Below are 144179 nucleotides of genomic sequence, written 5' to 3' on the forward strand. Positions count from 1 at the left end.
AATAGTACTATAGTAGTAGAGATAACAGAATAGAGTAGTCGCGGCATCGAGTGGTAGTAGGGATAACAGAAAAGTACCAAAAAATTGTGTCAATGGATTTTTAATTTTTTTCATCTGCCTTTGAAACAATTATACTAGGAGCCTTCTATTTGCGGTGCAGGGCCGGTTTGATCCATATTTCCCGGGCCGAAAAAATTCGCCAATCCGCCCCTGCTTGCATCCCACAAATGACGCCACTGTAGAAGTGGCTGGTAATAATAATAATATTGTCAGTAGGTACTATATAGGTATAAGAAAAAGCTAGCGCTCCCCTGCAGAATTTATTGGAAAAAAATTATAAATAATAATAATAATATCTTATAGTCAGTCGACAGCCGTGGTTCATGTTTTACGGTCGATTTTTGTTACTGCGACGGGCGACGGTCTCTTAACGTTCTAGTGTATTTCTAAAAGTAAAATAAATTACATATCTACTGTAAAAGTGACTCAAAGTCTACATCTACTGTACAGCAGAACAGTTACCTACTTTCCCCTTATTTTTTTAAACTTTAATTCGTTGATTTTTTCATTATACAAATTAAAAAGGAGAAAGTACTTAACATATTCTTATTCATTACATATTTACATATCTGCGGCTAATCATTAGTTCTGTTGTTCTGTAAGTTAATACGTTTTTTAATTTCCGATCTCAATCGATCCATTATACATTATAATAGCATATATCTGTGAACCATAGCTATGAACTAAGATAATAATAATTATGATCTTATAATATTATATTATTATATTATGTCTATAATTAGCCTATGGATCGAGCCGACTGGCTGGGCCTGGTCCAACAGTTCCCCACACCACATTAATTTAGTCATGTCCGTCACCATCCGATCGACCGGCGACCACTGACTATAGCTACTGTAGCCGTTTGCTATTAGCTAATAGAATGTAGACATGTATAGTCATTCAGCGAGTAGAGTGGGACACGCGGAAGTTCCACGGCGACGGCACGAACTATGTGGATCCACGTGGTTTATCACTGCCCACCGCGTATCAACGGCGGCTGATAACGAGGCGGCGGCAGGGGCTGATAATTAGTGATAACTGGCACCCGACGGGCCTACGTCACAGTTCAGCAGCTATTATAGCCTATGGGCAATTGGCTATAAGTGACTAGTGAGTGTGCGTCCGAACTGTGAGTGGCTAGTGGAGTGACACTATAGTAGAGTGACTACTACGGTTACGTGATTAGCTGCTGCTGTTGGCCGGTCCACAGTCGTTCCGCGATAAAGGCGTTGGTCCGTCCGTCGTCCGATCGCCGGTGTTCCGCAAGGCGTCTGTGTTCCTGTCGCCTACCGCCGCCGTGGCCACGATGTACGCCTAAACAGAGACACGGTCGTGCCTCCTCTAGCAATTGATACACGCGATCCACCGTCGGAGACGCACAACGGACCCACATCCGAGCAAGGTACATCCACCCGAACGCCGTTTCCGGGAGGCACTGCCACCGATTGCCGAACACACGGTAGCCCCCCTCCCCCCAGTCAAGGCTTCCGATCCGGTCGCTAGCCTCCTACTTTTCCACCGTTTCAAACACATACGTGTATAGATATTGCTATAATTTCTTATATTATGCATTTTATATAGTCATAGTAATAATAATAATGCATGTGTGGTGTGCACACAGGTCAAAAACGACTAAATAGAGTATATATCAAGTCCTTTTTGAAATTTTATTTTCGTTTTATGTTCTATGTTTTGACAATGTTCTTCACAAAAGATGCCTGCCAAGGACCGGACTGCAACGACAATGGTGTCCCGCAACCGTCCACCGACTGATTCTAGGCCTAAATCAAGACCGAAGAAAATTGACAAAGTAAGCCGCCCCGATAACAACAATATTGTTGTGTATCTTCTTACTTACACAATGTTTTTATTACCGTTTAACAATGGCTATTATTGTTTTATTATCAAACATATTATTACATAACAATTAACATATGTCTGTATCCTCAACTGCTATCTTGGTCAAATATTTGCGCCAACACAATTTTTGCTTTAGATTTGAGTTACAAATAAATATTGTAAATCTATGTTAGTTGTGATAAATTACTGCATCCATTTAATCTTTTTTTATATGACTGCATCCTTAGTATTATCTTAAAAACTCTATCTTCAATTTGTTTTTGTTTTTTGTAGGACATAATCATACTTTATAACTAGTTAGTAACTCTTTTTACCTTGAGCGATTATGACACAAATGGTAGGTATTCATTCCAATTATGTGACAATAAACATTTTTCTTTGTATTTTATTATTGCTCAATTAAATTCTATTATTATGCTTATTCAATAATATTTCTATGTAGTCTGTATTTTATTAAGTGCCTTGATATTTATTTGATTAGACAGTTCCATAATTCAGTGTTATATAATTTATTAGGTACTAGTTAATTTCAATGTTTTATATTGATTATTATAATATTACCTGATAGTTAACTTTAAAATCTGTTTGCACAAAATTCTAATCACGTTGTTAAGAAATCCAAAATACCAGTTTATAAAGTAAGACAAATCTATCTCACTTATATAATTTTAAATATTTGTAAATGTAAAAACCTTAATTTAAGTAGGCACCAAAATAATAAAATTAAAAATAACTAGATGAGTACCTAAAAAGAAAAAAAAATTGAAAAAGTTCCAAATTTTTTATTTATTTAGAATTATTTCAAAATACATTAATATGGTCTTGACTGATGTATAAGATACCTATTTTTTTAATTGTTTTATTTAATTATCTACTTGTTAGAAGTTATTGAAATTGTTTTTTTCTAACTAATAACTTTTTGAATTATTACAGATACATTGATGCTTAACTACTATCGGAATATAATTTTAAAATATTTTCACCAATGCATTTAACACTTATGTATTGTTGATATGTTATTGACGTTGACCAGTTCTAATATACTGCTTACACCTAACATTTTTTTTAGGTATTACAAAACGGCCAGAGTAATTCTAAATTCAAACAACTTAAAAAATCAACAAAAATGGATGTCCACTCACTTGTGGTATGGAAACATCCCATCTTAACTTTAGATTATTTCTGTAAAGAAGTAGTTTGTTTATCCAAATCATTTGTTAAAAAGTAAGTTACATTAAAAACTTGCATAGTTATTACTTGTAATTTTTTTTTAAAAAGATTTGTTTTAAATTCAACAAGTTATCCATTGCATACACCAAAAAGTAATTCAATTGCTATAAAACTGTTTTTTAAAGTGTCTCAAAGAGTGCAAAATTGTTTTATATTTTATTTACATTAAGATATACCTATTTTTCTTTGGTTTTATCAATTTTTTTTATAAATATCTAAATACAATTTAGTATTTACATAAATCTGCATAATATAAGATCCTAAATATTTTTCCAAATTTGGTTAATTAATATTCCTGTTTCCCATAAAAGGAGTTTTTATTTTTAAATTGTATTATTTGAACAGTTGTTAAAATAATTTAATGGACCTTGGTATCATACTCAAGCACACTTATCAATTACATGTTCAAATTAAATATTATGTTGATCAAGAAAATAAATAACATTAAACTGTTAGTGACATACAATTTGTATGGTCTTTTTTTAAAAACTGTTACATAGGTATTATTACATTGTATAATATTGAAATGTGTAATTTATGAAATTAATTATTTATTTTGTTATCAACAATAATTAATCTGAGCTATGATGATTAACTATATTTTTATTGCTTTTCAAATTATATGCAGTTAGTTGTATGGTTATTTAGTTTTATTTTAATTTTTAATCAAATAACAATGTAATTTCAGATAATTCTTAAATACATTTTGTCATGTTATTTTATAACAAATTATATGATTTTTAAATAGCATTAAATTATTTCAGTAACATATTTACTAAAGGTCAATAGTTTGAATAATAGTTAATAGTAAAACTGATTGTATTCATTTTTATTTTTCAGATTAATTTGTTATAAGTTATATGTGCTTCTGGCACTTTTAGTAATTTCTACTCCAATTATTTTACTATACATTGAAGGTCCTCATTTACCAGTAAGTCATTTTGTTTTAATTAAAATAAGTTAATGTAAATTAATTTTGTTATTGATGTTTTAGATATTAATATGGGCAAAATCAAAAGTTGTATGGTGTCTCTATTGGTTAGGTCTAGGAGTTTTATCATCTGTTGGTTTTGGTACAGGCCTTCATACATTCCTTCTCTATTTGGGCCCGCACATAACCTCTGTCACTTTGGCCGCCTATGAATGTGGAGGACTTAACTTCCCTGAACCCCCATATCCAGAACAGTAAGTTCTTCTTATTTTAATTTATTTTATATACTCATATTATGTAATTATTTTTAATACATTTTTTCAGAATTATTTGTCCTGATGAAGTTGACAGCGCCTGGATAGCCAGTTTATGGAATATTATGTTAAAAGTACGAGTTGAAGCCATGATGTGGGGAGCAGGAACTGCTCTTGGTGAATTGCCTCCATACTTCATGGCTCGTGCTGCTAGACTTTCTGGTAGACCACCAGATGAAGACAAGGAAGATTTGATAGAATTTGAAGAATTACTGAAAAAAGAAAAGCATCCTGAAACTATGGTTATATTTCTTAGTTCATTATGTTTATTGTGTGGTAATTCATATTTCTATTTTAGACTCTGGTAGACAAGTCAAAATTGTTTGTCGAGCGACTCGTTAAAAAAGTTGGTTTCTTTGGAATATTAGCCTGTGCATCTGTAAGTTAATATTTTGTTGTTTACGATAAATCATAGCTCATACAATCATACTGGAGTTTGAATAATACAAATATTTTAGATTCCGAATCCATTATTCGATCTTGCTGGGATTACATGTGGACACTTTTTAATACCGTTCTGGACATTTTTTGGAGCTACTCTTTTGGGTAAAGCTGCCATTAAAATGAGCATACAAGTGTTGTTTGTTGTAGTGGCTTTTAATGAAACACTGATTGCAAGTGTACTCGATATTGTTGGCAAAATCCCAGGAGTTGGAAAAAAATTGCAGGCACCTATTACAACGTTTTTAGAAAACCAAAAACAAAGGTTACATGCCAAAAAAGACTCAAAGGTAATTTGATTAATATTGATCTTTAAAAATTATATTGTTCATTTCTAACATTTATGTACTTATGTAGGGCACAAATATTGCTGTGAAATTGTTTGATCTATTTGTGTTATCAATGGTTCTTTATTTCATTGTGTCATTAATCAACTCTATGGCGCAAAATTACTATAAGCGAAACCATAAGACTTCAAAAAAGCGATTAAGCGACTGACATACGGTTGTCAACCGTTTGAAAAAATCTTATCGTAAGTCCAAACGGCATTGAATAACTATTACTCATTCATTCATCCAATTATTTTCGTATAAATTATTATTTCTTGGTACACAATAATAAGTCTTACTACATTATATATTTATTATAAATTAATAAATATTACAGGGTTTTGATTTATAACTATTATAAAAGTAAATAAAAATAAAATATTTATAAACTTAATATTTCTGTATTATTATGCTGCTCAATCAACTAAATGAAAATTGTTACTATTGTAAAACATGCTATATTAAGATTTAAAAATGTATTGTCTTGAACGACAATTTGAGCAGCTTTTTTGTTTGTATTTTTATTATGTTAAAAATAATAATTTGCGTTCCGTATGGTATATTTTATATGAAATATATTTTGCACTGCAAAATAAAATTAATTGTAAAAATATTTTTAATGTATATGTGTAATTCACAAGTGTTACCAATATTTAATTTTAGGTATAATATTATAAACCATACGGGAAAGATTTTATTATACAGATTTAAAACTTTTCGTTAATTTTTTAATATTGTTTTTTCTCCAATTTGAATGTATGTTATAGGAAAAGTAAGCATTTGTCCCATTACAATATTATGGTTGTCTGTTAAAATAATCAGGCTAATTATAAAAATACTATGTCGTTTAGAATAATACACATCCAATCAAAAATCCATTTTTAGTTTGATTTTGTAAAATATGTTTTTTGTAATTTTAATTATAAACAGTTATTATTGAAAAATGAAAATAAGGTTATTTGATAGTCGCCATACAACAGTGGTCGCTTGTGTATATCCTTGTAAAATGTTTGTGATTTTGATAAGTATAATAGTGTAATGTGTGTTAAATTTAGTGGTAGAAGACTGTTCCTCTTCTGAAAATTTGTTCATTCCTGTTTTGAAAAAAAATAATAATTATAATTACATGAAAGAACATTTCAAGTATTATTATTATGATTTTTTTTTTTTTGTCAATCGCTTTGTAGAATGACAAATATTATACTTAAAAGTTAATTTGTATATTGTGTATGCGTGCCAGTAATATGCATCTTTGACAATAAATTATTTAATGTTCCATTTTGTGTGTTTTAGTAATTTGATGTAGTTAAAGACTATATTATATTTTGTTCTCATAATATACTGGTGTTTTTCTGATATTATGTAAGATTCTAGTACTTATTAGACTTTTCAATGAATAATAGTGCAGTGTGTAGAGTAAGTCATATGTATACTGAATTTTAATATTAAATGGTTCAATGAACTTGCAGTAATACCATTGTCGTCAAAATACATTATAGAAATGTGTGTATGTAAAATGTTTATCATGTAGAATTCTTAATTTTTTTTTTTTTTCAATATGTAATGCAATACCTCTACTTGTTTGTGTGATATGTGACATTGGTCAACGACCAAATTAATTTTTACCAACATGATTGTATGCATAGGTTTATATTATGTACAACACCTGTATTGAGCTCCCGGGGATGTATTGACGTTTTTATTATGATTATTTACATGTACACTTACACATGTATATTGAATTTTCAAACATTTATTTATTTGAAATGAAATCCAGTAAAATGGTATGTTGTTTTATCACTCAATCATTTCAGATATTATTCATAACAATAATATTATAATAGAATAAAATGTTTATGCAAGGAACACTAAGTCAAAAAACCTATTTTTCCGGTTTATTATTAAAAATTAAGTCTATCCAAAAGTTTCCTAAATACTCAGAACACACAAATTCTACGTGTGGACTTAATGCATTATAGATGAGTCATTCATAGAATATAGTTGAACTAATATGCAAAATTGATAAATCCATTTCTAATCTATAAAAAGATATTATATTTATTTAAAAAAATAATAAATATATAAATATAGTTTTGATTATAAATAATAATGATAACTAATATACTAATATACAAATTATACAGAAATTAATAGATTTTGATAAATTTAGGTTGTACCAGGTCTATAAACACATACACGCAAAGCTCACTAAGTCCATGTAAACGATGCAAAAGTGCAAAAGTCTAGACTTAGTAATTTGTATTTTAACTATATTAAGAATTATAAATTTCACAGTGTCATATTAATCAACCATTCATAGATAACTACTTGCTTAAAAGAAAATCAAATAAAACAAGCAAAAAAAAAGGTGCTTACATTTGGTATACATTCAAAGATTGAAAAAATTGCTTAAGCTGATTCTCAAAAATTATGTTTTTGGACTTGGTGTGCTTTGCATAAACGGTAATAAAATGTGTCCAAAATATTATAGTTACAAATTATTGCTGTAATTTTTGTTATTGTAGGTGTTTTTTTTTTTTATCCTTTCGAATAGGAAAATAAATTGTTGTCTAAACATAATAATAGTTATTACTTATTACATTTTATAATATAATTTACCGTTTATATACTACAAAAAAGTGGCAAGCTGAACATATTATTGTAATCATGTACATATAACTAAATTACTGGTATTTAGTTATTGGAAATGTATTTTGTTCCTTTTAAAATCAATAAAATTATACTATTAGCTAATCACATATATATGATAATATAGGCAATACTACTAATACTGGCATAACATATTAATTAATTTATGTCTTCTATATTCACAATTTCAGTGTACTTAACTATCTAACTTACACGCATATTTAAATTATGAAACCACCACCCAAGAATTATGAGTAAACTTCATATCTTTTCAGCACTTTTAGAATAGACCAACACATTTATGCCATTAACAGTTTTTTGCATGACTTGTAGTGTTGTTTGTATATGCATACAATTATACAAATCGTATAATGGATTACTGTTGTATTTGATGATTGTTTAATCAACATTAAATTAGCATATTGGTGTATATTTTTAAATTTTATTTTATATTATTGGTAATAAAAGTATATCGGGTTTCATCTTTTAGTAAATATTTTTTATTTTACTTTTAGTTTATACTTCATAGAATACACACTTGTCAAAAAAAAAACTTGTACTACTATCTTATAATATAACATTGGCGAGTAATTTATTTTTACGCACACATTTATATTGTAATACTACTAACACTTAAGTTGAACTCAACTAAACACAGATTAAATATGTAATTTTTTTTTTCATTTGTTTACATTCTAGTCATTTAAATTAAAAAATGATCAATATTATTATGTGATCAATTTAACATATTGTAGATTATTTTTTTTACCAAATCTTCATTAATAATTTAGTGGTTAAATGAAATATGTTAAAAAAATAATTTTAGGTTTATACTATCCGATTGTTTGATCTTTATAAACACATTATTATAATAATCTATAGGAAAGAATAGCCCAAATTCACTATCTTGATTTTTAAAAATATATGTTTAAATAAAAGCCTAACCTGAGTGATAGTGCATTGCAATAAAAGTATGTGGTCATAAATATAGTTACCTTTTATAAAAATAAATATCTTCAATAATAATAAGAACCATTATATTTTATGTTCTATAACTATTGTTTGTTTTCTAATAAAATAAAAAATGGTAGTTTGACTGGAGAATTATTGATTAAAAATGAAATAATATATTGTAAGGAATGTAATTTTATTATACACACATTTCTATAACAAATAACAAATATAAATTAACATTGGAAATTTATAATTGTATCATAAATATATCAAAATATTTAACAAAAGGTAAATAATATCATTTCAATTATTTCTCGCGGTGAATTTTTTTTACTTAGGTCTAAACATAATAAGTATTAAACTAAAAGTAAGGATACATGATAATATATTAACAGTTGTAAGTTGCGGCTTATGTAACAACTAATTCCACTATCAAATTGTTTATTTTAAATGAGAGGTATTTACTGATTGTTGAACATTTATTAAACATTTTTAATTCTAAAAAACAATCTTTTATTATTTGCATTTATCTGATTATAATGAACCAATATTTTGATTGCAATTATTTTATCATAATATTATCAAATTCTTCTATAGAGATCACCTAAAAGAATACTGTTATGAAAACTTAAAAAAATTGTATGCAAATATTGTACCTTGAAATAATGACAAGGACAAGTGCATTTGTATATGATGTAGATTAAACATTATTTATGACAACTAAGTAATACAAATTGATTATTCTCCTAGTTTTTGGAAACTGGTCATATAGGTGATATAGAAAGTTTATAAGAATGACAAAAGGCCTATGGTTATACACAATTGAGAATTATAAGTATTTTTTCTTAATATTAATAACGCAGCCCTTGTCTTTGTCAATCATAGTAATGAATTATTCTTCTTCGGTCTCATTATTTTGGAAAGATGCCAGCAACTGTTCGATTCGCGAATAAATGTCTCCATTTTTGCGCTCCAAATGGTCAAGCACTAAATTCAGGTTGTCAATCTCTTCATGTAACTTGTACACGACTGCGATAACATTTAAACACATACGTAATTAATATTCTAGCCAAAGGACATTGCATACTTTTTTACTGACCAGTATTACCATCTTCGTTTTCGCCTCGTGTCGAGTCCATGGATGGATCGGTGGTCTCTTCTAGGTCTATCTCGTCGGCTTCGTCGGTGATCTCTTCGAGGTCTATCTCGTTGGCTTCGTCCGCCATATTATTAGGAATCTTAGAAGACGAATTAACAATATTAAATGATGACAAAATGTATTAGATACCTATCTCATTTATTGCTGAACTAGCGTAAATACACAACACAATATCGCAGAAAAATAATTTATTTCGTTCAAAAGTATTACTATAACATGTAGCTTACCAGGCGTATGACAATGAGACGAAAAAATCGGAAAGTTCAATATTATTCTAGCTTGAACTATATAACAATAGTCAAACTAGGCGTAGACGACAACTCACTTTTCGTTATCATGCAACATTGCAACAACACTGTCTAGGCTAAAACTTGCTGTGGCCTTGAAAAAATGTATTTACACTACTTGATAACAGTTTTACTGTTATCGGTATATTTCTGTTATCTCAGTGTACTGCCGCTCTATCACAAAAATACAGAATAAATGAGATAAAACATATTAAACTCTGAATTTTAATATTGTCCGCTGAATATGCGTTCGAATATGAATAGTTAGAGTAGAGTTTATAATAGCTGTACTCTAAACCACATTACTCCGAATAACCGAACGATATATTGTTATCAATCTTTTCGTACTGATAAAAATATAATGTATATAATTAGCAGTTAGCACTTAAAGTTAAAACTTTAAAAGGTGGTTAGGTTTAGGACTTAGGGTATACAATATTTGTCGCAAGTGTAATGAAAAATAAAAATTCGTAATCATATAATAATTTTGATTTTGTTATCTTCGTAGATAAGCATTATTATCAGTGGAGTTAAAACAACCTACCTATTTTTTCGGGGTCAAAGAGTTAACCCGGAGTCTAACAACACGGCGTTACCGAACGGTAGTACGGAGTTAACTCTGCGTTCCCGAACGAAGTTGGGGAACTATTTTTTTATAGAGTTAACTAGAGTTGAGTTTCCGGGAGACATAAGAGATTTATACCTAATGAGTAATAATTAATAAGTATAAAAACTACGTATGATATTGTTTTCTACAAGGCAGTGTAAGTAAGATAAAAATTGACTAATTCCTTCATACCCACTCACCAAACAATTTATTATTTTATATTTAAGTAGTAAGTACTTATACTGGTGATGGTTCAAATTGTTCAAAATTCGAACTAGCCAACTAGGTACGAAAAAACACAATTGAGTCAGCCAGTCGAGTGTATATCGTCAAAGGCAAGTTCTCTGACGTATTGGGATTTGCTATTGGTCTGACGAGTGACGGCTGTATTAAATAATTATTTTAAATAATAATTTGTATTAATTAGGGTACAGGCCACAGGGTACTTATGACTTATCGGTTATCGCGACTACCTTTACGCGCCGTAATTAAAAATTAAAAATTAAATAATGAACTATAACCGATATTCGCGATAACCGAATTGTTTTTTATAACCGAACAGTTGTGGCAGCCGGCAGGTTATAGAATATAGATACTGTGTGTATTGACAAAATTGGGTGATTGTGGCCTTGAACAGTCGCGTTAACTAAATATTTCATATTATTAATATGCACTATTTGAAAAATGTCAAATAAGTAACAACTATATTATAATATTTTACTTTAGAGTCCCATTTTTTTATGCCGTAGGCCGTAGGGATATAGAGCCAACAGAGGCCCGATCAGCGGATCTAGTGTCTATTTTGTATTGTTCTGTGGTTATGGTAGTCGCGATAACCGATATTTACCTTAATTTGTATTTATTTATATGCATTATAATTTTAATACCTATAATATATATTTATTTATACTAAAAAAATATAGGTTATTTGTTTATATATGTAAATAATAATTAATATGTACAATAGTACTATAGTATTGTATACAAGAGGAAAATCAAACCCTACACAATGCGACCTAAAAATTATGACCATCCCTGATCAAGCCTCTAAATTATAAAAGATTCCACATAAAATTACAGCACCAATCAAATCCTCCCATATCAAACCTCTTCTCCATTGATCTACCCTATACGTCACGTAGGCTAAAAAAAATGGTCCAGAGACCTGTTATTATAAAAAAAAAAAAAAAATTATAAAAATGGTTTATACTCTGATTATTAGTTAATCATACACTTGTATATAACTAGAGTAATATCAGTGGATTTTTTTTCTTATCATGTGAACTCATGTCACAAAACTCTCGTTACCAAATTTATTTATTGTATTTTTAAATAAAGATTGTAAATAAAATAAAAAAGAAAATAAAGTGGCTAAAAACTATACATGAGTGCTTACGTAATTATGTTTATTTGTTTATTTTAATCGATTCAATAATAATTAATAATAATAATCAATTTTTTACTTAAATGATGAGTTGCAACTTTTGTATTTTAAATGCATGTTAAATTGTTGTTGTTGCAATAAACTATCATTATTATAAATTAATTTAATAAAACTGTATGCCTTTTATCTAAGGCAATGGCCTCTGAAATATCACATACCTGCTACCGCATAGGTTTAATTGAACCGAACATAAAAACATTATAAGTCGGACTTGAATTCGAACTCAACATTTTTTATCATGTTCAAATTAAATCAACCATAAATCATAATTACAGTTATATTTCGAGTTTTCGTTTTGTCTATTATAGAAATATAGAATGCAAATTGTAAACACGTTTTTATCAACAAAATAGCCGTGATATCGGAATATTACCATGGGTTTACCCAAAATAGATTTTTCCCGTTACAAAGAATATGATAATAACAAAAATAGCAATTAATGTAGGTACGCGGTCTCTGAATAGTCTACTTATTTTTTAATAGTAAATAGTCATTTTAAAATAACTTTTGAAGAATTGTACAAATATTTGGTCTTCGAACTATCATGGTCAGAAAGTCTGTTTCGATAAATATTTGAACAGTAAACATGCTTGGTAGTTGAACATTTCCACTTGAAATGCATAAAAAAATCAAAACTACGAAACAAAAATTAACTCTCTACAGTGGTGTAGCTAAATTGCCTGTTCAATACGCCGTGTGATCATAATTATTGTGTGATGTTGTAAAGTGTTGTACAAAATATTATGTAAATCCGGTAAATGATCTGTGGCGTGTCGAGTGGGGTAATCGAGAGGTTATCGTCTCTGAAGTTTTCAAGGGGTAGTGGTTGGGTAATAGCTAATATGTAATAATTTGATATTATCTATAGTAATACCTATATACTACAGGTAATTAAAAAATATGATAGTGAATGCACTTTTATCGGGTTATTAATGCTTCATGGCGGGTGAAATATTATACACTAGCCTTTGAAAAATGTTAAGTTCACCACTATCAACTACAAATTTGAATTTTTATAGTAAATATGCTAAGGATCAATGATGGTACTATTTTTTTTTTTTTTTGGAGAGGGAGGTTTGGGTGATTGGGCTCATATCAAAAATTTCCCTGAAAATTGTAAGCACGTTAGAGCATAAAATTAAAGACACGTTTGCGTGCAAAACTATATAAAACTACTTAAATTAAAAATATTCAGCATAATAAGAAAAATAAGAAATAAATGCAGAAAAAATATCTACTGAAGAAAAATAATTAAAGTATGTTCGAAGAAAATGTTAGGAAAATTATCATAATTAAAAAATACATTCGATTATATTATATACATATAATAAAAATAGGACAACGGATATTCAAATAAATAGAAAAGATCACCTATTATCTGAATTCTCCACTCACAAGAACAAATAATAGTACTATAATAATGTATAAATACCTAATAAAAAACTTTTATATTATTTTTCAAGTACCTTTTATTTCTATAACAATATTTTTATTAATTTAACTATCTCCGAACGCCAATGCGTCGTTTAAAAATAAAAACAACACCATAAAATATAAATATGTATTACGGGTATATTATATTAATATTTTAGATTGTTAGCGGAGCGAAGAAGCTATAGTAGTTTTACCATGATGTTTATTCTTTTTAGAATCCTGTAAACAAAATTTCTACCAGAAGGAGTGCTTTGATTTCAATATATAGTATCTTTTCTTTTAGCAAATTGGATCAAGATAGTACTTAAAAGAGGTCATTTTTCGATTTTCTCAATAATTTTTTAACGCCACTGGAAAAACCACCAAATTTTATTTTTCTTACCTATTTCTTTTTAACGCTTTGTTTATCACCATATAGAAACTAATACAATTTAAAAATTACCTAATTCCCACTAGGCATATATTATATACAATTAATGGTTAATATTAATACATATTTATGATTCATACATTTTATTTCGGCTGCTCAGAATCGTTTTTTTTATCGAATTGCATTCAACTTGAATATTGTAATAATACACTATCCTGTCCGAGGACCGAAGGGACAATGGACAAACTTCCACCACCGCTGACCTACTCCGCTCCGCTGCACTTACCCGCTTTTTAAATTTAAATTTAACAATTTAGTTTCTAATGTTTTGTATAATATATTTACTTGCATCGTACTTTATTTAATTAACTTGTCTGTATAGAAATACACGTATTAATAATCAATATTTCACCTTTGCATTTTTAGTATATTGTATAATAAGAAATTTTAAGAGTTCTGTACATTTTCCATTTTGTGTTTTATCTATTTTGAAATGCTAGGCAACTATGACCATGAGCATTTTGTAGGGGGTTACGGTTGGTTAAGGAACACGTGTATGTGGGGTGAGGATTCGTCACTGAAACCCCGCGTGGTCACCCATCCAGAAACTAGCGACGCTGGCCGATGCTCGACCTCAGAACACGTTAGGAACTGAGGCCAACCACCGAGCCACATTAGGCTCCTTAAAACAATTTATGATTTATGAATCACTATAGCTATAAAATAAATTTGGATTTATAGTAATATAGTCAATAAACTTAATTGCCATACAAAATTAATGTAAGTAGAAAATGGTGGTAATGTACCTACTATTGAACATTTAAACTTTATAGGAAATAGCTGTGCTGTTCATTTAAAGTTTCTAAAAAGTGAAAATTCAAAATAAAAATTTGTAAAAAGGAAGTATGTTAATGTAAAAGAATAAAATTGTATTATATGATCCAATAAAACCTTAACGAAAATTTAAATTGATAGAATTAAAAATTACACTACTAAACTCAGATAGAAGCATACCTACCTATTAAAATATTGTGGGAGAAAAAATTTACTTTGACCTTTAACAAACACGTAATCAATATAATTGAAGAATAAGTGAAAGAACCAATAATATTATAACTCATAGTAGGCTGAATTTACAACCAATCAATGCTAGAACTAACTAATATATATTCAACAATCGATTGTCCTATCTGGCTATCCCTATATGGAAATATATACCTACACTTAGAATATTTGTTACATATTATGGATTTTAGCCATAGAACTAATACAAACCATGATATTTTTTTGTGAAAATAACTTATTTAACAGCATTTGTTCATATTATAGTGTTTTATGTGTCATGTGTGTCGCGTGTGCTTGGCGGAAACATGCTGTGACGCCTTGACTGCCGACTTCGAGTGTTGACAGAGATTATAATATTATAATGGTACACAGATGAGCTTAATTAAAATTTGTTTTTTAATTGACCGATTCAATTCCGAAATCGTCAAAGCAATGCGTAAGACCGGATATAACGTTACGGTACACATATTATTATTATTATTATTATTATTTTATGTTACTTAATGGGCATGTTGAAATTTAATATATACCGTGCCGTGGTGAGTATATTATATTTTGACATAAACCGTTCGGTAGTTGAGAAAAAGCAAATATCACATAGTTTTCGAAAAGTTAGAAATTTCTTATAGTATGTCAGTGTGAAGTCAATTTTTCACATCAATCGACTATTATATATTTGTTTAATTTTAATCGATTCATCGTCAAAATGAGTTTTATTAAAAAAAAAAAAAATAGAAAATAATACCTACCTACTGATCGGTGTTGGTGAGTTGCGGCCTGATCCCTAAATTAAGTACGAATTGCGCCCGTATTACATTTACATTTTATTTATCAATTCATATCAGCTTATCAGCGTTACCCAGAAGACACCACGAGGATGTTAACTGAGTCGTTTCCCAAAAATTTGTTTTTTTTTTTTTAATTAGGTATTATTATTCACGTGAAATTGGTTAAATTTATGGTAAAATGAATTTTTTAGATTATTGGTTGGGCAAAAACTTAAAACTCAATGATTTAACGAAATCAAACTGCTCTATTTATTTTTGTGCTAGCTTTGTCATCTTTTGTCTTATAAACGCTTCTTTTTCACATATTTTCTTCGTTTTTATTCCATTGCTTCTACATTTGATATACGTTTCTGATTCAATTTCTACTAACACATCAATAATATTATAGATGTTAAGATGACTAGAGTAGAACGATGATTTTAGGTGTGAATGAAAACTTCCACAGCCGTTAGTCGTACGGTTACAGCTAGCAGAAAACTGTGCCCAAATATTTTGGTGAAACGTGCATCCAGGGATATAATATAGTTTTTGAAAACATAGTCAGTAAATTGTACAACCCGATCATCTTTAGCGGGCAGTAATGTAATAAAAAGTCATCCGTGAAACAATCAATGACGTTGTCAGAATCCAAAAATGGTAACCAAAAAAAAATTTTAAATAATAACTTTTTGTCCTTTCCCAACCTAACCCATCACCCGCCAAACCAACATCACCACAAATACAGTCAAAATATTCCTCCAAATAACACAACTCCCCATTCGGAAATCGCTTCTCAATTATCTTCATTCATAAATGAATTCAAATTAATACTAAACCCTCTTATTTTACTGCTTACAACCGTCATAAACAAACTTATGTAAGTTGGTCTTGCTTAATTGTGAATCATCAATTATAACACTCACGTTGGGTTCCATCAATGGATGGCCTCCCTCTCCATATCATTCATGTTATTTTTTTTTTTCTCTTTTTCTCTTGTATACTGTCATCATATTTACTTATTGTCCTTAGTTAGTATAGATTGTACGTTTTCAAAAAAAAAAAAAAATAATAACTTAAGTAGATACTGCCGATGCTGCCGGCACAAAATAAATAAATTTCCCTGCAGCAATTATCTTAGTGATAAAATATGACCGGGCCGCAATTCACCGGTCTCCAACACGTTAATGACATGGCGGGCCGCAACTCACCTATGGCCCTACTGATATTCTGAGGATTTGTCCATTCAATGACGTGTATCGCTGAAGAGTTTAGAATAATGTTGTTGAAAATATCATTAGTCATTACTATATAAAATATGTAGATCAAATAAAATATACATTTAATTTTTACATTATTTAGAAAAATTAGCCGTAGGTAAACAAATTGTCTTTATAAGTCAAACAAAAAATAACTAAATTTAGACATCCGATAAAGTATATACCTTAATGATTTGCAAAAATCAAATTAAAAAAGGTGGTTTAGTGGATGTCGCTCTGCTGTGCAGTTGGTTATAAGTGGGTCACTGTAATGGATGGTGTTAAATTTGAATTTAATGCGATATAATATCATTGTATAAGAAAAACGATTCTGAGCGAAAACGGTCAGTCAGCCTTTGATATTACTAAGTATATTTGATGATATTAAGGTGAATAAAGTAATTTATATATAACCTTTTTACGTGGAATTTTGTTTTAAATTTTCAATCCTTAGCTATAAAAGTTGAACATTTTATACATTTTTGACTAGGTACAAAAATAATTATTACATTTTAAAATTGATAAATTTTGTCAAAATTCGAACTTTAAATGGTTATAAAAAAAAATTGTGCCTATGTATTTTTGATATTTTTCATCTGCTATTGTGACAATATATCAAGAGCCTTGTATTAAATATCACGCTTTTTTACCCAACAAACAAAATTTTATTGATATTTATAAAAAAAAAAACTAAAAAAATGAAAACTGAAAATGTCCGTAAACATCTCAAAATAAGTCAAAATATTTGGGAAATGTTATGGTGTATAGAAAATGCTAATATAAACATTCAGTAAAAATTTCATGTACCTACGGTAATTTGTTTAACAGTTGCACCAAAAACCAAAATCGATTATTTCGAAAATAGATTTTGCATAAAAATTCCCGTTTTTTCTTAATTTTTCTTTTGTTTTTCACGGTGCTTTTGAAAACTACGGGGAAATTTTTACTTTTGACCCCCAAAAGTACCAACTATATTCACTTTCCTATCAGAAAAGATACTGTTGAAGAAAATCATCCAAGCATTTTTACTGTCCTAAAAGGTGATGACCGCATAGATATATTAATAAATGGACTGCGGCCTGCGCTTTCCTCACCACTGTCTGTCCAAATTTGAAATGTACATTGTGTGAGTGAGATAAAAACTGTTGGGGGCAATCATGAAGGAAATAACAATTATATTTCATTCATGCCATGAAATTATTGTAATTTATAGATTATAAAACTGATAAGTAGTGATAACCATCATTGATATTTTATAATGTTATAAATAATATCATGGAATAATTTGACTATTCAATTATTTCCCCATGCTTGCCCCCAATAGTCTATATCTCTCTCGTCAATGTCAGTTTCATGATTTCTCTCTCTAAGCGCAGTCCATTTATTTATGTCTATGGTGATGACAGACACAAAAAAAAAAACACACATCATTGTAAAATCAATACATTCATCGCTCCGCTCAGAATCTAAAAGTTAATTGAAACAAAAAGTCATGGTACTCGTGCATACTGCATAGTATATGCTACCTACCAAACAACTACTGCATAATATCTACGCTTGTGCTTATCTATCAAAAACGGTGTATTCTACGACTACCTATATACTAATCAATTTCAATAGTTTTATCAAGCTAAAACTTAGGTACTTAATGTTTTGCTGGCGATCGTCGTTGTCAATAGTATTTTAAAATGTTTTATATAATTGTTAATTGTTATACGTAAATACGTTATGTTGTTTTTATGCCATCCCAGAAAAAGTAAGTTATTGTTGTCTTGGTGGATATTTAGGTACTAGTTATCATAATGGGTCCAATTATAATATTGTATCACCGTTAATGTTTTTTATCGTATCATAATGACTAATGACTCAAGTCACAGTTAAAGTTATTAACGGGTTCCTCTGCAGGATTTTTAAAAAAACAATTACTTTTTACTTTTTACCCTCCCTATTTATTTTATGATATTATAAGGACTATAGGTATACTATATAGAGTTATCAATGTTGTTTTGACTACATTTTATTAATCTGGATCTGAATATGAATAATCATATTATTTGGTGTATTAGTAGAAGGGTCGATGATACCTAATATCAAATAATAAAATAACCCGGAAACGTTGTCCCTTGTCGATCAATCTGTGGTTACACTACAATGTGTGCAGTATAATCTGTAATTATACATTCATATCAACTGCTACCTCTAGCGTTACTACTGACATTATACTATTCTACCTATATATGTATAACTTCTTAATAGTTATAACTTATTACCACTAAATTGATATTATATTATTACCTATATAGATCATAAATAGTGCTTGTACTTACAATATATACTACTGTAGGCAAGGTTAGGTTACCTAACCTAACTTCATATAATAATATAATATCTGACGTTATATAGATACATAATATAAAATGATGTACTATTGCACGCTCAGCACAATATAATATATATAAGTAGGTATTGAGTATTATATACGCGTGCAGTACACAATGCCTGTCGTGATGTATATAATGTAAGAGCCAAGAGGGGTCTGAGCTTGCTGCAGTGCCCCGCAGGGATTCCGTCGGCGAAATATCACCCGACGAAATCTCGCCCTCCCCTCGCCACGTCGGAAAAATTAATTATGAATAATGGAAGGGACGGCCTCCACCGCTGACGGAAAGTGCGCGCGTACAGTCATAATATTTTCATTCACGCCGAGTGCCTGCAACAGAGGATGGAGACTCAGCAGTGGTGGCGACGGCCGTAGTAGAGGGGTGGGCATAGTCGGGGAGGTGGTGGAGTTCGTATGTACAAGGGTCGCGTGTGTCCGAAGGGTGTGGCCGCCCTATCTGCCACGGATAACCTCTCTCCCGCCGACGAATCGTTCGGCGGCGGGGAAATAAAAGGGAAAAGTACCGCCGCCGCCTCCACCGCTCTCGCCGTCTTCACCACCGCTGTGACCGTCGCCATTTCCCACCCCCTTCAAGTTCGGCTATTGATTCCACCTGCAGCGGCGTTGCTGGGTCGGCGGCGGTGGCGGAAAGCGGTGTGCGAACAACGGCGCGTTGCAACGGCGGCGGCCCTCGCACACATCCGCCGCGCCCGTTCCGAAGGGCGCGAACGACGAACGACGGCGACCGGGCACGGCATCTCATCCGCGGTGAACCAACACACACACACGCACACGCGCCGGCGCACGCACACACACACTGCAGACACACGCGCGCACGCAAACACCAGTCGGCCCCGCGAGTTTCGTTTTGCAAACGTTTTCAGTGGGACTCGAACGACGGCCGCGGCACCAGGGACGGCGAACTGTAGGCGCACCGACACGGAACCGACGACCGGAAACCGTGGCCAATATTCATCGATATCCGCGCGAATACACTCGCCCGAGATCACGTACGTATGTTTTATGAATATATTTAAAAATGTTACGCATCATAATATACTACCTACACGATTCAAGTATAATATACCTATTTTAGGAGTCCTCGTTATTATTATAGCGTGTATGCCGCACCCGAAACCGGCGTCGTAAATATTAATATTTACCTATTTTACATATCGTAAAACGCGTATGTGCGGCGGTACAGTTGTAAGTACGCCAAAACGTAACATTATTTATATTATACAAATAACGACGACTTCTTGGCCACGGACTGCTGACGACGAGCCGTCGTACAAACGTCACTATAATATTATAATATGACTCATGATATCTCGTAACTTTAAATTATCGTTATTATATAATCGCACGATCCCGATGATGTGGATAATAGTATAATAATATTATATACCAACATTTATTATTATATTTTAGTCATTGGTACCTATAGGTATATAGTCACGGCCGGTGCCAGACGACGATAGCTATTGCGGCTGATAATAACCAAATATTATAGCGTATACATTATTCAGCGTGAGAAATTTCATTTCAGGAACTTCAAGCGCACTGGATATTTGGATATACTGCCGTTTCACAGTCCAAGTACACGACGACGCGTCGCCGACCGATCAAACAGTGCAACAGCAGCATCAGGACACGATATATAGGTACATCTACTCGTCCGTGATTTCGCCCGGGGACGAGTACACATACAATACACTGAGTTCGACGGATAAATCTGAGGTGGAAGGTAAAAATGATTTACGAAAAAATATAAAACGATCTGTATACACTATTTTATAGTGTGAAAATGTTCCGACGGAAACACAATAAATAAGACGCTATATACGATGTAGGTAAGGGATATGTTCGGGAAGGGGGTCGGGCCGCGACTGTACTGGTGACCGCGAACTTTTCCGACGCACGTTCTCTTCCGGCCACCTGTTTTCTATAAAATAATGTAATTTCCCCGTTTTCCGTTTATATATACATATATTATGTAGGTATGTACTATGTAAGTATATAATAAATAGGTGCCTGCATGAATACGACGAATTAGCGTAATTGAAAAAACGGTGTTTTTCCTATCTCTCTGGATCCGATCGGTCACACCCTTTTCGTCATATTATTTATTATTTATTCTCTATTTCGCACTCGTAAAACTCAAACGGGCGTCGGTCGAGTGGACGTGTTAAAAGCCATTTCAATACTACCCCGAAGTTCTTCGAAGGAGGTCATTGGAGGTTATATACTTACATACACCTTGAGTGCTTTCCACCGGTGGTTTTTTTTTTAATTTTCAAATTAATCTGATCGCGCAATTAAAACACCAGAAAAATCCATAACTGTTTGCTCAGGAAATCGTTTTGCACGCAATTCACGCGTTTATTTTATTTTTTTCATATTAATTGACCGTACACGAGTACACGACATAATATACTTTATAGTTTATAGTACTATTACCACGGAGTGTATAATATATTAAATGGATGTACAGGGTGGACGGCGGCTATAAATAATAAACTTCAGAGAGAACACAGCCGAGTAGGTACTTTTATTTTCATCATTAGGGTTTTGTTTTTGATCAATAAACCGGTATTTCAATGCCTTCCCGAGCGTAGCTTTACACGAGAATAAACCTAAAAATTTAAAAATAATGCTGCACTTCCACTCCTGACCCCATCGTGCAGGATTTACCGTGGTTTCTTTGAACCTATTGATATAGTAACCTGCCTAACTATAACGAGTTTTGTCTTGTTCAGGAATTTTAAAGTTTACTTATTCTGCAGTACCTACCTATATAGTGTTATTTTCTTAGAAGTTATAATAATACATATTGATTACTATTCATATTTTTGTTATACCAATGCATAAACGTTTATATAAAAACAACTATATAAAAATGTAAATCGCAAATTTAATCGTTTTGAACAGTTAGTGGAAAGGCCATTTTACGGAATAGGTACTTAATGGGGTAACAATATGTACACAACTACATTTAATTTGATTGCGGTTACCGGGTTACTACAAGAGTGTATAGAGTTTCAAAGTATATTTTCGATGTTTAGAAAAATTTTCAATAACGCAGAATGACAGTTGCAATAGTTGTAAATAATATTCAGTTCTACAATTTAAAACTCGTAGATAGGTTACCGACTACCAATTGCACAGAAGCTACGTTTGCCAAGAATCTTTTTGCTCGCCAGGTCGTTTTTTTGACAAGAAAAACGTCATTACTATTCATACAATAATATGTGGTACCTATCGCTTTAAATTGAATGAGTATATTATACACGGTGATCCGTTCAACGTTCTGAAGCATTAATTTTAAAGGTTAATTGTTGTAATTTTTAAGTAGTATTTGTAACATTATTGTTTTTTAAATATTGTAACTTACATTATGAAAATATAAAAACTACAAACTTACCTCTTCAGAATGACAAAAACAGTAGGTACCTATACTTAATGCATCTCATACAAAATTACAATTTGGAAATAATAGTTATCGAAATTACGAATGCCCATCGTGAAGTGAGGAAACAAGGTTATGTAGTACGAGGAATTTATTTTAAAATTTAATTTTTTTCACGGTACGCATAAGACCAATAAAGTACGCCTTTGCAGACAATAACGATAGTACATTAATAATAGTACGCCGCCCCTCCACTCCTTTTATATATCCGAATGCTCAATTCGCGCGCGTGGACCAAGGCTAACGACCCCGGCAGCAGGAGGATTCGAAGTGGCGTTTAGCCGTGGTTTGCCAGACGATATAATGTAGGGGCGCGATATAGCCGGAGGGGCGAGAGGGAGAATTTGACGATTTAAGCGGTTAGTTCGCAGGGCTCGAACGCGATTTCTATACAGGCAGAGCTGCCGCACACACATCGGAAAACGTGTACATATATAGGGTGACGTTGATCTCCGTCTCAGAGACATCTGGCCATATATATATATATATATATTATACAAGTCCGTGTGGGTATTTGGTGGCGTTATGCCGCCGGGAAATCCATTTGCGACGGAACGAGGACCGCGCGACGAGAGTTACCGGCGGCGTTGTCGTGACGACCGTCCGAGACGCTCGCGCGCGCGCATTGTATGATGATACAAAACATTTTATTCTATGACGCACTGTACCCTGTGCAGCCGATTACAGAGTGCACACCGTAAGTAAACATATAATATTATATTATAACGCACGTCGATGGTGGCCAAAGTTCGGTTTTCGTTGCGATCACACGACCAACACATTTAGGGTAGGACAGCCCTAGTGTTTTTTTAATGACCCATTATCACACTATATTATTATTGGCAATAGGAAATTGGTAGACAGGTAGATACCTGCTGGATTTAGGACTATACTTTGATTTATGTTTCTAATAATAACGTACATTTGAGTTTAAATACGATTAGTTTCCGCACTATATATTGTAGGTAGGTATAGGTACCAACAAAAAAGCCTCAAGATATGTTCCATATACTTCCATAGGTACATATATAAAAATCATTCTTCTTACAGTGCCCAAAATATCAAATTTAAAAGCATTTAAAATTCAAAACCAAGTCATCGGTGCCTATACACCGACGGACCGTCGTTCTAATGATAAAATGTGTTCAATGTATCGTCACCACGACGATATTCTATTCTATAATATAATTTGTTACCTGCACAGTACACTCAAATTCGGTGGCTGATGTCCGTTATTTAGTTTGGGTCAATGCCACCGCGCCGGACGCAGCAGCAGGCACCAGCGGAGATCGCGTGCACTAGGGCTGTTCAAATTCGTACTTGTATTTTCACCCTACTGCTTTTACCGAAGGTACTCAAAATTCGAGGCCAGGCTGTGTTTGTACGATGGATTGACATATATGATATAATATAATACTATTATAATATATAGCTAATATTTTTTGCACAGTTAATCTGATTTTTACTTACATCGATGGCGATGCAATTTCCAACTCGATAGATAAGGCAAAACGGATGTATGTATAAAATGTTGGAAAAATTCAAAAGCTCAGATTCTGATACAGGCGTTTTGTATATCTATTATATTCTATATAAGTCAGAGACTCAGAACAAACTACTAAAGACAGTAAAGACTGAATAGAGGACGAATTAACTTTTTTTTGTTGCTCTATAGCTAAAAAGGTTTGCGATATTGATACCATTGTGCATTATAGGCACACTATTTCTTATATTACCTTTATTTTATCTAATCGTATAGACGGATAGTAGTAAACTAGTAAGTACGGATGCCAATTAAATTCCTACACCATATAAATCATTTATAACGTATTGTCATTTACTCATTGTATTATCAAGTAGGCTTAGGTACACAAACTCGGTTCAATTGCACATTTGCAACGTATTGTATTCTACACTTGTGACTTGTACTATCTTTATGTACACTTTCAAGTCTCGCTATCTATTGTCACTTAACTGTGTACCTACAGAAGTGGCAGGTAGGTACATAAACCCCCATTTAATATTTATAATTCAAATACACTCGTAAGTATATTATTCATTCGTTTCTTATACGTGCAGATTTAATGGTGAACGAATAACTTTCAGGAGTCTCTATACGTAAAATATATATTTTTGATTTTTCTTGATTCAATAAATTCATTTCATCGTTCTTTTTTGTATTATGTGATTTGGTATGCACATTTCGAATTCTCAGCCTGTAATAAATATCATTTTAAATACTTGTTTTCAATAACATACGAATTCAACCATAGACCACTTTTAAAAGGGTATATTAAAATTAAGTATTGCTTACGAGAATAAACATTTTATTTTAGACAATAGATAATACCTACCCTATAGTAATTTAATAAATCGTATAGCAGAAAATAATTATTTTGCAGAATTTCATAAGCGAAACACGCGATACCTCCTACAGGTATCTAATTTAGAGCAGATACTTAGGTACATAATGGTTGTATTTTACCGGTTAACTATTTATAGGTTTATTATGAATTTTATTGGTAAAATTAATCCTAATATCTCTGACTGACTGAGTAACTATGACTTGACCTCGTAATAACCGTAGATCGCTTAAACTGCACATTTTGGACGCATTGCGTGCGACCATAATTTATAGGTTGGTATCTAAATGGAAATACGTAGTACCTACCTATATATATATACCACTGGGAAATACCTTTTTGTTTTTTTTCAGCATTTGAAATTAATTAATATTTTTTAAAATTGGTTATAAACTTGTATATCAGATATAATGTTAATTCGGTGTCTTTCGAAAAAAAAAACCTAATTATTATAAAGAATATAATATCGTTATTTTGTTCAAAATTATAAATGACTAGATGGCATGTCGAAAGTTAACAACTACGACTATGCTATTGGTAGATAGAAGGGTTATATGTATCTATAATTCAGATTTATTTGTACTTAAAAACAATACCTATATAAACACTGTTAATGTTATGATTTAAATATTTATTATGTTCTATTGTTCTCAGACTGCAGGTATCTATTATAAAGTAGTTAATATTTTAATTTCCTAAATTTTAATTTTCTTATGAATAGATACAATTTTATTATTTCCATTGTGTTTTTAAACATGATTACTTTATGGGTAATTACTACATTTCTACAGCATGATCTACCCAACCGAATTCGTTATAATGTTGGCAAAAAAATACACTCATAACTCAGTAGCAACTCTCAAAATAAGCGGTTAGCCAATGGTTATTCGTATTATGATTTTTGACAAAAGACGATTTCAGATTGATTAGGTCTAGTGTGTTGCCTGTGTAAAATATAATTTGTAGTTTGTTCAAGTACCTACCTACGAGGATAGAGATTTCACGCCAAAAACGACACACGTTCGCTGTAAATAGTTAAATCAACTGCATGATTTCAGTTCCCTAAGTGGACATATTAGGTATGTAGGTACATCGTCCTTAATGACATAATTGAGATTTTAGTTGTCACAAAATGTTTCGTTTCATCTTTTCTTAAGTAGTCTGAATAATAATATTACAGACTTTAGGATTTTAAACTTAACCAGCTAATGTATAACATTGAGCATTTTGCATTTTCGCAGAGTCAATTATAAAAGCATAAAGACAGAGAACGCATTTAAATATTATAATATTTGGTATTTTAAAACGATCGATTTATTTGAAAACATGACATATCGTAACTAGTATAAAGGCGGTCTTCTTAGTTTCTTTGGATTCAGCGGCGACTAATATCAACATGTACAAAGTCCCTGAAAAATTCATAAAAAAGAAATGCACAAATAATAAAAACGAACAAATGTACAATATAAAATATTTAGTTATAAGTACAATATTATAATATAATAAATTATTATGAAAATTAATAAATTGATCTCTCGTCGATTGAAATCTTCTGGAATAAATATTATTCATAATATCATATATTATAATATACAATTTATTTTACATTATTTACACGAGTATTGCAACACTAAATTCTTTGATATATTATGGTCTGCAAGGCAAAACAAATTCGGTAAATAGTTTTCTTGAACTTACCATTCCATATAGTATACGAATTCGTTGTTAGATATTATAAAAAAATGTTTAGGTACAGTAGGTACACCGTACAGATCATCATAAAAACAAAACTTAAATTAGTTCAGGGATGCATATTATCATATTAAATAAAATAGGTATAATATGATTAAAAAACGATAACAGATATTATAGTGTTGTAAACAATATATATCTAGGTACGTTGATTGAAGTGTTAACTAATAATCTAAAATAAGGTATGAAGTAGCACACAATATTATGATTGTAATAAAAAAACCACGTTTATGTATTTTTATGGGGTAAAAAATGTATTTTAAAGTAACTTTTTCGAACTAACAGAAAAAAAAAAATAGTAGTAATAATAATAATAATAATAATAATAAATACAAACTCTAATCACATCATCTACGCCTAAGCTAACCACAAATACGAATATATATATATAAATATATATTATATTATATATTATATATATTTATTGATTCTAGGCGACTAACCAAACATGACTAGACCTAGCCTAAAAAATTGTTGTACAAAATTTACACACGTTATATCGATTAAATACACGTCTAAATATATCTTGTTATATAAAAAATAACATATCGATTTACATTGTTAGACAGTCATGGTTTAGGTGCTACTCGTATACTCACTAATGATGTTTCGTATTAATTTATTATTACAAAGGAAGACTTACAAAGACGAATATTAAATTTAAATAATATGTCACGACATCTGATATATTAATTAAATCCGTAAATAATTAGTAAAATATATATACTGATTAAAAATAAGACTAGATCAAAAAACGACTAGTACAAGGTTCAAATATCACAAATTTTACATATTTCAAAGATCGTATTAATAATAATAATAATAATAATAATAGTAAAAAAAATGTTATATATATATATATTATAATATGTATAATATATATATAAGTACGTAAATATCTTACAATTCGTATTTTATTCCCGTGAACGATATATATATATATGTATATATTATATATATTATACGTATTATAAATATGCCTAATTTTTAAAATCACTATAAAAAATACACGATGAACAACGAGAAAAAAAATCTAAAATATTACTTCCGTCCATTACATTATATATAAATATATATATATATATTAGGTACGTAAATATAACAAATTAATATGTTTAACTAAATAGGTTTTCGTACGCTATGCCACTAGTTTGGCGTTTAAAACTAAGTGTTTATACATAAATATATATATATATTTTTTTTTTGTATGAATATATAATATGTAAAAAAATGGTACACCTAAATATTAATTAATTAATTAATTACACGCTAAACTATTTGAGCAATATATAATAATAATGATAGTAATAATATAATAAGATAATATAACATCATTTTATTCATTTTTTTTCTCAGATATTATATTAGGGGAAAGGACGTGAATTTCGTTTTTCCCGGAAATATTACAGTACACACGAGTGAAATTGAATAAAATCCATAATACTAAAGCGCACAGAAAAGTATGTGAAAATAAAAATGGCACAGAGCTAAATGTACCTAATATATAATGATAAGTGTATAAATACAAGATCCGTTGTTAGACTATATTAACATAAATAGTTATTAATTTGGTGTTAGTTTTATACAGGTATAATATAGTATATATATTATGTCATGTCTACTTAGATACTACTTCCAACAACGGTGGAAACACATGCAATCGGCATCAACTACGATTTTTTTACGAGCTACGGATAGTAGTAGTATAATATATAGTAATAGATGTATTAGGCTGGTTTTGAAGAAAAAAAAAAAAATAATTCTAAAATTTGTCAATTTTTTTGATTAATAGTGCTCGTCAATTTTCACTTTTTTTTTATTATTATTATTTACAAGCGATGCACCGCTTCGCCAAAGGATCTGTTGAACAGTCAAGTTCTCATCGGTTTCTAAGACGATCATAATGCGTTATATTATAATATACGATACTACGGTAGTCCGGTCCTGTCGTCTGTAAGAAAAAAAAAAAATTATATACCATACTTACCTACGGCACGGTATATGGTTATAAGATAATATTATACAATATGTCTCGGGAGACCGAAGTCGGCAGCTGCTGTCGCGGTCGAAGTTGTCCTTCGTCGTTGTCGTTGTAGAACTAAACACAAAATCGTACACACACCCATACACACTTAATATCAATTGGTCACTAATTTTTTTCAGTATCGTTTTTCGCCATATTCGCAGTAATATACGCTTCTAATGTTATAATGTTATGCGTAGCTGATATAGGTATTATTATTATTGTGATACGAGTCTATAAAAAGCGCCGACTAATGATAATAATAATAATAATAATATAATGTATTTTATGTACTGCTGCAAACGTTGTTAACAATATTATTTTCTGTTCTACAGGTGAAACACGGCCGCCGATGTCATATTATTGTCTCCGGACACCGCCGGTCGTTTGTTCCACGCGGAATAATAGTAATAATAATACAAAATAACAACGATTAGTAATTATAAAATATTACCAAACGTTATTATTATTATATTATTGTTAATGGTCCATAAGTCGTGCGATAATACGCGGGCCGTATACAATGCAAGGCGACGAAACAACAGTACATTATTTTCTACGCCACACTACAACCCGTTACCGCAAATTCAACAGTTATATATATAGTGAGTAAAAACAAAAACAAATTTAAAAAAAATTCTAATATCACTATAACCTACTTAATATAATATAATATTGTATTATATATTTATATATTTTTTTTTTCGTTCTCGTCGGCTGTGTATACCCGAGCGATACTGTCGAAAACAGTCGGAGGTATACAAATGTGTATAAATTATTAAATAATTATTATTACATGATGATAATGTTGTATACGTGAAAAAAATTAAACTATTTCGTTCGACACGTTTTGTCAAAACCAAAATGTCGTTTTCATTTTTTTTTCGTCTGCTAGCAGCAAATATTACATAACATTATGTATTGTATTATCGGTAATAATAACAACAGCAACAACAATAATAATACGGCTACGTATTATATATTATGTATAGTCAGGGTTAATTTCAGCGGCACGTAATTATACTTTTATTATTACGACGCGAATATGTATAAGTCCATACTCAGCAGCCGTTTACGTATTATTATGCTATAATATATAATAATATATATCGTATTCTTCTAATGGGTTAGTAATATTTTTAACTACTTCAAACAACAACAACAACAACAATAATAACAACAGCAACAACAACGGTTAGGGTTAATAATGATAATAATATAATATCATCACTCTACTGTCTAAATAATAATATTATATAGTCGGTGTACAGACGGCTTCTATATAATAGAATAATTATTGAATATGTATAATAGTGTGTGACACACACATAAACACACATACTCGGTAGATGCTGGAAAGAGGAGTGGGTGAGGGAGAGAGATGAGTCTCAGCCCCGCGGACGGACCATACGCGGTGATATTGCCTACATATCACTCGCGCGGTCATACTCATGCAATATATTATTATTATATTATGTATGTATAGTACTGTATTAGTATATAGGTAATAGTATATATTTAGATACATAGATATTGGTATTATAACAACATTACGGTAGTGTGGTGTTAGGATGGTATAATAAGATTGTTTTTTTTTTATATACGATTATTTCCTTTGCTCGAATATATATATATACACATATACATACACATAATATGTGTATATATATATATATGGATTAAATAATAATGATCTAAAAAAAAAACAACTCAAAAATTATATTGAAAACTTTTAAATTAAATAACCAAAAGCGGATCGGTCGGATTTTCTACTGACAAATACTACTTTTATTTATTTCCGTTTTATAATGTAAACAACACAGCATTTTTAAACATTTAACTACTAGAGTGCGTAAAGAACTAAATTGTTAATAAAAAATAATAATAGTAATAATAATGATAATAATTGTAAATAATAAAAGAAATGAAGGATCCACGTATATAGAGGTATCTAATACTACTGTTAATAATTTTTTTTACGATTTTTCATCTATACGTAGGACTACACACGAATATATAGTAGAGAACATCTACACAGAAACTAAATAAATTAATAATAATAATAATAGTAATGATAAAAAAAAATGTCAAAAAGTGTACACTTAAATACTTCTTACAGCTATATATTTTTTTTTAATAATAAATAGTAGTTAATAATATTACTCTACAAAAAAAAGTACTAAACTAAAAAATACTGTTAAAATACACACCAAGTCTAAATGACTTCGACATTAAAAATATACACCTAGAATAGGTTTAAATGTACTAAAAAGTCTAGGTCTAGGATACGACACAAAACCGGAGTATGTAAAAGCATCGCTAACCCTCTTTCGTATAATTGCTTTGTCTTCCTTTTTATTAACTCTCAAAATATTACAAAAATAGAGGGCTTACCACTAGAGTAAAACTATACTAAAAAAAGATTTAAAAAAAAAAATATATATAAATAAACAAAGAGATCAATAACCTTTTAAGTATTATTGCTTTACATACATATAATAATGTTCTAATTAGTATTGTCCAGTCGAATCAGTGCTTTTCGTAACTTTTACTTGTTTAATTCTAACAAACTAAAAACTAAAACGCGCTGAAAAATTAAATTATTATATTTATAGTAGATAATATTATACGTTTTAACTCTTTTAGTGTCTAACTAAATATTGAACTCGTGAGATTTTCATTACTTAGACAATAAAAAAAAAAAAAACAAAAAAACAATGTACGATTGATCACTAGGCGGACAGCTAAAATTAAATTGTTGAACAACTCCAATGTCTTGTTTTCTACTGATTTAAGTACACAATAAGTAGTGAGAAAATAAACAAAAAAATATATACATATCATAAAAATTATTGTTTTTTGTTATACATTTTCGTACTTTATATTTTCTCTCTAAGTTAAACTACTATACTATAGCGAGTTAGTAAATCTGATTTTAAAGAAGCGTTTGATATAAGAAGCGAAAGATTTATAATTATCAAGTATATGCATGTATACACATATTATATACAAAATTTAAATATATGTATACATGCATAAATAGAGAGAGAGAGAGAGAGAGAGAGAGAGAGAGAGAGAGAGAGAATGAAATATATAGAGAAAAGAGAATATAATTTATGTAATGGTATTTAAAAAAAATTGTCATGATGTATGCTTGTGAGCTTTGGTCCTTAATGGAATGTATTTTCTCTACTGATCATTGGAATTTTTTTATTAAAGAGCAAAATAATACATTAACTAATTAATTAATTACACGTTATTTAGACACTAACCACACTACTATTAGAAAGTTGAGAAATATTCAAAATTAATAATAATTATTGATAGTAATAATAATAATACACAAAAAAAAAATAATAATAATTAATATTAATGATAACTCTGACTAGAAATCGTTAGTTTTATCCGATGAAAAAATAACTCACGACAATGAGGCAGTGGTATGGCACACGCGCGGATTGATCTCCGAAGATCTGGCTGTCAGCCTCGTCGATTTTGAATAAAAAAAAAACAAAAAAGATAATGAAACGCGGTTGGGCATGGGTGGGAATAAGGAGGGTTCAGTTGGGATTTTTTTTTAGATTTTTTTGGTTGAATATTAAAAAAATAATTTCAATGATAGAATGTATCTGAGCAACAAGAGAATGTTTTTCGTTTTATTTTTTTGTTCGGTTTTCTCATTTACGCGAAAAAAAATTGACCTGACCAACACACAACATACAAACAGCACAGGACGCGCGCAATAAGGGTTGAAACGGGCCTAAACGTACATGCCGCCCATGCCATACATGGACGACCAGTCGATGCCTTGGAAGCCACTCATGTCGATGCCGGACAGGCTGTAGGCCGGATACGCGGCCTGCGTGGCCGCGGCAGCTGTGGGCACCGGTTGCGGGGCGGCGGCTGCTTGCTGCGGGGCCGCAGCTGCGGACACCGGCACTGGATACGGGGCGTAACGGTAGCTGGCCAGTCCTGGGTAAGTGGCGAACAGCTTGTTGTAGTTGTGCGCGGCCACCGCGGCCGCGGCTGCTTGAGCCTGCGCCTGGGCCTGTGCCTGAGCTTGTTGCACTGCTGCCAGCTGGTGGCTCGCCTGCGACACCGGGGCGGCTGCCACACGGACGCCCAGCGGCCCACCGACCAACACAGGGCGCTTGCCCAGCAACAGGCCTGCGGCGGCCGCGGCCGCTGGCTGCACCAGTTCCTTGGGCTGCGCCTTCTTGCATTCCACTTTCTTGTTCTTGATCGTATGGAAGTGGATCTCGCATATCGTGTCCACTATGTCATCATTCTCGAACGTGACGAACCCGAAGCCACGGTGACGTTTGGTGTGCTGGTCCATCAGCATCACTGTCTCCTCTACCTTGCCAAACTGGCTGAAGTAAGCCTTTACCTCGTCAGCGGTGGTGTCCTGGCTGACACCGCCTACGAATATCTTCTTGGTTTTACTGCCGGCCTTTGGGCGATTCTTGGGTGTCGCGTGCTTCGGGTCGATCTTCTTGCCGTCCAACGTGTGTATGGGCACGGCTAACACTTTCTCTACAGTTTCTGCGTCAGAAAACGTGATGAATCCAAAACCACGACTCCTCTGCGATAAAAAAGAAACCAAAAAGGACAATATAGTCATTACATTTTATTCGTGGGACAAACATAAATATATAATATAAGCTTCCCGACTCTGACATTCTCACCTGCGTGATGGGATCCTTCATGATGAGTACATTGGTCACATCACCAAACATGCCGAAATACTGTTTGAGCTTGTCGGCCGACGTCTGCCAGCTGAGTCCACCGACGAAGAGTTTGGCCGAAGTGCCTTCGGTACTGCTGTTTGGCGTTGACCGGCCGCTGGGCGATGGTGCCGAAACCATTTGTTCGACCGCCACGGCGCCATTCTGTTTGCCGCCGCCGATGATGGCCTGTTGTTGTAATTGCTGTTGCTGTTGTTGTTGTTGCTGTTGTGCGGCCACCACAGCCGCGACGTCTTGAGCTGACTGATTGCCGTTTTGCAGCGGAGAACCCGCCTTGTTGGCCGCCGACACCGCCGTCGGTTGAGGCTGAGCGATTTTCACCAAGCCCGGCAGAGGGCCACGCACTGACTGGTGGTGCGGGTGCAAGGCGAGCGGCACCGGTGCGGCGGTCATCGGCTGCGGCATGCCCATGCCACTTGCGGCCAGCATGCCACTAAAGTCAGCCGCGTGTTCGGCCAACGTAGCCATTTGATCCACTCCCAAACTATATGGAAAAAAAATGTTGTGTTAAATATACAATAATTGTAATGACGTTATTAGGCCGTTAAGCGCGAATTATATTATTTTTCGTTTTGCGATTATAATTATTATTAATGGTTTTCTTTTGTTTGTATGTCTACAGGTGAATAATTGCGATCGTAATATTTATTATCAACGCAAGAAGTACGGATAATAAACAGCATTATTACGGCGACATACAATCATTATCAACAACAGCTACGTCACAACAACAACAACAACATAAATGGTAAGTCTACACAAACTTTGCTCTAATACGTAAATAATAATAATATGTATAATAAAAAAAACCAGCTAAAAATCGTTTATAACAATGTCATATCTGGTATGTGTGCTTCGCAGGGTTTTGCAGACTACAAAATATAACATACAAATGCGGCACGCCTCGGAGAGAGACACCCATCGACGAAATACTTTTTACGACAAACAACGTTTAATGGATAACACTCCGATATTGTCCTGTCACAGCAGTAATGTCACGTATCTGAATCGTACTGCTGTCGCGGGACATTTTCGGAGCTGTCGTCCGCATGAGCAACATTCATCTCTCAATGATGTATACCAACAACTACGAACAACAATAATCACAGCAACGGAATTCGGTGGAAGAAATAAGAATCACATTAAGTAGTACGGATTTTTTTTTAATTCATTGTTTAATTATGTTATTTTTATCGAAATCGTCGAGAAAACCAAACATATGGATCGCATATTTTATAATATTGATGTGTATACCTAATATTTGTACTTATCCTGTGATGAAGAATTTTTTTTTTTACATTAAAAGAAGGGTTTACTATACTCGCTCAAACATATACAAACATATTCACCTAGTCGCAATGTTTAACATTCGAACTTTCGTCAACTATTTTGGACTTCCGAGTTTGGAAATATTAAAGCTAATTTTATTATAATAATTATTATGTATTTTGATTATTATTCAATGATGCATTTTATTCCTGACATGATTATTTTCGGTTTATGAATACTATAAATTGTTGATTAATAATATTATTGGCAATTTAATATATTATAAAGTACATACATAGTATTAAGTTTTGTAGATTGTATTCATTTTAAAGGTAAAAACCATGCTGCGGCTTTAAATATTGACAGCACAAATACACATTATATAATATAGTCTGTCAATGTGTAAATAATTAAATAATTATTTAAACGATTGTAGGTACGATAGGTACGCATATTATTTTTGTATAATATATTTGTCTCATTAATATTTAGGATACGAAGTTGTCATACATATTGATTGAATATTAAGTATTAACTATGTTTCTTAAAGATGTAGGCGTAAAAATGCATAAAAATGCATTTTAAAAATCCACGTACAGGGAATGTATCTATAACTTTAATGTTACTTTTCAAAATCACTTAAATAACGGTAGGTAGGTAGTAGGTGTAATATTATTTAGGTGAAGAATTTCTTATTAAATGAACAATTATATATTTGAACTTTTAATAGCCAATAAAATATATTAAGACTAATTTGTATTAGGTAGTGTATAAATAATTTCTTTTATACAAAGTTTTTATAGTTATTTTATGTCGTTAATACATTTTTATAGAATAATAAAAGAAGAGTTAAATCAAAGTCAATACTTTAAACTTTCCTAGTATAATACATGAACAGTAAAATAATAGAAAATACAATCTTAACAGTTTGTTTTAATATTTATATGGCATTGTGGTGCGTGAATGAACATCATATGACATGATAGTACAAAACACACATAATAATTTTATTTTAGTATATTGTCGGCCAATTAAATGTTCTAATAAAATGTATATAGCTGTAAACCTACTATAGAACTGTGTATAAGTAATGAATTAGCGTAAGTTGAATAATAATGTAGTGAAAATATGTATCTGAACTTATTTATAGCCAGTAATAATAACTTTTAAGTAATAGTGGCATAACACTATAACGACAACATAAATCTGTAATAGTACCATACACGTAGAAGTAAAGTAAAGTATAATAATAATTAAAAGACATTAACGTTGGCAAGTCAAATTAAGTATTAAGATTAAATTGAATGCGAACGATTAAAATGTAATTTAAACAATGAATCATATTAAATAGTAAATTTGTCAATGTGATCAGAACCATAACAATTGGCAATATAGGTATATATTTATTTTTTGCACAGTCTATGTAAAAAAAAAAAACAATTACTCTAGATGACTTTACTTAAATGAGTTTATGTTTGTACTGTATTTATAACAATATGACGCGAGATTTTATTTTTAAATGTCTTATACGATGATACTACAACACAAGTCGGGCGGATACACGATATCGTTTATTATATATTTTTTACACGTTTAAACGCGGAACATAAATTGATAACATTTAGTTGTAGACACTAGACACTCTTTTTGTGTACATTAATCATTTTGATATATTATATTTATAACTTAAACGCCCCCCTCCCGTAGCATCCGTCTATTCGGAACTTGGCCAAAGCACCTTTATACACAACTTTGCAACAGAGCAAAAACGTATTAATCATCAATCAGTCAATGTTAAACTTAATAGATTTTAGTATAGTCATATACTATTGTGCTTCACGGATTAATTATCACTATTACAGCTCGAGGGTAAAAAGAAAATCAATAACTCCTTGATGACACGTCAGACCAGACCTTTTTAAGTTTATCAACCGGTCGCATTTAATAAATTATTATAAAAACGTATTCCATAATTATTTTATATAATATACATGTTTATACAAAAACATTATATACAATTATTTCTTATCTTTTTGTCACGTTCAAACTGTAGGTACAGTTTTTCAATTAACTTGGTCGTCACTCGTCACGTAGAGCAATGAATAGAACAATATTCTATACATCCATTTTTATAAGGGCTAAAAAAAATTTAATTTAATCGACGACAGCAAAATAAAAATAAAAACACTTTGACCGAGAAAAAGAAACGGAAATGGCAAACGCATTTTGACGTTGAAAAGGAAATATAGTTCAAAATTATTAATACTCCAATACGTTCCAGCAAACCCGAGATGTCAATGATTGCGTTTAAATCAAACGAGACCAAGATAAAAAAAAAATTGAACGTTTTATATTTTACACTTTAAAATCAATAAATGTTATTCAGTATGCAGAGCTGACTTAGTGTTTGGCGGGGAGGAGACGGATGCGTTCTGTATTCAAGATGGTACATCGAAGAAAAAATTCAAACCGACTACAAGGAGAAAAACGTGGAGAAGAATGATAGATATAATATGAATTAGTTTCAGACTGGTCAGTGTTTTTTTTTCAAATCAAAATACAACGATCAATCATATTTCTATTGAGTAAAATGCATTGTTTCGGTTTTATGAATACAATATTATAATATTATTATTTCTTATTAACTGTTACGCTGCTAAAAGTGCCATATTATAGCCTTGAAATAGTTTTATTATATTTCATTATTAAGTATCTTTATGTATTAAAATATGAAAAGGAATGTTTAAGTCAAGACAGAAATGAAAAAAATTAAATATAATTATGGTTTTTAATTATTTAATCAGAAAAAAATTGTTTCTTACTGGAAAATTAGATAGGTACAACCTCGGGTACAACAGTTAAAATATTGATCTGTTAAAATTTACGTTTAGTAAACTATGTAATATATTTGTCACAACAGTTACTACTATAAATTATAATCACGAAAACTACTTCACACATTAGCATACATAATTAGAAATAAAATATTATGTGTGTACGGTTGTAACTTTAAAGCGGGAATGAAATTTAAATGAAAATTGAATGCGTTGTGAAAATAGAATTTTTAATATTCTAAAAGGGCAGTGTTTGAAAAATGTTTTAATTTTGTCATTGTTGTAAGATGTAGTAATATTTATAAAATGTTTTTGAACCCATCAAGTTGTATTTAACGGCTGTATATTATAACTATACGAACAGAAGAAAAAAACATCTATAAAAAACACATTTTATCAGGATATGGTGGAATCCAAAACTACGACGACTGCTAAAGTGTATATTTTCCCACAAAAGTGTATAATGGAAGTTAAGACTATATTTATGAAGTATCCCTTTCGAGCTAAATTGAAAAAGTAGAATGGTTTTTAACCTTCAGATGTCAGGAATACTTGGCCACGTATATAGTATAGAGTATAGTGTTAAGAGTTGACGCAGACTGTATTTCATGAATAATTTATTTTTAACACGGGAAAACAAAAGTATTTGTATATTTGCTAACTATAATAATATAGCCTTTAAAAATAATACTTTCGGTGTAACTCTATAGTTAATACCTATATACAGTATTATAGAATATTGCATACAATACTAGTGTTAGGTACTACACTATAACACGCGTCGATCATAATTCATAATAATTAAGTTGAGTAATAACTAATAACCGATGTTTCGGCAGATAAATTACTACTTAGACGCCCCCACACTAACCTTTGTCACAAAGACAAATTGCTCCCACGCCATTCTTTTTTAAGTCACGGATTCGGTCGATCTTTATCGATTCTGAAGACAGTTTAAATACAATGCTGCAAGTGTCTATATGTTATGGTATTAATATCGTTTTTATCAACAGCTTTGTCTATCATGAGACACTTTAGAGTGCACAGACATTTATAATTATTTATAAATATAAAATCGAAACTGAAAATCGGAATAGGACTCGAGATTTGTCGTATAGAAAAAAACTACTGACGCGTAAACAATATACCATATAGATATACAATATACCATATTATAGAGTTCTTAAAGGCAGATAACGATAGCCCACGTCTACCTCTTAACACCGCGAATCAGACGGTGAGAATAATGATTACACAAACGTTTCCGAAATCAAAGCGATCTGCAGCGACGTAATAATAAATTAGAAAATCTGTCCAGTAGAGACTAGTATAGCGACGCGGAACTCAGCGTGGCACGCGCTCAACCCGCGCGCCAGTCACGTCTATGTCCCCAGTTGATTGGCGGCGTGCCGCGCCGATTCCCGCAGTGACTGTCGCGATCGAGTACACATTTCCACCCTTATCCGTCGTGGTTTGAAGAGTTGGGGGGGGGGGGGTGGATATTGTTGAGCGAATGGGGGTTGTAGGTGGAGCTTAACGCGATCAAATTTGCACATTTATTCGTCAGTTCGCCGCGTTTACCGATATTATATCACCACCATTCATAATTATTATAGTAATACGTAAAAAATGTACCTATATTGTCGGCCTAGGCAGCTACGCCTATTGGAGAGATTGCGTATAAAACAGCTGCAGAAAAATAAATTGATTTTCTGTTTTCCCGAAACACTCGGCCGTAATTTTATTTTATTAAAAACGTTGAGTGGAAGTTATACTATTATGTGTGAAATATGCGCGCCACCTCGCCCTCGCACATGCCAAGCCGGTATGGACTCAGGTCGCGAGAAAGCAGGGATGATGGTGTGGGAAAAAACGGTTCGGGAAAAGTGTGCACGGCAACTCTCTAGAACAACGGGTATTGAGGATAAAATATAATGTCGTCGTTGAAGAGGAGAGGCGCGAATAAAACAAGGCACATTGAAAAATATTGGCTGACGTAGACTTCACGTCGACGATCGGAGTTGCTATCGGCAAAAATCTTCCAATCGCGTGTTCGTATAGTAATAATAATAATAATAAAAAAAATATCTAACAACAGTTGTGGACGACCGAGTGGATATTACCGCATGCGCCGATAATTAAAGAGGCTCAAGTGCGTGCGTCAGTGACGGTTTTAGAAACCGTGGAAAAAACAAAGAATAAAATGAAGGTTTTGAATTTCCAGAGGAAGGTCCCCCGACGACCGGGTCGGACCGAAGAAGAGACATATTATTATTGTTGCAGTTGTACATAATAAATAAATTGTGGCACTGGTATAAAAACGAAAAACCCAGATAAGAAGAACCGACAATAACGCGTTGTACATTATTATGGTTTTTTTCGTCCCTTCTTGTTGTGTCTCATCGTCAACACCACGACGCCACGGTCGTAAAATGAGACGAAACGGCCGTGTACAAAATAAAAAAAGAACTTGGCTACCTACAACCAGGTATAATAGTTAGACCTGCTGTGTCATCACTGGAATAAAAATTAATACCGGGTAGTGTGGGACGACGGCCACAGCAACAATATTATATACTTTGCAGTTTAAAATTGCCAACACGCACGGCTTACTAATCGCTCGAGTTAGTTATTTAACCAAATTACGAAGGCGTGTGTTGTACTGAACAGCATTTCACAAGATAAAACTTCGAAAGTGCATGATAGGTATTCTAGGTATTACAAGTACGGGGTAATCGTTTTTTAACCCTAATTGTCGGTAGAATTTATACTTTTTTTTTTAACGCTGCGTTTCACAATTACGACCCAAAAGCACTATAAAAACTAGCAAACGAATAATATTGTCTTGTTGATAAACGATTGTTTGCAAGTCGTGTTACACGCTTTCATAATATTATACACACGACGTACAGCATTAAACGCGACGTAGGTAGGTATATAAACCAAAAATAATAATTTGTACAGAGTGCCCAATGAAATCGCAAATTGCAAATTGTTCAAACAGTCGGTTGTTATTTTTTATATGTAATCTGATTTTTCGCACCTAAACCATATTATTATTATAGTCTCGGTGCATGGGATAAACGTACGATAATGTATGCGATATACCTACTTTACATTAATTGAAAACGTGCCGAGAAACGATGCAGCCACCGTGTTTACAGAAACGGCGAAAACGAGCAGCAAAATATTATATTACACGCGGATACCGCCTAGACGAAGCGACTGAGAGCGACTGTTGTTATTCGTACGCCATGTTAAATATTATTTATGATAAAACCGGTACAACACGAAAAATTCGTAAAAAAAGTCAAACGGTACCGCACCACTATCGTAATATTATTAATAATTACTATTGTGTCCTGTGATTTACGCCATAATAATATTATATTATAATTATAGTATACCTATCGCCATATAAGATACTCACATTTTTTCGAACATCGTACGGCAAATGCTCAATCGAGTTCAGAAAGGACTAAGCCGACACTAAGGAGATTGACGGTCGTACGGCAAAAATTCAACACGACGACGATCACGCCGAGATAATAATTATCGAATGGAAAAGACGAAAACGTCAAAACATTAACTACATAAGTTAACACTATTGTCGAACGGTTGGTGCGCACTGCGAAAGTGAAGACGGTGGTTGCGGCGGCGGGACGGACTGTTGAAGACGACGATGACAACACGGACGACGGACGACAGGCGATGGACCCGACGTACGCGGAACCGAACCTCTTTGGCGAGAGAACCAGTGGTCGTTGTTGTGGCGGGAAAAACCGAACGCGGTTGGACTGGGTTTACTGCTCCCGTCGACATAAAAATCGCATTTACACTATGCTCAATTATTTATTGATAATATATATTTTAGTTACGATATGATATCGGTGGCCACGGCCAATGGCGTCCCATTAAGTAAATTGCCTTTAAATCCTATTTATGTATTTTTTTTTTTATATACACGAAATTCCCGGTAGGCGCGTTAAGAATTATTTATCCGAACGAAGCGGCCAACAAAAAAAATATCGCGGTATTGCGGTACAACGGTTTCGATTTATTTCAGAGGATTTCAACGAACTTCTATATATATTACAGTAACTTATTGCGTTGTTTTTGGCTGCGGTAACGGGAGCGATGGTTGTGGGGGGGGGGGGGTCGGACGGTTTTGCCGGCGAGGGGATTACGACTGCTGGCGTGGATTTTATGCGGTATACACTCAATTATATTTGCGGCGTTTTAAACGTCTACGAAACTCATATATGTATAGCCGTGAAGATTAACCAGAAAAACGCGAAGCGCAAAACACACTCTACACACACACAGCAATCGAAATTACTCGCGTATAATAATATTATGATCAAAACAAATAGAGGCGATTAATTTAATTGCATATAATAATATTAATTTATAGTAACATACATATTATTATTATGTAAACGGGGTGGGTGTTTGTTGTTAGTTTAAATATTTATTTTTCATCCGGATTTCACTTTAACATATAATTTAGAATAATTTTTTGAGATATGTACGCTGCAGCATACGCCTATAGTGTAAATAGGATGCTTTGTGAGAGGGGGCTATGAATGAAAAAAACTTATAACAGAGGTAGTTTGAATATGACTTGTACTACTTTTTACATAAGAACACACGAGTATTATAGTAAGTATACTGTATACCACTATTATACCAAATGATAATTTACATTTTACACTAATATCATTTTCAATTTTTGTAGTTGGTAGTAGCATAGATTAAATATACTAGTATATTTAATCTATGGTAGTAGGTACTAAGCTGCACCAAACTTAACCTGCACATGTCTAGATGTTATAAAAGTGGAAAAAACTCTCGAATAGTAGACTTGTCAAAAGAATGAGGGGGGGATATAATATGCTGATATTATGTATTATAGAACACTCGAAAACACGCAAAAATGCTCTGTACATAGGACCGTATGGGCACTATTTAGTAACAATGGGCTTTGCTGAAGTACCGACAACAATGATATATGAACACATAAGTATGGTATAATTGTATGTACGTCACTGTTGATATTCACGTTTATAATAAAATATAAGGACAACGAAAAACTGCGTAATGTTAATTTTTCTCGTTTTTTACACACAAGTTTTGCAGAAAGAAAAATCAAAAAAAATCACAGACGTCGTAATCTGAACTTATTGTTCTTATACACTCACAGTACCTACGGAAAACATACAACAATGATAATAATAACAAAAATGATAATGATATAGGTAACAATATATTATGATGCCCGTGACGCGTTGCGTCTGGCACGAAATCTATAGGGTCAAATTTATAGCGTGCATAGACGACTTTTATCAATATCAATGTGTAGCATACTACTAGCATACCGGCAGCGGCAACAGTAGTACTGTAGCAGTATACCAAAATACATTAAACATTTATACACAAATATATATAATAGAAATACAATTACGGTACTGCATATAATATAAACTTATATTATACAAGTTATTTAATAATAACATGGCCCATTGGCATGCGCAGTTTCAAGTCAGGAGCTAGCACATTTACCGTTATAAACGGCCCACAAAAATGAATTGTCATTTAGGTTTACGTTATTAACATACACATATAACAGGAATATAATACATATTTTGTTGTACAATACCTATAACTAGTCGACTGACCGCTCTCTAAAAATGTAAAGTCAATTTTCATGAAAATGTATTAGGTACACATCGTTAATGGTTGGTCGCAGCGTGCGTACTATACTTTTTTATTTTTTTTTTTAAATATTCAATTAGCTTATAAAATAAAAGCAAAAAGTAATAATGATGACAAGAGAAAAGAATACAAAAACATGAATCACATGAGAAGTGGACCATTCAGAACCTCGGAAAATGTGTACTATACTGCATGTATACTGCAAAACTTAACTATCATAATCTTCAGATCTGCAGGCAACCGGTCCAAATCTACCTTTTAAAACTTGACTGGCACAAACCACTGTCCCCATATACGTATACCTTATGCATTATTGTATACCTAATGTTGTGTTGTATATTATTGTGTACTACATTATTATTATACACTTAAAAACGGATATTACGGGCAATGGGCATGGATCGAAATATAAAGAGTGGAGATGCGCGTATTATTTGTCTGTGAATGGGATTTGTAGCCAAATATATAGGTATAAATCCAAAGGTTTGAGGCTAAATACGCGCACCACACACATAAACACGCACAGTCGCCGCCACGGGTTCTCTCGGTTGAATTCATCGCACGGCTCAAAAGACGATTATGATAGGTAGGTTACACTGCGTATACCTAGTAAATACCAGCTCGAGGCGTGCGTATTATATACACCGTGTTATTATATGTTACATACAGTCGGCATCCCAAGCCGGCCGATCGATACACGATATAGTACGACGAAGAGGAGGTGATGGTGGTACTCGGAAACCGCATGTCGTGTGTGTGAAAAAAAAAAAGATATAGTATAATATAAATTAATAATTAAATAAAAGAGAAAAGGTTGTAGCGATTGATTGCGATGCAAGTTATACCGTATAAAGATATGTGCGGGAAAACACTCCGCTACAGAACTTCCACTAAGTATCGTCTGTTCATATTATTATTATAACTATACCTGCAGTTCAATATATTTTTTAAATCGATATTAATCATTGTATAATATAGGAACACAACACGTTTAGAATCGATGGTTACTAAAATGAGAAATAAGAACGAAATTTAAACAACATCCTCATAGAACTATAACTGTACGACCTCAAAAATACATATTATATAAAATTCTGTAACTTTATTGTACATTAAAACCATACATTATACGTCGAGCCTTTGCAGCATACATATACGAGTATAGGTGGTATCGATTAACTGCAATTGCTTTTATAGTGGATGCGAATAGCTTAGAATACATTTTCAACACACCTTCAACTTTTATATTATCATTATACAATATTGCCGAGTATTCAGTCGAAATATAGGGAGATGGTTGGTTAAATATAAAAGCTCTTAATTTTCTAGGGTAAAACGAAAGTTGTCGAAAAAATAAAAATAACAAGTTTGTGACGTATACGGATTACGAATATAATATATATATATGTATCAACTATATTATATTATATACGTACAAAATGTAATCCTACGGTGTCCGAGTGAGCATTATGGGCAGTATCCTCCGAGCTTAAAATACTCAGAAGATTACGCTAAATTTGAATAGGAAAAAATGTATGATTCGTAAAATATTTTTTTATTTTTCTGGTCCTTTTGTGTTTGCATAACATAGTTGCGCACTGCGCAGCTTAATCAAAAACTGTATTTCATAAAACTAGGCCGAGAGTTTGCTTAAGATTATTTTTATGTATCCACAGCACTATTTTTTGTAATGAAATTCTGATCACGTTATTGTAGTAAATTACACATTCCCGAGATAATCTGTAGAATTAACAAGATAAAACAATGGCTATTTCCGATTTTAACGCATGGGTGAAATATAAAATTAGCAAATACTCTTTTTCCGACAACATTCACCAAGTAAACAGAATAAATACCTCGTGGACGAGGAAACGAAAATGCTGGAAATGAAGTCTGTTAAGGTTCTAAAACTTAATTTAACGTAACTCAACTGGAAAATCAATTACAAAATATCACACTTTAAAATTTAAATTTTTGTATTTGCTATTGATTTCTTACATTTATAATGGTTTATTGTGAAAGAATACTTATATAGGTAGGTATAAAAGGTTTATTTCTGTAAATACTATGATACATTTATAAGCATAATGTCTTTACGCACAGGTCAAAATAATTTTAAGTTATGTGATAATGTGTTATTCATATTATATTATAGTTATTTTTTTATATCAATATTATCGTTTAAAATAATTTGGTATAATTTATGGCCATAATTTTGTGCTCAACACATAAATTTAAAAATGTAATAATACTTTAAGCAGAACTTTTAGTCTGTATCGAGTAATAAATCATAATATTTTAATCTTTTATTTAATACCAGCTCGAATAACCTCATTTACCAAACGTGCAAAGAGTAATGTTTTAATTTTCAAAAGATATTTTATAATGGCTTAGATATTAAGTAATAATTACTTTTTTGATACTTTACGTTAATATTTAATACAATATAGATTAACTTAACTAGCTAGTTGAAGTCAAAGACGGGAAAGGTATTTAATTTAATTATCGCACCTAAAATAAAAATATTATAATATAATTATTTTGAATGTTTATTACCTGTTTTACGTATTATTAATTATTATTACAGTTTGATGTTTATACATTACATAATATTTTATAATATTTATCAACATATATAGGTATTTTTAATTGAATTAAAGTTTAACATTTTCCACCAATTAACTTAAACTTAGTTTCTTTAAACATCCATAGACAAATGCGCAAATTATAATTATGAATTTATTAAAAGTTATTTTTAGTATTTTAGAAATTAAATGTTTACAAAAATACCTAAATATATATAATTATTTTAATTCACATTTTAACTACCTACAAATATTATATACATTATACGTGGTATAATGCATAATATTCACAGCATTAGTGGAGGTTCAGCTCTCTCAAATATAAATGTAGTACTTCACTCTATACTTGTGATATGTTTAAATTTTTTCATAAAATGCATTAATGAATAATAAAATCTAATATTCTAATCTATAAGATGATACCTAATGCGTGAAATATTATATTTAAGGCAATTAATTCAATTTTTTTTTTTCATTTTAGTTATAAATCCATATAATTATTAAAGCTTAAGAAAAAATAGAGCCGGGGCTCAGCCCCTCCAAATAAATTTATCAAGCTCCACGTACTATGACAGTTAGATTAAATAATAATTATTTATGTCTATTGTTACTTGTTGTGTTAGACTATGATCAGTTATAAAAAAAAGATGAATCTGTATATGGGAACTTCAGAAGAACAGATAATAACACATTTATTATAAAATTAAATACATTTGTATAACAGAAAATATTTCTGAATACCTATAGATGTACTTAAATTCCAAGAGCGTGATATTTATAACACTTGATTTATCTGGAAATTATTCCAAAGATTCTCACCAAATATTATCACACTTGTACACGACTTATTCGAGTGAATTTATTCACTTTATATTTATTTATTATAATTGATTTAGTTTGAGAGTTAAGTTTATTTGTCAATATCGGTATAAAATATGGTGAGGACCGTTATAATGGGAGAGTGACGAAGCACCATTAACTACGTTCAACCCTCATAAATTCAGACTGATACCGAGCTTACTGTCAACAGATCCACGCGTTATGTGTGATTCTAAATGTATTTTACCTAAATATATATTATTATGTAATGCGTATTTTTCCATTTATACTTTTGCTACTTTTATATATATATTACGTTTTGACAATCCTAAATTATTCACGCCCGACTAATAAAAAAGCCTCTGTGCGTGATAAGTAAATAATAATGTAGGTGCTGCGAATATAATATTATGGTCTGTCGGTTGTATTTTGTAGGTATAGTATTAAAATGATTATTTATTTTGTTTTCATCATACGAAATCGACGTACAAGTATGGCGCGACGAGATCAAGACTTCCTAAAATGTTCAGTGCCATACTTTTTATAGGGGTAGTAGTAAGACGTACACAAAATGTTGTCAAACGTTGTATATTTGGGATTTAGCTTTTAGACATATACGACGAGTACGCATACACACACATATATATATTTATATATATTAACGATGCAATACGTGACAAGTCCCGGAATCCACATGTACGCTGTATACCCATGAGAGACCATGGAACGGTTTTTATCACCCTACCCAGTGCCCACTGCAGGTATACCTTCCGGTCTTGATGCGTCGCGGCGTTGTCGTTGTAGTCGTCTGTGCGGTAAAGTGTGTTTGTCGTGGTGTAATGGTATATATATATATATATTATATACGGTTTGTGAATCCTCGCATTAGGCTAGTAAACATATATATAGTGGTACAAGTTACTACTCGTATATCGTCGAAAATCTATCGCCAAAGTGGATTATCCGTCCCCGCTCTGACCCACAGTGTATATATATATATTACTTGGTTTCGCACGGGAAACCCGTACGATGTCCGGAAGAGCTTCCGACGTCGAGGAAATCGTACAAAACCGTTGTTAAATAGACACACGTGCGCGATCGTAAATGCTACATAATATATATTATATATATATATATATATAATACGACGACGTGTAGACCGGAATACGGCTTCGGACGAAAAATGTGCGGTGACCTATCGTTCGCGTCTATATGGAAACGCGTTTTGGTGCATTGCAGGTACCCCCACATATACTATAACAGCGAGAATATATATATATACAAACGACGAGTACTGCTGGTCGCGTATATCATATAAAACGAGGCGGGCACATTTTTTGGCTCCGGTTTCTCGTTGCGGAAAAGGATTAATAAAAGCGCTTTTATATATTATACGCGCACACGCATAATATTATTCGTTACACACTGACGTTGGCGATGGATTAGAATGTATGCATTATATATATATATATATTCATTTATGCGAGTATATGTAGCGAGTATACCGACCGAGGGAAGGGGCATCCGACTGGAAAGTTTTCATTCTATGTATAATGTATATACATATAGACGAGTCGAGACTTGACCCCACTACACCCCCGTGTCGCCTCTTGTATCATTTTTTTTCCGCTCCTGTTCATATAATAATATTTGCGCGATGCATTGTGCGCGCAAAAATTGCAACCGCAGCGATTTTCGTCATTATATTCTGTCGGGACGTATATAGCCGGTGAATTTGCCAAGAGATTATACGCACTCTCTGCAGCAGCCCCCCTCAACCAGGGGATTTCCACAGAATTTTCCGACTACCTGAGTATCTTATACCGTTAGATACTACACCTCTCCCAGCCACCACTTGCCAAAGGAATCGGAGTGTAACACGATACGTCTTATATAATAATAATAATAATATATACATTGCATTCGAGCGGCACGCACAAAATTTTGCGAGTATATATTATTGAGTCGAGTGGCTGTATAGGAGATAATGAATACACCCTCCAAGTTGCTCCGTTGAATGCCGAGGAGATTCTTCAGAAACATTATTATCGTATGCAACTATAATATATATAGGTGTAAGTACTCGAGCGTTAGATAGACCCTTATATTGGCACGGGCAACCGCCTCCGAGCGCGATCTCGGCAGAGATTGAACACGACTGGTACCCAACCTAACCTATACACAATATAGAAATGATCACGTAATCAGTTCTAGTCTTTTAGATGTAATATTGTTGTAAATTATCATAAACTTACAAACAAATAGTATGAGAGGTTAAGCTCTACTATGTCTCCTAAGAAAAATTAAACCATTATTGTGTGGGACGTGGGTGCTTACTGATTACTGATTAGTGACTAGTGATTACCGGTAGTGGTTGAAAATATAATATTACAATCATTACAGGTGCAGGTAAAGTCGAGATAAAATGTCTTTCTTACATCTAGTTACCATGTACTAAGATTCGGTGTTATATTTAGCCAGCTTTTTGAAAGTTTAACAATATTATATTGATATTTTTTAATATGACGTCACTGAACAAAAACAAGAAAGTAACTATTGATTAGCTTTTTTTAAATATAATGTAGAAGTACCTACAAGTTGGTTTTTGGTAATACAAGATTTTAGAATTTGTATCGATAAAAAAGTTTTTTTTTTTTTTTTTTATTTATTTGAAGTAATCTACAATCTATACATTTCTTAGTATAATAAGTAGGTTTGATAGGTGAAGTAAGAGTGATGTGAATAATAAGATTAGGGAAGATACCCAGTGGTAACACCCTGTGATAAAAAAAAAAGTTAGGAATATAATATCAATCTCGATATATGCATAAAATAGTTGATAACATTATGAAGAAACGATAACACAGATATTTTACCTCTTAAAATGTCAACGTTTTATTATTTACAATTGAATATTTATAACGATAATTAGACAAATATTAATACTGTTAAAGTTCATTAATAATTATATTTGGTTTATTTTTTTATCGTTTATTTAGAAAATAAAACATTTTTTTAAGTAATAAAAACGAGGGAACTACACTATATATTTTATTACTTGCTGACTGTTTTATAATTTTAATTGTCAATAATTCTAAACGGTGATAACCATTATGTACACGGCATCTGCATAGAATTGTATCATACATTTTAGTTTTTAATGGTGGTAACACATGCTTTTATAGTTGTTCGAGGTAATTTCAGTATTGTTTATGTTATCACAATGACGATGATAATGTTTCTGAACTTTTCTTTTTGTACACCAGTAAAACTTTATTGGCGAGTTAAAATCAGAACGTATTATACTTGGCGCACTTACAGAACGTGCTTTAGAGTAGCTTGGAAACTTTACTAAATGAAAATACTTAAGACTTGTATAAGCTGAATCGATTTAAAAAATATATTTAAAAACTGACTTAACAGAATTACGCGTTTGTTTTTTTTGAACTCCCTACTAAAGTTTTAATATAAACTATTATGTATAAAGTTAAAAATATAACTTATTTAATTCACATATCACATATACCTATTATCACTGTATGAAATTGTTACACAAATAAATGTAATGTTTAATAGGTATATATATTAATTGAATAAATTATTCGTTTATTATCAGCCTTTGCAGTATAGGTACTAATAATATTAGTATAGTTTATTACATTAAAACGGTGTCATGGTATACAGTAAAACGTGACAAAACCAGTGAGTTACTCGTTTTTTTCTTACTGTCGATTAAAAATTATTATTAGACACTAATAAACGGCAGCAGATAGCTCAAGGTACAATGGTTGAATCAATGCGGAAGCATTTCTGGGAATCGTTGAGAAATTAATTAACAATTACTATGCCACACGTGTCCAGTGCCCACGTACGTATAAATAAACATTATACGTTATATAATACTATAGTAATTATTTATTGTACGTTCAAATGATTGTGTGAAGAAATCAATGTCATGTGACGGCGAGAACCTATATTTTATTTGGGATATTTTTTAACTAATCCGATTCCTATAAAGTATAAATACGCTCATACCCATTATAAATTCAGTAATAATATGACGGATAAAATACCTAATACTCATAATGAAATATTATGTGCCCTGCAAAACGAAATTCAACATACCGCGGTCGTGTGCTCGATTATTGCCTATGTATGTTCGGCTATAATTGCGACGTTCATCATAACACGAACAGAAAATATCGCTATTTATACCTATTGTAGCAGGCAACACTAAAATATATTATACTATGTATAAGACACTCGACACGATTTACGTTTCATTCGTCTATATAATATATAGGTACTGCCTATACCGTGAGTACCATGCCGTTTTGCGGTACCGATTTTAACTATACTAGCTACAGTGGTGAGGGCCGAGGGGTGTGGTATGAAACGAGAGATGGTTATTTCTGAACGATATATATAAATATATATATTATAGATATATTATACCCACGTATATTGCGTATTATAATATATTATACACTTTATATTATATACTACCCCGTCACCATAAACAGGGGAAAGGATAGGCTATATATCGCAGACAGACCCCGTTATTGTATAATATACGCGTACATATACAATATATATTGAATGGAGTGGATCGTCGTCACTTCCTGTCCGAAACAACAACTATACCGAACGCGCAAACAGCGTATATAATATATTATAATAAATAATATTATTATATACGTACACTGCAGCCATCGCACTCGGTCACGGGAAACATAATCGTGTATGTTGTTGATTTACCACACACGGTTACCGTTTTTTAATGATAGTGGCGGGGTGGGGTTTGTCGACGGCAGACGCATGAAGGTGGCTCTATTTTTCGGCGACGTTTATCGAAAACCTTTATGAGGTGTACCAATATTATATATATATTCACGTCCGCGGTCTATACGGCGTGCGTACCGGTCGTTTTGTAAAAATAGAACTCTAATGTTTACGACGAAACCCGCGGTAATGGCGGTCTATTAAAAAAAAAAATAATAATAATAATAAAAACACTAAGCGGTGCTCGCTTGTATATATATATATATATATCATTGTATTCACGAACGACGACTATGGTCGCGGAGGCTGCGAGAGCGAAAAATACCGTTGACGGGCAGTGATGTATAAAAGCCATCACCGCCGCGAGTGCATTGATCTCAATTTTATTTCAGTGCTCTAGTATAATATCATAATTAATAATAAAGCATAATAAAAAAATTCAATCGTCAATACGAGTTTTATTTCACACCCCTTAGGATTATGACTTGCAAGATCAAGTCACCGAGTTCAGTTCAAACATTATCATGCTCAATTAGCGGCGGGTGATTCCCTACAAATTAAAAAAAATATCCTGGTCTACGAGGTACGGTCAGGCAACGAGTCGCTCGGACTCAACACAACCTGCAACATTATTGACCCCTGTACTCGATCGAAGTGGTTCGAAACACGTGCAGTATTATAATATATTAATGTATTATACAATACGATATTTATTTAAAAACGCCTCAATGCTGGACGCCATATATATTATCTTACGCCCCGTGGAACCAAAATAACCCACATCCGTCCTTGTGACTGTGCCCGAGGAAGGGTTGCACGCCCGCGGATTACCCAGAGTTAACGTCATGCTCTCGCGATTCTGGCCGTCGAAATCAAATAACACTTGACCCCCTGGGTGCTATAGTGATGGTGCAGTGCGCGCAGCGGTGGCATATCCGTTTAACGCGCGGCACCGAATGCATTGGGCGGGTGTAATAAATCTACAGCGGGTTAAAAGTTGCAAATTGATTAACGGCCCGACGGACGGCCTCGGCCCACGGATGTACATTGTACACTACACGTGTATATATACATTAATTTAGATATACATATATTGCCAGTCGTGGCAAAACACGAACCACCACTTGACGACCCCCGCCCCCCCAACAACGTATTTCCAACGAGGAATACGCCACGACATAAATTTTGTGCGGCGTGGTGCACACACTACTCAACTGCACCAGTTATCATTATAATAATAACAATAATATGAAATACATATTATAGGTACCTACATATTATTAACCATAAACTCGGTGTATCATAATATCATGCCGTTTTCAAAAAACTAATATTAAAATGTTTGTATTCTGCAATAACAAATAATTCAGTTATTTATATACAGTAGCGCTCATTATAATAATGAATTATCATTACTACTATAATATAATGTTTGTGATAATATTATATACAATCGCTTGAAATTAATTTTAAATTTATTATTGAAATAGGTATTGCACTGCTGTGAATATAAAAAAACACGCACAAGTTGTAAGTAGTATTGTAATAACTTTACGTTTATTACATAGCACTACTTTTTTTTAATTGATTTTTTTCTTATAAAACTTATTTATAAGTTTGCTTGTGACGTTTTAAAATGTTATTTAACAGTTTAATATGAAGGTTGTAGACTTAAATGTACTAAAAACATATATTTGACTTTATTCTACAAATTTGTACACACGGTAACTGTATGAGTCGCCAAACAGTACAATTTCGTTAAACTCTATGAATATTAATGATTTAAACAATTTTAGTTTTGAGTTTATCGCACCAAAGTAAGAAAATAAAATGGTATGGTGGGTGGAAGACGGACGTCATATATATACATATATATATATACATATATATATATACAGAACCAATCTACAAAAAATATTATTTAGTTGATGTAGTATGTCTACATCGGTGTGAAACTCTGCTTGATATTAAATTATTAAACCGTATTAAAGAGTGATCCAAATGTTCATAATAATAATTTGTAGGTATGTATATTGATATATATGTATACAGATTCTAAGCATTTATCATACATTTATAACTTTTACCTCAATATATTAGGTAATAAATAATAACAAACATTATCATAGGATAAAATTATAGATATAGAGAGAATATAGATTTCACGTTTTTGTTTGGAGGGACTAGGTTATTTTGAAGAAACTCAAGAAATATCTTTCTTATTGCATCTACCTATGCACTTTCACGTCATGTATCTGATCAGTTTTTTGTGGGAGCTTACCCCGACTAAACACCCATGATTGCGCCTATACGCATTAATGATATAATTAAAAAGAATATACATTAATTTTATATAACATGCCACAATTATTGAATTGATCCTATTTTGTTTCATGATTTTTTTTTTTATAAAAATTGAACCGAATTATACCGACCGTTATGACTAGAAATGTTTTGTAAAACTTGTCATTTTTGTATAATATATGACGGGTAACTATATTTTAATATCCACCATGAATTATATTATACTTTGTATATATTTATAATAAACGTGAATTATACGAAACTACGACAGTTGGAATTTATAAAAGTAGAATACTCGCCAACATATGTATAGCATTTCCATAGGTTTATGTGTTAAATTGTTCCATATTATTGTTGTTTTTTTTTACTTAAATTGTTGTAAATTACATACCTGTACCTAATTCAGGCTAATATAATTTATAAAACGGTTTCAATTTCGGTTTATGGGGTTTTTATTTATTTATTACATATCAACCATTCTTTTGCGAACTGTTTTTTTGCAAATTGTTTATCTGAAGACCCTTTTAGCTCAGCCAAGATGAACATTAATTTACCGCTCCAATGAGCCATAACAAAAAAAAAAGAACTTCTTTTATTCATAGAAAAACACGGGATACGTTGATCAAACAGTGAAAATAATATGCAAGAGATTGCATTTTTATGTGAAAATTATATGTAAACTAGACCGATAAATAATTAATAGCGTCATATGCACTTGTGAAAAATAGAGTGGTATTTTGTATACGAGGCTCATATTTATTGGTAACATTTTTTTTTTAATGACTATAGCTAGTCCGTAATGTAAACGAGTCCGTACCTATATGTATGAAAGCAAAAGCTCAATTTCAAGTGGTCTCTCTTTTGTCCCGCACGAAATAAAAACCTATATAGCTTTTAGCCATAGTGACCTTTTACGATATACATTAAATATGTACAGAGAAAAATTGCTTGTGCCAAAAGGCTGAATGCGTACATGTATTAAACGTTTTTGAATAATGCATAAGTCAAAAACGAAATATATATATATATATACAACTTAGTGTTTGTAACGACAAGTTCAACATCTGACGACGTCATAATAAATCATAGTGCCGATTAAAATATTACAATATACCAATCTATGTATTATATTAATTATTGATATATAATAATAATGGATACATATTAGAATATTTGACATGATCATTTTCCTGCACTATAAAATAATTAGACTTGATAATATAATAATATGACGTGGAAACAAAAAAATCCATCAGAGAAAAATATTGCCCGCAATAAAATTTGATAACCATGCAAGAAATATTATTCGGGACGATTATTAACCCAATCTAGAGAGACTTCAAATGTATTTACATTAAAATTAAATCAAATAAAACATGTTTCTGTGTTATTTTTAATTCTAAACACACTAAAAACTATATATATTTAAACACGGTAAGTAACAAAATAATAATAAAAGAATGAAGATATATAATATATATGTATATAATAGTCTAAGCAGAAGAGAACAAAATATATATTTAATATATACATTAATACATGTGTTAATGCAAGAGAAAATTAGCGCCCGTCAATCGATAAATGTCAGTATTAATTATGATTATAATAATATATTGAAAGCCATGTGCATATTTCAGCTGTTTGATCGCTGCATTAGTGGATTAGTGAATTTTTTTTTTAATGATTCTATAATATTGATGTACTGCACAAATCTATATAAAATATTATGTATTAACTTTGATCAAGCCGTTTTTGTCAAGTTATTTTAAGAAGTATACAAAAAACAATAAAATAAATCAAATAAAACAATTAAAATAAAAAGTTTTCAACGGACACTATCATAATATCAACCGCAAACTTCTACTCATACGTCTACACATCTACGAAGTTATTTTTTTTATTTTATTTTTTTTTTTACAACAATAGACTCCTCTGACTACCCATATGACTTACTTAAGGCTGAAAAATAGAGGGTCTGTCATGAACAGGTATGAACACGGCCGAACGGACGCGAATGTCGGGTGTGTTCATGTAAGTAGGAGGAATAGTATTCCCGTCCTCCTTCGGGCCTCTGGGGTCGGAAAATTCTATCCAACCACATCAACGACACGAAAACGTTAAATCCGGCATTATAATAATTTGTGTTCAACTTTGAACACGGTTCGGTCAAGGACGCTCATTAGTATAGCCTAACAGAACCACGGTACATATGAGAATACATGTGTGTATGTGTCAATATATATATGCAATATGTATGTATGTATACAAGTTTCGTTGATTGTTAATTAATTTTAAGTTTTGAGAAATCAAAGTCGTTTTTCAAACTCTATATGCAAATATTATGTTTTAGTCTCTTACCTCGTTGACACTCGTAAAGGAGCCTGGGAATACAGTTTGGAAGTAGCGATAGCCAGTGTTAAACCTTTTCGGTAACCCTCGTAGAAGTGATCTCTTGGAATCTGCGGACACACATAAAAAAACAAATTAATTAACGGACAAGTATACGGGGGCCGAGGTTCTTATATTGCTTATATATATATATTATGTATTATATGATGTGCATGTGGTGCGCTAGGTATATTACGGGTTGTGACAAAAACAGGAAGTAGCGAGAAAAAAGCTCGGAACTCGAGACGTATAATATATATTATTATATATGTATATATTATATAATGACCAGCAGGCTGAGCAAACAAAACCATTTATCTCGTGCGGACGACAACCCCGAAAGGGATTATATTCAATGTTTATACAAAGAGACTTTTTGTCGAGTTTCCACAGTAATGTCTAATCCCCGTGTTTGTTTTATGGTCGTTTATTCGTCCACGGGGTTATATTATATCGTCCAGTAATCGACTAATCAGGTTTCCTGCGATAATAGCAGTCGATTCTTGTCAAGTATATGTATATTACAATATAAATGTGTTATTATTTATTTTGTCCATCAATAAATCAAACAACCAAATATAATAACATTTAATATGTACCCAATATTGCCTATTACATAGATCAAATAAGTAGTAATATATACCTGGACGTTCTGGAGTATTCTACTTGTTTTTGAGAAATCATTCGAACATTATTCATACATACATTCACCATCGATACTATTATGTTTTAATTTATGTGGCAGTAACGTTAATTTGGAATATATTATTGTTCATTCTTTAGGCCTAAGTTATAAAAATAATACACATTGCATTTTTCAACACTTGTTTTATTTTATTCGATGGAAAGAACAAAATCCACAAATAATGATGGGAAACTGTATAATTTAATAAAATATAAATATTCGTATATTTAGGCACATATAATATTATTACTGTATTCGTGATAGGGAATAATTTTGGCTTGTAGTGACGTCAATAACATAATATTATACTGCATGGAACATAAAAACGTATAGCACTATATGTATGGACAGAACAACGTGCACCATTATACAGTTTCGAGTGGAATTTGTTTACAACCTTCTATAATCTGCAAACTAATTCCATTTCGGTTCAAGTACATTAATAACATTAATGATGTTTTTCCAGTCTAGTTGACTTAAAGAACATAAACGTGTACCTACGTTATATCTTAATATATTCCATTACTTAAAGTTGCCTGAAAAGTTTGTTTACAAAAAATATGATAATATGATATTTTTGTGAATGATAAAATTGTTATATAACTTCAAATTATAATTTATATTCAAACTCACTCGATCGTAGAGTTAATTATTAAGGTCCAAAAAGTATGATCTTACAACTGTAAACATAATTATCTTGTGGCTTGTGTTAAACAAAAACCATATAAACTTGAGATTATGTATGAAAATTTATATTTCAAAAGACTATAAGAATAGTACCTACGTTTTTAGATACACAAATCCCTCAGTTATTAAAGTGTATACAATCACTCACGGTTAATATTATCAATAATAACTTTAATATAGGTACCTATCTATAACTAGTATATTACAATTCGTTTTCTATTGTCTGTATTTGATCCATAATTAGTTATTAATATAATTATACAATGACATTAAATTAAATCAATATAATATATACCAGTTCGGTACAACAATGTATACATTGTATTACATACCTAAACGATTGTTATGGTTTAAATGTTCAAACGTGTGATACAATAGAACAAGACTCTGGAGAATTTTACTGAGATAACATAAACAATTAAATGCAATACCAATTGATTTATGTTTAGTGAGAAATTGACCATCGCAATGTATTTACATAGTATCTATAATACCTATCCAACTGAGATTGGAATTTAGATCACTCAAAAGTAAATTATTTATATCGACGTTTAACATAATCTTTTAAATACTAGGTACTTATCTAATATGATATTTGTTATGTACGCTAGTCGCTAAGGGGAAAAGTGACATACACTAGGGAGATACAATAATAATTTGGAGTTCATTTTTAGACGGTGTATTTATAAAAAATAATATTTTTTTTATATTATTTTTCCTGTCTGTGTGGGTAGTTTTATATTAGATACAATTTATTTTCGGAGAACCAATATTACTTATATATTTAAAAAAAAACATTCAACATATAGGGACGGTACACGTGGATTATGCTCCACGGACGTGTGAACAACTTTTCGGTCAAAATATTTACAGAATGGATAATATTAATAAAATAAAATCAACTCTGTAATTCGATTAGATTCAACTTTATTTGTTCAACTACCTAGCTACCTCTGGTGTTGTAAAATGTTTGTCGTATGTGTGTATACACGATATAATATAAAATAATAATGATATTGTATCAAGTGTATATATTGTGTGCATAATGCATAATGTACTGAAAAGTTTGTCACTGTGAACAGCAACGTCGACATCGGGCTGTTATTATGCTAGTCGATAGGAAAACTTTTTCGGGAGGGGTCCTTCGTCACCTCCGCTACTTAATACCGCCGCGATGGCGTCTAATTAAAACACGTTGCCGAAACGGTGACACGTGATTGGCGTCGGCACACGGTTGTCTGGCAAAAGCAACAAACGCCGCGCGTGTACCTACATAATATTATTATACAGGGCCGACGGACATATGTTTTCTTTTGGACTATAGGTTTTTTTTTTTTTTAATTTTTTCCTTCACTATTTCTTCAGAAATTTATTTTTATTCACCGGCCGCGGTAATGTGACTGCGGCGGCGTTCGTTTGCCATCCAAATAGCCGCTACACGCACTATACGCGCATCTATAAATAATGGGGACCATCACGACGTCACTCTGCGCTACGCGTCCCCGCAGGTTCATCCATCACATCACGCTCACTCTCTGCCCCGGTCGACTTTTCCGTAAATTATCTTAATATATTGTATACATTAATTATAATGTATTAAACATCGTATTAATACAAAATATCAAGTGGTGTATAATATAATTTATATTGAACAGCTAGCTGCAATATGATTTTTGTTATGTCGATCACATAATACTGGCATAATACAAATTACACAAATACGTATACAAACCTTTATTATAGATATAGTGCGAACCTCTTAGTTTCAATAAAATATACTGCGCACACACGTCGTATTTTTTTGGCCCCGAAACACGGAGGCGATAAAACAACACGAACTACAACATCAACACGATATATCGGCCAGCGAATGCGAATTGAAAGCATATAAAGTTTATGTTATAATGATATATTACATTATATTATGACATATTATTATAATTGTATAATTATTATTATGCTAGGGTATACGCTGCGGCAACTAGCGTTAGTAAATTTTGCAAGACAAAAATCTACCAATGATTTATGCCACACACGACGACGGCATTTTTATTGGCAAACGCGTTGCGGTGCGCAACGTTGTAAAGGGACACTCATCGTTACCCCCCTCGCCGACCGTGTATCAGTATCACGTACCCGTTGGAGGCATCCGCGGTGACAAACGAGCCGAAATGAAGCTTTAACGCCGGTGCGACGAAATCGTTGGGACATTTTCGTAAGTTTTTGACGTTTTCTAGGCCATTAATCGTCCACAGTGGGGGGCGAGAAGGAGATTGATCAGAAGTGTTGTAAATTCGACACGCGGATGCGACCGTCCCTGTCGTCGACACATGCAGCTTCTGTTTCTCTATACATATAATATGTGTACGCAAGTACGAAACGTTCTGATGTAATTTGGACACACGTCACTGTCACACCACCGGGGCAGCCGGTTAATTTTTCAACCAACCCCCTCGTCTGTCGGCCGCGAGAACTGCGCCGGTGTGTGGTTCGTCCTATATCTATAGATACGACGCGTCCAACCGTACGAGCCGACACGTTCGCTCAAGGTGACCGAATATAAAAATTACCCCAGGGACTGTCTTCTATTTAGTTGTTATACCAGACACCGTGTGGAGTAATTGGTCGGGAAACGAATGGTGACATTGCGCAGAGTTCGCTTTAGAATATAATAATAATATTAAACGACAGTGGTTTTAAATTGTACGGTTAAAAAACATGCGTAGGCACTATAGGAGGTATGCGTATATAGAATTTTTGGATTAAAGCCGTGTGTTTCCCGTGCGTGACTTACAAACGTGTTATTAATTTGTTTGAGATAACGCGATTTTTAACCGTCGCGTTTTATGAAGTTTATTTAAAAAAAAGTTCAGTGCATAATTTATTCTGCGATTGTAACGTTAAAAAATCTCAGAAGCAAAAATACCACATTTTGGTAGGTACCAAATACTTTTAATGTTGGATACAATATGTGAATAAAATAATTGTTTTACTTTTTATTCACGCTGCAGGAAATACCTTAGAATTGATATTTTAATGTTGCCAAACTAAACGTACATTACATTTTCTATTCGGCCGAAAAAAAAGTCAGAATTGATTATTGTGGTAGGTAGATACTATTAGATATATAGGGTCTTTTATTTTTTTTTTATATCGTCTATATACCATATAGTCTATAATAATAGACTATAGAGGGCTGAAGGAGCCAAATGAAATTGTGTAAATAGCTACTGTTGAATAATATCACAACATAAAAACGCACTGCAGTATTATATATATTTTATTCTTGTATAATTATATTTATATATAGAGACAACCGACCAATAACCTGATAATTAAAATAAGATTTTATAGGTATATAAAAGTAAAATAATTAGCGACACAATTTCACCACGAGTACTATGTCATAATTACTATGACGGTCGTTTTAATAAAATTACGGTGTCTATATTATTATAATACGCATCATGGAAGCAATCGCAATTATGAAACAGTAAAAGTGTAACCATAATAATATAATACCCACTATAGTACTATACTATAAAACCAATAGTCTATACCTATAATTATATTCTTATATACAATATTGCAGGTACGCGTTTCCACCATATAGCAATGCGCTATTATATAGGTAAGTGCAATTTAATCGTTGTGGTGAATTAGAATAGGCGTATAATTTCTTAACGTGATATACTCCTACACATCGATATACAGAGTGATTCACCAAGCAAACTCACCCGCCCCTTTATTCTTTTTTTATGCTTTCATTCAAATTCTAGTGTATGTAATTTTTAAATATATAATATATAGCTACAAATCAAGTACGCAATACATAATACATGCTATACATAATACATGCTATACATAATACATGCGTCGCTCCAACAAAAAAAAAAATCCTTCACTACTGTATAGCGTCGCTAAAATATAGCACTATTTCCAACTACTTAAACTATAATGTACCTATTTAACGTGCAAATGTTACTTATCAGTCACCTGATTTTTATTTTTTACCTTTATTAAACCTTTTTTCTTTATATAGTAAATTGATAACTTAGTTTAATACCAAATTAGAAGAATATGAAGATAATATATTATAAACATTATATTATATCGTTTATAATATTTTCACACTTGGTGCATGTTGATTCATCTAAATGAAAATTGAATTAGTTCTGTACGAGTTAATACATTTTATATACTAAAGTTAACAGTCTTTATAAAAATATAAAACATATTGTCTAATATTTAATCTGGTACCTACTTATTAATTATTATACTCAGACTTTTTTTTACAAATTATAAAATATTTATTCATTAGCTAATATTATTTCTTACTTATTATTAATTACCTACTACGATTTTCGAATCATCAAAGACTCATTCTTTTAAACTTAGTATCATGTTTAGTATTTAATATTTACAATATATTTAGTACCTACATTGTAAGTTTCACTACTCGTTCTAATCGCTTATATTATTCATCTATTGATGATCCCTCAACATTTTCATAACAATAAATTATCCGTCAACAATGTTTAGAAAAAAAAGTTTGTATCACCACATTCTACAGGAAATTCCCAAAATGGCACAATAAATCAATCTATTAGTATTTGATAATATGTTATTTAAGTGAACTTAAAAATTACCACTATCAGAAATTTAATAAATGCGCAATAAAAATAAACGATGGGGATGAGCATATCTGATGAATTATCCTGAGAAGCTACCTAAAACTATTATCGGTTCTAAACTCAGAGATTTACGCGGTGACATGATCGCTGTAAATCCGACGACAATGATGACGGTTTTTTCGTCGTCTACACTACTGTTGTGTTATTATTCTATTATTGAATAAACCGATGATTCCCGACCTAGGACTTGTAATAACGTACCCTGACTGGCCTACCACGCGGTTAAAAGGTGCAGCTTAATCCTTGCGCTCGATGTCGGGGCGATGGCGGCGGTGTAGGGTGGGCGGCCGGGAGGGTAGGTATATTATATAGGTAGGTATAGTCTGTGGGCCGTCGGGGTGAGGAGGGGGACCCAGACAAACACTCGTACAGTGATAAAGCGGTGGTGGCGTTACAGGCGGCAGTGGTAGGGTGAAAAGGGGTGCCCAATCAATACTCGACCCCCGCGGCACGCCGCCGCCACCACTACCCTCTCGACAACCATCCACTGCGGCCGCCGCACGCCACTGCGCCGCTATATCCCACGCATCACGCGCGTACACAACCATCCCCGTGGCCGCCGCCGGACGGTTGACGGTCAAAATAGTTTTGCTTGCCCCTCCCCCCCCCACACACAAACCCACCGAAGCCGTGTTCGGTATTATTATTATTATCATCATACATATTTTACGTTGTAAACGCGCGGCAGAGATTCCACGAGTGTCGGGCTCTCTGCGCTCTTACAAATTATAATAATATAATAATATTATAATATTCGTTACGGCGTGCGCAACGAAGCGTTATTTATTACTATTTTTTTTTTTTTTTTGCGAGACCTTTATTTGTTGTACAACTGATGACGACGGCGGGCACTTTCCGGTGGTGGCGACCGTTTACGCTGAAGGGACCGTCGGCGAATTCGACGGCGGCGTTGCCGATCGATGACGCGTTGCCAAAAAGACGCGTAAAACTCGGTGCGGCTGCAAAATCCAAACACACGCACTCAGTATATAGCGCGACATGAATGTATATATAATACTATATTACATATAGCACGCTGTATGTTGATTAGAGTGTGTGCGGGGTGCATACTATATCGTAGGAATTAGGTAATAAGTACAACCATCTACGATATAGATTCTACATGATGGGAAACTGTATAGGTATAGGTAGGAACGAGCGTCAAACGAAGGCGCGGCAGTATATTCCGAAGCTAAACGTGCTTTCAGAGAATAATCGTAATGGATTAGATGGGCCTCGTATGTAAATATAAAGGATTTATTTCGTCTGCAATTTGTGTCAATAAACCTAAACATTGGAGGGTGTACACCGTATTACGTTTACGCAGTATGGTGTATAATATAATATATAATTATACATTTATTACACTACTACCTATACGGTCAATCGCTAAAACGCAGTATAATATTCTATTGTCCTGCTGTCGATTATTTCGCCGGCAGAAATTCAAAACATAACTACCGCTGATACCAGACTCGCGTCGCTATTGAAACTTTCAGGAACGCGCTCGCATATTATACACATATAATAGAAACGGTGCGGAGTTGGATGTCGCGCTGAAGCGGAACCGACGTCGAAGGTGGAAGGACGAAGATGAGTAGTTTTTCTTCGAGGTCAATGTCCTATGCGCGTATGAAATATATATATAATATTATGTAATCATAGGTTATGACGGGCATCCGCGCCGGCATAGTATGCGAAGTGCGAAGTGTATCCACCAATTTTCTATAGACCGTTAAACTGCAGTTCAAGTATTTTTATATGTTATTATCGGTTTGAAGTATACCAATATTATAAACGCGTGGACTTCTGCGTGATGGTCGTTATCAGCTGTTTTTTCGTAGGACGGTGACATTGAACTACATTCATATTTCACAGTTACCATAACTACACAACATAACTTAGGTGGAAATATCGAGTAATAATGGTTTTAATTGAATCTATGGCGCGATAAAAAATCGCTCTAAATATAAACGATACGAATTTCGCGGTACATCACGTTTTCATCTGACGCGAGTGAACGTTACGCTGGCAATGTTCTTATTAATTTATTTCGTACATACGAGAGTATTTTCTAAACAGTCCATATTAGAATACCTTTATAAAATTATAATTTATAAAACTATACGAGTTTACCTACCGCGAAGGCTGCAAAAAATCCATTGTCTTATTCTTACATATATCTATTATAATATCCATCATATATACATTAGGTATATATGTATTATTTTTATTGTTGTTGTGTGTGCGCAGACCATCTCGCATAAAAGCGCATTATTTTAGAACATTAAAATCGTGAAAACTGCACGCTTGTTTGAATGACACCACGACCAGTGACCACGCTATAAACAGCATACACGCCGAAATTCGTATTGTTTTCCGGTGACATAATTATATATATTATAAGATGTATAGTGTAGTCATTATTTCGCGTTACAACAATTATCGAAAGTGCCTACGATGTTCCCTACTACAGGTTTTGTGTATAACTTGAAATTTGGACGAACTGTTATGATATGTTTACATATTATTTTGTACACACGACTCCACGAAGTTCATTGTGCCAGACATTGACGAGTGGTAAATTATTGTTGTTTTCCTGATCACTGTAATGTTCAAATTTTCGGTGACGACTAAATCACGTTATATAATACTATCCGGCGTTATTGTCGGCGTGATATCGGTTTTTGGTAATTAGCTGAATATACCGCCACCGTAGTATAACTGTTTTGGTTTCCGTCGTTGCATAACACCACAGGTAATTATTATAACGAGATATGGGTACTATATATAGCTGGCTAAAACAATAAAATTGTGCACAACCAGTTTCCGAAATCTCGTTAATCATTTTCAGTCGTCTGAAAAATTCGATAAGATAATGGGAAAAACGAGAGCAAAATATATTTTCCACGGTGGCAAACTTAATTCGATCTTAAAAATTTAAGAAGGGTCATTATTATTTATTATTATATGCTGCAGTAATTAGTTTAATGCACCTATACAGTGAGTTTTTTTTCTAACGACTTGGGGACTAATCGTTTTTATACGCAAATACATCATCATCACGTTTATAAGCGATTAATTTCAACAAATGCGCGTATTACCCGATGTTTTTCAACTAAAAAGTACACGAGAGAACGAAGGCGCATTGCGTCTTATTTTTCAAAGTCCAACTCATTAAACAAATACCATTACGTTGTAAAAGAGGCTTATACTATAGTCTATAATATTTGTTTGATAAAAATTATATTTATATACATAATAATATATTATATAGTAGTAATACAAAGTATTGTTATATTGTACACCCTGTCTTACCCTGCAGGTTGCAGCAATCATGCATGTCTTCAGGATACAGAAACTGCATAAATATATCATTATATAGAATTATAATACTGCTGCAGTCGACGATTGTACATGTGCATTTTCATTATCGTCAAGTCTAGTCTATACGCTGTCCTTAAATAATTTGTCACGTGTACTCCATACACAATATAATATAATATATCCTCGGGCGTCTGTGTAAACTAGGCGAACGCGAACTTACACATATATGTATATATCTACATCCGAAGTGTATGATGTATATATATATATACATATAGTTACCTACGGTTTTTCAAGGCAGATTGCACGTAAACTCGTTTCACTAACACGATTACGGTGGCGGCTGTAGAGTTTTTAATTGGAACCCGCCAGAGCGTGTACGCAAAAAATAAATAAAATAATAAAAATAATAGTAATAATAATAATAATCACGGGGTCCAATGTTTGCCAAAAAGGCTGCTCCCCCTCCTTTTCAGCGAAAATCTCTTGGTAATTTTCCAGTTCCTCTCCGCCCCCGACCCCTTCCCCGGAGATAAAAATAACGAGCGAAAAAACGTATATAGAGGTGGTTGAATGAGAACACACGGCGATTGTTTGAAAATTTATTTTTAAAATCATCGCGCATTAGTCTCTGTCGTCTATTCACTCGACAGCTGCTCTGGCTGTGGACCCAGTCTTTCGTCACAAATGAGATATTTAACTTGACTTTTCAATTTCTGTATGCACTTACACTGCAACAAATACTCAGTCATTTGAATATTTCGCAGTTTGTAATACAGGACGTATTGTGTGTATACTGTATATTATAATATACGCTGCAGGCAGTGGCGTAGCCAGGGGGGGGGGGGGCTGAGAGCCCCCCTGAAATATTAAGAAAATTTAAAAATTATTTTAATGGTCTATGATAGTCGTTTAAAAAGTCTTAAATTGTATTTAAAATATTTAATAATGTATTACCTATACAGTGCAGCCAGCAGGAACTAGGCGCCATAGTTATTTTAATACTGTATATACATTTAAATATGTAGCCATAATATGAAATAGTAAAACACTCGCGAAAAAAGTAAGAACCACGTTATTATTTAAATGGTAAAATTAGGTCTCGACTAAATAAAACTACAAAGAAAGTTTAAATTGATAATTTATAATCGTTTTCGTATAAACATTTTTTACCTTATAAAAATAACGATAAGCATAATTATTATTTTTTTTTAAATAAAATTATTTGCGGTCATTTAAAGTCCAATTTAAATTTCTATAACATATTCAATTTTAATATGAAAGGTTTTAAATCGTAAATTATAAAATTAATTCAGCATTTCAATAAAACTCCATAAATCGAATGTCATAGTATTTTCATAATATCATCCACTACTCCTGGAAGAATAGTATATGCTTTTATATAATTATTTCAGTTTTATACTTCAAATCAAGTATTTCAATAATCTTGCAATCATATATTGCAGGATGAGTAAGGTTATCCTTATCCGTGGACCAGAAAATATTTCAGAAAATATTAGGAACTTTTTTTTTTAAATTTTACGACTATTATAAATTTTTCAACATTTAAAAAAAATCGAATTCATTATATTTTCCGAGATATTGCCTATTAAGTATCTACAGAGGAATACTTAATAATAATAAATGGTTAAATTATAATTTGAGCGAACAATAGAATAATAATATGTAAGTATTGTAAAATTGTGACATTTGTAGGTATGCACTTATACTGTCTACCTGAAACAAAACTTGCTTGGAGTAGGTTTTTAGTATTTTTTCAACGCTGCAAATATGCCAGCGAGAGTTCCTCCACGTTAATATGATAAGACGTGTACCTATCGTCGCGGTGAAATGAGAAATGAATAAAGTGAAGGTATATAGTAATAGTATGATGATCACAATAATAATAATAATGCTGGCGGTCCACTTGGGTATATGTATTTAAAAACGAAAACCTCGTTCATTTTCTACTGCAGCTTTATTTGCTTGCTTTCAAACTACCTCGAGAAACGTGATATACATTTCGTGTACACGAATACTAATTACGCGAATTTTAAAATATCACATTTCAACAGGCGGCAACGGATTCGGCGTTTCTATATACCTACATTATAAATTAAAACACGCTTGTACTCACAAACACATACTGTGAAATTTTAATTTTACGAGCAGTTTTTATTAATATTTACCCCCCCTTCCACAGTTTTCGATAACTTAGGTTATACACATGTAGGTACATAATATATCCCATACTCATAATACCTATATCTGTACGCTATTAATATTACAGAGCATTATAATACGAGAGGAGCTCAATTATAATCACGAGTGACGGTTATCGAACAAAAATGATTAAAAAATCATGATACATGGACCCAAAAGTTTTGCTAATCAGACGAGCAAAAGTTAAATTTGTTTAATAGCGTCGCGCAAATATATATAAATAAACATAACGATACTAACTACGACGAAACGTTAGAAATAATTACGCCTCTACAGATTAAAACTATATAAAAAGTTGATGTCCACCAACAAAAAACACTTCAGTATATTATACATAAAATAAAATGTTACGGAAAATTGTGTTTAATATTTAATCAAAAAACAAGTGTAAAACCATAAAAAAATCTCATAGAATAATATATAGGTGTTATATTACGCTTGGGAAATTTAAAAGTTTTTACATGAAAAAGCGATTTCATGGTGACGGCGACACAAAATAAAGAAAGAAAAATATACATAATAGTTAATTTTATATTTACGATATATATAATACTTTCACGTGCAATTAAATCCTGTATGTACCTGAGCATACGATTATGGTCGTATGTGTGTGACGACCGCGACGACGTCGCATAATATCTATATAAATCTTATATGAAAAAAAAAAAACAGTAATATAACATAATAGGTATACGAACCTAAGTTTTATACACATTATCGAGTCAAGAGAAATAATAATAATCGCCGCAATAGTCGTACGGCGCATTAAACCGCGCGGGCGGAGGTATCGATCGGCAACGATATTATAATAATATGGTAAAATCCAAGTCCGCCGTGCACGAAGACGACGATAATAATCTACCAAACCAATACATATCTAGTTGTCTTATACCCATAATATTATAATCACGGTGAATAGGTAATAATATTGTATTTTGTAAAATTTTACCGTGACGATTAATCCGATCGATATTAAAACATTATTATTATTTATTACACGTTTGTTCGAGCGAGAGAGTAAATAACAATATAATAACACATATATGCACGCGTGCACACCGTCGTTTCAATACGCCGTGTTTTCCGTATAATATTATATTATCGACATTTCAACTACAGTAGTTATAACCACAATTTTTCAAAAACGATGGTCAAGAGGTGAGTGGAAGTGCTTTCGCGGCTAGCGTGTTCCGAATTCGTAAAATAACAAATTTGTCTTAGGCATAATATATTGTGTTTTATACACATTATTATACGTGCCGGAATCATAATAATGTATTATGTATAGCTTATAAAATATATACACGTGTATATTGTATATTATGGATTATGATATTACAAGGAACATTGCCGCAGACGTTTAAAATAATATATGGTATACTGCACAATGCTAAAACACAACAATTTACACAAAATTGCGTTCCCTAAGACTTGGGTCAAAATACGAGTTACGATGTCGTTTAGAAATATCAAACGAGGTACGTCCAGAGGCAAATAAAATAGGTTTATGATGCATTAGCGCAAATAATGGAGATTTAGCCCCTCCCCACCTCATCTAGGCTTAAAATGCTCATAAAATATAAGGTACATACCTAGATACTTTAATTACAATGTTTATCTGCTATTTAAAAATAAAATCAATAATAATTAATAAAATACAAAAACTATTCAATACCTTTTTTTGTGACATTGTAGCCCTTAAGCCTTAAATGTTATAATACTTATAAATACGAAACATAAAAAAAATTTTCTATGACAGCGTTTCTCAACCTATGATATGCTAAAAAAATCTCCCTTTATAAAAAAAAAAAAAAAAAATGGAATGGATCATTATTCAGAATAAATATTATTAGGTTTATTTGATAATATGAATAATAAATAACAATATTGTAAATATTTAATTTCCTTTTTATACATTAAGTGATTATATTATTATAATTTTGTAGAGACTAATAAAATAAATTTCCATACATGTAAAATCGCCTATTCATTTTTTTGGTCAATTGGTACATGAAAATGTTTAAACTTTGTAGGTGGTACGCGAATATAGAAAGGTTGAGAACCGCTGATCTATGACATAGAGTCGCGGACCACGAAACGTTTAATACTTGTGAATTGTTGTTTATCCATGAATAAGGCTAAGTGATGATAATTTTTGTTTGGATTTCGATTAATAGTTTTGTGGGAAGGGTGAAAGAAACGGAACCATGTCTTTTTTGTCAGTATTACGGGAAACGTCATCGTCGGTTCGCATTTTGGCCAATTATGTCCACGTTGAAGTCTACCTATTTAAAATATGACTTTCTAGCTTATTAATTCATTTTTAATAATATATATATAGGTACCTACCTAATACTTTATAAACCGACTCTGACAGTATCTACAACATTTATTCTAATTCATAATATATTTATGGTTAATCCCAATACACCATTCTAAAACTACTAATGTTTAATTTATATTGATTATATAGGTGTATATGTTGTGCAATTAGACCCACGACCCATTAATTTTTCATTGATCGACTTTGTGGTTGGGTCCTAACATAATCGAATGCGATCATCACCAGTGAATATTGCGTTATCATTAATTTATTATCAGAAGAAGAAGACGAACGGGACCGAATACGTATACATACGAAAACAATATGCGAAATCAAACAGCGGATTAGAGTAGACATCATAATATACATCGAATATATATTATATATAGCTGAATGGTTCACGACGTGTGTGTGTGTGTGAAAGACGAGGGGATTATCGTAGGAGACCTTGAAAAGTAACGATTTTCGACGTTTTCGTACGACCCGCCGCCGCCGCCGACGCCGTTTGTGCGGCGAACGGCTATCGTGTGTATATCTACATGCCTATATATATATATATAAATATATTAAATAATGTGCGTGAAAGAGAGTGAGTCTGTAGTGTTCATGATGGTTGTAGCGGAATCGGTAAATTATAAAATGTATTATGAGAAAAGAGCGGCGTTGCGATTTTTACTTTGTTCGACCAAACAAATATTTATCTATCGGACCGAGATCCGATGATCCGGTGATTCATTAGCAACGTCCAAAGAGGTTCTTTCCACTTAAACATGTTTAATATAGTATCAACTTCGGATATTATAAGCTGCAGTGGTCGGTATAATATTAACGTGATATATATTTTTTTTATAATTTATTATCTATAAAAGATACTGCAGGGAAAACATCACTAAAAAGCTATTTTTCAGAGGGTTACACAGCTAGGCGCTTACTGTGCGATTTTTTTTACGTAAAAACTATTTTGCCAATCGATCAACGCTTATATATACTACAGTGTAATGTGTGATATATACATAACATAATATACAGAATCGTTAAGTCTTTAACACGAGAACGTTGACCGAAAAAAATGATTACTCAGCATAAACTCTAATATATTATTCTAGATAAAAATGAAGAAACCTTTTTATGTTGTAAAATATGAAAAAAACAACAACATTTGAAAATGTACAATGTGGCAAGTACAGTGGGTTACAAGTGAGTCACTGTAACGGATTGTGTTAAATTTGAATTCAATGATATAATATAATTGTATAAGAAAAACGATTTTGAGCGAAGACAGCCTATGATATTACTAAGTATATTTGATGATAATATTATTATGAATGAAGTAATTTATATAGTATAACCTATTTACGTGGAACCTTGTCTTAAATTTTCAATCCTTAGCTATAAAAGTTGAACATTTTATAAATTTTTTAATTTTAAATTTGATAAATTTTGACAAAATTGGAACTTTAAATATTCATAAAAAAAATTGTGCCTATGTATTTTTAATATTTTTCAAATATCATTGTAAAAATATATTAGGAGCCTTGACGCCTTGTATTAAATTTTCAAGATTTTATACCCAACAAATAAAATGTTATTGACATTCATAGAAATAAATACCTACTAAAAATTTTTTTTTTAAAACTGAAAATGCCCGTAAACAGTTCAAAACAAATCCATATTTTTTGAAAATTGTATAGTGTTTAGAATATTTTAATATAAACAACCAGTAAACATTTCATGTATCCACGGTCATTTGTTTTAGAGTTACACCAAAAACTATTAGGAATTTTTGCTACCCTCCAAAGTACCAACTAGATTCACTTTTCTATCAGAAAAGATACTGTAGAAGAAAATCTAAGTATTTTTACTGTCCTTAAAGGTGATGACAGGCACAAAAAAACACACACACATCATTGTAAAATCAATACATTTATCGCTCCACTCTGAATCTAAAATATTGAGTGCAATTTTTTAAGTATATAATTACAGCTGGTACAATACGAGATGACTAATTAATTAACTGATTAATCATATTATAAAATGTTCTATAACGGGTAAAATGCATATAATAAATTCAATACTAATAGAAAATAGAAATTAATTTCTATAGAAAACTACCTAACAATAATAAGAAAATAGCGAGGAAAATAGTAAGCTATTTTCTTTGACTTGACATCTAATGTATTAAGTATAGGAGTATACTAAATATATGGCTGCCCACAGTACCCGCAGTTTTAGTAGACAGTCGCATGAAAGATTCATGGTTCTGGAAATATGTATTATTATATAACCGTATTGTCGCCGTGTATGCGTCCAAGCACTATCCTTAAATCCTTAGACAAACCAATAAATTGGTAGGTCAACTATGGACCAGCTGGTGACTAGGTATATTTACAAAAACGTAGTTGATTCAGTCTTCTGGCACACCAGAAATAACGTAGTTGAAGTTACTGGTCGAATCTGAAATCCTGGGTAGCAAATCCTAGGGCTTACACGGAAAATCCTTTTCGGCCACTCTCATATCTAAGTGTGTAATATTATATCGTGAAACGTACTCTATCGTTTTGTTTTTTAAAAACATGTATGACATGCCGGGAAATATTCGATCAATGGGCAGCTCCTTGAACTTTTTTATTCGACTGATATAGATGCATAGGTACATATAATCTATACTTGAAGAGGAACTAAAATAACGAGTAGTAAAAGCTGAACACATTAAACCGATATTCTATACATCATCACATGTTATTATTAATACAAACGCGATTAAACCTATATTTCGTGTTGTTCTTTGTCACAACGTTAATACTACTAATAACACCTATGTTAGGTCAACAATCATTAATTTTAAACGTGCGTTAAGACTTAACAGTCAAAACCAACATACATGTTTCATTTTTCAAGCATAAATATTTTACATGCGGATGAATTATGATTAATAATTCAATCGTAAGACACGTTCGGTTTATTATCGGACAAAACATGTTTCTAAGTAAATATTACAGCCTGCGAGCATTTTTGTATTATGTAGGTTAGGTATATGTCGTTTTCTAGAATCGTCATTTAAATTGGGGTTTATTTTTACCCACGATGAGAATTATTTATAAGGCGCCGATATTTCATTATAAATTAGAAAATTACATATATTATTATATGGTCAATAAAGTGATAACGTACAGCAGTATAACAGAAGCGTAAAAAGTAAATAAAATAATTTACAACTGTTTTGTGTATATGCCACTAGGTTAGGGGGGCGCTGGTACTGCATTTGAAACAAAACTATTGATTTTTCCAGCTCCGCCCGACCGCCCTTGGGAACCCTGCCGTCTAACAACAAACCCTCTTTCAGTCAAAGGACCCGGCTTTCTTATTATTATTTTTATTGTTGTTATCACAGTTTTCAGTTGTGTTGTCATGATGATGTCTCATGTCTGATATAATTCGAAAGCACAGCAACGCGCGCATGTCGTTTTGTGAGGAATTTCTATTATAATGTGTTGAAGAGACCTCGGGGTCTTCATATTTTACTTTCCCCTCGTCAAAATACGAATGAAAAGATTATGTTTATAGCTACGAACAAATAACATGAAAAAAATCGAATATTTGGTTTTTTGAAACAATAATACTGAATATGATTAATTTGTTAGGAGCCGGTATTATATAATAAATAATAATATTTATTATATTACATATTATAAAAAATCGAAAATTTTCCAATTGGTTGAATGTGTTTTTACGCTTGATATAGCAATGTGAAACAGGTTTAGGCCGGGTACACATACATTTGCTACGGCTACATAATCATTGCTATAAAAGGAAGGTTGGCGTATCTAGACGACGAGCGTCAAACGATATTTGAAAGGCTTTAACTACATAATTTTCAACAAAAAGTGCTTATATTTTGTATGATAACGAACTGTTGTATAGGTACATCTAATAAAAATTAAAAGAAAGATTTAAATTCAAAAATATATCTAGGTATTATAATGTAAAAATATATACAGTTTTATCGTGTCATGGTGTAATAAAATTTGAACATAAAAAAAAACGCATTTTCTTAGGTAATTTAGTTTACGTATCATTCAGCGATTTTGTATAATATGGTTTATGTTATATCAGTCAGTATACAAAAAATAGTTGATCTTTAAAGAAAAGTTAAAAAAGGTTTCGATGGTATTTTATACCCATATAAGAAACGAACGAAACAGATAAATATTGATCTTTAGCAGAATTTCAATATTATTTAAAAACCTATTTTTCTTTTTAAAATATAACATTTGCATATAGTGGAATAGTATCCACAAATACTGTTATTTGATATGTGTAATTTTTTATAGCAATAATTCATCGTTGGTGGTCGATCCGAAATTACGGTTCTCTATTATATTGGAGAGTGACGACTTTTTGCCTTATTATATGTGTGCACGGTAGAACATTATTCAACAGTTTCCACTCCCAAAGTGTCATATAATGATTCGAAGAGCTGAGTAAATGGATAGTAACATTAATGTCGATTAAATGTTGAATACAGAGTTAGCATTTCTAAGCAAAATATTCGTGACGTGAACATTATGTTATTATAAAAATTGAATTTGAATGACATTTCCACGTTATTATTTAAAAATAGACGTTTGTAGTGGATTTATCTTGGTATGATATTTAATACGATGTCGTCAAAAACATACATGTCCGTGAGTTTTTTTCCTTCTAGGCTCCGCAATCCGAGTAAGGCCGAAGAAGATCATTTTTCATAACCCATCGTCCATTTCTACGGGCACCGATCCGATTACCGATTGGATCGACCGTTATATATATCCCGACGTGGAACATACTGAGGCGAGAAGGGATGATAGAAATAAAATACACGCAGGTATAGGCTATTTTTGTTGGCAGGAAACGCGTGTGTTCTATATAAGAAAGTATAATAACAAAAAAAAAAACCCCCCATAAGAAAAGTCTTGTAGAGGTTGAATTGACAGGTGATGGGTGTGGCTCACCCGGTTAAAGTAATTTTCTAAAGCACTCGTTCCTAACCCTCTCTCTTCGCACACCCACACCACGAAACCTTTCAGCCGTCTTTATTTAGACTTTAGAGAATGGAGACCCGTGTCACGAGCCCTAAAAAATGTACTGCCACAGACGACGAAAGAAAGTATAAAACGCGTTTCGCGTTAACTCGTATCATGAACGGCACACACACTCGGCTAGTATATTATAATAATATAAGTACAAAATAGGAGAAAACCGTTCGTTTTTAAAACGATGAATACGTGCGACAAGTCGGTATACATATTATGCACTTGCTATATAGTATACACTATACATATATAAGTGGTTGTGCTCAAGGTCGATGATATCGGACGACGGCCATGATGATACGTAACAACAAGAAGTGTATAACTGGACCAAGCACAAAAATTCACTTTTTTCCACTCATATTATATGCGCATGTATCTTATTTTTATATTCTTTAAAGTACGAAGACAGATTACAATAATGTCGACGACCATTTGTTCTTCATATTTTTTGTTTTTATTTTATCGTCTCAGTTTAGTTAACTATAATAGCTATTAACTAGTGTATATCTATAAAAAACGAAGTTCTGTTTTGTTGATATATTAGGTATGTATATTATATGAGAGGTAATTCCAGTGTCCATATATGTACCTAAAATCTAAATATAATGGTGCCCAAAATCTATCGACATGATGTTTCCGTATATCTGCAAGACAGAAGTTAAAACAATCATAATAGGTATTGTAATGTATCCATGACGTCTTTTTAAAACTTTAAATTCGAATGGACTTGATGGAAATCGTAATTTTTTTAATATCGTAAAATATATAATACGTCTTGATTTACTGGAAACCATGTTTCAAAAATAATCGCACGTTTATACAAATTTAAATGGTCAAAACAATGTATATATACATAGTATAATGTGCAGAGTTGGAACATAATTCATAGTTATTACCCAGCTCTTGTGGCGAGCGGGTAAACTTTTACGGATTCAAATTTCTTCTTCATTCATCCCTTCAGCAGCCGTCTAGTAAAACGAATTATACTAAATCGAAGTATTAATCATCGAATAAATGTATTTTTTGATAGCTCGTTAACTCGAGAATCATAATTCAGTAAACATATATCATATTTATAATATTTTCCGACATCTATATAGATTATATAGAATGTTATTTTTTACTGTTGTCCATTTATAGCGTTAATAAATGTCTCGAAATGTCTTAGCTGTGTCAGGGTGGCCCTTAAATATAATACTTTTCGACAGCAATTTTGTAACTTATTTCCACATTTTTGTTCACATATTCTTTCATTAAGTTATGTCTTCGTTAGCGTTGTGCATTATTTTTATTATTTTGTCCAACGTTAATTTATTACTATATCAAACTGAACATTTAGAAAGCAACGAACAACAATTTTTCCTCGAGTTTTATGATGTGAAATTTCGCATCGAACAAATTGGGTCCTGTCAACGCTTTTTACACCTGCACGGTTGCACCACCGCCAGATTTTCGCTCCAAGACAATTTCGCGATCGAGTGAAAATACCACTGCCAAGAAACATTTAGAAAAATATTATATGCAAATGACGACAACAGATTTCCTTATTGGCCCGTCGACCAATAACATTGTCGTGATGTCGGCCACTACCGCCAAGAGTTCGGGTTTATCATAATATTATTAAAATTGTGTATAATAAATATATAATATGTATATATAGCTAGTAGGTATAGTATATACAGAGAAATCAAAAAATTGACAAAACATAATGGATATAATACGTATATAATATTATATTGTCCAAGGCGTTCGTGTACAATGCAATTCGTTCTGCGGTCGTGTCTCAGGTTTAACATACGACATAGACGCGTTAAGCTATTATTATTATATTATATAGGTAGTGGAAGTTGGTGGCAGAGCGGTCTCTCTCTCCCTCTTTTCAATATGTATATAAATATAGTTTATACTCTATATATGTGTATGTGTGTTACTCGTTTGCCTTTCACCCACAACTCAACAACGAACCGTTTTCTGTGAGTTCTATGCACGCACTGCTGCGCCGCAGAATGGATCTATATTATATACCTATATAAATTAATATAATATATCCGGTATATTATTTTGGTTATAAAATCTGGTATTTTTTTTATTACTTCTATCGCCAGAGCCAACCCTCGTCGACGTTCTAGTTTCGCGATTTATTCTTTGGGGCGTGCCTTTTCAAAAAAAAAAATAAATAAAAAGCGCGCACACAATACACGGTGACGCTGTTTTATAAAATATTAAAATGAAAAATAATAATAATGATAATAATTAATTAGGTAACCCGCACGCGAGAATGTATAACGTTAAAATCCCGAAGTGAAAGAAGAGAAAAAAAATATTAATTAATATCGTCTGAGCGCCAAGTTTTATTATTTATTTTCTGCTGGATTTTCAGTCCCCGCCCTCGTTGCCTTGATTTTTTTCTCCCGACATTCAGCTATACACGTACCTATTATATTATTTACACATACATGCATACATTTTACTTACTAAATATTATGAGGTTAAGCTCGGTTCGCGTATTCCGTTATCTGTGACGGCGGTGGTACTATTAATCGTCACAAAATAATAATAATAATAATAGTATACGGTGATGGAAACGCGGGCACGCCTTATCAGCACAGCGACGCGGAACGAGCAGTGATAAGACGTCCCGCAACTTTAGCTGTAGTGAGCAGTCCATTGTGGGGACGGCACGGATTAAATGGTCCGGAACGTATTAATTCCGCGACGATGAGCTCGCACTCTGCAGCGCACACAACATCACCAATCTCAACCGCCACCGTGGTAGTAGTAGGAATAGTATATGTAGTAGTAGTATTTAGTGTCATCGTTGTCTGATTTACCCTATTGTAACGTCATTAGTAAAGTAGAGTTGAAGTCAATGGCGGTATTTAGTATTTTAGTAAATATAAGACATAATTTAATATTTCTTATAGATACAAGTGTATGGCACTTAAAACTACTTTTCATGTACTTATTATCAACTCAAAAAAAGTGAACTGTGTATGTGCATGTGTATCTACCTGGCTACCGATATGCAAAATATCCCTCCCCCCCTTTATTGGACTTGTCAAGTACCTCCCTGTAGCTGTATAAATAGTAAAAGCCAAAATTAGCTAATAGTTTATAATATAGTAGCAGTCAAACGTAGACCACAATGGCACAATGCGTACGTATTGGTACGTATTAGTGCTGATTGATCGGTAATCATCGAGAAAGAGCCCACAAGAGTTGTATGATATGGAAGCAATTCAAACGGTATAACTATGATGTATTAATATTTATAGTATATTTTCTCTTTCTCTCGTCACAAAAACTCGGGCGTTATCTCGGTATAGCAATCGTCGTTTTCTTCTTTTTCCGTTATTTATTTAATAGTACCTACGCAGTTGTATATTATAGTGGTTTCTGGCCGTTATCGTAATTAAAGTTCAGCGGCGACAGTCGATATCCGCACCCGCACAAAAGATTAACTTTTTTTGGAATGATTCCCGCAAACGACGCCGTATAGTAGTTTTTAATCGAAGATAAAACTCGCCCGCTCGTTCTACTATTTTTATTATTATTATTATCGTGCGGTAAGAAATCGAAATAATTAATCTACCGCGGGGAATGAATCTCGTCAGTTTAGACTTTCTATATTGTATTGAAGTATACGTATATACTTACACTGTAAGTCAACGTGTATAATATTATTATATTGGGTATGTGTTTAAATAAACAGTAATTTCGATAAGTACTTGTTTACGTTTTATTATTGATGGCTATTCAAACGCTCATAAATGACAGCAATCTAGGGGCATTTCCGTGGTAGACCTTATATTATTTCGACGTTTTTGAATCTATTTGTGGGCGATTGGGATTTTCTGCTGTAGCAAAGTGTATTCGATTAGTTCTGTATGCGGAGCTGCTTTACTGCCGGTGTGCGAATATAAATAATGTGTTTTTAAATCACGAATCGATTACGAACAAACCGAAAAAAAACCCGCAAAACTCATCAACTGTTAGAAAAAATAATCCAATAGTTCCGGTTCAATACGCTAACACGTGCAATTTGTGCAAAATGTTATCCGTATTATAAATATATTATATGTATATGTGTATTGTATAAATGTTAAAATGTAAGAGTAGGACAATGTTACATGAATTGTGGGACAGTGCCGGTGAAAATCCATTAACCGATTTCCAAGCGAATCACTCGCGTATACATTTTGCGAGCACGATAAATTAACGATTGTTAATAACGCAGTGTACGATTGTATTTACACTGAAATTGCCCTCAATTCACTGTACAAAACCCTTGTAGCGGCGATATTATATTACGTTTATATAGAGCTTTCAAATTTAAAGTACTCGATCGAAGCGCTAAAATCAGCAACGGTTTAGGTATTTAATATAACAATGTGTTGCTGTATACTCATGAAATTAAATTCCACGTTTAACTAGTTCTTTTTAGATCTATTGATTGAACAGTGAACGCTACACTATTATAATATATACACAGTACACACGTATAATAAGTTTATTCAGAAAATCAGTTTGTGAACTACACATTTTTGAAAAAAATGTTTAATTCAATCTATATAGGTACACGTATCAGTGAAAAATTATACGGATAAGCCGACCCAAGCACATAAAAAATAAAACTTATGCAAATTTTAATCACATTTAAAACGTCCTATATTGGTTAAATATTATATTTTATTATATTGTGAAATTCAAGTGACAGGGTAACTGTATACATAATATCTTATCGTTTCTTAAATTATATCATATCGGAAATTGTTTTTTTAGCCTTTTTTCTTTTTGATAAAAATTGTTTTTAACAAAAAAAAAATAACCAATTGATGTAAAACTACCAAACAATTTTATTTTGTATTCTACCAATAAGTACCTACTTTACGCCGAGAAACTGAGTACCTAACATAAATATTAAATCAATTTTAATTTTGAACCATAGCTCGCAAAATGACCGATTGAATAATAGATTAGTTAATACAATATTCCCCAAGATTGAATCAAAAAAGTTTCTCTAGTGTTTTATTTAAATTATTACCGATTAATACAGTAATGTTGAATACTTAATTTTATATTTATCCCAGACAACGATTAAATTATCGAATAATCTCACTCCTCTGATACGTCTTTAGAATGAAAATGTTCAATTCCACGTAGTAACTGTTAAGTTATCTCAATTATATGTTTAAAATTTGAATTAAAGTATATCAATATATTATATTATATTTATAACTACTGTCCTCTATAAACAATCAACTAACAATAATAATATTGTAAGTAGGTAATTTGAGCATATAAACATTATTTTTCGTCAATACAATTTTATAAAGAAACATTGTTGCGAAGTTGTCTTATACATTATAATACATACAGGTACATTTTCTAATATTGCTACGAATGTTAGTAATTTACTTACATGTAAATAATAATATTGTTATATTGTTAGTTATCTTACTAATGTTAATAATTACAAAGATCTAATAAAATATATTTAATAGGGCTGTGAAAATTATGTAGGTAAAATAGAATCTGCAGCTTAACTACTTTGCAATATTTTGTTACTTAATTATATAAAATATGTAATTTTATATTATTATTCAAATTTCAAAAAATTCTAATTAAGAATAGTTTAATATAAATACCTATATAGATAAATCATAAATCATATACCTCTGTCTATAAGTTACTAATTGTCAAAGGTGTAGACCATAATTAAAAACAAAAATATTGTTGATGTGTATTTAAATGTATTTTAAATGTTATTACCTATATATAATAGAACGGAACTTAATTTAACACACACGATGTATACAGTATACTCACATAAGCATTTAAAAACAATTTTATAAATTTATTGTGCTTTTAAATCTAGATAAAGATTTGATGTAGTGCCATGAAGAAACTAGTACAGCGAAGAACGAAAAAAGATAAAGTTTAATAAAATAAGTAAAAATGGTAAGTAGCTATATATAATATATATATGTGTATCATGTACTGTTATACATGTACCGAGATAGGTACTTATATAAAAGTAACGATTTACAAATATTTACTTAGAAAAAAGAAATGAGACATAAAATAGAAAGAGTATTGGCATAGATAGAATAGGAGATAGTTTCACACAGTATATATAGGTAGTATAAGCTTAATCAAAATAGATTACGAAAGAAGAGAACTAAATACATTTTTCTATTATTTACACACATTGGTCGTCTAGTTTATAAAATAAAATAATATATTTTTCTCAGTTAAATTCTTGGCAATAATATCGAGTGAGGTTAATTAGAATAAGTCTTTCTTTCTTTTTTTTTTCGTGGTATCGAGAACCACCGGAGAAGGAACTGCGTTAGCATTACGTCCCCTAATTAGAATAAGTCGGCAGCGTGGAAAAAATATTATTTTTAATAGGTTTGTATTCTTAAATAAGTACAGTATGTACAGTTAGGTAGAGTATACAATCCATACTCGTATATGGCTATACACAAGATAATATTATAATATTTTATATACTTACTTAAAATAAAAGTAACATAACAAATTCAAAGTGAACGTAAAAATGTAATCGGTTTTCGACGAATAAGCTAATATAAGATCAATATAAAAATATATAGGCTACTTTCTAACGGATTGTTTTTTTTTCTTATTCGTAGGTACCACCAATGCTACTGCCGCCGCCGGTTCTCTATGCCACGCGACGTCTGAATGTGGTTCGAAACAATGTACCCAATACCTTATAGCTATTACATTATACAACGTGTAATTCATTTTTTTACCCGAAAAAACCAATTCCAAAAACATATCACACAAGACACAAGCCAAAAGTCACGAAGACGGTTTGGTCGATGAAATGGAGCGCGAACGGGAAACGTTTTCAGCTGTAGCGAGCGTCACGCACTGTTTGCACGGTGGAACGGTCGGCGGCGGCGTCGGGCCGGTGGTACGCGGAGATGCTTATCGAGATAGATAAAAAAAAAAAATAAGAGAAAAAAAGGGTTACGTGCGTTCTGTCTTTATGATTACATTTTTATGTTTTTTGGAGCTCGGCCATAGGTTTCAGCGGTGTGCAGATTGCAGTGTGCGTGGCGTACGACGACGACAATGTAGTGCATAACAACGATGAAAAATAAATAAACAATAACAAAATACACCACCGATAAATCATATTATAATATTATGATATTATGTTGTGGTTCTTTTAGTCTAATGAAAATCGAGCGAACAGAACGAAAACGAAAAATAAGGTAGGTAACTATACGACTGTATTTTTCAGAAGACAATCGGTCGTACTGACACGTTGGATAACCTAAAATGTAAAAAATATCGTCACAGAACGTAAAGACCACAGTAGACGTAATCAGTGTTTGGAAGGAACGCGTTCAATAAGGCACTAGTTCCAATGATTTCATTCAATTTCTACGAACTTAACGGGAACGAAGTTCCATTTTCGTATGAAGGAACATATTAGAATTTCGTTATTTTTTTAGGGAAACATAAACAATTTTATTTGTTCCTTTTTTTGTTAATTTATTCAAGTTAGGGAATTCAATTGATATTTAGGGCAAAAGTTTTTTATTTTTTTTATTAATTAGTCAATATTATATAATGAGCTATACTATTATATAATTAAACTCATATAGGTACAATAATATATGATAATATTTACAATGTTTATAAAACACTATGTGATTAATAATTTTTATACCATATTATTATTATAGGTACTATTATGTTAAATCACCTATGTCTAAAATGGATTCTATCTCGCATTTTCACCATAATATTAGTATGATACATATTATTTGGTATTTTACCGACATCCAGAAACCTAGCCTAACAAGGAAAAGTCCTTACAAGTTTTATAATGCACGAACATTTCACGCAAATTTATTCTTGTCGCGATATTACGCATTAACCAAACAACGGTTCAACTGAAAAATGTCGATCGACAACAAAAGACAATTTCTACGAGTAACATCTGGAACTCGTTTGTGACGGTCTAAATATGTTTAAAACGTTTTAAATCAAACGTATACGATTTATGTTGTTTGAGCACTATCATTTTGTGTTTGGATTTTTTTTCTTTAATGTAGGTACCTATAAACCACCTCTACTGATTCTATTTAAACTATTAGTTTTTTAAACATACAGAGGTTATATGAGCTCATTATTGACAAAAAATAAAAATAAATAAACAACTTGAATCAAACGGATCAAATTCCTTTGTGCCACCTAGCATAATTGTATATTATAATGATGTTTTTGAAATTTTAGAGGCAACCAGGTAAACTGTGGAGAAGAATATCCTTATCATAAAATGACAATGTATTATTCTTATTATATTCTTATTATCATATTTAAACTACCATGGAACTATTTTCCACAAGCCGATTACCTTATAGTTGGATACTTAATGGAATTTATCATAGTTTGTATTTTTGTTCTAATATATTCCGTGTGATTGGACTGCATGGGAAATGAAATGAAATTACCCTGCAATCGGCAAACATTATAATATATAGTATTATATACGTATGTCATTTAAAAAAATGAATGTATGTTTCTTGAAAATATAAACTTGTGGCCAGTTACGTATATGGTCAGGTATATAGTGATATAAATATACAATACTAGGTAGATGTTTATAAACTAGCAAATATAAATCACGCTAGAAATGATAAATGAAGGCAAGCGGGAAAATACTTAATGATCGCAGATATGTTTACACAAAAAACCGTTATGATTGCTAAAAAGTATGCATAATACACTTACAAGTCCGTCGAGCAATAACTAATTATCAAACGAGAAAAAAGCGATTTGTAAGGGTGGAAAATCGAATAGGTACACATAATATAGGTTTTAATATACCCATATAGAATGTACACAACGATATAGGTATCAGTAAATATTTGTTCGTCTCCGCTTTTGCATTGGAAAAGAATAAATACGACGATGTATATGCAAATACGCACAAATATTGAAATATCCTTATTAAATAACGATCGGAGAGGCAGACATTTCGCATATTATACAATATATTTTCGACAGAAATCGGCCGTGTTTTTGGCATACACTGTTAAACCGTGTTTTCATTCATAGTTTTGCATTTGAAGTTTGGACCCGCGATCAATATATTATTACATTATTACGGTTTGATTATTCTGGAGTCGTACCAGCCGGGGACAGCTACACGCGGTTGGTGAAATCATTAAGAATTTATAGACCTAATACTTCATGCCGCAGAATATTCCAGGGGTTGGTAGATCTGTTTGCGCTATGCTAGGGACATCTGTTCGGGTTTGCGTGGAAAGAAGCCAGGTGGTGAGGAAACAAAAAAAAAATAGAAAGAGAAAGAGTGAGGGGGTCGACAGAGAAACCGGGCACGCGTCTCTACCACGCCGTCTGCTAACCATCTGTCCCCTCGGCATATATTTTGTTGTCCGGATAACGGACGATAACGCATACACTGGATCCCAGGCGAAGACACATTTCATTCCGGAAATCGATTTTACCTAAGCACTGCAGGTACATTTTATTCCATATATTAATAGACAATAAGTCTATGTATATTTAATTTAGGTCTATGGTATAAATAATATGTATGTATATATTAAATGCAGCCAAAACGCAATCATATTTGCGTACCAAGTTCGAATTCATAAGAAAATGAGATGGAGAATATAGACTACCTACCTAATTAGGTTGTTTTATTTTTTTTTCATTATAACATGGAATACTGTTTATATGATTCAGGTACATTAAAATTGAATCAGACCACACGGAAACATAAAAGAAAACATTTAATTATTTTATTTATAATGACTTGTCTATTATTGACACTATACAATGGAAAAAAAAAATTATTATGAAGGATATTTCAAAATAAAAACATACCTATACTAATTAAATCAAATTATTTTTTTGTTATATTGTATCCAGCGTGCAGCATTTATAACTGGTCGAACACTCAAATTAATTTATTAAAGTGAAAAGTTAAAAATAATAAATGAAAATGGAAGCGTATTCTAATACAGTTTTAAATGCGATATTTCTATAGAAATGTTTCAATACGCATCAGAAACATCTGTTCCGTTTTAATATAGGTCACTGCATTTTGCCTGCGTCTTCACAGACATTGCATATTATTACTTTATATCGAAAGGTGAAGATTAATTATTCAAAGAAAAATAACTAGAGATATATTTTATAGATTATATATTTGCCAGTCTGTAAAAAAATTGTTAACGGGATGTTTCTCGTGCAGGTTAGACTGTTTGTGCTTATTGTAGAATAAATATCGTTTATTTTAAACAACGCTGGGATTTTATTAGAGATATAATGATATAAACAAACGCAAAAAACATTACCCGGTAATTTGTACTAATACTTTTTGAGGAATAATGTTTTTTAATTCGTTCATAATATCTGTAATCTGTATAATATACAATATATTAAACCTGTTTAATATAATACAACGCCTAATTATCAAACGCAGCTGTAGACTAACCATCATCTGGGACGGTGCTTGAAAGATGGATAAATTATTTTGGGTTCATGATTTTGCGCCAATTTAAATCTTCTTTCCGTTGTCCTTGTTACGAAAAAATAGGAGACGTCTGAGATGAAGAAGAAAGAGAAAAATATACACGTACCGTTTTCATTGGATAACACTAGTCGCTTTACTTGGCCTCGTTATTGTTCTCTTTCCCTCCTACCCCCTCTCAACCATTTTACCACAACCTCGTGACGATTCAATAAGGTTAACCCGCGAGAAGTTTCCGTATCCAACAATGTGTTATTACATTATTCTCTCCACTTTTCCTATTTATTGTATATCTACCATGAATCAATGAAACGAACGTTAAATGTACGTCGAAAATAACTCGATCAGACTACGGATACATAAATACCAAAACACAACTTTATAGTGTCATCATTGATCAGTCCTGTAATCCATTGCATTTCCGTATGATTTTATTTTAAGTTAAAAACTAACAGTACAAAGAAAAACAATAGGTTTTTCATTAAGTGACGGTAATACATTCATTTATTTATCCACTTATTGTTTTCATAAATTAAATATGTTGTTTTGTTGTTTAAAAATATCGTGAATTGCATTTTAGTGAAAAAAATAATAAGTAATAGTCAACGACTAGTAAATAGTAATTGACTACTGTTGATGAAAATATTATGTACGACTGTGCACGAGTATAACAAAACATTAAAGAGTACCTACAAATCTACATTATTTAATGCATCGCATTAGTACTTAAAGAATCCAGATTAAAATTTAAGATGCAAACGTGTATTTACAACTTATATAATTATTTATTTATAATTAATTCAGTAAGTATTTAAAATTAGATGGTATGTATATTATATAATATTGCATAATATTATCATAATTAATTTTTTATCTCATTCTGTATACAGGTAGTAATCAAATCTTACCATATGGTACTAAATACTTATACTAAATTAAGCTACCTAATTAATATTTTAAAGCTGTGTAGAAGCGGACTAGGAATAAATATTGGGCCCGGAGAAACAGAAAATTCGGCCCAATTTTAGGCTAGTACAATAAAATATTTATAAGTTATCGACCCTAATTTATTCAAGCAGTTCAAATTTTTCCCAGGCCCAGGCGGGTATTGCCCACCCGTAAACCTATCCAGATCACCACTGGAACTGTGTACATTACATATTTAAAAATCATAAATCCTAATGCTTTTAGTTGATTTGGTAATGACTTTCCTCATGACGTACTTTATACAAAATAAACCAGTTAAATAAATAATGAACCTTCAGTTAAGACTTAAAATAACTTACAAAATAGACACTGATTTTCTAATAGTAATCACTAATCACTAATCAGTAATGAGGGGAAGAATACATTTTAATGCATTTTATATTTAATTACTATTTATATAAATTATATTGATAATGTTATCAACATATAAATTCGTCAAGCACGATATTATTAATAATAAAATAGGTACTTAAAATATATGTATAAATTATGTAAAATATTAATTTATTTTAGGTAGGTACCTACTTACTATAATTATACAAATATTGTAAAATTTTAGATTTATAAATTACATACAGTACCTACACAGACTGCACAGTTTACACAGCAGAACTATTATTATAAGATAAAGTATATTTATATACTACCGATACTCTAGGCAATATATAACACCAAAAATATGGAAATTTACAGTTGAGTTGCTTTTTCCCCTATTTTTTTTTCTAATATCCATAAATATTATGATATTCGCATCCAAAGCCGAACCGGAAATTCTACTCTCTCAATCCATACCTATTCGAGTGTACTGAATTTAATGGGCTCGACTTCATAACTATAAATTGAAAAGCTATTATTATATAAATGACATCGTCAAATGTATTGTTATTACAAAATGGAAATACATATAACGTCTAAATTTATGATTTATAAACAATTGTCTTTCGAAAGAAAATATGTTAAATTTAGTTTAAATTGAAAACCATAAATAACCATGAAAAAAAGAAAACAACCACGAATTGTGGTTAAAGAAATAAGTTTAAACAAAATAATTCGCAGGGTATTGTTTTTCAAAACAATAGGCCGTAATAGGCCCTACCAAATTTTAGAGAAACTAGCCAATTTGTATTTTTTAAAAAGGTCGGCCATTTGTTGCTCAACAAATTGTTATTCCTATAGTGGCCCTATTTTTCTGGTGGGAATTTGACTATTTCAGTGAATAGTATATTTTATGAGCAAATAGTTGGTATCTCCACCTGTGGATGTTTAAACGTATTTTATAAAAATATTTTATACTTTTCATAATACTTAAGTATAATATATTATGTGACAAGTATTAGACTGTACTATTAAAAATTAACATGCATTTTCTTCAATAAACATAAAAAAACTTTCAATGGAAAGAAAAATATTTGGTATTGAACCCTTCTAAAACTTGAAATATTTTCTAAAAATCAATATTAGGCGTATTATATACGCATATTATATTACGTATTTAATATTATGGTCTTCATTATTATTATTTATGAGGACGTGATGCCCGCATGTGTAAGTTATCTTCGTCTTATAAACTTACAACAATGCAAATTTGCGTTCAGCATAATCCATTTTTGTTGTGTTTTAACACTACAGTACTCGTAAAGTGACCTATTATCAAATTTAAATGTAAGAATATTATCTGTGTTCTATCGTTAGTTTTTTTATATTTTAATTTTAAGGTAAGTTTAAAATTCTAAGCATGTAAAATATTAAAACGCTTATAACTGGCTTTAAAATAAAAAAAAATATAAAAAACCAGAGAATAGAACACAGATCTACATTCACAGATCTAAATCTTACCTTTAAATTTAATAATAGATTAATTTACTGTAATTTTTTATTATTTTATTTTTTCAATTAACTGTGTTCACATAGGGAATTTAACGGTATTATTATGTTACAATATTACAATAACAATAATATTATAATATCTTCTATAGTCTATAATATTGAAACTATAACATACATAGAATTTGCTATGTTATACGTTTGTAAGACAAAGACAACCACTGCGGGCACCATGTCCTCTTAATACCACAAATTTAGATTATAATATGCTAATGGAAAATATTTAACAAACGGTTTTTTATAAATCATTAAACATTTAAACGAATACGGACGTAAATCACTGAAGTAAAGAACTACATAATATACAATATATTGTTGCACAAGTGACAGGCGTGTCGTTAAAAATAATAATAACTGTTTGGACGATACACATATATAGGTACCATCTTTTGATGAAGTCAAATACTTTTCTCCCAACACATATTTCCTGTATTTCAAATTTCAATAGAAACTACCTACCTATATACACGTGAGTCTAAATTATATTTTTCACGCACAGATACAGAAATTCACTCTCATTTCACGTACCTAGGAGTGAAAGTAAAAACATAAAATAAAAATAAAGTATCCCTTTCGTTTCGTCCGCAACGTTCGAACCACCACAGTCTTGACGTCTGTCTTTAAAAGCAGTTCAGTACCGGTTTCATACACGTTGCACGTCATAATATTATATTATATTATACGCCAACATTTTTTTTTATCGCAATGATAAAGCCTTCTTTGTCGTGAGGGCCACATACCCGGTACGATTAGAGACTCGATTTTCGGTATCTGCAGCAAATAGCAATATAGGTATGCACTTAAGTCTATATAATAATAATAATAATATTATTATCTCCAATAATGCACTACGTGATGAGTACCTACTGATGACTATTACTGCAGCAGCGTTTATTCAAGTGGCATTTGGCAGACAGGCTATCTGGCAATTTACCGAACCAGCGACAGGGTGTAATTATTGGGCTGCCTATTTTGTACGACCATTAGCATAATGAAGTACCTATATATAAACAGTATACATGTACTGTTCTCTGGCCCGGTGACAAGATGATGTGCCTCCGCCCCCTAAACACAGGCTACTCTAGTTTAGGCGATGGATAAATGTGTTACCATGCAAACTATGTAATAACTGAGAAAATCACCGTGAATAAATAAATGTATAAAGGGAGTCAGAGAATAATATATTATTATGTGTATAACAATAGTACGGTTACTATAGTCCGGTATGTATCCCAACGATAAATCAAACACAGATTTATACTTTTTAACGAGTTTTAGTTTAGAAGACACATCATCGATAATAATATAACATGTATAGGTACCTATATATCATATTATTATTAAATTTAAGTACTGAGTAATTGTAAGGTATATAAAAAAATCAAATAAATATTGCATTGCTGGAAAATAATGAACTTAAACGTGAATCATAAAAGGTAGTAGGTACCTATAATTTATTCGGTTGATAAAAATATAAATATGTTATATTTATAGGAATGTATTATTTTTAAGGTCTTTCCAATTATTTTTACTTTAGAATATCGGACATTTTTTCAAATAATATTTCGAATGTAATATTGACCTTTTACAAGTGAGGTCAATTTTAATAGTTTGTAAAATGCAAATATATAATATTTTAAATAAACTACCAAAGCAGGTTTTCATAATTATTATTTATTATTGTATCTATAATATTTTTAATTTGAATTACATTATATTCTATTATATTATTTAGGTAGGTTACGTATTATTGGAATAATTTAAAAAAAACCTAAATTATTATTATAAGTCTTACGTACAGTGTACCTACCTATACATTTGTATAAAGCTAATTTTATACATAATAATTAATAGTGTATGCATATAGGTACGTATGTTATCAATAATATTGTTATCGCATATAATAAATTGTATTATGTTGAATTACCTAATGTTAATTCGCTGCAATTAATTAATTATTGGGTCTGATACATTATATTGTGAGCATCATGAGATTTAAAATTTGAATACTAATAGATGGTAAATAGAATTAAAATCTAGTACCTATACTTCCACAGTTTTAAGATTGCGGGCGTCTGCGTGTATAATAATATACCGTATACCTATCGAATCACGTCTCGGCGAGTTATAACACGTTTAGCCGCAGCATTCGATATTGCATTATAATATTCGCCTCATACATCTTCTTCCTCGACGCAGTCGTCGTTTCGGATTAAATTGCAAGCATAAGTATTACTTATTATATGATATTATAAAAGTGTGATGGTGGCTTTGGCGGCGGCAACCGTAGCAGCGGTTTGCTTTTGTTCAACGACCTATTCAAATTACTTCGGGTTGTAAAAGTCAACGTCGGAATTTCCAAGTGGCTCCCCCTTCAGCCACAATATATAACCCCCACCGCGTCTCATGAGATGACGAAGTGTAGTGTGTGGGTGGTATATAATGTATAGGTACGTATGTCGGTCGTCGCTATGATGCCGAGGGAGCAAAAAGCCACCACGAGGATATTTTCAGAACGTTTTTTTTTCATCTTCGTTCTTACCCCTCCCCTTCACGCAGCCATTTCCGTATACACACGCTTTAACCCCTGTTTTGCATTTTTATATTCACCGCGCAGCTTACACGGCACGGTAAATCACAGTCGAATTATATTAAATATATATACATGTACGTACTATACGTTGCACATACGACAGCGATCTATACGCCCTCTGCTGCTCCTCATCGTCAGAAGCCCGAGAACTTCCCGAAAAATACTCTGCACGTTGTGCAGCCCTTCCCACCAGTCACCGCCCTGCAAACGTTCCGAGTGTGTCGACCTATACCTATTGTATACACCAACATACAGCGGCAGCGTTCGCGCATTATTATGTCACATCATAGTCAGTAATAGGTACATTTTATTATAACACGCTTTATAACCTAACATACAGAGTGTAGCTAATATGTAATATTTTGTATACAGAGAGAGCCGAACGAATACGACTGGGTGAACTTCAACTGCGAAGGACGACCGGTTGTCGTGGCTAGCCGGCCGGCTGCTGCGTCCGACCATCACAACCACCACCACTATACTACCCCCACCAAAGACTACCAACCTCGCTACCAACCAACATCACCTCGCAGGGCCCGCCGACACATGTCGTCTAAATTTTATTCACGGACACATTTGATAATGGTTCCAAGATAATGTTTACAACACGAATTTGAAACTGTATTACATAATTTATTTTATTATTTTTTTTTTTTTATATAATAGGTATTTTATAATTTCAACTTTCAAGACGTCATCGTCTTTGCCGGTTTTCGATAAATTTCGAGATGGGCGAAACGATGAAAATTCGTAGAAAAACTTGGATAACTGACAGTATTCAGCATAAACGCGACGTTTATATTCCTACTACAGACATAATGGCACGTGGGGTACACGATCAGAATCCGTCGAGAAGAAACTAATATTTTATTAATTTTATACAGACCGTCGTTATATGACTTTGTGTTTTGGCTATTATATGAGCTACAGTTTTGAAATATTATACCTATAATTTATAATTATTGCGAAACACACGTAACACAGTGCACTATTAAATAGTAAAAAATTATAAATAACTGTTTATAAATAACATTAGGTACTTCGAAACACAAGAGTTTACCCGTAGATACCTATATTTTCTAGTCTTAAATAGGCAATAATAACATTAATTGTTATGATAATCGGCTGTATTATAAACTATAATTATTATATATTTTATTATACTATAATATTATATAAAATTATAACAGGAGATTAAACTGTTCTTACGTATAGGTCACTATAATTGTTGCATTTCGAGGAAATCGATGGAAAATTATTATAGTCCGTGTGTGTTTATAAATTTATAATAAATAACAATAATAATAATTGGTAGTGATTTTACTATCGAAGCGCGAATACGACAATATTATTATTGATATTTAGTATTTTGGCCGATCAATTCGTACACCATGCAAACAAAATATTTTATAAAACATGTTCCAATACGTATTATACTGCCACCACTGTAGGGTGTTTTACCCACCACGAGGGTCGACAACGAGAGGGTGAGGGTCGGTGAGAAAAAAAGAACCCTGCGCGTTCGGACAAAGACCGCGTGTATAGAATATTCTCAACGTTTTATTGTTGTCCGTCGTGATACGGTTGTTGTACTCGGCCTGTTGTCGGCCTTTGTTTCGTTTTATTTTTTTTGAATTTTTCACAAAGTTATTGAGCAATGGACGGTTGTTCGGCGATCCTCTAGATTTACGAATACCTACCTATCGAAAACGAAACACCCGTGTACCGGACTACCAGCGGCATTCGCGCGCGCGTCCGGTCGCCGTGACAACAAGCCGGCGGGAGGCCAACACACAGCTGGGATGCCGGATGGCAATTCGACCTATTAAATTGGGTAAAACCCTGTACAACACACGACGCCGTTTTCGATGTATAGCACCTACTACCTGTGCAATATTTATGTGGTCGATTCTTTCGGGAGTAAAAATATTTTTATACGTTTCTTCAACAACAACAATGTTTTTAATCATAAAAAGTAATAATGTACAATATAATATTATTATGGTATAGAGAGTATTTTACTCACCCTAAATAAACTTAAAACCGCGAAAACGGTTTCAGCAGCAAACGCAGACGACCTTGGTCATGGACGCGAGTCGGCTGATCGGGGGTGGAATATCTGAGATGACGACGGCGGTAGCGATATCGCAACACTTGAAATCCGCGGTATGTGGCAAACGATTTTTTTTTATAATTATCAAAATTTCTTTCAACTGTGGCCTAGCGGATTTATTGCCGAAAACGAACGCGAGTACATGTATCAAAACAATAATATACCGCGGTATAAACACAATATTATTATGGTATATTATTATGGTACGGTGGGTATAACAATAACGTTGTGTATATGTTTGGTGGTGGTGTACTGAAGTGTAGTATAACGTGCGAATAAGAGCGAACAACCACTGAACGTATGCGGAGCACGTGAGACACTGAAGGGTTTTGTGCGACGAGCGACGGGCCGCGAACCGTTCGTCAGTGTGCCTGTGTGAGCGTGCTGGCGCGCGCACGCGCGCTCTCTGTCTTTTGTATATAGCAGCTGCAGCAGCAGTCGTACGTCGCGACGGCGCGCGGCGAGTGAGATGGGCGAGCGAGAGCGCGGGGAGCGAGAGCGAGAGAGAACGGCGGAGTGACGCGCGTGGAGCGTGGACCGTCGTCGCCGTCGTGTGTACTGGTTTTTGTGTGTGCGTGCCGCCGTCGACAGTCGTTCGGTGGTGGTACGAAATGCACTGCGCCGCGTCGTTCGTTCTTGCCGACCACAGTGATTCGTCGCCGCCGCCGAGTTCACATGTGGTACGGGCGCGCCGGTGCGTGCGTGCGTGGCCGGCGTTCTATTCTTTTGTGTTCGGCGGCGGCGGCGGTGGTGGTGAGGCCGCAGCCGAAGGGCGAAGACGGCTGCAACAATGACGGTGCGGGGTGGAGGGGTGGCGGGATCGGTGGTGACGAGAGGGTACCGTCGGTGGCAGGGCGGCGGAGGTTCGCGCGAGAGAAGCGTCTACGGCGCCTGTGCAACGGCGGCTGCGGCGATGCGATGTTTTCGTTTCGGCGTGCGAGTCTTATTTATTTATTTTTTCTCCTCCTCGTCCACTGCAAAACGTCCCACCGTCTTCTTGTGATTTTCGACCGTTCCGCACGTTTTTGAAGCTCCTTCACCGTAGTTTCACATCATAATACGATTCGTCGAACGGTATCGTCGTCGTGACTCGCCGATACACTGAAATGTCCTTAGATGATTTTTTACATAAATTGCTTCCGATGTCCGTTTAAGTCTATTTTTCATAGGTTCACTTACAAAAATATGATTTAAATAAATAGAAAAAAAAATGTATTCCAGTACCTGATACTTCCTAGTTTTTCCTAGTGGTTGGACGCTACTATATTGTCTTACAGCCTGCAGCTACTTCGTAATAAAAAGGACCTCGTTATTACCACTACTAATTTTAAATTGTTGCACACTATACTTCCAACGATGTTGTTCAATGCACGCAATTTTTTCTTAAATTTTTTTAAAATTGTCTTGAATCAATTACATTGTCTATAATCAATGGCGTTATTATAGGCACCTAGTTATCATATCATGTTGTATATTATAAATTATAATGTACCTACCTATGTAGACAACGCGCTTTCTCTTTATAGTATAGGTAATGCAATTTTAAATAATTTCGAAATTTTTGGAAGTGTATCTTAACAGTAAAATATAATTTAATTATATATCATCAAGGAGGTAGTAGTAATTTTCGCTATGCTAAGCATTAGGCTTACATACAAATCTATAAGTACTTTTTTAGCGCAGTATAATATTTCGCTACATTGCGTGTAATATATCGATATTACGTACAAATAAAGTTTACGTGTTTATACTGTATACCGTCGCTACAATTAACGTGCTATACTCCCGACCAGTATTTTTTTGAACCTATTATTATTTATTGGTATTAAATATATTAACTAATGATATTATATATAATATAATTTATATATTTTTTTTAAATTCAATTAATCAGAGACTACGAGTGTTATTCTCAGAAATTTGTCTTGGAGATTTAAAATTGTCGATTGGGATGTGGCAGACCATAGTATGGACATGCGTAACAGTCAGTATAACGGTCTTAATAAGATATAAAACTTTATAATAAATAATAATATGTTACATGAGTATATGTATAGTGACCATCCGTGCAAGGCAATTTTATTCGAATAAAAAAACAAACCAACCTAGATAGTTTTGTAAGGTAATTCGTGTGTACTGATCTTTGGAGGAGACCTGTTTGGATGTTGTAAGTCTATTGAGATTTACGACTCACTACGATAATTTTTGCAAACTACTCTTATGATGATGATAAATACCATTATTGTTTTTCAACTTACTTATATTATAATTGTATTTTTTTTTTTTATGGGTTGTGTCTTCGACAACTGAAGTCATTAGCCTGCAGTGGAACTGCAGGGGAGGGTACTATAGGTTTTGAACACGTGTGTGTTTGTTTTGGCAGAATTCTTAGGTGGGCACCCGTAGGTATTTGTAATGGCCGGATACCGTGACTGCCCGAAGAAAAATGCCACCCGTGGCCAAGTTCGAACCAGCGACACCTTAGTCCACTCGGCCATTCTTGAATTATAATTAAATATTTTTAAATTGTCATTATTAGAATAACAGTCACCTAGCTTAAATTGGTATCAAATAATAAGTATCTACGATATACATAATATTATATATTATGTTGGTAGTATAATCACAGAATATATGAAATATATATTTCATATATTCTGTGGTATAATATTAGACATTAATATGTGACACAATTTTGTTGTTTATCAATGGAAAACCTTTAATTGTCCAGGCAATGCTTATGGGCATATTATTACTAAATTATATTATTATATAATATATTGTACCTGCAATTATATTGTGGGGATAGGGCATCCTCGGGACCGGGTTAATTATTTTTAATATTATGTAAATATTAAAAATAATAATCTATGGAAAATATTATAAAAGTAAAATATATTAAAAAAGTTCTAAAATATAAAATAATTAAACGAAGGTTCGCTTGGAAGATCTTCGGCAAGAGGATGATAACGTTTTTTTTCGCATATATTTTCTACCATGATACTAAATTCAACCCCCCCTCCCTTGATGTCTTTACAAAACCATTACTGGTTAGTGGTTACTATATATTAGACATTAATAATAACTTTAATTTTAAAACTGTCATAGCCGTTCTGGTTGGGCGACCAAAGGCCTATCAAGAACACCCAGACTCTGCCTTTTCGATCTATGTGAGGTGTTGTTACGGATAGTATTTGGTCTGTTATATAGGTTACCCATGAAAGGTGTGGGTACTGTGGCGTGTTTGTGGGATAGCATGTTCAAAGGATTTAGCTAGGCGCAGTGCTTCATCCTGAAGAGCAGGTGCATTGATGGAATTAAGGAGATTTTGGTTAGTTACTAGATAGTGGACGTAGGTCATAGCATAGATTAAATATACTTAATATTTTTATTTTTATTGATTTATTTAATATATTTAATCTATGGTCATAGTGAAGAACGTTATGTTTTGGAAGATCTCGATCTTAGCGTCCACGTGCGCTGACCAATGAGGTATCTCCAAACTGGTGCCGCATACAGCACGATGGGTCTGAGATATATTTTATAGATTTCCAATCTTTCAGGTAATGAGACTCCACTATTACGATTTAGTACAGGATACAGTATTACAGTATTACACCCGGCCGTCACACGCTTTTTGTAAGTTATTTCTAATATGTTTTTCAAATCATAGATTGTAATTCAGGGTCACGCCGAGGTATTTGGCATGGTGGCTCCATTCCAGGCATTGTGGTATTTAATTGTCTTTAAATTGCTACCACTGCGTGTTTGTAATTCCCATAGATCCCTGCAATACCTTTGCTGTGATCGATGAACGCAGAGGCGTGACAAAAAAATAGTATGTGTGGCTCGTGCGGAAAGGCAATTTAGACATAATAGACGCAATTTAAACTTTTGACTTGGGGGCTGAATATATTAAAGGTAAGCAGACCATTACAATACAGCATTTTTAAATTGTATGTCCTAGATTTTTTTTGGGGGGGGATACAGCTAAGTTTGGGGAAGGGGGCCTTAGCACCCCCCCCCATCTTGCACCTATGTATCTGCGGCTCGTTCCGCACCCGTCGTCCGCAACTGAAATATATCACTTCCCGCTCTTGCCACACAATATACTATTGTATACAAAATTATACGTTTTCAAATCATTTAAAATAATTATATGCCAATGCCTAAAGCTCATAATAAAATAAGTTACTATAATAATTAATAGTAATATAAATATTCATATGATTATAGGCTAACTGACCATTTCCGCTCATAATCGCTTTTTATACCTATGTACCAAATGGTATCATTGAATTATTATTTAACTACCATTAACAAAGTAGGTACAATCGAATTCTACTATTTAGCAGGGGTTTTTTTTTTGAAAATGTTGTTGTATAGAATTTTCTGATTCGCTAAATTGTATGTATTATTTGGATAATATTCAATTAAATGAAAAATATGGTCTTGAAGCATATGTACTTTAAAATGCATACATTTAGAATTTGAATAAATGCATTGTTAAAAATAAAAATGGGGGTGAGCATACTTATTGGTGAATCACATGATAATTAATAAGATGGTGAAAGTATATTTATTTTATTACCTACCTATATGTATGTATTATTATGTTGCATATGTAATCATTTTTAGATTTTATTATATGTTTCAAATATATATAATGATGTGGCTATACTAAATTTAATTAAGGAGTAAAAGTAAAAGTTACAAACTTAACGTATTCACATAGCGTAAAATAATATTTCATTATTTTTACAACTATTGATTAAAAATATATTATACTATCTGCAATTTAATTAACTTTAAAACGCGATGACGTTAATTCGTACAAAAAAAAAACTAAACCAATAAGTTGGTTGATTAATGAAGAAACTAACTAACAAATTAAATTAATGATTTTATTGCATTTTAAACTTAATTTTCAGACTTATTTAGTATCCATTGCACTCTTATTATAATAATAATTATGTTTTCTGTTATTGATTTTAAAAAGGTTTAATTTATAAGTTCTAATTTGATTGAAAAAAAATACACAACACACTACTTATTATATATCATGGCATTAGTTCATTTTAATATATAGGTAACTACTAACTAGATACTTCGATATTAACAATAATAATAGATAATATATTGCTTAATATGCAAAAAAACTCTTAAAGAAAACTGTTGTTTTCAATGACGCTATTTCTTTTTTTAATTGCATTAATTCAATTTTAAGATCAATATTAATCCATTGTTTTTTTTTGTTAATTTAAACTCAGATTTAAAAGAAATTCGATTTTTCAAAATAACTTAATATGTACTTAATACAATACGATATTCAATATTACAATGTATTCATTGGCATATAAAATGTCTAAAGAGTTAAAACTTGCAATAAATTTATATTTAATGTGTAAGAATCTGTTGGTAGAATAAATTTTAACATATTATACTATAGTACAATAGGCAAAAGCTAACGAATTAGGTGTTCTATATAGGTATATAGACCCAAAGAAGTATGTTATGGAAATTATTGAAAAATATTTATTTAAAAAAATGTACTAACAATAAATAATTAATAATAATAATTTTTCATAGGCTTTGACGTATTCAAATGTATAATGTATCCAAAAAATATTTGTGTTTAAAATTGTTTGAAACAAAATTAATTATTCTTACATAATCGTCTTAACTATTATGAAGTTGAATTTTAGAAGGCATGAATCTTTAAAGGAGCTTTAAAGTTTAAAAAAACATTTATAATACATATAGTTAACATTCAATTTGTCTCAGTTTAATAAAAAAATTTCCCAATTTAACTTATATATAATTACCACAACTATAATAACAAAATAAAAACTATTCTGAGCAAAGCAAAGTAATATACAGTAAAACTATCGTTAACGGTCACCTCTATGTAACGGTCAATTTCTTTGGTCCTGTCGAGTGTTATCCTAGTGTTATTCTACCTCTGTAGGACGGGCACCTCTAAATAGCGGTCATTATTTACAGTCCCTTCGGTGACCGTTATATGGAAGTTCTACTGTATATTCTAATATGATATAATTAAATATTATATTCAAATTTTAACTTTTGAATACTAGACAAGGAACTATATGAATTGTTGTTGTGTCTATCATTCGACTCGTCTCATAAATGGATAGTAATTTGTTGTGATGATTTTCACATAAGAAAAAACGATTTTGAGCAAAGTTGAGTCACAAATGCTGATATGTCTTATATATTTTCTAGTTGCTGTCGGTTGTTTTTATTTATGATTATAAAAACTATTTAGAAAATCGATAAACGATCTGTACAGAGTAATCAGGTCGAATTCTCCAGACTCAATTTCTCATCTCTAGAGGGGGCTACATGAAACTTTTAGAGCAATGGCCAATGAGCACTCCAACTTTTCAAAAATATTTCACAGAAAAAATACAATAATAAACAGTAGTTATGTTTCTACATAGGAATTATTTATTGCTATTTCTGTAGAATTGGAAAACGTTATTGTAATTTCTGAAATACATATTTCAAACAAAACGAACATTTAACAACGAAAATTTCGATTTGAAAATATTTCAAGACCAACTAGACAGCATATTAGCTAATATTTCTCTGTTTTATAATCCAATAAATGGTCCGATTATAGTCAATAACTCAATAAGGATGTGTAATATTTATATTATTGTAACACTGTAAAAACACGCCACTAAGTATGTTGACATAATTAAATAAATAAATAAACAAATAAAAGATAAAAAATGAATATACTATAAAAACAGTAAAATTAATTTTTCAATTCAAATCCAAATCTTCAAAATTTTAAATCTAAAACCCAAAATTAAACATTTTATTAAATGTAGTACAACAAAATTATTAAAAAATTAAAATTAAAATAATAATACAATTCTTGAAAATAATAAAATTCATCAAAGTTCAAACTTTAAAGTTTAAATGTTTATAACAACATTGAATAAATAGTAAAAATGTTTGTTTACAGTTAAATATAGTTATAATTGTATAAATTAATAGGTAAGTTTGTTTTTAATACTTATCCATTTTAATTCAGTTTTAAAAATGTCTCAAAAATTGTATCATTTTTATAAAATATATTTTCTAATTTATATAGTTAGATATAAGCTAAATACCTATTGTTACACTAAATATAATATTAATATTAAATTGTATATTTTTTAGGATTTATAATAGATTTAAAGTAAAAAAAAAAAAATAGCTTATATTCTTATGTTCTATCAGGCATATAAACTAGGCAAGTATAATATATTAATATGTGATAATATTAAATATGGTATAAAATAGATTACAATATTAAGAACACAAAAAATGTACATAGAAAATTTAAAACGGCTGTGTTTTATATTATTATAATAATAAATATTACTCATACAAGTAATTTTCCAGTTAGTTTTTTTAATACATTATAGAACACTCATGTTTAAGTCCGAGCATTTTATCATTAGGTACAAAATAACTACATAATATTATGGATATATAAGCGATGTTACTCACTATTAGTAGTTAGTTCTCAGCATGTATTTTATTGTTGAGACGCTAAGTTCTAGCTAATTTCAATTGTACATCGTTTTAATGAAAGTGATTATATTTTGTTTAAAAAATAACAGAGTAAAATCAATTGTTGTGAACGAATGTTGTTTATAATATGTAAGACCTAGACAAACCGTAGCATCCTCATAACGACAATTTACTGATAGTACAAGTATTAAGTATAGCACGTTAAATGTAACACACTGCCTTGTATTATACTAAGTTGGCATATTCTTTATTAACACAGATTTTTTGTGTAAGATACAATTTCAGGTTTTTATTTTTACGATATTTAGTAGTTTATTGGCGGAGTTATGACAATATCAGAACTAAAAAAGGTGAAGTTATAGTGATCGATGTTTGGGGAAAGCCATAAAAAATTGATTGTGTCATTTTATTTGTAGGTCATAACTGGATAAGATTTTTTGAATGGGTGAAATTTTACTACTGTCTTTGATATTCTTTGTTTTAATAATAAAACTAAAAAACAAGCTAAAGAATCTTTTTTATTTCTTCTGAGTTTTTTGTTTTAATGTATCAACTAGTCGTTAGCGTTAGTGAATGGTGGGCACAAAAAATTGATAATTAAAACACAACCCTACCGCATATATCCACATGCGACTTGTATAATATATAATAGCAAAAAATCAAACACGCCTCGGGCACGCATAAGTAAATTATGAATAACTTAATTTTTTATACTTGGAAATAATTTACAAAACGATCTTAAGTTAAGTTTTTTGTACGAAATCCCAATACATGTATCAACGGTTATTACTTATTTGTATAATATGTTTTCATATGAAATATCCAATTAAAAATTAATTACTATACGTTTAGGGTCTAAAATGGTCAAAATTTGAAAATCGGGGAAACTGCTTGATATATCGTTTTACACAGTAGGTATACTGTACATTAGGTATTACACTATAATATTGTTTTAAAAAAGCATTTTATTTTAACATAATTCATAATTATGCATATTATAATATTGACCTATAAATAAAATATATTTATGTTTATACTTAATTTAATAATAAAAATTGTATTTTTAACCATAATTAATGGTAGGATATAATACATTAATATATTATGGTTAGTGACACTGAGACACTGTATAATACATGTTCAAGTAAATTACTTGGAAAATAAATTATTGAGGATTATCAATTGTGATAATTGTGTAGGAGCAAATAAAGCCTTGACGCATGGAATTGGTTTACAAAATATAAATTACTTAAAGTGCGAAAATAGTAACTAATATTTATTGTAATAATCAATAAAACCGTAATATACATATTATACTAATATAATATACAGTATTTATGTGTAATATATGCTAGATTCTCGGTGTAGCGATAGTTCTATTGATTTTACGAAGATATTGTGTATGCTTTGTTAGGTTTATATACTGATTATCTAAATAGGTTTTTGATTAATATAAAATAATACAGAACTCTTTGCATCAGTTATTCAACTAAAAAATTTGAAAATAAAATAATCTTTATATTCATATGGTATAGAGACCTACTGTAGGTAATTTTTCGCATTTACTCCTGGTTTTTTAGGGAGTTAAAAAAATGCTAAATTTTAAATGAAACCAATGCTTTTAAACAGCCCTGGTGACTCGAACATATTTTATTCTTGTATCCCTTTTCTTGAAATCTCAGTCTGCATAATTCATTACACAAAAGTTTAATTATTCAACCGGTGTTTTATATACTTTATGAAATGTAAACAATTGTATTCAATTTTATAGCAAATTTTTATTTTTATATAGTTAGAATAAATACGTTTAAATAATTAATTAAACACTGAACTTTTGATCGAATGATGAGTAATGTTTAAGTTTTGAATTACTTTTATCCGTCTAAAAAGTTTTTCAAACACGATAGGTTAAAGATTTCATAATACGTTATAGTATCGTAAATGTCTCCGTTAACTTTTTTAGAATGGGCCGGTCAATAAGTAAAAGGTCTATCAATATGACTACCTACCTATCATAGACGTCATAGTATTTATGCAGTTTTTATGTAATATAAAACGCGTATACACAATATAAGTATACAGACACTGAATTTCAGACAGTAGAAAGATAAGAGTAAGTAGTTTTATTTGAAAAATTGTTCCTACCTTGAAACTGTTATTACATTATGCATACATTTGGTTTAATTTTTTTTCAAAAATATTTCCACTTTATTATTATGACGGTGACGTTATAAATCCTCGAAAAAAACACGATACAGTATAATAATATAATTATGCGCTGTGCTGTATATACCATAATAATAACAATAATATATTATATTACAGTGACGGATCCGAATATAAACAATATCGCGTGTTTCGGAAACGTATAGTGTCCAAATGCCCCGGACGAACACAATTTCCGAAACGCTCCCGCACTCTAAGGCACCAGGAGACGTGAATAGCTATAGTGCGAAAATGGTCTCACTATTTCCTGTCTTTGTATTTACGAAGACAAAACCCGCATCCCTTCCCCTCATACAAATACATCCCTTTAAAGTGCTGTAAAAACTTTAATGGGGGGCGAAAATGGGCCTCGAATGGCGTATATGACTATTATGGTTATATATTATAAAAGGCTAGAATTGTCATGTTAATTTAATTTAAACAGTTTAGTTATATAAATATAATAATATAAAAATATTATGTCAAAAATAAAATGTAAAATTTTTAGTAAGATCACAGGTCGACATTTTACTTTACATTTTGTTATTTATTCAGAAATTCTTTGACCCTGTACCTAGTTGATGGCGCTTGGGCTTGGTGGATGATCAGCAGTAATTATAAATCACGGAGCGAGGTTTAGAGGGAAACTTCGATTAATCTTACTACTCGATCACTGGGAGCTTTAGGAAAGAAATTGTTGAATGCCTAAAGTGACTTGCTGGCCCGTACAATTTTTCCTGTGCTGGTGCAAATTGCCTGATACTGATTAAAAATTGTATTACATCAGTTTGAAATTATTTAAACAATTATTATAAATCCTCACCGAATAATATGATACGTAGGTCCTATTAAAACAAAGTAATAGGTACTATGAAATATGAAAAACAAAAAATATAGTTAATTTTATTCAGATTCTTCAGAAACGTATGGTAAGTATTTGACACATTAAGTCTAAGATTAGGCCATAAAAAAAAAAATTTATAAGTTAAACTGACTAATTAGATTATTGCTATTTGCACGCCAGGATACCTACTATATAATACATTAATACCTATACTATATAATATTATTCAGAGGGTCACTATTTTGATATATTACTAGGTCCAATATTTTTTAGATTCTGAGTGGATAGCGATAAATGTATATTGGTTTTACAATATACTATAGATACACAACGTATTTTTTTTGTCTGGTGATACTTTTTTGACAGAAAAAATGTTTGAATCTTCAATATTGATGGTGTTTCTGAAAGAAAATTATATCTACTATTCGTACATATTTTTAATAATCGGTAAAAGCTAAAAAAAATGTATTGAATTATTTAAATTAAAATTGGACACGCATCCAGTACAGAGATCTACTCAATACGAGGTACACTCACATCTACTATACGGCAGAGCGAGTTCCCTGGTTTTTATGATATATGTTTTGGATGGCATCTCGATCATGTAGTGATTAAGTTGAAAAGATTTTACGACACAAGAATAAAACGATACATTTATCCCGGGTGAAATTTTAATCTGCCGCCTCCGCTGAGATGACGGTGAGATATCCGTGATAATATTTTATAAAATTGGATAAAAACCGCACAGATTGATCGATTTTCTGCTATAACGTCTGTTCTATTAATAAATGTGTGCTGTGCGTATCTACCTATTGTTTTCCACACACCCCCCTCTCCCCTCACTCCAGCATCTCGAATTGCCCTTCTCACGTGTTCTACACATGTTTATAACGTTCCTCATTGCAGACTGACTGATTCGAGTGTACACGTGATTTATACATAACGTCCTACCTCCACAGCTCGCCTATTCGATCTGTAATTTTTTTCCGTCTGTTTCGACTGTATTTCCTCATCAAACTTTACTTCTCTCATTATATATTGGACCGCATTTTTCAAGTCACTCCGAGGATATCGAATCGAGATCATCTATCTCGAAACATTTCTGAAATAACGCGCAAAGTATAGGTACAAGGTGGTTTTTTAAAGCCAAATACTTTTTTTTTTTTTAAATACAAATTATTTTACATAATTTGAAGTCATTACAAAACAAAATTTTAAAAAGTTGTATTTTTACCTTTTTTTATCGTTATGATTCTAAGTTTTAATGTTATATTGAATGTCTGCAGCATAGGTTTTTAATTTCATACACCAAAACATAATACTATTCTTATAATTTTCATGTATAAAAATCGATTTTCAAATGTGTAGTTAATTTGTTATTATAACTTTATAAATTATAAGTATTTAAAGCATAGATAAGTAGAGTAATCGACCAACATTTTTCGAGGTACCTTTGTGCCACTTAACTCTGCTTAGAATAGTTTTAAAAACTCTTAAATTATTACTCATTAACTACTCTTCAACATTTTTCTAAACATCCCAATTCTAAGAGAATTCCAATAAAATTATTCTGCTTAAAAACAGTAAATTAAAACTGTACCTACATATTCTGTACTTCAAACAAGTTGGTTTAAAACTTAAAAAAATATGATAAAAAAAAGATGGGTAAGTGGATGTCGCTCTGCTGTACAGTAGGTTACAAGTGGGTCACTGTATAATGGATAGTATTAAATTTGAATTCAATGATATAATATCACTGTATAAGAAAAATGATTCTGAGCGGAGACGGTATGTCAGTCTAGGTATAAAATATATTATATGGTATTAAAAAAAAAATTGATCAATAATAGGTACCTACAATAAATTCCAAATTAATCATATCACAATATTATATCCATTAGGTACTTATAACGCATTATACATTAACAACAAATCGTGGTACTATCATAGATATATAATAGTATACTTTAGAAGTTTCAAGTACCCACGAATAAATAATAATATTATACAATCACAACAAAATAACTAAAATAGTTATTCCAGGTTTTTTAATATGTAATTTCGTCCAAATTCTAGCTAAAAATGACTATAAAAAGAAACTGTGCTTATGTATTTTTTAGATTTTTTGGTAACAGAATTAACTACTCACGTGGAATCTTGTTTGAAATTTTCAATCCTTAGGTATAAAAGTTGAACATTTTATATATTTTTAACTACCAAATAATTATTCAATTTTAAATTTGATAAATTTTATCAAAATTCTATCTTTAAATCATCAAAAAAAAAAAAATTGTGCCTATGTATTTTTAATATTTTTCAACTGCTATTGTAACAATATATCAGGAGCCTTGTATTAATTTTTTACACTTTTTGGCCCAACAGATAAAACTTTATTGATATTTATAGAAAAAAAAATTGAAAAAATTGAAAACTGCCAATGTCCGTAATAAGCTCAAAAAGTGTCAAATTATTTTCAAAATTTTATCGTTTATAGAAAATACTAATATAAACATTCAGTGAAATTTTCAAGTATCTACAGTCATTTGTTTTTTTAATTACAACAAAATAAGAAAATCGTTACGTGAGAAATCGAGTGAATATCAAATGTTGTAAAAATATTAATTTCAAACGCTCATAAAAATTTAACTTGACTTGCTTGTAGACATTTTTTTATTTAAAAGGTAGACAAACTTATGAGGAATCTTGTATTACATTTTAAAATCGTAGATTTAAAAAGAAAATTTTTCGTGAATTTCTAACTCAAAATAATTTGCAAATTTTCGTCATTTTTACGTATTTTGTCAATATTTGAACTTTAGATGCTTATAAAAAAAAATTGTGGATATGGATTTTTAATTTTTTTCATCTGCCTTTGAAACAATATAACCTTCTATTAAATTTTCAAGCTTTTTTAACCAACAAATAAAATTTTATTGATATTTATAGAAAAAAAAACTAAATAATAAGGGAATTGAAAATGTCCGTAAACAGCTCAAAATAAGTCAAAATATTTGGAAAATGGTATGGTGTATAGAAAATGCTAATATAAACATTCAGTCAAAATTTTATGCACCTACGATAATTTTTTTTAGAGTTGTATCAAAAACCAAAATCGATTTTCTCGAAAACAGATTTTGCGTAAAAATTCCCGTTTTTCTTTAATTTTTGATTTGTTTTTCACGGCGCTTTTGAAAACTACTGTGAAATTTTTACTTTTAACCCCCCAAAGTACCAACTAGATTCACTTTCCTATTAGAAAAGGTACTGTTGAAGAAAATCCAAGCACTTTTACTGTCCTAAAAGGTGATGACAGACACAAAAAAAAAATAAAATAAAATAAAAAAAAAACACACATCATTGTAAAATCAATTGTTCCACTCAGAATCTAAAAATTGAAAATATATTATTTTTCAAATGATGATTTGTAATGACTTAAAAAAAATATTTACAGTAACGTTAATACTTTTCGAGAAAATTAATGTGTTATACTTTTAAAACATAATTACCTTGTATATAGGTATATTATATTATCATATATATTAATATCACACTTAAACGATTATTTTTTTTTGCACGATTAAACTTGCAAATGCCCAATACGTCTAAATCACGTATCGGCCCATTAATAAAGTATATCCCTAATATTATAATGTATAATAATTAATAAGCAATCATCAATAAATCTTCATTTATATTTTAACAATTTTCATTAATAAATATAAATACGATAAAAAAATGTTGAAAAGACGAAACAATAGACACAATTTTCTATTATTGATGGCGCGAACGTCATTGCGTTGCAGTACTTAAATTGAAATCCTTTTATCAAAGCACGCATCCTGGACGAAGAGCATTATTCATACACAACTCATACACAAGAGGTTGGCTTGGGGATCCGGGATTTTCCTTCAAAATGTCCTTGACCAATATTGTCCTTTGAGTAGGTATTAAAGAAATGTAAAAGAGTTTTCTAGTGCATATTATATTTTACAAAAACATACTTTGCGTCATTCTAACCCTTCGGAATATAAGGAAAACGTATTAAAATATAGGTACCTATACCTAGTATTCATCTATTCATCTGTTACCGACTGCGGCTACCAATTCTCAACATATTATACCTATACATATTGTAGTATCAACATACTAACCCAGTTGTAATAATAAGCAGCTGAAAGTCTGAAAACTGTATATTTCCAACAAGTTATCGATTTTTTTACATTTAAGTCAGTTTTACAAAAAAAATTCATTTTTTATTTAACGTGTAAATGTTTAATAATCAATCTGATTGTATTTTATTAATTCAGTAATAATTAATCACAATTTTATTATCTAGTTTATAATAAAAATTACCTTGATATTTGAATAGTGTTTACTGTTTTGTAACAGGATGCGATGGTTATTAATGTATTTACCTTTATACGAGTATATCATGTATTATATTATATAAAGCGCAAATTTATGTTTTGAGAATGGATTGACGGCACGTGAACAGTACCTATTTATTGTACTTAAAAAAATTTATTGGTACTATTGCTTAATTTATTACTTGCGATAACGTCTGATCTGTCGTTTTTAAATATTAAATAGGCACTTACGTTTAATTCATTTTTTTGATATTTTTTTGATATTTTATTTAAAATTTGATTAAATTGATTCTAATTTATTTCGGTCTATTATATTTAATTGACATATATGCTATGAATTATTATACAAATTAATCATTAAGCTATAATTTAATAAAACGATTAAGATGGGAAAAATTAAATTTAATGGTTACCTATATATAATTCTGTAAAGAATCCTCTGTTTAAATAATTATACTACTTAACTAATTAGTAATATTATTATCGTTATAGTGTTATACTCGTGCTTTGTGATATGTAGACTAAAAAAAGTTATGCATGTGAGTATGTGACCACTACTTAGAGTAAAGGAGGTACCACATGTGTGCATTAAAATTCAAAATTATCATGATGCATCACAACTTTTTAAATAAGACACTATACTCTAAATGTATTACAGCTCAACTATCTAAATAAAAAAGATTAATAAAATAAATACTTAGGCTGAGTTAGGCTTTTTATTGCAATTAAATTATTAAACTTTCAATATTATTTAGGACAGGCTTACAAATGTTTAAAATTTGGCTTTGACAGTTAGTTTTTTTTTTAAATATAATTTAAGTTTGATGCTATGAGTGAACTATTTGATAAAACAAACAATACAAAAATAATTTACATTTTGAGATTTTTTGTTTAGATTTCGCTTAGTGGGTAATTATAAATTGTACGTTTTTTGTGTTTTTATTGACTATAGATTGTACGATATTTTTCGTTTATACCTAGACTAGAATCAAATATTAATTTCCATCCTTCCAAGTATGTGATACAATAAGTAACCACATATTTATATAGGTACTCGGTATAATGCAGTTATTTTATAACTATTATGTAAATAATACTATAATAGTAGGTATTTAAAGCTGCTATTATGGGTACAAATTGATTATAGAATACGAGTATTTTTCATTGCTTTCTAGTTTATACCTAGGTAATACCTAATTAATTATAAATAATAAAAAACTGAGTCGCGGTCAGTGGTCACATAAATCTTGATCATATTATTTTGTATTATTGTAATTATAGTATACGCCATATAGATATATAGTACAATATTATTAATGAGTTAATGCATCTTACAATGTTCAAATTTCATATTATTATTGCATAATGAATTAGTTAAATGAAAACAATGATAAGACGTTTAAATGTATTTACTGAAAAGAATTTGATTCAAGAAATAAATCATTTATATTATGAACATAAAAACAGTCCACAAAAAACTCTAGGCGCTAATGAATTTTTTTGTAATGATATTAGAAATGGAGTAGTTTCAATTAAATTGCCTACATAATGGCTCTTTTAAAATAATATAAAAATATTTTGATAAAATAATAGATTATATTTTTATAATAAATTATCATAAAATAATATTTAGGTTAATTTTTTACTTAAATTATTATATTCACTTAATTAATAGTGAACGGAAAACAATTAACCTAATTTTATTTTATAAAATATGTAAGATGCATAAATTAAAGTAGGTATGCCATTGATTTTAAAATCCAATACAGAAATTACTTTATGCATACATGGGAAATTCTCAATAATACGGCCGCCGGACAGGTGTTTTTATTGTTACTCGTTTACCTACAAACGGGCCTAGACCGCCACTATTTGGCTTGGCGGAATCGTGCGATGGTGGCCTTGAACACACCGCGGCAATAAACGTTACCGTAACTCGGGTAAACAAACGTATAACCTCAGGTTGGGTGAGCGGACTCGTTAATCGTTTCCCTGTTACTCGGAGCCATAGACTTACCACAGGTAGGTATACAAAATCCTGAAAATAATATTATAGCAGATCGAGTGTCATTTCTATACTGCTTTATCCTATGAGTTATAGGTGACTACAATAATTAAGTTTCTCCGTTACTTGTAGTAGGTATATAATTAAGTGCTACTCATACACGAATTCTCGATATGTACATGCATAATATGTATTAATATCTTAATGATTAAATTGTTATTCCATAAAACTACAATAGTACAATATCCATTTAGGAGATGTCTTTGAATTAACACGTGTACAACAGATTATTTCGTTTTTTTTTTTATTTAAAAAAAATATGATTTATGCATTATGGTATAGGTTTATATAAGTTTAATTATATGATAATAATATTATATAATTATTAAAAAACCAGAATTAAAAAATAAAATGTTATCCTCAAACTTCAATAGTGTTGATGTAAATATAAATACAAATTACTATTGAAAAATATGATTATATGAAACAAGTAGTCCAGACATGAATTAGGTAGGTAATTCGGTAGGTCTATGGGCATTGAAGATTTTGAATCGATAATGAATGGTAAATCATCACGTATAAAAGAACAATTCGACCAGTGTAGGTAGGTTAGCTACCACCATTTATTAATGAACAATAAAATTCGTGTTACATAATTACATAAATAATTGACACATTGTTACATAATTGTCATAAATTCTTAAGATACAATGTTATGTTAAAAGTTTGTCCTTATAACTAAAAAAAAAAACAAACTTAAATAAATTTTGTAAATCTATTTGAAGCTTCTAATTTCCTTTATGGGATATATTATGCAAAATATGTAATTACTTAAAAAAATTATATTATTATATTGTTAAATGAATACTAATGTGTTCAATTTTTGATATAATAAGCAATTTACAATTTTGATGTATAAAAAAAATATACACTGCATTTCCGATTTAAACAATGTTAAGTGCCTAGGTAAGACATAACTTTAAACAATAAAATTTCAATTTAAAAACATAATGATATTTTAAAAAGTACAACTAAAGTATTTAGCTGATGCCTGATGCATATAATTACAATTGTTTCGTTGAACCATTTTTATTTAAGTAGTTTCTTAAATGTTTCGTTAAATTTGTTTCTTGTTATACTAATTAACAATAACAACTATACAACGTTGAATTAATAATTTATATTTCAACTTTGTCATAACTATTGCGTACAACGAGTTTGAACATATTTTAAACATTAACTTTAACGACATTCAGAATATTTTGTCGTTGCTTTGTTGTATTGTATATAATATGTACATACTGCAGTTAGACGTTAGTATATTATAATATATTAAATATATATAGTACATTTACTCAGGTTTTTGTTCTCGTACTTTTATTGGAACCATCCGTGCAAAATATTAGTTACGTTAATGTTAGAATAGTTAGCAAACACTAATATTAATGATCTCATGGTGTGAAATCAAACGTCAAGAAACATCATGACGTGTCATTTGGTGATTTTCATTTGTATAGCGCCTATATATGTGTGTATAGGCTAGGTAGTTCATCATTCATTAACAGCGAGTCGACGGTTGCTGGAAAACTTGCAGAAGTTCATTTGTTAAAAAGCTTTTGTTTCTGTCATAGCTTATCTATTTTCATTTTTAAATAACACTGAACATTCTTTACTCGTGGATAATATAGACTACAATTTGTATACAAGTACAGCTGTTTTATATGAGCCCCTCGGCCCTGGAACTTAGGATGTATGTATATTTAACATTTAAAATTGTGTTCATTGTGACGTCTAGTGGAATTCTAAAAAATATGATTTTTAGCGAATAGAAAATGACGAGTTTTTTAGTAATTTTTATCGTAAGATATCTATATTTCAATTTCTGTTTAATTAATAAAACAAAGTCGAAATGTTTTTTTTTATATTCGTTGCAATTAACTTTTATTCAATTATACGTAGGTACCTACTGTATTTGACACATGGTTTGGTGAATTTTCTCAAGTTTTTTACAAATCTCATGTGTTGTAATTTTGTAATTTACAGTCCCAATATCTCACTATAAATTCTAATTGAAAATTAAGTCATATAAAACTTTTACAGTTTTACAACATTTTTACCTCCGTAAAAGAGTTTCAAGAACTACGAAAAAAATAACAATTTCATAATAAATGTATAAAATATGTCACAGCTTTTTCGCAGTTTTTGCAATTTATTCAAAAAGTGTTGCGCACTTTGCAATGTTCACAGACCTGAAGTACCATCTGCACCTAATTTCAATCGATAAACATGCTATATGAAACTTTTGAAGCACTTTTATTACTATATACAAATAGTGTTTTACGTAAAATAAACACATTATATTGTAATACCAAATATGGCATCCAAACTCCTATTCTGCATCTTAGAACGACAGTCTATTTGATTAAATGGCATACGTATGTACAGTCATGTACTTCTGTATTTTATTAGTTACATTTATTATTTGTCTAAATCATATATTATAATACAGAGAATAGAGATAGACTCGACTATTATAGTAATTTTAATATAAATATTTTTCAACTTTTAATTTAACTTTATAGTTATATTGCAATTTGTTGTAATTATCATGAGTAAATACAAAATATACAGTTAATATATGTATCAATTTGAAAAGAATTTGTGAATATAATAAATTATCGTAATAGGTTTTTTTAATCATTATATTATCTTTGTTTTTTGTTATAATATTAAATTGTACAATCGTTATATAAAACTTAGGTTTCACTGTTTGAGATAAAATGACATTGATCTTTTACTTTTTCGTTTCAATTCAAAGCTGACGCGTTCATTGTAAAACTTATTTTGTTGAATCGTTGTTGTAGAAATATTAGGTGTTAGTACCTACGGTAGTATGGTCTTACATGGAATTTTCCATCAGCAATCATTGGCACTAGAAGAAAAAAGACTCTAGGGATAATTTTACCAAACCGAAATTTTTGAGCGTACATGTGCACGCGATTCGCTATTTACTACACTTTTTATATAGAACATTTATCTTCCTTATTTCTCATCCTTTCAGCTCTTATTGATCCCTTGTTACCTATAGATTTAAGCAACTATGATACGCATCATGTATTAGGTAATTTTGAATATGTATAGTGTATACAATTTACATGCACAACACACTTACAACAATATTGTAGAATATTATTTTTTTATATTCTACTAAATATAAATAAATATACGTAGTACCTAATTAACAATACATTTTAATGAGTTAATTTTAATTTTAAATTGGAATCAGATGATACAAACAAAACAAATGGATATCAAACATTCAACGTATGGCATTACGTATGGCGTTGCAAAGCACTATAATTGTCTATTGTCTATTAATATTATTATACATAGTTATAAACTCTCTCAATATAAGATAAAAATCAAAACATAATATATCCACTGACCGGTGCAGCGTGGCGTTGTGTACCAATTTCAATAAATCCCACTTACCATAATATTATGATGTGTACATAATAATAATATGTATATGCGGCTTTAAACCTATAATAGACGTAAAATCAATACTCTTCAATGTTTATCGAGAGCTATTACAAATTTATATGCTAAAAGCCTGAAACATGGGATTCGTGTAATTATCTAAGAATAGTAAGTTGAAATTAATAATCTCTATAATGGATTTCAGCGGAAAACGTTTAATCTCATTTCAGTCAGGTTTTAGATTGTAATTTTCTACCATACGCCCCCGATAATATTATAGTTTAGTACTTTTTGTATTACTTATATGTTATAGTGTTATGTATATATGGACATATTCATAAATACTTAATTAAATGCAAAGAATTAAAAAATTTTTATTTTCATTGATTATAATAAACTATAATGCGTATTTGAGGCATAAGCGCTTGGAAGTATTTAATATGATATACAATTTCAATTAATTTAGTTATTAATATATACATATATAAATGGAGCGTGAAAAATGTACGTTACCTTATCAATGAGAACGGCTCGTCCGATTGGGCTCAATTTTTTTTCAAGATGTTTGTAATTGCCAGGAGAAGGTTTTTACGATAGAAAATTTTAGAGAAAATCCACCGGAAAAGTAGGAAATCTGGATGTAAAAAATACAACGCTGTGGTGAAAAAGTGTATTATATATTGGTTGCTATTGGTTAATCACTAATCAGACATGTTTGTTGTTTAGTATTATTGTTTTTTGTCAATATTTTTATATAAATGAATATTTGTGTGTAGATTAGACCTTTGGGAAGAAGACAGGCTAATTTAAAAATAGTTAAATTTAGTTTTTTTTTATTCATCGGATTTTAGTATGGTTAGGTTAGGTTATGATTTTATATTAATTGATTATATTAATCCACCATAGGTGCAGGAATACGACAAACTTGGTATAACTTTGATACTTTATAGTTAAATCATACAGTTACGTACAAACAGCCCGGGGTCCGCGATCTACCGCAGGTAGATTGCCTACCTGATAATATAGTGCTGCGAATCAGAATTTTTATTCCGGACAACGAAAAAGTTAAGATAAATTTTGAACACCATACACCGAATATTAAATAACGAAATTAACAAAGTTTGTGTCATATAGAGTTAGTAAATTTAACGGGCAACGAAGTGCACAGGATCAGCTAGTTTGTTATACAAACAATAGTTTTAATTTTTAAACACCATATCGTAATATGGTACCTACTCAATTTTTAGTAAACAAAAATTTGATTTTTAGCACAAGACGTAATATAACATAATATTATCATAATAATTATTATCGATACATAATATACACATAACATTATAACATAATATATAATATATTATAGTATTAAAATATTTTAAAATCATTCCATAATTTTGTATATCAAATGTCAACGAAGGTGCTGTATTTGGTATCAGTATTCAGTATCTTAAAAATGTACAATACTTCAATATTTAAAAGAAAAAAATCATGTTCCTAAAATTTGAAACGAATTTTAATAGACTAAAATATTATAGTCTATGACAAATTGACAAGTGACGACCCTAGCAAATCGTTTAAACACTACTAATATGCGATTTGGCCATTTTGTAGAATAATAATTGTATTGTTATAGGTACTGTTATACTTATTCAGATTTACAAGTCTTATATCCCGTGATTATCATATAGTATTTGTGCAAATGTCAAATATTCATATGTTTATTTTAAACAATATAATTAACGTTATGTTTTTATAATGATAAAACTTTGATATTATTATATTACATTGATATATTTATATTATTAAAACAAGAAACACTAAAGGCTTGAAACATTGATACGTAATGCGAAACATAAATGTATTGTGTAGGTATCCTTTCCACCATATTATTATAATATACATTATATCTTGTTGAAGTAATTTGTCATTTGGGTATTTTTTTTCCCTAAAAGCTAAACGTAAACCGATAAAAAAAATACATAAAAACCACGTGGATGGAAAAAAAACTCTATCTCATTTAGTTGCAACATTACCTCTCTTAACTCCTTATAATTTAAGTTAATGTTACGGATAACTCTTCGTTTCTAATTTTTGCTTTGCCTCAGTGAATTTTTTTTTAAGATCTAAACTGCGTCTTCAGTCACGAATCTGGGTGGCAGGGTTGCAAGACCGGGTGATCCTTACACCATCGGACGAAAGCCGCATAAGTAGTCATAATTATTAATTGTACCAAGAACAACGCGGTGGACGTATTTATTTTTCGGGAGTAAGTTATAGTCGTCACTGAAGGGTCGCATCGTACAATAATAATCTTCGGGGAGGGGGAGGCATACACGTCGCCTACAGAGGATATGGTGTAATGATAATAATAATAATAATAATAATGTATAGGTAGTTGAATTGCGGGTCCCAAGTAAACATTTTGGGTACCCTTGCAAAAATACGCAGGGGTATTTAGCGTTTTGGTGTACGATGATGATGAACATGACGGCGCTAGTGTCAATAATGGCGATATTCTCTTGAAGGCATCGTACGACTAGCTGTTCTTTCTCCCCCTACAGCCTTCACGACATCCGACGACCAACATCGACGGCGGCGATCTTCCAGGATCCGCCGGTCTCCTGCAGCACCGATGTCCATATTTATGTACGCGAGATCTTACGGCCGTCGCAGTCGTTGTAGTCTTCATCGCAGTCTGTTATACCTACATATTATATGTACCAGCACACAAACAACAATATATTTATAATTTATATTATATACAAATATTATACATAATACTTAGATTTTCGGAGACGATACAAGTACGGCACACACACACACACACACACATTCAGGACAGAGTGCGTATGTGAATATATATAAGCGAACAAAGCGAGTAAACACATACGGTCGTAGAGGGTGGGTTGGTGTTTGAGATAGGCGTGGGGGAGAGTAAGCTGAAAAGGGGTTTCGGTGCATCGATGGCTCTCCGAGCTCGTAGTCATGGAGACCGCGACACTCCCTCCGCCACCGCACCCCTGCCGATGCTGCTACTGCCTGTGCCACCACCGCTGCTGCAGACGTACCGCGTTATATTTATTTCCTCCCGTAACAAAAAAACATTATAAAAGGTCGTTAATTTCTCGCGGGAGGGTTGTTTTTCGCGTTTTATTTTATTTTAATCGCACACACTCGTATACATATATTTAGATTAGGTTATATTATTCAATTTACACACACACACACACACACACACACGTTCGTTATTTATGCACAGAAAAAAATGCATTGTACGCAGGTACGCATATAATATTAATTAATAATAATACCTACCAACACACTAGATTGCCGTCGCGGCTCCAACATGTGTCGTGATCGCTGCGCCGTCAGTGCACTGCATCGTATTCCGCGTGACGCGGGTATAGGCTTTAGGTTGTCAAATTATACGTAAACGTGCGATGGAAATTTTTTCGTTCCGAAAGATATGGTTATCATGGCAACTATGCCATGTGAGTGAATAACGTGATGTGCATTTTGATGTGCGTTTCCCTCATCGGTTTATTATTATTAGTATAGAAATATGCTATGTGCCACCTCTCTCCTCTACTTGCACTTTTAAATTCGGAGTTTTTGTAGGTACTTGATTCCACCGTATTGAACCACATATTATAATAATATGTAGTATACGCACGTCCATTCGACCGAAATAGCGACAAACGTATTTTATTATTATTATTAAATTATGCGCTCAAATTTCGATATTTTCGTTTTTGGTTCGACTATAATATTATCTACGATACAAATATAATATATATTTTATTTATAATAATATTTGATTTGTATATAGTGAAACGTACCAAATTAAATTAAATCATAAGCGTTACTTGCTGCACGTTTGCACTTACCTGCTGTACCAAACAAAATGAGGACCAAAATGTATTAAAAAATTAATTCACAAAATCCGCTAAGTACTGATATTGAAGCCGTATAGCCGTATGCCCGTATCTATATCTATAATCTTTCATGACTAACGTTTTATTAAAGGGATACGGTCGTGCACACGTAATGTACCTAACTTTTATAGAATAAAATCCAAATAATACTTAATAATATTATGTATTACTTAGGTATAGGTACCTAAGTATCACATATTATATGTTACAATACAACTTTTAGATTTTTAAATATTAATATTTGATGTGCTATGTACAGAATATGCCATTTTATATAAATACAATTTTACGGTATTTGAAACCGAGTCAAGAGTATTATAAACTTTAAGATTAAAGGATATTATGTAAAATAAAAAAATCAATGTTTACAATGTGTTACGCCATTCGTTTATTATTCAATGTGTGTACATTTATATTGTATAAATATTATAACATCGTATATTCGTGTTAATACTTTGTATAAAATATAATATATTATAATCGATGTGATATTGTGATGTTAATATTGTTTACAGACGTCAAACGTATTATAATTTCCTAGCGCGCATTGTATAAAGAGTCAATTTCACTCGAACAGTAGTACACACATAACATAATATATTAACATAGGCGCATTTGTCATCTCATAAATAAAAAAAACATTGTCCGACGGTGGGGTTGTCGGGTTTTAAAATATCTAAAGATGCAAACATAATAATATAATAATATAATGCATTCTATATGTACATATTATTATGCTGCGATATATACGTCATGGTGTACAATGAATTAGATTAATTTGTCAATGACGTTTACGACGCGTTACAACTTCGCCAACGTTATAGTCTGTGAATATTATTAAATATATATATAAATATATAATACTATATGTACACTATCCGACGACAGGCCGCTCGTTCATGAAACGCATTAAACAGTCCACTAATAAAAGTTTATAGGTATTTTGTAGCGTTGAAACACGCGTGCGGTGGCGCGACGGCGGCCGACACAAAATTTCAAAGGAATTTTTAAACGATCGTACAATTTACGTCGTCCTCCTGAAGCTGCCCGTATGTTATTAAAAAATATAATCGTACAGTAATATACGACCGTTTGAAAATTAAAAATAAAAACTTTACGGGGAAGATAGACGATGCGGTATCTAGCGGACAACAACAGGGTTCCTTCTACTTTGGTTTCGGCATCATCAGATCTGCAATCGTACACGTTATAACATTTTTTCTTATTAAGAATAATAATTATAACTGGATCACAAATACACTAAATTGTATTATAATATGTCACACACAATCAAACATTATTCTCTTATAATATAAATTGGAAAAAATATTTTATGCAAAATTATTTTATAGGTAGTTATCTAATTTTATGTTATCTAACAATATAGGGAATATTGATAAATAACTAAGAATACCTAACCATATTTGTTAAAATACATATTACATACATTATATTTAAATCGAAAATTATTATATTAGTGTTATTATAACTTAAACTAAGAATTAGTTTATATAGGTATTTGTATATTGTATATATTATGAGTTACATATATTATGTACATAAATGAGTTCCTAGTTTATATTTACCTTTCTTTCTTTATAACTACAATAGATAGGTAACGTTATTAACTTATTTGTGAACATTTATTTACGGAAATAAAATTTAAATAAGTAACTGAGGTCAATCTTTCTAAAAAAAAAATTAAAAGATTCAGTCACAGCATTGTTTTACAATGCCACCCTTTAAAGGGCAGATGATACGCAATTGTGGCTTTTAAGTTCATGTAACGTTTCACACGTATATTTGATGGATATTATAAGTTATAACGTCTAGTGGTGATTTTTTTTTCGTGTGATATTATAATACAATATTTAAGCGTTTTCAAGATAATTCGGTTGGAAAGTGTATACATAAGCGTATATTGCATAACAATAATATCGTAACTGCGACATGATGGGTGTTACACGCAGGGCTTACCGGGTGGTCACTCGGTTATTACGCTGACCAGACGGCTATACGATATATATTTTAATAATGTATAACAATAATAATAATATAATGTCCAAAATCGCAGCGACACGGTCAAGGGACGTTATTGCCCCTAACCCGTACAATACGCTGATCCGCATGCCATTCGTTCTGTGGTCATCGTATTATAGCGCTAATCGGTGTGTATTATAAGGTGTGTGGTTTCTACAGTCACAGCGGCCAAGAGTAGAGGTAGGTCGTACGATGTCGTCGGGTGTGCGTGGATCACGAAATCATAATTTTATGCTATTACAATTATATGACTAGCGAATTCGCAGCATCCGCTAACAAAAGGTATACTAATAATAAATAATAATGCGTGCACACATTATACGATATATACTATAATTGACGTAAATTGTTACCCATTATTTAATCATGTTGCAGCGGATGTCTAAATCGCATTGGTTATGATAACTAATGAAAGCGGCGGTGGGGAAGGGAAAAAAATGTTTCCGAATAAAAAAAAATCTGAACGTTTTGCAAAATCCTTTGGGTCGCGTTATAATATTGTTATATGCCGCATAGTGAATGTCCGCGACCAAACGGCAAATACAATGACGAGCTAAAAATCAATAGACGCTTATTGTTTTCGGAGAACACAAAACACGCATACAATATTTCCAGCGTCAATGACTGTTTTATTATTATTATATTATACGCGCGTATACAGTATAATAATATAATATTATAGTATTGTATGTGCATGTGACAAAGGCGTCAGTGCATCTTCTTCGATGTATAAATGAGATTACGAAAACGAATTTGTTTTTCGTCACCATAATTTTACAATGACAATAACAAAAGTTATGCTCTCCAACTTATATAGTATGCATATAATTATAACAGTTTTTACTTGTTAATCTAAATAACATAATTTAAGGCCACACATGGCCCGAAAATGTCAAAAATATAATTTGTTACCATCATTTTTATAACGAACTCCAGTCTCCACGCCCGATCGTCTAGTATTTAAGTATGACTACCTCTACCAATGTGTATTATAATGTTAAAATAGTATAAACCTAAAAGAAAAAATATTATCTATTCGATAAAACTGTTCGACTGCCGACGATGATCGTCAATAAGCGTATGCATATAATATAATCACGTACCCACCACGTACGTTATTATTTGTATAATGATTTCGTGAGGTGGGTATGTAGATATCCAACAGCAAGTATAATAATGTTATGATGTGTTCCGAACGGAGGGAGCTCCTATCGGATTTATAATGATGTGTACCTACTCTTTCCTGTGACGCTCTCGTGCAGACGAACACGTGCTTCAATAATTTTTCATTCGCGCACAATACTTACGACATATTATTATAATAATATTATACTCATTACACACCGGCACACTGCGTATAATAATATTATGTGTGTATAGGTGCAGGTGTGTGCGTGTGCAGGAGGATTTGACAATAATTTTACATTGAAATCACAATTGAACATATATGACAATATAATAATCTTGATATTCCATAATGGTGTATATATTTTGCATGTCTTACAAAAAACTTGTTTTCAGACTTTTTTTGTGTTTTTTTTTATTTTGTAAACTGCCTCGGGGACTTGGGCCATCGGCTACAGACATCTTAGCTCAGTTACAGACTTAACCTAATTTCAGACTTTTATAACCTATCATGACATCGGTATATACATGCACACACGTGAGGGTAAACAAAATAACTCAACAAACATTAAGACAGCGAATTCAATATTGCGGTATTATGTTATGGATGTTCGTGCACAGATTCTATTGCAAATTTGACTCCAGAAAGATCACAAAAATATTACAACCCAATTGCTGAAATTATTGCTACTGACGATATTATCACGGAATCACATCAATTATTTTTAAATAGTAGCTCAATTATTTTAGTTATGTTTATGAAATATAATATTATATAGGTATTATTATGCTTGGAAGGTTAATAATAATGTAGAAGATATTTAGTTTTACTTTATAAATACCTACCTTATTTGTATATTGTGATCAAACCGTACCATACAATATAAGTATCATGTTCAGAAGAGTATTAGGTACTTGACATATTCGATTTGAAGATTCCTTTTTCTTAACTGACGTTCCATCGCTATTGAAAATTTAATAAATACGCAACAATATTATATATAAATACAATACGAGTATACCAGTATGTTCATTCTGTGTTAAAGCTAATTTCATTAAATATACGTCATGGCGTCCTAAAATCACGAGTCAAGTTATTTTCACCATCGAAGTCATTTGTGATTTTATTTTCAATTTGTTATTTAATTTCCAAAGTTAAGACGAAATATTCAAATCGATTGTTAATGTATTTACTGGTGATTCAATATGCTCTTAATAATAACATCATAAATTCTCATAAAAAATGCAAATGTTTTACCACGCCCACGCGTAGATGCCTATATAGAAAATATAAATAAATATTTATACTTTTTACGACTTTATTTAAACTCATTATGCGCCGTCAACTTTTTAAAATTAATGCTAACGGGAAATTGGACTTAACTTCTTCATCACACCCATTTCCAAAAAAAGAATAACGTTTTTAGAGTATATAAGATTTTAAATTTGTTTTAATTTCAAGGAAAACTTTAATCAGTAGTTCAGTACCCACCATTATAAATCACGAATGTGAATTGTGATGATATATATAGGTCTATGCTTAGATATTTTAAGTTATACATTGAATTATACACCATGCGTCTCGTATACAACGACTGTACATCAGATAATAACACTAATATTATGAATAATATTATTTGAATTAATAGTTCAGTGTTTGTTTATCTAATTTATGACTTTATGTTTATCTAAAATTCATTGAATAACTTTACCCCTTGTGTATTTTGCATGTAGTCCTCGTCAGTTCCATATATGTTACGAACAATATTATACATATAACATAAACTTCTATACAATCTTTGCATATTACATACGTTATATTTTTGTAAAACATTAATACTGGCATGATTAAAGTGAAACTATAACTAGATTGTAAGTTTCTATGATGGAAATATGCGTAATCCGTAAAATAAGTAATAACACAGTGGCAGTAGGCCTTAAACTTAGACCCATAGAGTATAGATCTATAACTAAATGGACAGCGCTTAGAGAGAGAGGTCAGGGGTATGATATAGAGCGAGCGAGAAAAGAAACAAAGTAGTAAACTACAGTGTGACTACTGCCAAATAAAAAATTGTGTTACAATAAAATCTGCTAATTTTTATATTTTATTGGTAACATAATAACTGATTTGTGATTATCAAACTTGTAGGTCTATCATGGTAACAACCATAATACCTATTTAGTTTATATATATGTTTATGGTTGATAAAGAAAATGGAAAAAAAAGCTGTTAAGTGGATCTCGCTCTGCTGTATAGTAGGTTACAAGTGAGTCAAATGGTCAATGTATAATGGATTGTATTTAACTTCAATTCAATGATATAATATCACTGTAAGAAAAACGTTTCTGAGCGGAGACGGTTTGTCAACCTGGATATTATTGTTTATTGTCATTATTATTATAGCTTGTAAGTTGAATTATTATCATTTTAATATTATTATTAGATTCTGAGCAGAGCGAGAAGCTAGTGGTTTTACAATGGTGTTTATTTAGTTCGTACAAACTATAATATTATTAACGGTGTGACGGTTTACATAGTCAATAGCCATGTTAGTTATTTTAGTTATAACTTTATAAGTATATACATATCACTATAAGATAATATCGTATTATGAACAAAAAAAAAAAAAATAAATAAATAAAAAAATATTATCAATATTAATCCATACATTTTTCTTTATTAATCTAAATCTTAAATAACATTATGACTATAATCTAAGACATTTTTTTAACCGGACGATTCGGTAAACCGTCGAGTAGAGACGCTGGTTGTAAATCAGGGTATGTCCGGCTCATAGAAATACTGGGCGAAGGACGACAAGAAGACATTTTGCGGCGGACTGTCGGACCAGGACGCCGGGTGGTCACCGAGCCACTTCCGCAGGGCCGCAGGACCGCGACAACGGCGTGAGGTGCACTACAACAAGCGGCTGACACAAGCTGGTAGTACTCTCGACGGAGCGAGAGGAGGATGCTCTGGTGCTCGACGGCCATTACTATGGCAAACAGCGGCGACAGCGGCCTGCATGGGATAAGGATCGGGAAGTGGCAAGCAGAGAACGAAATCAGCCTTTGCTGAAGGACAACCGCCAAGAAAATTCTGCCCATGTCTGTGAAACCAGCCCGAGTGTTCGTTCGGACTAGAAAGCCGTAGGGTGTACTAAAATTGTAATTTTATGGACAATAATTACTAATAATTTTGACGATTTTTCGACATATTGTTATATGGTATACTATGTAATAAGTCGTAACACTTTTGGTTCATAACAACTGTATATTATACTTATAACTTACGTTATAATATATGTTGTCATTCTTTTTGGTAGTATAAATTTGATTTGGAGTTTGGACACGGGCGGGCTGGTTTTCCGGACGCGGGCAGAATTTCCATTACTTAGTATTATGCTCTCGGTGGTCCTCCGGCAGCGGCTGATCTCCAAATTCGTCCTCACTGATCCCAATCCTTTTCTGCGGCTGCTGCAAGTGCTGCCACTGCACGCCATATCTTTTTTTATCCATCTCTACCGTCGAGCTCGTATCCTCTTCCTCCGCCGGCCGTTTGGCCGAATATTATGTTGTAGTACACCAAATTCCGACCCTAAGCCGTCGTCGTGGACCAACGAGAACGTGGCCCGGTCACCGCAGAGGAGACTGACTGCGTGCACTCGGGATCGGCCCCGTGGCATCCTGGTCCGATAGCCCGTAGGTAGTCCTCTCTTTGTCCTCGGTGCAGTATGTCTGGTTAAATATAGGCGCCACTCCAGTTCCACAGATTGGACATTCCCCGATGATATTCTATCTAACTCAACCAGCGTTTCTCTTCAAGTTCGTCCGGTATTGCTTCGGTTTTTCGTAATTTGTCGGTGGTTTTTACCCGTGTCATTAAATAACTTTTGAGAAAATTAAAAAATGATCTAAAGTACCATCTTATATTATATCTAAAGTATAATCGAGTAAATGTGGAAAAATAATCTAAATAACTGTTATAATAATATTAAAAACATATTTATCAATAAGTAAAGTACTTTTCAATTTTGTACAAATATTCATTTCAATCTCCGTATAACTAAATTTTTAAAGGTGTAATACAAATGGAGTTCCATTAGGGTTAACTAGTTTTAATAATTTTTGTTTATGATGTGTTATATTCCTAATGGATAATGTGTTTAAAAGTCAGAATCTCTCAGCAGCTGTCGAGTATGACAGAGTGCCTAGGTGGCTGGGTAGTGGGTACACCTATTTAATATTATATACCTATTTATTTTCCAAGTGCTCATGTACTTCATAGTAATATTTAAATGATTTGTGATAAACAGTGGTCGAAGTGGCTCAAAATAAATGGAAGGATGCCCTATCTACTTTTAATATATATTGGGGGTTAAACACATGAACTGTGATGGGCAGGGGTCGGTAGTGGTGAGGGTGAGTTAAACCACTGTTCATTTTTTAATAATACAATTGTATATAATATAGTATACCTACACTATATTATACATTTTTGTTTTTTGACCACTTTCTTATAATATTCATATAAATATATTTTGGTTTTAAACCATAACAATTTTTACATGTTTATATTAATGTGTGCAGGCAATTTATAACTTATAAATACTAACAGTATTCATTATACATTTATACCATTAAACAGAAGGCATAAAAAAAATAGAAAACTACACATTTTTACATACAAACTGTATCTATGATAACATTTTTAATAATCAAACTTCGGAACTATCATATTTACATTATTTATCAACATAAAATTATAATAAACTGCGTATAAGTTTATTAGAATTAGGCATTATGTGGCCCAATTCGACAAGATTTATAAACTTGTTTCTAATTAAAAAAATAATTATGTTTAAAATAATAAACACATAATTATGTTTTTGTTAAACCAAAAACTTATACTAAAAATAATTTTTTTTAAATCCATTAAAAACCAAAATATAATATATAAATATACATATATTGATGATCAATGTATATTATAATTATGAGGAGATATATTATTATTTGTATAAAATAAGAAATTAATGAAAAATTTAAATTATAAAAAGTGGAAGGAGGCCACCCCCCCATATTCCCCCCACACTTCCACCTCTGTTTACTATACTATACTTATCACCGATAAAATCGCATATTTGTGTGTAAATAGATATCAAAGAATAGCATTAACTAAATATGTAATATTTTAATGTAAAATTTAAAAGGTATCATTAGTGAAAATATCAGCTACTATATTATGGCGGTATAAATAAGTATTTTAAAATACTATATATTTATGAAATTAAGAATCTAAACCATCATCGATATCATCATTAAATTATAAAATCTGTATTATTATACATTTACTCATTATTATTATTTTTAGTTTTCACTCAAAACTTTAAACGTACCTACCTATTCATTATTCATAATAATACAATAATACATTAAAATATGAAATGTGCTTATGGTTAACTGAAATGATGAATCAAATTTTAAAATTTGTGTTTCATACTAGTTACTTAGTTTCGTAGTTATTGGTGCAGTTATAATAAATTTCCGGGGCACCGCCTTAAAAACCGTACCAGTTTGAAGCATTAATAATATTATTCTGGAAGTATGGCTCTAGCAAATACATTAAAGGTTAAACGTAAACAAACATTGCATGCACCCAGATGCGTACCTAAATGTAATATGACGTAAACTATATAATTCCGTGTATATAATATTTAGGAATTATAAAGCTAATAACAAACATGTATTGACGTATGTTGTAATACAAACGAGTCCAATCTGAATTCGACTTTTAAACTCTTCTCTTTTGATTTTACAGTTCTGGTCTGACGGCCCCGTAAGCATAATGTGTAAACTACCATCGATTTCGCCCGTGAGACAAAAAGCAGTAAAGAAAAAAGTATTTTAATCTTTTACAGCAGTGCGTTGCACAATGATATTTCATAATAACGGGCTATTTGAATTTTTTTCACATTTTTATTTGTACTCATCAACCCCGGCACGGACGAAATTTAAGGCCATGCGTTCCGATACCGGTTTTGGTACTTACAGCATTATTATTTACTTATTTAATGTTGTGATGCCGGTGAGTTGTTTTCGCAATCGCTGTCGTAGTGTTCAAACAATATTCTATTTTTTTACTGTCTATATATAATATATAATACGGTCCATAATATTATATTTACGCCTAGGGGAAAGGATATGGTTAGGTACAGCGAAAGATTCTTCCTGCGCCGAGAGTAATAATACCAGTCAGAAAATACGATAACTTAGGGGTACAACAAGGGGGTGGGAAAATACGTTAGCTGACCCAAACCAGTTGCGAATAGAAAAAAAACAACCGTAAATTATTTACTGGATATAATGATATTTCTGTTGACTACCTATATATTACACACGTTAGACCTATACATAGTCAATAGTATATAACATTATGCTTGATATGGACATTGGTCATAATATTATTACGACATAGGACTGCGTGAGAACGAATAAAACATCATCTTTATATTATTATCTATATCGAAATCGAATATTAGTGATTTTTAAACTAGATACCTACAATATATTATATAAATATAGGTATGATATATTTTTTCCGTTTTAGTTTTTAGAATTTGCAACAACACTACTTAACTGGCTATCTAACAAGTAAAAAGATATTTTTTTAAAAATTTTAATAGACATCACTATATAATATAATATAAAATTTAATCTACAATATATTATAATATGATGTTAAGGTCGGAGTTTACTGTATATATATAGGCACAGTAAAACCTATTCATAACACATGTAACGGACCAAATAAGGTCAATCAATAAGGCAGAAATCTCCTTACAACAGAAAATAACGACATTCCCGAATAATCTATGTCCTGTAAATTTAAGTCTCCTTATAACTTTAAGCACCTCAGAAACTCCTTTTTATAGCGGAAAAAATGAATTGGTACCTAGCGATTCCGTTATAACGAGGTTTTACATTACATATACCAACGCGTAAACACAATTTTGAATAGTCCGTGAAAAGTACATAAAATCAAAACAATATGTTAAATTATAAATATTAACATAAAGTCAAATGTATTTTTCCTCAAAAATTTACGATTATTTATTTTTACCTATTGCTTAAATATAGAATATTTTCAAATATTCATATATAATACGAGTAAAAAGTATAAACTTTCGATATTTGTCAGAAGTTTTTGATCCACGCAATGGACTGTTCTTTTCTTTGAGGTTTTAACTTTTTTAAGTACTTGTAAAAGTTTTACTCAAGTCAGATATTTTTTCAACAGGATTTCCAAAATATGTTTGAAGCGATAGTGAACGACGATTTTAAAATCACTTTCAAACTTACAGTCAGTACAAGTTCTGTTGGAATTGGATACGTATCAAACGTTACATTTAAAGTTTTTTGAAATCTTTTTATCACAGTTAAACGTATTCCGTTGTGTCTATATCGTATATAAATTTGGGTTTGTGTAGTTCGAGCGCTGTATCAGTATATAGATGGATCTGTCGCAGTTTGTAGGCTACTAGAATTTCGTTGTTTATCAGAAAACATTTTTTTTCCGTTACTTTGTTCCGTCCTAAAAATCTGCTGTAAGTGCTGACAATCAACTGCTTACGATTTTGCAAACAGACAAAAGGTTCCTTAAGAATTTAAAATTATAAGCAGGGTACACATTTTATTTAAGTCACCAATCATTGCTATAAATACTTTTCATTTTATACTTTTTTACATGAACACCGAACAGTGGTTCTTAAACTTATATCCTCATAGTTCATTATATTTAGCTACTAAAAATATTGTGGAATATTTTTGGTAAGCTATTTTTTTCTTACACTAAGAAAAAAGAAAACCCTCGGCAGCGTGGCCATTGATAATTAATTTGTTGTAATATTTATTGATGTTTAGAATAGACGACATTTTTGTATTAAATCGAAATACATTTAATAGGTACCGAATCACGAATTTACTAATAATGATATATAAACAATAGCTTAATTTTAATTAATTTGTGAATCCTGCTTCCTGAAAGAATAAAAATATATTGACAAGGTACTGCAGAAAGTTCCGGCCCAAGGGTTTCGAATATTTTTGTGTTGTTCATTGTTTCATGGTAGTATTTTATAAGTATATATTTGAAGAGAGTATACCACATGTCATACGATAATGAGAGTTTCAATAAACTTTTGTACTTCTCAATAAAAAGTACTTTAATGTCCGGGAAAAAAAATGCAGCAGACCAAACGCACATTGAAATATTCACAAAAGATATTGAAATCGATATTTTCATTTTTTATAATCATTGTTATTATTTCCTTTTCTAAAAAAGTTATATCTCAAGTACCTCATTTTATATTTTATTGAAAAACTGTTTTTAATAATATCTTTATTATTTTTACGGGTCCAAATTAAAAAGTTCAAATTTTTAAAGCACACCCTTTGGGAAATACTGAGGCAGAGCATAATGCATATGAAATACATACATTATCTGGCTGTTTTTTCATTTGTTATTACTTATTAATTATTGCATAATATATTGGCTTATAAAAATGTGTTTATAAGTAATAAAAGGCGTTTAAATTTGAGTGTTAATAACAGCTCTCATTTTACTTAACAACTCGGACCACAACAAAGATCAATCATAAAACCGTTTAATAAATGTTAATTTTTTTGTATTAAATTAAACCATTAAAACAATATAAAGTTGAATTTTTCACATTTTTCAGTTCATATTTATTTTTGAACATTTTCAAAAAACGATCATGAAAAGTTTATTTTGGATAATTTCTTTCAAACAATTATTTATTTATTATTATTATTATTATGTCGATTGTTTATACATTTTATTTACTATTATACAATACTACAATAGCTTATTAATTTATGTAAATTTTTAATATTTAATGTATCTATACTATTTATTGGTATACTCTTCAACTGATCCTATTTTATGTTGCGTAATTTCGTATATATATTATATAAGGCTATTGTATCTATAATTAATGGACAATTCATTATTTTTTAGTTCACAAGTGCATGCTTCCATATTTCACTGTTTTTTTTCAGTGCATTAAATCCACAGCCTTGATTACGTGTAGGTGTAATGCAATAACATCGTATTAAAATATAATGTAACCGTCGTTTCGAAGCGGGCAACTCGCCCGGATTTAAGAGCGGGCCTTCTGACTCTTAAAGGTTAGCGTGAGGTGTGGCGGCCAATCCGGTGTTATCAAAATTTGCGAGCTTGCCAAAAAGTGTCACGGGGACAAAATCCAATCGTGGGAGACTTTCAGCAGTGAAATATATGTCCGGAACGCAATTATCGCGGTACTGTATCGAAATTGGCGGGGAAAGAGGCATTGTTATTATGCGCGCGAGTACAGCTTAAATCGGGCCCGATAAAATTAGATATCCACGGGGTGTGCACATATAGGCAAAACGTAGGCATATATTATTATATAGGGTGACCCACCCCACTATTATTTATTTCATTTAATAATGAATTTATTCAAACTAAGGTTTTCGGAATTTGTAAGTATATACCTATACTTGAGGATCATTATTTCAAATACTTAGATCTGTTACACTATTTAAGGAGCGTCTTTTAAATTATTTTTTTCAAATGAGTATCACTGTATTTTTTCTTATAAATTTTAATCAGATTATGAAGGTACATCGCAGCATTTCAAAAATATTATCCACTAAATAATTTACGGTAAAAAAGGTTGGTTCCCATTTTAAAATAATAAGTTTGTTAAATGGTATAAAAATCTAAAGACCTAATTTAAAATATTTTAACCATATGGTCCTTTAGTATATTTAAAAATTATTTAAAAAATATGAATATGAACAAACCACTATCGAGGAAAAAAATGAGGGTGCATACCTTGAGAATCACTCTGTATTTTATGGTACCTACATTATCGACGGGTGGTTTTAAAAACGACTATATGACGGCGGCCGGGTGTAAACGTTTATGTTTTTTTCGTTTTCCAGTTTTCCAGGCCACCCTATGATATTTTAGGGGGATTTTCAAATATATTAATGCCGACAGGACCGGAGCTAATAATTTCTGGACGATAAATTATGTACAGGTTCACAAATCGGCATAAATTTGAGAAACGCTTTATATGTACTACGTTTCCAACAGATGCATAATATAAGCATAATATAGATGTATATAATATTATACAGAATGTACTTGGAGGATATTATGACATATTCAAGTTCAATAATTGCAGTGTAAAATTGTTAAATCCTCCAGTTTCACACTTTATATTATACAGGGTGATTCACCAAACTTATCCCTATTTTTCCTTTAATAATAAATTAAAAATGTATTCAAATTCTTATTATTGGAATCCTTAATAATATGTTTAAAGGCCATAATATTTTTAAATTCTTGAGATATTATGTTTTACCGAAGGAGTGTGGTGATACAAACTTCTGTTTTTCGAATAAGAACCTTTCTTTTTTACCGTAAATTATTAGGCGAATAATTTTTTTGAAAAAATTTCCTACCTAATTTAAAATTTGATCGAGTAGTTACTCAGTTATAAATGTTTGTACTAAAGACAGTAGTCCTTAAAAACTATAGTTATAGTTATAGTTCCTATAATATCTTCCATACCATGGACCTATAATTATTCTTAGTATACAAAGTTAAATAACTCAAAAATATTTGTTGGAATTTTGATTTTGATACGCCATAATGTTCAGAAAAATTATCAACTAAATAATTTACTCATTATTGTTGCAAAGGGGATTCTCAAATAAAAAACAAAACCTTGTATCTCCACAAGACACTCCTTAAGTAGTTAAAGAATTTGAAAGTATTTAAGTGTGTTAAAAAATTCCAATGATTAGTTACTGCATTATTTAACAACAAAAAGTAGGCGAGCATGTTTGGTATAGATCACCCTGTTAGTACCGTATATGACGAGAGAAATAAAATTATGCGCTGTGCGAGGTGCCTAAGGATACTTTCGTGCAGTCGTTAATAGGTACGCTCAATACGGTTTTCTGTTAAACAATAAAACTGCTTTCTCCCCTCTCGAAAACGCATCTATAATGAAAAATAATGGAATGAGGATTTTGTGGAGTTCGTATGTATAAAAAAAATATCATACCATATAACATACGATTATCATGTACTTACCTTCGTCCTACATAATATAGCTGTAAAGCCGTATATGCCGTGAAATAATTCAGTGTATTAACCATTTTGATACTTCGTTTGGTACACTCGGTAGAGTAATGTAATAATATATAATTATAATTAATATTCAGTTTTTTATACCACATTTATTCTAATTATTAAGCCGTTTAAGGGGGATTCGATACCATGATTTTCTGTTTTTATCTGACACATACGCGACATAGTATTTGAGACGTGTTTGTTTGATATTATCCCCCAAATTTCTAAAAATGTCATATTAAAAAAGAGTACTTATTTAAAAATGTTTGGAGAAGTTAAAATCAAAAAATCGAAAATGCGGGAAAGTCGATTTCAAATAGACTTGAGTACTTGATGACAAATTAAAATCTGTTTTTAGAATTCTTATCACTTCATTAGATCAATTGGTATATTTGACAAAGAACCAGTCTAAAATCCTTTGTCACGTGTGTGTTAGACAAAAACAGAAAATCACGGTATCGAATCCCCTTAAGTCTTATTCTGTACGGAAGGTACGATAGTATGTATCATAAACATAACGTATTATATTAGATTTTTTTTAATATAACTTGAATAAAACTTATTTAAAATATTATGTACATATTAGTAAATATAGTTATCTATATATATAAAAATGGAGACAACAATGTATAACAATTCATCAATCGAGAACGGCTGGTCCGATTTGGCTCAAATTTTTTTTAAGGTGTTCGTAACTGCCAGGAGAAAGTTTTTACGAAATAAAATTTTAGGAAAATCCACCGTAAAGGTAGGAAATCTCAAATCTGTATGTCAAAAATACAACAGTGGCGCAACAGTGCATTATATTATATTAGTTGCTATTGGTGAATCGGCCAATCGGGCATGTTTGTTGATTTCATATAATATAAAAATGAATCGCAGAATGTGTTGCTAAGCGCAATAATTCTACTGTACGTGTGTTGTGACTGAACTCCTCCTAAATGGTTAGACCGATTTGAATGAATTTTTTTGTATGCGTTTGCGTTTATTCATCTGATTTTAGTACGGTTAAGTTAGGTTAGGATTTTGTATTAATTGATTATATCAATCCACCATAGGTAGAATACGACAAACTTGGTATAACTTTGATACTTTAGAGTTAAATCATACACTAACGTACATACAGCACGGGGTCCACGATCTACCACAGGTAGATTGCCTACCTGATAATGTACTGCTGTGAATCAGAATTTTTATTCCGGGCAACGGAAAAGTTAAGATAAATTTTGAAACCATACACCGAATATTAAATAACGAATTGAACAAAGTTTGAGTCACATATAGTTGGTACACTTTGGGAAACGAAGTGCACGGGTTCAGCTAGTTATACTATAAAGAATAAAGATACTTAGGTATTTATTTTATAATATCGTATGTTATTTCCACTGCGAATAACTAACAGCATATCTAGTGAAGTTTTTGAAACTGAACATGTTTTTAATTGAAACCATAATATTCTGAAATAAATCTTAAACTTAACTATATTTAAAAATCCTAAACAGAAAATTGTTGTCAAATCAACTTCAAGCTACTTAAAGTACAACAAACAATACACATTTTGGAACAAATTAGCCAGAGGTAGTCAGATGAGTTTTAATTTGATAATTTAAATAAGGAACAAAATATAGTGTAGACGTTAATGGTAGTTTATTATTTATTATATTAATTAATAGTGTGTAATACGAGATTTAAATTTACACTGAAAACAAGATAAGAAATTGGATTATAGAATTAACTTAATTATTAGTCACTTTATTTTTTAATAATCGTTATATTTCGATTAGGTTTGTACAGGGGCTTTTAACAATTTTAACAATATGTCGTATAATAATTTTAAATATAATTCTAGAATTTCAAATGCTCAATATGACATCAGACACACCACACGTACGTAATTGACCGAGAAAAGGTCATGCGAAGCAGCGATATGGACCTAAATTAATATTTAATATGCATTATAAAGTATATAGTAGAGCGTCCTAACTCCAAACGATATTGTTTAATCTTTCTTTATTCCTTCGAGAAATAACTTCTCAACAGAATGTCAGAATATCATTTAATATAGAAACAGTGAGACTGACAGACTGTTGTGGTTATAAACATTCGATACCGATACACATGACGTGAACATTATCGTAGAGCTTCCAACTTTTTATATTTCCTCGCAGCTATACTGCTATAGGTATGTACTATGTATAAACGCAAAAAACTTTCCTGTCTATATTATAAGTAATACCGAACCGAGTGGTGGTCTGGTGTAAATTCGAATGTCATTTTTGACAATGCGTTAAGGAGTACGGACCGACCGTGGGTGCAAGAAATATAGGTATATATTATAACTCCATTTGAGCGAATGACGGCGTCCCTGGGGAAACTGATCTAAAAAGCACAACACGTAACCCAAATCTAATGCAATATAGCTGAAAACACATATCGTCATTTGATATTTGTGCGAATTCGTTCACCTTTGTCCGAGTTCGAATATCAAAACACTTAACGAACGAGCTGCGGTAGCGACCGAAATTATCGTTCGCGCACCGTCCTAGTGTTTTTGAAGTTATAATATTATTAGTTATCGGGCATAGCGGGGGTGGCGTATTACAATTTATATTATACTGTTACGGACCTTATATTTTATTAATAGATGAAAATATATCGTGAGCTTGGAAATGGAAACGAGACTGGGGTGTGGTATAACAACTCCTTAGCACTCACAATACGGGGAAAGCCAGGTGACTTTAACATCCTAAAATAAATGGCATATGTATATCAAATATCTGAAACTGTCTATTGGAAATTTGGCGAAACAGATTCTTTTAAAGCCGCCAATTTCCAAGTCTATCAATAACAAATAGTGCCCAACAATGTTAATCAGCTGATTATCTTAAACCAACAGTAAGTTGATGGACATGAAGACTGCTCATAACACCTCTGCTCACTACAACTAATATTACTCTGTATACTAGTAATAATTTGTAAACACTAGTTAATTATATTTGTTGAAATATTATTTAACATGGACAACAATCAGTATTTTATTTTTGAGCGTTGGACAAAGGATCTCCACTGGCACTCAACAATAATAATATAGGTAGTGTAGGTGCATGCGTGTCATTTGATCGGAAAACTATTGTATGCTATATTTTTTTTATATAATATATTATTAAATTGTTATCATTGATCTGATAAATATATATGAAAACTTTTGGCTCGTTTAAGGTACGAAATTTTAGGGGCACGTACAGTGTCTACGTTAGGTGCCCATACCTAAAAGATTGGTTCCGTATTTTATACAACAGACGTCCGAATTGGTTCTACTGGGAATTGTATACAACATAAAATTCGAGGTCTATTTTCCAGTAGAGTATACCATTGATAAAATATATGCAATTTCCACGTACAAACATAATAATAAGTAAAAAATAAATGTGGTACACAATAAATAAGTAATATTGACATTTATTTTGAGTAGACAGACATCAGTACATCACAAAGTAAATACTAAACGAACATAAAGCGGTTTTGATAAAAACAAATAATAATATGTTTATTTTTTTTTTTAGTTAATTTCGTGCGGCTATAATTTATTTAAAATTTTAATAAATACTTTATCAAAAGCTTTAAAATGTTTAAATATTAATTCTGTCCGGGACCCAATTGAGATATTTGGAAACAATTCGGAACTACCGTTCCAAGAATATTCATCATAATATTATTATGGTCATCAGATACACTTTCCTAGGTATATATTCAATATTTTTTCTATGTTTAGGGCTTCTACGACTGAGGTAATTTGTCTGTAGGTGATTTTTATTATTCAATTATATAGTATAATATTTTACTATTAAATTCCTATATTATACCATGGTAACATAACACTGTTTTACTCGACGTATCGTTGTTTTAAAACACATATTGTAGGTACCTACATATTATACCCAGGAACGGGCAAGATGCTTAAAAATTAGTATCGCGGTACTACAGTGTTATACCATAATAGTAATAAATAATAATAATATTCTACAACACAATTAATAGTTAATATTATTTATGTACATATTTTTTAGATAATCAGCATAAATTACAGTCAATAACTTGATTATTATACTTGTATTACTATATTGTAGTAGGTTGGTATTATCATAATACTGTTGCGAGGTATACTAGGTATTGAATTATGGTAATTTTGGTATGTTATTACTTATAAATTATAATGTTTACTTCTAATTTATAAAAATAACAGTTAAGGTTATTAATTTACTTTATATTGTATATATGTAATTTGTTTCATTTAAAAAATAATAACTTTTCGAAAGTAACATCGGACAATTTGTTCCTGGTAAGATTATTTATAAATACTACAAACAAAAACATACGTTTGACAGGTACTGTAGAGCACAAGCTGGTGTTAAATCGAATAAAAAGTTTTTTTTTTTACAATAAGATAATTATTAAGTTTATTTGTTTTATCAAATACGATATTCACCCCCTATACCTTCTATGCCAGCTAAACCTCTATAGTGGAGTGACCATACGACCATTACGTACCTAATCTGAGTACCTATATAATGATCGCCGTTAAAAATTAATGTTTCAAAGTATCGCTTTAATGTACTTAGCATCTTTCGAAGAAATTTTTTTATGAAATACATTGACTAAAAAAATGCAATACAAAATACTCCACAATTCTTATAACTGTATCGGGATACAAGATACAAGATCGAAGATACAATCGTATCTAAGATGTATATTATTTAAGATACTGCCCAACCCTGCACATAACTTTGTATATGTGATATTATAATAATATATGATTTATTTACAATTTTTGAGTGTTACAAGGTATAATATATATTTTTTTCTGCGTTTTCCCAAAACCCTTTTCACGCTACCTATGCAGTTAGTTTGCGGCGATGTATCGTATGCAATATTAAATGATAATACAAGCTGTACATAGTTGACACGCAATCACTGACCCATTTATTATGTACACACTCTTTTATTATTTGCGTTTTGTCTCGTGTTTGAATAATGCCACTTGGCACTTGTTTAATTTCACCCGTAAAATACTGAACAATACAACTTTAAAACATTTGTTCGCAACATTTAATCTTTTCCTCTGCGATAATTTCTTCAACCATATACGCATTACGCATTCATATTATATCTCTGAAGCGTCGCCTCTATTTTTAATGAAAATTTCTCTTATATTCGTGTACGCGTTATGATACGCATATAATATATAAGACGCATATTTGTTACCACAAGTTCACACGCACGGCTGTTAAAACTCGGCTCCCTCGTTTATCACGCCGACACTGTACACGTAGGTAATATAAATATTTATAATTCATCGTGAATCTGTGCATAACATTATCTCTGTGGTCTTCATAATAGCTCTAGTATTATACGCTTGTTCGGTGAAATTACTTTCAACTTTTTTTTCGCCCCCGAGTCCAAAACCTTTTTTCCTTTATTTTTTTGCTCACCATAATATTCTTATGTACCTAGAGGGTTTAGTATATTATAATATATTATGTATGGCGCGCAGGCGAGCGTGTGCGTGTGTGTGTGTCTATTTTCTTTTCGACATCATTATCTTGACAACTATTACTCAATCATAATTCTATATATACCTGCCTACCACCTCCAAAAATAGTGTTCTTTACAAACTACACCCACGCCTCGTCCTATTCATTCATTGCATACTTTCCGTGGTGCTTTATTCGATTTTCCAACACGCATGGAAACAACCATTAAAAAATCGTGTATGGGTACACGCGTATAATAACATACGAACATTATTATCGAAAATCTGTTATGACGCACGTAATATTATATTATAAAAAATATATCGAATATGTTTATATGTTTACTCCTCGCGGCATCTCGTGGCGTTATAATATCGCTCATCTCCACATTTTTTTTTACATATATACGCTCTATCGAAACCACTAACTTTTTTCATTGTTTAGAATATTGGCAAATATGTTTTAACATTAAGTTTTTTTCTTTTAAATTTATATTGGAAGTTTTTGAAATCCAAATCAAGGTTTTTGATCCCTATACTACCTCATATATAGTTTGTTTATTTTTTAATCTGTAATTGTATTATTATTTTATGAACGTATATTTTATGTATAGTAATATGTAGTTTTTTCAATATTGTGTGTTCTGTACTATTTTTGAGGTCCTCGATAGCAACTAATACTTTGGTCACTGTGTATTTATACAGTACGGTGTAGTTGGGCAAAAAGGGGTCCATGTATAAGATCAAGCAGGATTTAAACAAACCGGATATGTAACGTCAGAAACGATAACTATTGCAAATATTGAAACAATAGTTTGGAAACGGAAACAAATATTTATAAATGATCTTATACATAATCAATACCCAAAACTTACTGTCCACTCGACAATGATAATAACCTTACATTGGTATGTAACTATTATAATATGTGGTAATGACTAATAGTGTGTTAAATGTAAAACGCTTAAACTAATATGCACGTGCAAAAGAATGAATGCCTACGCTGCTATCCGAGCCACTGAAATATTTAAAATGTCTACGCTAAGTAATGAGTATAATATTACAAAGACGTTTTGTGTTTTAAATATCAAATTAGTCGTCTAATTAATTACTAAGGGATTTTCTTTTATGATAATATAATAAATAATGTATTATTATAATACGGATTTGAGCTGTTATTATAACATAGTACGCGCGTTTAAACAGTATATAATAAACGATATTGTATATATATATACGTACAGTATATGTACAATGTATAGTGTACTGTACCTATATGAATATCAGGTAGGTACTTCCTTATAATATTATTATAGATGCCGATGCTCTACACGCATATAATAATAATGACCTACCCGTCCGTATTAAATTCATTAATTTGGGGCTCTGCGTATTATTTTTAATGACAGTATTTATGTATGCACAACATGCAGCGCACGTATTGATTATCGAGACGCGAACGGCTACGATATTATTATTTTAATATAATAATATGTAAGTGATATGTTATACATTGCAAACGATAGAAAACTGACAGTAATTAATGTACAGCCTATACAGTGTGGTTGGAATAGTCACAACTTTCGAGCGCTTATCGGTACGTTGTAAAAACAAAAAGTTCATTAAGTACAACAGCTTACAATAATCATTGTAACTTTGAATTTGTATTCGCAAATCTTGGCTGGTTCATAATGTTTTTAGTTAGAAAAATAATAGCTATGTAAGGCCCTAGAAAGGAAAACCACAAACAAAATCTGTGTCCACTAGAAAACATAATTTACCATTTTTGAAACTCGAGTCGTGCAAAATATGACATTTAAGTAACTACCTATTTTATTTGTTGGCACGAGTAAAAAAAAATGTTTTAAATTTAGAATGAATCTTATTTTTTTTTTTTAGTTTAAGATGAAATAGAACTATCTTATTAGTTATAAAGTGTAAATACTTGTGAATAATATTGCGTTCGAAGTATGTGCATTGTGCGCTATTTTTTAAATTGAAGTTCACTCTTGCTAATAAATTCTATCACCGGATCAAAGCAGTACACGCTATACACGCGTAATCGCTCAAAAAAAAAGCTGCGTTATCCCAGCCCATGCCTGCACGTATTTGAGAGAGTGGTGTACAAAATCGAACAATTTAAAGGAGATACCTACATGTATACTAAACAATTTTGGAATTCAAATTTGTATATAAAAGTGCTGGATGACGCACCTTGAAAAAGTAGTGCGCTACTTCTGACCACTGGCCACTGCATATCTATAATATGGACTTACTTTCAAACTTGAAACGATTTTTACCATTATATAGCGATCGTGCGGCGGTATGAAACCATTACATTTCGCGTTCGGATGCATTCTTTTATAAGACCTGCAACGATAATAGGTAATATATTTTAATAAAACATGTGGTTTGTCTTCGCAGTCACTTTTATTTCTTGAACGAACCTCAGATAATACGGTGAACCACAATCTGATACTATACGCACAGTCACACGTGCGTTGGCGACGACTGTGAGAAATTAATATTGTTTTGATAATAATAATTTTTGGTTAGGCACATAATAAATACACATTATACGATCATGCCGGAAAGGTATGTCATCCTAAACGAATAATTATGGACTACCTATAAGATTTATCCGACACGGATAAACGGGAAAAAGCGCGTACACTATTATAATAGTGGTGTTGGGAAACGTGTGCGCGTTGTAACACACGTGCTCGTTTACTTCATAAGTCTTTGGCTAGGTAGCTGCTTTTTTTTTTTTGGGGGGGGGGGATTGGCATTTGACAGGATATATTATATTCTTCAATTACACGTTTTTGAAACAAATCAGTTAAGTATGCCGGTTTTTTTTTTTTTAAATATGAATAAATTACTAAACCTAAAGATATTATCTATTTTAAATCATTATAGATGAAATAAACAATATTTTTTTTTTGTACGACTAACTCATTAAAACTGATAGATACCTTCAGAAACCGATTCGCTGTCGATCAGTTATAACCGTCATTACTGACATATTATTATAATGTCGATGAACATCGTCGAATATAGGGAGGTCATTAAATTACTCAAATAGATTATCATCAAAACATACTTAACGATATCACCTCTGGTAGTCTGGTGATAATAATACGGTCTATATGAGTTCTAAGATTGACTAAGGTCAACATTCTGGGAGGGGGGGGGCACAGCCCCATATAAGTGCAGGTGATATTTTCATCGGAAATAGGTATAATGTTGTGATGTAGAGTTGATACCCTGCAGTATGATCACCTACATAAAACTGTGGGGCTTTTTGGAAAGGGGCTTAACTCCCTAATTCCTCCTAGTTTCACATGTGAGTTATCATACATGATACGGTATATTGCATACAGTATAATATGCATCATGAGTTCCGGAGGTGGAATTTTAAAATTGTACAAAAGCCAATATAATATATATTGATAATAAATAAAAAACAATAAACGAATGCGATGGATTTTTCATAGAGCGCTGCAGTAATTCAATAAAACGTGCGATTGGTTTGGCTTGGTTTTCCGAACGTATACGGAGATTTATATACGTTGGAAATTGGCGGTCCATTTGTTCGAGCCCGAGACCTAGTACGAAAATAAAATCATCGCGTGCCCTTCGGTTGCCAACGCACGGCGGCGGCGACTACGGTTTTTTTAAACTTTTTTAACGCTTTGAACTAGAGCGAAAACACTCGCGTGGGCCGATCAATATAAATTGGCCGAAACGTCGCACGACCGCCGAAGAAAGATATAGTAAACGCTGTCGGCCGTGACGAAGAGGGGAGAACACAACATTTAAAAAAAAAATCTCTATAACACTTATTAGTTATTACGTATATATTATATTAGGTACTGTTATTTTCGCGACAAAATTTAATCGAATTAAAATTTTTTCAAACTTTGTATGTGCAATAGGTACTTATTAAACCTACACGTTAAAGTGTCTTTATAAATAATAATGATAAGTATGATATTGTTGATGATTATGATGTTAAAGGTATAACTTAATGTGCCACTAGTTGTAGAGACAAGTCTGCAGGATTGACCTCTGCAGGATGACAGAAGTTGTATGTTGTGTGATCCAAGGTCAAAGGGCCCTTCCCCCAAAGTAAAATGAAATAGCGGTAAGGCGTTAAAAAGAAACATTCAATAAATTACGTCTGACAAATTAAAAAAAAGTTGTTAGTATCTTTTTCACTGTACAAGAGAGCTTAATAATATAAACCTGGTAATCCTATGCGCCGTTTGAAATGCGAATGGTGCAGAGACTTACTACGAAAATAAGTTAAAAACGTTAGTAAAATACGTATTGGGTCCCATTACTAGACGGCTTCCCTCTTCGTACCATTCATCATGTAAATAAAATGTATATATTGTCATCGAATTATTATCCTATAACGCTCACAGGGTATAGATTTTTAATTTTACAATAAAAAAAAAACAAAAAAGAGAACCGTTGGATTTTTAAGTCGAGATGACGAGTCACGTGGAAATCTACGAGAGATGTAAGTCGTTTGTTTTTGGACGACGGACATTTAAAACGATATTCCAAGCCATGAAGTATTTACTCGACTTGGTAATTTATATGCTAACACATTAATCATTCGCACGTTTTGTACGACGACGACGAAGACGACGATAATGATAATTTAATCAACATAAGTCGTCAAGTTGGCTAAATAATCGCATAATCCTTCATGTTAATATAATATTATGTACGCGTATAAAACGATAACCTTAAACCTAATAATAATATCATATATTGTAGTGTATTGTGGCGTGGTGCATAAAATCATTATCTGCAGGTGCTAACATTAAAAATGCTAAAAATATACGTTTTAACAGCCTCGCGAATTAGCTAAAATAAAGCAAAATAATACATTTTTTTTAAAAATATTTTGAAATTTAGTCGTGGTGCTCAATCGCCCGCCGCAGCAAAGTAGGTCGTATCCCTGTTTTCACAAATTTTTTTTTTTCAAGTTTTCATAACTTTCTTTGTGTAATTCCCGCGAAACTGATAGTAGCATAAAACAATCAAAGACGTCCTAGTATATAAAATGTAGTTACTACCATTTTCGCGGGAGCTACACAAAAACAGTAAGACAACTTGAAAAAAAAAATTGTAAAAACAGAGACCTTTGCTGCGGGTTAGTACGTTCACCAGGATAAAAGACAATTTAAAACATAATAATCGGACAACAAATGTTTTAAATATTTTCATTAGATTATTAAAAATGTTTATTTTACTTATTAATTATTGAAGCATAAAAGTAGCACTTGTATAAAACTAAATTAACAAAATAGCAATAAAAATCTCAAGTATGCAAAAACTAATTTCATATTTGGCTTTTCGGTAGCTTGAAACAAATTTATATCTTAGTTAGATTGTTTTAAGGTTCCCCGTTAAGAACACACGAATGTTAGAACTTCCGAGCCCTGAATTCATTATCCTTCCAAACAGCTATACGAGTCGCAGGTTAGGTACCTAGCTATAATACCTAAAGTATACATAATAAAACTTTAAGTCACGCGTTTCATACTTTATAAAATGCTAAAATATAATAATAAGTAATTACAATAATATTAATAGGACGTATAACCTAATAATAATAATAATAATAATAATTTCATTCGATAACGGTTTAATCGTTTCATCACGGTTGGGCAGGTACTTATATAACATATTATAAACCCTCCTTGGCTTCCTCTGTGTATTATAACGCGGTTAACGTGTACTTATAATATTGTAAGCTCGCCGTCATGTGCGAAACCTCACATTGAACGTTTCCCGACTAAACCGGACATTAGAATGATAATGAAACACGATAAGACCGAAACGTTGGGGCCGACTTAATTCTTCAGTGGCGTGTGCTGCACGAGAATGAATTCTCAATGGTTCTTATACTGTATTGTTGTTAATAACGATTGTAATATGTTGTTATACTTATTATTATTTCATCTACGAATAATATTGCATGTATAGGCAGAACTTAGAAAGTACATTTAAAATATGAACTAGTTCATAACGACACGGCGGGTAAGCATACAAATTAACCAAGTTTACTAAATCGTTCATTTTTTCTAAACTTAATATTTAGGTTTGTTTAGATTAACAATTAATTAATATACTAATAAGTTAA

The 144179-nt window shown here is 31.5% G+C and overlaps 2 protein-coding genes, 2 long non-coding RNA genes and 1 other non-coding gene across 13 annotated transcripts; 3 read left to right on the plus strand and 2 right to left on the minus strand.

The window, feature by feature from the left end:
• The first annotated feature begins 1097 nt into the window (after positions 1–1097).
• LOC100168434 (vacuole membrane protein 1) lies at positions 1098–6639 on the plus strand. Of its 2 annotated transcripts, XM_001951166.5 has the most exons (9): positions 1098–1462; positions 1775–1870; positions 2990–3144; positions 3991–4081; positions 4145–4335; positions 4406–4637; positions 4694–4774; positions 4854–5126; positions 5194–6639. In XM_001951166.5, the coding sequence occupies exons 2-9, from the start codon at positions 1775–1777 to the stop codon at positions 5332–5334; spliced, it is 1260 nt and encodes a 419-aa protein (XP_001951201.1). In that variant the 5' UTR covers positions 1098–1462; the 3' UTR covers positions 5335–6639. The 2 variants fall into 2 exon arrangements, with proteins under 2 accessions (XP_001951201.1, XP_029346937.1); XM_029491077.1 differs by lacking the exons at positions 1098–1462; positions 1775–1870 and adding an exon at positions 2471–2558.
• A 2303-nt stretch (positions 6640–8942) lies between these two features.
• On the minus strand, positions 8943–10310 carry LOC100160540. 4 transcript variants are annotated; one of them, XR_510716.3, is made up of 3 exons: positions 10155–10310; positions 9877–10006; positions 8943–9797 (listed from the first exon to the last, which is right to left on the minus strand). It is a non-coding gene; the product is annotated as an uncharacterized LOC100160540 (long non-coding RNA). The 4 variants fall into 4 exon arrangements; XR_510715.3 differs by having other exon boundaries at positions 9868–10006; positions 10155–10309; XR_003839769.1 differs by having other exon boundaries at positions 10057–10292.
• Positions 10311–20247: 9937 nt separating this feature from the next.
• Positions 20248–30002, plus strand: LOC103309402. Its single transcript, XR_510717.3, has 3 exons — positions 20248–20547; positions 21087–21284; positions 29480–30002. It is a non-coding gene; the product is annotated as an uncharacterized LOC103309402 (long non-coding RNA).
• Positions 30003–30881: 879 nt separating this feature from the next.
• Positions 30882–94337, minus strand: LOC100169433 (RNA-binding protein Musashi homolog 2). Of its 5 annotated transcripts, none has more exons than XM_029491818.1 (5): positions 93636–94337; positions 56559–56659; positions 56154–56287; positions 33833–34376; positions 30882–33729 (listed from the first exon to the last, which is right to left on the minus strand). In XM_029491818.1, exons 3-5 carry the CDS (start codon positions 56180–56182, stop codon positions 32905–32907), a joined length of 1398 nt encoding a protein of 465 aa, XP_029347678.1. In that variant the 5' UTR covers positions 56183–56287; positions 56559–56659; positions 93636–94337; the 3' UTR covers positions 30882–32904. The 5 variants fall into 5 exon arrangements, with proteins under 5 accessions (XP_029347678.1, XP_008182953.1, XP_029347679.1 ...); XM_008184731.2 differs by having other exon boundaries at positions 56154–56389; XM_029491819.1 differs by lacking the exon at positions 93636–94337 and adding an exon at positions 63470–65884 and having other exon boundaries at positions 56154–56389.
• Positions 34863–34927, plus strand: Mir1000 (microRNA mir-1000). The gene has a single exon (NR_040131.1). It is a non-coding gene; the product is annotated as a microRNA mir-1000 (primary transcript).
• Positions 94338–144179: the final 49842 nt, after the last annotated feature.

This window comes from Acyrthosiphon pisum, chromosome A3 (assembly GCF_005508785.2).
Source record: "Acyrthosiphon pisum isolate AL4f chromosome A3, pea_aphid_22Mar2018_4r6ur, whole genome shotgun sequence".
Taxonomy (NCBI): Eukaryota; Metazoa; Arthropoda; class Insecta; order Hemiptera; family Aphididae; genus Acyrthosiphon; species Acyrthosiphon pisum.

Bases quoted from the DNA above. Each gene is read 5' to 3' on its own strand.
- LOC100168434 (XM_001951166.5), top strand. From the start codon at position 1,775: ATGCCTGCCAAGGACCGGACTGCAACGACAATGGTGTCCCGCAACCGT. The intron at 1,871-2,989 runs GTAAGCCGCCCC...CATTTTTTTTAG, and splicing joins GACCGAAGAAAATTGACAAA to GTATTACAAAACGGCCAGAG. The intron at 4,638-4,693 runs GTTATATTTCTT...TTTCTATTTTAG, and splicing joins AAAAGCATCCTGAAACTATG to ACTCTGGTAGACAAGTCAAA.
- LOC100169433 (XM_029491818.1), bottom strand. From the start codon at position 56,182: ATGACAGACCCTCTATTTTTCAGCCTTAA. The intron at 34,377-56,153 runs GTAAGTCATATG...TTTTCCATATAG, and splicing joins CCTCTATTTTTCAGCCTTAA to TTTGGGAGTGGATCAAATGG. The intron at 33,730-33,832 runs GTGAGAATGTCA...TTTTTATCGCAG, and splicing joins TGAAGGATCCCATCACGCAG to AGGAGTCGTGGTTTTGGATT.